The sequence below is a fragment of the Idiotropiscis lumnitzeri genome, chromosome 6 (genome assembly GCF_059441095.1).
Source record: "Idiotropiscis lumnitzeri isolate Australia: NSW breed Sydney's pygmy pipehorse chromosome 6, RoL_Ilum_1.0, whole genome shotgun sequence".
Classification (NCBI taxonomy): domain Eukaryota; kingdom Metazoa; phylum Chordata; class Actinopteri; order Syngnathiformes; family Syngnathidae; genus Idiotropiscis; species Idiotropiscis lumnitzeri.
In genome coordinates this window covers 13,358,445-13,462,807 of record NC_142396.1, presented here as the reverse complement: position 1 = coordinate 13,462,807, position 104,363 = coordinate 13,358,445, and the positions used below count along the sequence as shown (strand labels likewise).

Here is a 104,363-nt window from a genome sequence, read left to right as displayed (position 1 = left end):
TCAGCCACTGGCTACAACTCATCTAACCTGTGACTCAAATGGATGGATAGATAACAATGCACACTAAAGACTATGCATGAGCCCCCCCCCCCCCAAAAAAAAGAAAAAAAAAAAACTTTGATTTGTTGAAGTTGTTACTTTTTACCATCTGTTTTTGAATGTTGAAGTTTAAGAGAAACAATTTGGCTCCCATTCAGGGACTGTGGATGTTTCATGTTAGCACTAGCAGCCAGTTCTTTCAATTCTATCATTCAAGAAGTCCAGGAGAAACTAAAGAGTGACAATAAAATATGTCAGAGTCACACTTATGCAGGGGAAACAGGCCAGTGAAGCAAGAAACATGGCTCAGTGGGAAATAAGCAGAGGAGCAAGTCTCACCACATTGCTCTGGTTTAAGTCCTTGGAAGGACTGACATCACACTTGGAGACATTCATTCTGTTCTGCAATCTCAGAGATGGCAGGGTGTGTGGTTGGGGGTTTTAGAGTCATCTGCGCCTCTGATTTAGAGGTTCTTTGCTAGCCTGGCGCATCCCGCGACGCGGCTCTAACCAAGTTTATGCCTGTGGATCTTTGCTTTGGAGTCGTCCCATTCAAAGCCACGTGTGCATGCTGTATCACTGTGTGTCTTAGTAAAACAAGAGTTTAGGCTTTCGTTGTCTCTAAAGGTAAAACTGAACCTTATTTAACATGTTTGCTGCTGTTCACAGTCTTAGGTCATGTCCACACCAGCACAATTATGTTGAGAAATGTTTGTTTGTTTTGGCCTTTTGTCAACGTCTTTGGTGAGTGGAACCAAAGTTTTAAGACAACTCCAGCCAGAGTGTATAAACAAAATGTTTATTGTTTGTAGAACATTCGCAGTTGTTTTCTTTAAGCAATGTCACAATTGTGCACCATTATCTCGTTAAAAAAGATATTTATGAGCAAAAAAATGTTATAGCATTCTTACTTGTCCTTCTATTTGTGACAATTTCCTTACCAGCAATAACATACACGACAGTGCTGATTTTAATAACAATTGTGAATACTTTATTGATTACTGCATATTCACGACCACTGTATTAAATGGCACAGCCTCATTTACGGGTGATATTTCTGTATTCAACACATACGTACGGTGCACTGTATTATCCGGTGCATGGTACATAAGTTAGCTAAAAACATATGGTAGCATGCATGCAAGCAAATGTTTTTAAAAAGGCAGCGGGAGCAAAACTGAATATGGTTGTACTTTATTGAAGTATCTAACACACCAGGTTCCCTTTCATCATTGTCAAACTCAGTCTTGTTGCCATGCGGCCCCTCTGAAATGATGCCGGCATTTGCGAAAGCTTTAACAACAGGGCAAGCAGACACGTTATCCCAAGCATCCACAATCCATTCAGCCTTAGCCAAGTTGTGTTTGCCAGCTGTCATCCCTTCAAAGTATATAAAAAATGTATGGCATTTATGGAGCGCAGCTTAGCTGAAGGCAACAAAAACTAGCGTGTTTATTTGAAAACTGCATTTAGAATATTTCAAGAGCATTGTTTATGTGAGATTGGACGCAAAAAAAATGATCATTTAAGTGAAAATGTAAGTAAACTCACTGTCCACTATCGTAAATGTTACTTTAACAAGTTGACTGGCTATGCCCTCACTCACTAGATGGACGATTTAACAGGACTGCCCACCGAGCGATGGCCCGACATTTACTCCAACCAAATAGAAAAACCGAATGTTTACATCAAAGACAAAGTGAAGACTTATAAATCAGTAGAAGTGTATAACTACTTTATACGCTATCACCTGGACACAATTGAAACATACATTTAACATTGAGTTAGCAAGCAGTTAGCATTGTAGGATATAAAAAAAGTAATGACTAACTTAAAGTAATTTCAGCTAAGTCTAGCCCGTATAATTTTCCAGGTGGAAACTGACTGCATTCCATGATAGTAGTTCCCCCTTTAACATCCGCATGCTGTCTGTTTTCAGTCACGTCAGCCTTTTTTATATATAAACAGATTTTCTGCAGGAAATGCTCCCAGACAGTCAAGCAGTGTGCTCATAAAAGTCACACAGCATTTACAGATTTTGGAACTGGGTGCACACATATAGGATGCCCTGTGCGTTTTGGAGAAAATTTAAGATTTTTAAGTGCACTTATGGTCGTGAAAATATGGCATATTCATTTATATGGTGATGTCCCCCAAAAAAGAAAAAAAACAAAAAGCATCCGTGCATGACAAGAGCCTAACAGCAGAGGTTTTAAAATTCAGAATGAGCCCGCTAATTTCCTTTTCACATTCACTTACATTAATTTCCGGACTACAAAACACACCTGGTGAACGCATTTTCACATGGACAGAAAGCTCAGTTATCTTTTGTTGTACATCATCATGGCATGATGCAACTCGTCATTATTAAGCAACCTCAAGGTCTCTGAGTTGCGCCAATTTAGAGACTTGACGAGACTCCATGATGGCATAATTCTTGTCGTTTGACTCGGGGACTTTTTTTTAAACAATATATAGCCTCCTTTTTGCAAGGTTTACCAATAGTTGAATAAATTGCTTAGTTTGCACATAATTAATGAAAAATATGGAAACCAAAAGCACATATTTTCAGTAATTTATGCAGTTGTCTGGCAGTAGAGTCCCCATAATTTGAAATGGTTAGAATATCCTCGTTAAAGATATTGAACATTATTGTCTTGGTATGACATAAGCAACAAAATATTCCGTGGGTTTTAAAGCTGTCATTCTATGGGGGCTGTGATCTCTTCATATTTATAGTTCTATACCACAACTGTCTGACATCCATCATACCTCTATCTGGCCACAGAACAGACGTTAGTCTTGCTTTGTGAATCATTTTCTTTTTCATTTTGGATAAAGAATATGTGCAAATTCAACAATTGTCTTTTGGATAAACCTTGTTTGATGTTTGGTTCCCACCTAGCCATTGTGCAGTGAATACATTGGAAAAGGTCCTAATGCCCGTCTTACGGTCAAGGATGCACAGTCGCTAATGTAATCTGTTGATTTTTAATAAACAAAATGACCTCAAATGAATTACATTGCATCAAAACAAAGACTAACAGACTGAAAAACTGTTTATTCCCGAGAACTCTTGCACACAACTACCCTTACCTTGTAGAACTACAATATAATGTGTTTTATTAATTATATTTTACTTTTATTTATTATTTAATTATTTCATCTTTAATTAATTTAATTGGTATATTTAATTACATTAATTAATTTAATTGTATATTTTTATTAAATTAATTAATTTAATTGATATATTTAATTAAATTATTTGTTGTATTGTACCGGAGAGGGGAGCTCTCCAATCAGGTTGTACACTGAGTACAATGACAATAAAGGGCATTCTGAATCTTATTGTGATATACACAAGAGCTGCTGATGACCACAACTCACGCCCCACACGCTGCAAATAACTATGAACAAATACTACAATACATTTCATGGTTGGTATTTGTGATAAGCCGTGCAGTAAAATAAAAAAATAAACACTTTACCAGCAGAAGGAAAAGTTTATTAATGTAAAGTATGTCAGAGTGAAATAGTCTGCCTAAGTGCTGTCATCTCACCCTTTTTCCCTTAAAAAAATGACATGGGTCATCAATATCATACAGTATGGTAAATGAGCACTGGCATCCGTCCTGACATTGACTATAATTCACGCAACATCCTAACCTAAATTCAAACAAGTGTTAATGTCTAACCAATGTAACCATGTGGGTGTCCTACTGAGTGAGTCATACATTTCTCCATCCGTTATGCAGTTCCTCTCCAAAAGTATCTTACATTACTTTGATGAAAGATCTGACCAATTTGAATAATTTTCAAAGGAAGTGGTGTAGTTCTGAAGTCATGCAGTAGTCTGGCTCCTTATGGTTTCCAAGTCTGATTCCCAGATTTCATGCAAAGCAAGCATGGTGACAGTATTACAGCACAAGGAAAGATATTATTTGCTCTTTAAACGGGATGATTGCAGTTACACCATGAACACTGGTATAGTCTTGTGCGTGACATCACCGAAAGCTTTTGTACTTGTGATTCTTCCATCATAGTACATCCTTATTTTCTACATTTTAATATTGGAGTGCTCCTGTTAACCTGGCTGGGGTACTTCACCTCTATACGCACTAAGGTATATTATACTACGTATATGCATCAGGATTTTCAATCCTATTTAAAAACTGGATTCATGCCAGTAGACGTGATTGCAGCTCCACTCGCCATGTACGCAGAACCTCACAGGAATATGGGAACATGTGTTACCCATTGGCCCATGGTTTCTTCTTCTGAACACCCTGACCACACTGACTTTCCCATTGTCAAATTGAGCCCATGCAGTCTTCTGTCTGTGTACTGACATCCCTCTTGATCATGTAACCTGAAAGCGATGAGGTAGTCATGATGCGAAGGGCTAATCACCCAATGACAAATGACATTGGAGGGAAAAAAACAAACAAAAAAAAAAACAGCCTGCCCTTCTATATTTGAATCTGGTACATTGATATCCGATAGGATGTCTTTTGTTCCCAAAGGATTGAAAATGTTTGAGGTATTTTGGAAATACAATTGAAACATTCTGTCTGACGCATTTCAGTATTTAAGTTAAAATAGAAAATTGAAAAGTAACAACACTAACCTGTGACATGTTTGTTTAAAGAAAATAAAAAATTATCAAATGTGCACGTAGATAACTATAAATGTGTGTTGCCAAACTAGTCTTTCATCATATCCTTTCTGCCCTTGAAGTGATTTAAACAACATTGATTCGAGCCTGATGTACTTGACAAACATATGTCAATATGTTGCAGCTTTAATTTATGCTTTATTTTCAATTACTTTTATCTGTTATGTTACCTCTCCCTGTTACAGCACCCATGGGTTGAATTTGGAATTCAAAGGAAGCTAAAAAACGCAAAAAAAAAAAAAAAGGCAACCACTTGGCTTCGGGAGCTCCAGGATAAATACATAAATGCAGCGCATGTGCTTTTCTCATCAAAATGGTTGTACTCCCTTGACATTAATTAAAAATGGACACCCAACAGGCAAGTAACAACATTTCTCTTGATTTTGGGGAAAATAAATTCATGATTTAGCAATTAGTTAATTTTGAGAGTATTTGATCGTAGAATCTTTGTCCTAATGTTCTCCCCGTGCCGGTGTGGGTTTTCTCTGGGTACTCCGGTTTCCTCCCACATTTAAAAAAAAAACATGCATGGCAAGTTGATCGAACACTCTAAATTGCCTCTAGGTATGTGTGTTCGTCTCTGTGTGCCCTGAGATTGGCTGGCAACCAGTTCAGGGTGTCCCCCGCCTACTGCCCGAAGATAGCTGGGATAGGCTCCAGCACCCCCGCGACCCCTGTGAGGAGAAGCGGTACACATAATGGATGGATGGATAATTAATCAAGAATTAGTTTTGTGTTTATTTGACTACCGAAGAAGAATGTCCATGCAAAAGGCTATGTTATTATTCAACTAATATGTATTTAATAAAATGACAAAAATGACAATTTTTCCATTTGACGTGTTATGACACATAATCATTGTAATAGCAATATAGATAATACATTGACTCCGCTGTTAATATTTTTTTTAAGATTTATGTGGTCTATACATGGTCGAATCTAGTAAATTATATGCCAATATAGCAATCATGATATTTCCCCTTTGCCCATCTTGAAATGATTTGGTGTTCCATTTGTACAGTCAGCAATATGTCAAATATGCAGAGAGGTGATCTTTTAATGAGCTTGTGAGTATCCGGGGGCGGCACGGTGGCCGACTGGTTAGCGCGATGGCCTCACTTGGATAATGGACGGACGGCCGGACATACATGTTGATTATTCAATTATGTTCGTTCATTTGCTGAAAAATTATCATCAGTTCTTCCTATTCATATGTTTACTCTACTGAATATGATTTTACATAAGACATCTAACTGAATTTCTTTGCATTTCCCATCTGCAAAAGACATCGCGTTGTATTGTCTCCTGTGAAAAATGTCAGATGGCAACTGGTTTTATTCTCACCACAGTCGTGCCCAGCAGCGTTAGACTGTGGTGAGTGTATCTTCTTTAAGGGATCCAGGATCTTGGGATTAGAGGTAGAACTTCATTCCCTGTCCTGTCTATTTGTGATACTTTCCATCTTAAACATCTGCCAAGAAGTGAATTCACATTGCGAGAGTGTGTCAACTGACGAGTAGCACACACATACTCAGCAGTCTCAGAGAGAGATTTGACCACAGGGGGCAAGATAGCAATGAGCTCTAATGGTGGGAATGGGTTCCTCTGGATATTGAATGCATTGTGTTATTGTGTGTCTTTCCACAAAAACATCAGAAGGAATGCATGGGGATACCAAGCCATTCACGAAAGGAAGAAGAAAAATGGAAAGATGATACCTCAAAGTGCCGGAAGGACGGCGCTTACTCACTGGGTGGCACTGAGGTAAAGGCCTACCCTGACGAGCAAACAGACCCCATAATAGTACCAGCCAAGAGTTAGGCCAGTCCTGAAGAAGACCTTAGTGTGAGTCATAGCGTTGGGAAAGTCTGAAAGTGAAGGTTTCATAGCCTCATCAAAGGTCATGCGAAGTGGTTAGTCTGTTGCAAGTTGTTTTTTAATTATCTATCAGTACAAAATGATTTCTCCTGGTGTGTAAGAAGCAGGGGCGGGGTGGCCATCGGGATTTTCGGGCCCAGTGTATTTCTGGGCAGGTCTTGGCAACTACATCCCACTTAATACCTTTACTAATGTCATATTAAAACTAAAAAGTTGTTTTTTTCTTAATTTAAAGATGGATAAGAAACAACCTTGGTCACATTTTAAGCTTTTTTTTTAATAAAAAGTTACAACAATAAAGCTATTTGTCAAGTCAATTTTATTTGTATAGCCCTTAATCACAGACAGTCTCAAAGGGCTTTACATAGCCACAATCGACATCCCCGATCTTAACCCCCAGGAGGGCAAGGAAAAACTCACAAAACCTCATTAGGGGAAAAGTGAGAAACCTTGATAAGGGACCACAGATGGGGGAATCCCCCTTCCAGGATGACCAGGCTGCAATGGATGCCAACTGGGCAACATTTGACACATACAATGATGCTATGCAATGATAGATGAGATAATATAAGAGTCAATTGAATGAAGCGCTGCAGGAAGATGACTTCAGTGGAGTGGGTCCTTATCCAGGGCCGTAATATCCATATCCAATTTTACCCTGTAGTTACTTTGATACAGTATATAAACTTATGGCTCAAAATGTTCTAAAAATCAACTTGCGTGACTCATTGATGTATGGTGGCTAAGCTTAGTACTGACCATATTTTATGGGTAAAAGAACACTGCTTTTCATCCTTGTTAATTTGATCTTTTTTCCTTCATATATTTTCCTCCCCATTCCAGATTTAACCAAGGAGCTTGTAGTTTCACTGATCGTGGTGCCCCATTAATTTTATTTGTCTGTCCGTCTCTCCATAGTCTCCTCGTAGCGTGCCAAAATAAATGTCTGCCGTACGTAGCTGCAATTACAGATTACAAATTAAATCATAATAAAATATCTTTTGCGCAGAACGGAAAAGCATTCACAGCAAGAACAACTTAGTCATCGTGTGTGCCATACTAATTAAACTTAATGAGTATTATATTTTTGACAATAAGATGCAGCTCTTTCCAAACAATTCGCAGAAAGGCAAGTTTCAATGTGTGGAGTAAAGCGGGACCTATCACGACCATCTCCAAAGAAACGTCACTTCACTGTAATTGTAGTCTGCTTTGAAATAAAGCGAGCTATAGTGCCTTTCTTGAACCCACATTCTGGAGCTGTTACAGATGTTCCTATGAATAGATATAGTGTCCGTGCGTGCGTATTTAACTCTGGTAGCGGTTATGGATTGTTCCATAACGCTCTCGCCTCTTCCCTCATGGGAATATCAATATTCAGTGGTGTTGTGTGGCTGATTGTAAACTCAATTGTCCGTCATGGTCTTCTTACTCAAAGTGTTCGGTGCACAGTGAGGGAGCAGTTTTTAAAATGCTAGAAGGCAATAATGTCAGTGGTGTGATAACGAGTAACTTGAATTCAGTAGAAAATGATACAAAAAAAAAATAGCTCTGCAATCTTTTCCGGTGTGCTCCACCAAACGGCTTTTTTGCATGTCCAATATGGTGGCGTATAGGCTTGGTCTCTATCATTATTTTGATACTTAATCATCTTAAAACTTTCAGGGAGTGAGATGCCTTTCACATTTGGGCGTAAAACTTTACATACACTGTAATATAATATCAAGGAAAATGAATTTTGAATCGTCTGTTCCTTTAAAATCTAGCCCTCCATGAGCCATCACGTACAACATAATGTCCAAACGTGACTATATTTCACCATTTTTAAAACAAAGCTGCACGTTGGAACAACGCGCTGTAGTGTACTCCTCAAATTTGGCATGTAGTATGTACCAAAAGATTTGCTGAACATTTTATACCATGGTTCATCAACCTCTTTGAAACTGAGTGCTACTTTTTGGATACTTATAATACAAAGGACTACCCCAGTTTGACACACATTTCTGTGCAAAAAAAAAAAAATCTAGTGCTTAATCATAATTAATCGCATTTTTCATAGTTAACTCGTGGTTAATCGCACATTTTATTAATTGTAAAAAAAAATTCCGCCCATTTTTTTGTATATTATGTGTATAATTCAATATTTTATGAAATTGCAATACCTTTAATATATACCCCAATCTACCCTTTTTTTGCATTTCATATTTAATACATAGCTCCAATGGAAGATTTAGTTCATATTCAGTGCAGAGTAGTGCAAAAATATGTGTGATCAGTAGACCAATTTTTTTTAGTTATTATCACAGATTTATTTTGTGGGCAATAGCATTTTGAAGAGCTGTAGAAGGAATGCAATGTTCATTTATCGTAAAGCTTTGCACAGAAAGCATCCGTTACAGTTCTATAGTGAATAACTCCTGAGACGTTTTTATTGAAATATTACATGAAAGTGCCATGTTGGGTAGTGTTTATTGTTTTAGTGGCAGTCATGACAAGAGCAATGCACCACTTTCAATGACTTGGGAACAGGCTGAACACCAGAATCTTACTGGGCAGTACCTTGCATGTTGATATTAGCACCTGGTAGTTACTAAAAAATACGAGTCAGTAGTGGTACCTCCCAAGACGAGAGAGTTAGTCAATAGTCTTGTATTTTGTCTTGTGCACAATAACAAAAAAAATCTGTTTATAAAAATTTTACCCTATAGTTACTTTGGCTGATTCTTATTTTTCCATTCAAGGATTTGCATGCAGGGCTTTTTTGTTCTCATCAGAAATGTGCCATGGTGACGTAGTTTTATTGAACATAATTTGAAATCATGTTTGAAACACACTTTCCAGATCACCATTGAACGCATAAGCATATCTTTGATTTATTTACTAAATATATACGTTTATTTCAGTCCAATAGGTTGGATGTTCTTGACCTTAGTTTCTGCTGAAGTTTTGTTCAGAGCGCTGCTGTGCTGGCCCCTCTACACTTAATCCTTTTGGAGAGATGTAGCACAGGGAACACTTTGGAACTGGCTTCAGACCAGCTCTGGTTTGGCAGAGGGTAAAGCCAAGTGTGTGAGGAGATAAACTGAAATGGAATTACTATCCAACGGCCCAGAAGTCTGTTATGACTTAAATCTGAAGAAATCATCTGTTTCAGTGGAATCTGGCAGCGCCTGAGGATCCACCTTGATCCTGTTCAAGTCCAGATGGACAGCTGTCTCTGATTTGAGTATGAAGTTGATCAACTTTCTGGGCTGTGCCAGAAGAGCACCTCTCAGGTCTATTGCATCATAATATCTGGGTAAGACACACTTTATTTAAGCAGGACTTGACTCAAATGATTAAAAAAAAAATAGACAAGCAAAATCTGTCAAAAAAAAAAAAGAATTTTTTTAACTAGGTTTCAGCTTGATTTGGATTTAGCTTACTAGGTTGATCAAAGGTGACATTCAATCAAGTATTTACAAATAAATACTTGACAGTCTTCATTCATTTAAAAATATTTTAAATTTCCCGCTTTGTTGAACTTGCAATGACAGAATATAAACAAAGCAAATCAATATAAAGCATGTTAGGGATTTTACTTGTCAGTCACACAAGGGAACAAACACTTGAAGACCAATTCAGAACCTCTGGCATTAAAGAAAGTACAAAAGACGCTAATTCATGCCGATGGGGAATTTGGAAAAGGTAATAAATCAGAATAAATTCTGTTTAATACGTCATAGTCTTGACCTGACATTAGAATAGTGATAGCCATTCGGGATGTGATGATTTTACTTATATTACTGTAAGGTAACACAGTGAATAGTGGTAAACGTGTCGGCCTCACAGTTGATAGGTTCATTGTTCACATTTCTACAATGGCTTCCCCATGTTCTAAAAACATCCACAGTTGGTTAATTGAAGACTCCAAACCAGGGATGGGTAACTGAGCCTCATGTGGCCCTCGCCCATACTCAGAATAGTTCTCGGTTAAAGGTTGCCTTTACTGTAGCTATCAGTTTTCAGTTGTAATAACAGTGTTCACCACTAGATGGTACGCATCGCTTACTAGCGCCTCTAACCTCAAGGTTGTAATTGTCCATCAGCGAGGAAATGCTTCATAGGGAAAAGCAGTGCCAATATCAACTCTATGTTCATAGCACAGCTGTGTTAGCGCATAAAAATTGGCGTATCTTGATTTTCATGCTGGTGCAAACCTCGTTTAGCATATTTGGGAATTTGGCAGGTAGCTCTGCACCATGCTGGGTGTTCCAGTGGCCCGAGGGCATTTTCTTTTAGACGCCACAGGCGCACCGAACAAGTTGGGGGAAAAAGAGTAGATGAAACTTTATGCCTGCTGGAACCAGGCCTAAGTTCTAGCGTAGGTGATGCGATCTCCGGTATGGACTCCAGAAATTTTATTTTTGCTTGAGCACATTGCGAGCCAAATTTAATTGGATTGAGAAGAGACACTTCAATTGGCCGCAAAAGTAGTTAGTTGTAAAAGTTAATTATAAAATAATGAATAATTATTGGATTGAAAAAAAAATCAACGTCATACACGGATAGAATTAAGATAAAACATTAACTAAAAGCATGTGATCATAATGTTTTTTCTTGTTTTTTTTTACTCCACACATGCAGAGAATGGTCAGCAGGGGGCAGCACTGCCTCATTTGCCTCCCAGACTGTATATGCTTGGTTTTATATCTTGAGCATTGGAACGTTCTCTTTACATGAAGACATGTTAGTGTGTCCCTGAGCTCAACAAAAGAAAAAAAAATGTCTCCTGTCTTTCATGAAAGTGGCTGTTCTCATTGCCAATTTGCTTCCACTTGGTGGCACTTGAGGCTTCTACACACCAATCCGATGTCAGCCGTCTGAAAGTCGGTACACGCCGTCTGTTTGGTGGAGTGTGAATCGTAAAGTCTGAGCCATTGTTTGGGCGTCTGGGGGGCGTGTTCAACATGTAGAATCTGGTCAGTCTATCAGGTTGAATGAGCACTGTTATCGTCTTTCAGCTAGCAAATCAGGGAATTGACAAAAGCGGAAAAACTGTGAAAATTGACTGCCGCTATTGGACATCACCGTCAAAGGCTATGCATTGACTATCGCCTCCTATGGCATGGAGGAGTATTACGTCTCACGCATGCACGGAAGATGCGGAGTAGTTGCCGACTTTTGTGGTTTGTGCTTCCGTCATTATCTGGTTTGACATGCCGATGTCTACGCGGACGCAACAGTTGGCCATGACGGCCGATGTCGGATTGGTGAGTAGCGGACTTTAAGGTTTTAAAAATCAAAGTGATAAAAAAATATTTTATGTGACGTAGGGGGTCACAAAATATCATCCTTCTGGCCGCAAATGACCCCCGGGCCACGAGTTTGAGAACCATGCTCTAATAGTAAATGATTGCTCATATACGGATTTTCTGAGTCTCACTAAGCGTGCGCCTGAACCTGATTCATATGAAAAATTCTAAAGATTACATTTGGCCTAAATTTAGTCCATGTATTTAAAAAATAAACAGAGGTTTGTGACCTGCTACCTCTTCTCAACAACTTGATGTGTTATCCATTTGTAGATAGCTACCTCAGCTCTACATAGTCCCTGATCAAGTAGCTGAAGAAAACTAAAATGCTTTTGTAGCTGTGAAAGGAAAGCACAGCAGGTGTTTTGGGTTCCATCTCACCATATGTTTCAGGTTTTTGCTGTTTTGGGTTTGAAATGCACAGACTATTGTCAAAAGAAGAGAAGCAGAATCGGGTTTACCATGAAACCATCAATCAGACGTCCTCTCAGTGTGTGATGAAATATGTATGAATGTGCAGCCCACATGGTCCATAAATTCTGGATTGTACCTGGATTAGAAAATTCTATGCCTTCTGAATGCAATCTCTGGTTCTATGTTGCAGAGGTCAAGAAGATGATGCAGTAGAATGAAATGATAGCATACTAACAACAAAAAGGCATTCTTCAGTGCTTGCATTAGTATTTGAAGGCACGTTCCCAGTTTGTTCTACTGCACACAAATTAGCACACAGTGATTTGTTCCAGGCTCCCTGTTGCCTCTGGATGGCTTTTTTTTTTTTTAAATGTGATGTCCATATGGGATGCTATTCTGAGTTCTCTCAAAGAACAATAACATATAAAACACATCAAGCAGAAAAATTATTCCCTTAAAGCGGCTTATTGGCAAAATAAGGTTGGATTTACACTACAGGGCTGAAATGACACAATTCCCCGTTTTTTTTCTTTCTTTCAAGAGACATAATTCCAATTTACGTTATGGCCTAAAAAATCGTCAAATCCAGTGCTCATTGTAAATTCCCATGTCAACTGGCTTCTGGCAAGCAGCTAGACATGTAGGGCTATTAGGTCTTTTTTAATTGCATTATTATAATTTATATTCACAATTTATTGCATTCAATTGGGAGTGGCAAACAAGCCGTAGTGTTTCAAGTCTTGAAGATTTGAAAATGTATAAAGTTAACCATTTTTATTCGTTGTGTCGAATCTGCAGATATAAAACACAAAATTACTGGATTGCCAATGCTCTAATGGCCACAGCTGGAACTGGGAGCTAATTAGAACTCTGCCAGCTAGTTGAACCGTAACACTGGCTGGGACAGTGAAAAAAAAAAAAGGCAGGATTGGCTGAGATTTTGTAGCCCACACTACCACAGTTCACCAGATTGACTGGTTATGTTCAAACTTTTTTTTCTAACAAAAGAGAAACCAAATCGACAATGAATTTTCTAGAAGTCATTTTACCCTCAAACGACTATATTTTGGTTCCAGTTAACAGTAAAATTGAACGTCAAATATTTTGCCTAAAATTCAACTTAAACTTTTCGCTGGGTATTTTATGCTAGTTATTTTACTCTTTCTACTGGACCAAACATAAGTTGTTGTTTTTTTTTACTAAAATGTACTGTGTAGTCCCACCTGTGAACACTTATGAGACATGCTGGGTGTGTGTTTCTGTCAGTCTTGTGTCACTGACAGATTGAGAAGGACCATTGGTACTGACCTGGTTAGTCAATGCATAGTCCCTCGGTTTTTCAGTTTCCCGTCAAACATTCACCAGCAAAATGTGCGTCCATCAGTGGCTGACTCAATGCCCACCTCTGGAAATTGGTCTATGTTTCAAAAGTGGCGCTTAAGCAGGCATTTTATGTCAACAATTTTGCTGTTCTTGATGATGATGAGAATAAAATAATCGCCTTGTGTGTTCTTGCTGCTCGAATAGTGTGTGGTGTAGCTACTCCAAATGACCAATACAGCACATCACCCACAAGATGATGTCTTACCCAAACCATATGTCTGTCATAGTACCAAGTCTATAAAAAGCCGAATGGTGGCATCCAGTCTGCTGGAAAATACAAAGAAGAGTAGGATCAAAAGAAGATATATAAGAGCATAGTCGAACTGCTGGCTTGTCCGGTCTCAAAATTGCTCTTCTAGTCTTTTTTCTTTTCTTTTTTTTCTATGATTTAGGAGATGTGTTATATAAACACTCACCCTTCTCTAATTGTCTCTGGCAACAGCGCAAGCATCAGATCGCTTGTTAATTACCGGTAGCTACTCGACCGTTTCACTTCACAATCACGGACGCGACAACTTGGCCAAACCTAATGTTGACCAGACACCTCAGGATTTGCCATCAGAAATTGAAGTGAGGTTTGACACTAATTGTTCACATCGACCATATTTCGATGCCAGGTAACAATAACTCTTGAGGCACCCCACACCCCAGCATATTCGCTCAGGATAATCTTTCAGCGACATCAGAGAATCACAAAGGAGGGGAAAATGTTCACATTTGGCCGGTTTATCGGAATGTTTTGACTCTGCTTTTCTGAAAGGTGGAATTATGAGCAAATCAAACAGTTACTGGCATGACTTCACTAAAGTTCTATGACGTCCTTCCAGACCGCCAGAGACAGTGCTTAAAGGACAACATTTACCTTTTTTCTTTTGTGGATTGTAAACATTTTTTTTGCCGCTCATTCAAAGCCATATAGTACATTCATGACAAACTCATCAAAAGGTTTGTAACATTTAACAATTAAAAGTGATGTATTTTCTTCCAGACATAATTCAAATGGCTAATTTGCGACACTATGATATCCGATTAATCGGAAAACTTCAGAAGACTTCAGTGCTATATGACATTGTTTTAGCATATGTGACATCATTGGAGTGCCGCCACTCAATACAATATCCGTCATTTTGAAGCCAATGACTTTCAGATGGTGAGAAGAAGATGCTGTGGCTTTTTTTCGAGTTCCATTAGCATGGAAAGATCTGGCCGCGTGGAACATACAAGGACTTTGCAAGGACTCATCGTGCATGTGACAGATAATCAGTGTGTCACTCAAAGCTGTCATTACCTTATTTTAGTGAATTTCCCTCGTTTCGACTTGCAATGCCCCTGTGTGAGGATGAGGGGAAAGGACTTGGCTAGATTGTCCAGCTACTCTATAAAGTTCTACATTTTCTGATCTATGTATTTTTTTCCCTCCTAATTTAACATTCATGGTTTGTGTGCAAGAATGCACACGTGTGCAAGTGTATGGGTGTGTTTACATTATCTGTGCATACAAATGAACAGATTAATATTTATACTTTGTATGTATAAGAATAGACAAATGGTTATTTTACGTGTATGTGAATGAAGAGATTGATTTTCACATTGTTTGTACTTAAATAAATGGATAGACAGTGTTTTACGTTATGTGTGAATGAGAATGGACAGATATTTGCATTATGTAACAGTGGACAGACAGAGGCGCAAAGTGACAAAGAAAAAATAAAAAAAAACAAAAAAACAGTATGATCATTTTGGTAAGGTGGTCTGTGATTGGCTGGAAACCGGTTCAGGGTGTACCCTGCCTACTGCCCAAAGATTACGGGGATAAACTCCAGCACCCCTACGGCCCTCGTGAGGAGAAGCGGAACAGATACTAGATGGATGGTAAGGTTGTTCGGGTTAGCTGTATACTGCTCTTAAATATGCAGATATGTCTGTATTAAAGGGCATCTGCAACGGTTACTAAATTGGCGCTTATTCTGTAGTTTTGGACTTAAAAATGAGGTCTGCTGAAAAACTAAAATTACCCCAAAAACAGTGTCAGTAGTAATTTTACGTTTGTGTTCTGATTTTGGAACACCCACGGATTAGGTCACTGATCTGGTCACGTGAGCCTGATGCCAAAACAATTACAGCCCATTGATATTGTTTCCTTGGTTGCTTGGTGTTATTTTCTCATGCAATAATTAAGCAAAGAACGAAAGAGGGCAGACCAAGCAAACGGAATACAATTGAATTTTTTTCAGTGATTCCAACTTTGAGTTGAAGCATTTTGGTCGTCTTTTAAAAGGAAATCAGCATCCATCACGGTCCCTCTCCGGAGTCATGGCTCCCCCCTGCCTTCGGCTTTAACATCTGTGCAGTTGCTCGGGCTCAGCTAGCGGATGTGTCCTTCTGCAGAGATGATCGTCTCTGTATGACGGCTATAGACTTAATCGCTGTCTCGCTGCGGCCGTCGAAGTGAGTTTGCTCAGTGAAAAATTGACCATCTTGAGGGCATAAGTCCAACCAAATGCATTTCGGAACGAAGCGGCTTCTCTGGGTTCGAGAAACCCCAACGACTAAATTACAATGCCATCTGATCTTTGAAAGTTCAGGCATTATTCATCAGTGCCACTCATGATTTTGTTTGAGCAAACAATGTTGGAAGTAGCTGGAATTGAATATTGACGAAAGTTTTTGCACATTTCAACACTTTTTGGTCGATTTATAGAGTCCGGACAGCGGTTTTTAAAGTGAGTAGCATTTTTATGGTTTCTATTTCTTTATGTTCTTGTTAATCATGCCGCGGATTTTTGTCTCAGAGAGTCAAAAAAAAAAACAAGACAATGCATTATTTCACATTTATTTCATTTGCCATATGTGGAAAGTTTCTTCATGCTTTATGCTGTTGTTGGCCAAAGATCATGCTATGAAGACTTATGAGTAAGTTATACACCTAGATAAATGTCACGAGCGACAATTATGTGATACATGTGTTGGCTATGTAAATACAGCTGGTGGAGTCAATCTTTCGACTCTGTTTTTTATTATCATGTTCTGTATGAACATTGTCAAAAAATACACATATATGCTGCATAGATGTTTGTTTTATTGAATTTTTGGTTTAACATAACATTGGTTATGCACCCCACCACTACCACAAACTCAGGTAAGAAGACCCAGTTGTACATTTGTAAACGGTCTTTTATTAAATTACTAATGAATTTCATTAGTTAATACAAATCTAATATAACAAAGCTGAACACAGCAGGCACAAAAAAGGAACCAGGCACGGAAGTAAGACTGAAAGAGGATGACAACGGAGACAAAGGCCAAATAGACGCAGATGAAATAAACAGATCCACAGAACAAATCAACAAAAGGAGACACAGGTGTGAGAGTCCAGGTCAAAGGAGCTAATAGGAAACACAAAACACAGACACTTGAGGGATCATTACAAATATACACAACAGCAGTTAGGATATATATTAAATTTTGAGTGCGCTACTAGAAGAGTCGACTGAAATAAAAATGATAATGAAATAAAGCTGAATCAATCCAATCAGTCAGTGCTGGATTGAACTTGTTTATTGACTAAGCGCTTCTTGAGTGCAAAGGTGTGATTTGGCATAGCAGAGGCCGAAATGACCATTGTATCTGTTGTATGGGAAGAAATGAAATATAATTACACAGATGTGAGTACCCTAAATCAAAATGGCCCAATAGCTTCTGTGCATCGGCAGTGTGAACTCTATCAGGCTGTGGGTTTGAGGTTGTGAAGATGGGCTCCAGATGGTTGCATGGTGAAAATTTATGGATGAACAGTGGTTTTGTAATGGCAACGAGTGCGATAGAGCGCTGTAACCTCGGTGCGGATTCTATACCACGATGAGACCTTCTCCACGTATGTTCTGCCCGGGAGGCCTTTTGATACTCCTCAGGTTTTTTTCTGGTTTGCTGTGAATAGGAAGAGAAACACTTGGCCATGGAATCCTTGGAAATGTTCCTGTCATTGGGTACCAGTGCTTCAACTACAAGACTTGATGTATTCTTCCAAAAAGAACATACACGGTCAACAAAGAATTTAAGATGACTCCCGAAAGGGTGAGCGTTGTCAATCTCTCCTGAGGGTGGTGCTGTTTCTGCCCCAAATTCAAACGACTCAGCCTGCAGCTAATTGGTTCCTCTCAAAGCCCCACGTTCACTTTATGAGATTCTACATATGGATGGAGCGTGTTGAATTTGCACAGCCCACCACTTCTAAAGGAGAGTGGTGGTATGAAAAAAAAAGAAATAAAAAGAAAGCTGCCTGTGATGAGATTAAACACTTCAAGATGTTTGTGGGTTGGTTTGGAGCCCAGAAGAAAGGGCCACTGAGGGTATTGCATTGTCACATCCTGTTGTTTGTTCTGGCATGGGCTCGCTTCCGTTTTTTTTCTTGTACTCACGCAAATATCCCGGGACAATAGTGAGCTGCCAAGTATAGATTCAGAAAGAAGTACTTTTGCATTTAAGCCAAAAGAGAAGAAAAATCATATGAAATTGACATATATGCTTTTTTTGCACTACTTAAAAGTGAAAACTGAATTTAACCAGCTGATCAATATTTGTCACATTGGCCTATTTAACTACCCTCGGTCTCCCAAAAAAATTTCATATTTTTTTCAAATGTGGGAATTACACCAGGCAGCACAGTGATGACTGGTTAGCGCGTCCATCTCACAGCTCTGAGGTCAGGGGTTCAAATATGAGTTCTGGCCTTTCTCTGTGGAGTTTGTATCATTTTCTCTGGGTACTCTGATTTCCTCTCACATTTCAAAAACATGTTTGTTTGGATAACTGGAGAGAGTCAAACTATCCTTGAGTTTGAATGGTTGGTTATCTGCTATATATTTTCTATATACTCTGGTAACCGGTATGGTGTGTTTGCCTCTTCCCCGAAATCGGCTAGGATGGGCTCGGGCACACTCACAAACTTAATGAGGATTAAGCCGTGCAGAAAATGGATGATTGGATGGATTTTCACCAGCTTTAGTGCAATGAATAATACTTTGCTGACAGCACCCACTTACAGTCCTAACCATTGTTCTGTGACAGATGACCTGGAAAGTCTCTTGTGGTGGACAAACATACCTGAACTTGAAATTGGCTTGTGTTGACAAATTAAGTGTTCAACCAAACAAAGAGAGCAAAACAACCTGGCAGAAAGAACCAACACATTCTAATGTTAATTCATCGTTCTGTATCATTCAACGGGCCATTAAAATACAGGCAGTTCAGTGAAAAACTGCGTGGCAAAAAAAAAAAAAAAGAAAATTGACAATGATTCATAATGCATCAATTTGCACATACTGCCATCTGCAATCCACAACCAAATCTTGCATACATATGAATTAAATGATTGCTGGCGGAAAATTGCTCTGGGATGAGGATTTGCATGATTGTCGATGGAGTATTCAAGGTTGATCGACCCACTTATCACTATTATCCCGATCACTCTTGCATGGAGTCTGGAGGTCACACTCAGACTGTAATATTCCCAACACCAAATCCCAAAGATTATTTTTTTCATATACAAATCTAATTGCTTCAATTTAATTTAAATTGCAGTATGTATTGAAAGGACAGATGTTACATTAGGAACACGAAAATGAAATGGTGATGGTCCAACTAGTTACGTGTCTACTTTCAGAAAATTGCTTCAACTTTATCTAAATGTGTAATTTATCTAAATGTGTGTGTCATTTTATATGGCTTGCACCACATGAAAGAATATGCTCTTGTCAAAATGGCATTTATGTATTAGTACAACCACCATTTTAAAGTGAAAATGGATCATGAAGACATGAACCCCCCAAAAAATTACACGGTAAATAAAGAAACATTCGACTTACACTTACTGGAACTGTAGACTGGATGCTTCTACACCACCTATTTTTCCCAAGGGTATGTTCTGATGGGTGTTACCAGAGCCTTTCTCAAATAAAATAAGCTCATTAGTCCTACACAATTGACATGGAAATTTTAATTATTAAAATAATCTTTTGGAGTAAGACCCCACTGTAACCTCAATAGACAATTACGAAGGTGACCGTAAAGCGTGGAGTTGTGCCAAGTCCAGACAACCTTAAATATGTCCTTACTAAACTTAGAAAGATATCAGTACTCTCCTCCATTTGGGATGGGTGATTTTCCACTTGGTAATAGTACAGCAGGAAACGGTGATTACCACGTTGTATAGAATGTATCAGTCGGAGCAAGACGTGCTTGACAACCACCACCAACAACGGAGCATAACAAGGGTCTCCTGTGTTTACTTTTTGGAATGTGGCTCTTGTCCAGAATCAGGAGAGATTTTTTTCAAGAGGAAATCGAGGGCAGCAAGAACAAAAGACCACAGCATCAAAACGGAGACTGTAGAGCACAATACGGCAGTGTCCAGCGCTAAGGCACACCAACAGGTGAGGCTAACGGTATCTTGTGGTTTATTTTTGTCATGTACAGAAGTTACAGTGAGATGGTGATGACTAATTTCTTCAACCAATAAGTGACTAGCAGTAGTTTACATCCCCCATATGGTATCTGCATGATTGGAACTCTAGAATACAAGAAATTGGAAATAGTAACTTTAGCGTGTTAGCTAGTGCTTAGCTTGTTTTGTCTCTCCAAAAGCAGGTAGAGCCATGCCAAACCCATTTAAGACGATACATAACAACTTTCCCTGTGTTATTCACGCTAATTATTTTAGAAGCATCCAGTGGTTATGTGATATCTATGCACTTTGACATTAACTTTGCTGACAGAAATGCCAAAAGTACATAAAACAAGTCACAGCGCATAGACAAGGACTAAAATCAAAAGCATGAATTGAAATGGAAATCCCACACCTGAAACATAACTCGTGATACTGAATGACACCAGCTGAGCAAAGACACGAATATCCACCCTGCTTCAAGAAGCCAGTGTGGTCCACTTGAAAGTCAAAACTTTGCCAAATTGTCCAAATACTATCAAGCCAGTGTTTATCAACAGTCCAAATATTTTCCCCGGCATTGGTGATGTCTGTCTCGGCCCAAGTGCTGAAAGGATGTACAGATTAAAGGCCAGTTTCCTCGTTGAAGGCGTATCCTTTGACTCTGAGGGAGATGGGGGCAAAATTCCATCGCAAATGTCTGCCTAATCCTTGTTGATAATGTAAATACTTTGAAGTGCAGCAAGGAAATTCTGTTATACTATTTTGTCAATTAAGGAATTGTATCCGTAATGTGTAAACAATCACAACTGAGCTGCCTAATTTCAGGACCTTGCGGATATTTTCGTAATAGACTGACTACTTTTTAAAGTTGAATACTAAAAGCTAGTTTCAAATGTTTACTGATTCATGACAGTCAATTACAGTGACTTAGAGTGACTTCAGGGCACACTGAGTTGGATGCAATTCAATCCCAGATCACAGTAGAGTTTATATGTTGCAAAATAATAAAACTCATTCTTATGGTTCTGGGAAAAAAAGTAAAGCTATGTTTCATCTTTTACAATCACATTTGTACATGTAATTACTTCCTGGCATAGGTTTTAATTTACAGCAAATGCAACATTCTTGTTCAAAAGAATGAAGTGGCTTCCAGTGATGTTTCTGTATTTTTAGATAATCGGTTGTAATTGGTATGTGTCATCTCTTTTGGGTTCGAGCTATTTGCAGCATGTTTTCATGAGAATTTAGTAAGATTTCAAACAAAAGGTTATCATAATTAGTTAACATATATATTGTAATAAAACAATTACAAAAACTATCTATGCGTTTCATGAGATTTTATTCATTAATAATTTTAATCAATTATATGGCATCTATCACAATTTGTGTGTGAATTCATTTAATTTTATTGATATTTTCATTCATGGATTACAGTCTGGGATTATTTATTTACTGGAGAAAATATTATCTTCAATATGCATACAAAAAAAAATAATCCTATTAATACAAATAATAATCAAAGGTAGTGATCTCCCACCAGAGAGCCGAAACATTAACATAGTTAATTTTACCAGCTACAGTATGGTAGCAAATGTTGCATTTTCCTTTTAAAATTTCATATTTAATAATGAAATAAATTAATCCCTGATTTAAAAACAATTTAAAAGGAATTTGTAATATATTACATTTTGGAAGTAACTAGCCCAATACTGATGATTTGGCTACATGTTCATTGTACGGGCAGTTTGTGATCTTGCGACGCACATCTGTTCTGTTCATTTCCATTGTAAAATATGAAGAAAAAGAAAAACATAATTCCCTCAGCAGCCTTACTGGATGAGTTATAAGATACGTATAAAGCCTTAAATGAGCGGCTCCGTCTGCTTCTCCTCATAAGTGTAACATATCCATATATATCAATTCCGTCTGACATTCTGACGGGTGGCTCCACTTAACAGTAACGGATTTTTGGCTTGAGGTGTTGTTGGATACACGAGGAAATGAAAACAGCAGAACAAAGATAATGTTTGAATAACTTGCTCATTCTAAGTTTGTGTGCTGTCTACGCCATCTTGAAAATATGCGTACCAGTGATTTGTCAGCAGCACAATGCTTCCCGAGAGATCGCATGGGAGTGTGTAGGAATGGCAAAAAAGGGGAGGTGTAAAACGTGAAAGCAAGCCTTCACATTGCTACTATTGACCATCAGTTACTGCAGTAGTCACTCTGGACTATAAGATCACAGCTGACTCCATCGGCATGTTTTCCCAGCAAAGGTTACTTGTTGGTTCAACACAGTAAAGGCCACGCTGAGGTAAAAGCTGCAGTCTGAGCTTTTCATGAAATTGAAAAGGAAATCTTGACGGTATATATTTGACCTTTAGAAGATCATTTCCAGCCAATAAAACATCTCTCAAAGATGACTGCTTTTAATTTCTGCATTGCAACAAACTGAGTCAATTATTATTTCAGATACATAATGCATTACCTAAATAAATTACTCTTATGCTAAATGGCTAAATTGGTTATTGAGTGGCCATGTCGGGCACTTTACTCACACGAGTTCACTTATGAATAAAATAGCACCCTTATCATATAGGACTACTAGATGAGAATTAAACGTTACAATAATTGTACGTAAGGCCAGAGTGGGAATTACTCCCCCAACTTCAGTTCACACAGTTTCAATGAAGATGTCTAATTTAACTCTATTAGTGAGTGTATCAATCTAAATTATTTTACTATTCCCTCCAAATTACTATTCATTTTGTATTCATATTGTATTAGATCAAATATCAGAATTACAACTGACAGTCTGGGCTCAGCTTCCACAAGTAGGAATTGCTAGTCTCATTGAAAGCCCCGAGCACTGCCTCAAATCATCATGGTTAACACATCATCGATACTCGCCATTTGCCAAGAACTATGGGGAAAGATGAGCCTTGGCGCATGTGTATAAGACGGGTAGCTCATTCAGCAGCGCTTATTTCAGCACGACTAGAAATAATAGTGCAATTGTGTGTCTGAGGCTGCTATAATACTTGATCCCTGTGGAATTTGAACTAAAGTATGTCACAGACTGGTTTAACAAGTCAACCTGGGAACTGTATCAAAATGTAATTTAAAAAAAAGTAAAATGTCTATTTTGAAACTTCCGTTTTATGTATCCGTTTTATATTCATTCCGCAAAAAGTTAACAAAACCGTATCAAGATGAGAAGTAAAAATTTGGGGGATTGAAATCAAAGTATCCGCGAATAGATTGACTTTATTTTTGGTCACGAGTGTGTTTCCATTATTTCTTTTCTGTGGCTGTAATCTCGGGACAACTCAACTCATTCAAATATGGGCCAAACAACAACGGAGTCAGGAATGTTATAAGACAATACCCGTATAATTCTTCAATTTAGTCACAAATTGAAAAATAAATAAATAAATGGAATATCAATAAATAAATAATTAAATAAATAAATATTATTAAATACATATTATTAAATAAATAATATTAAATAAATAAATCCAATACCTTATTTTTCTTACGGCTCAAGATAGATAGTAAGCGAGGAGACAGGGGCTGAATTGGTATTTAAAAGGTCCTTGCTGCAGTAGTCTTTTTCAACCATCTGCTGAACATATCATACCAGATCAGCTGGTATTATCATCTGAGGCATTTGAATAGAAATAAGTAAAACACCTAGAATTGATGTATGAGTAGTAGCACTTAAAGAAAACAGGTTTACGTTCATGGGAAGCCATCAAATACAATCTGTCTATATTGAGCATAATAGGAATGAATCTCTTAACCTTTGTTGCATTCAAGAGCTGAAGATGTCACATCGTGGCAATAAAATATTGGAAAGATTGTCCAAACTACAGTACCAGTTGCAAGGATTTTTGCGGTTGTGAATGAGTCTAATATGCATCCTGTGCACGGCTGTTAGAAACCTGCCAGTCTTTAGTGTGGCTTAAGAGGCAGAGAGTTAGAAATAAAAGAGATGGTCCCTTGAGTGAAGTGGTTGATTCATGATGCTGGAAAGACATTTCTACGGTGAACTGTGTGTGCGTCTGCAAATGCTGGGCCGACATTCAGATACCGAATGTCAACAATACAATTACCGGGCAGCATGCCACAATCAACACCTATTTAATTCTGATTTAATTTCCTTGAAAGGACACCAGGGATGTGTACACTAGCCAACCACATCACAGTCAATTATGCTTTCTTTACTTAGATAATATTGCTCACTATTGGTTCACGATATCATAGTGGTACAAGGAGAAAGACTAGTTAAAACTAGTATTACAATAACATAGTATTAATAGTACAAATTACCCCAATACTAGAGACGCGTTGGCTCCCGGACCACTTGAGATGCAATTTCAAGGTTTTGCTACTTATAAAATATTACACCATTTAGCACCTTTCGATCACATCTAGTGGTACCGTATGTTGCGACCTGAAACATTTGTTCACAACACATGGTCTTTTAATGATCCTCAAAGTCAAACAGAAATCAGCAAGCTCTAGACCAGGTGTGGGTAAACTACGGCCCGGGGGCCACATGTGGCCCATTAAACGTTTTAATCCGGCCCGTCGAACTTGAAAAAAAAAGAAAAAAACTTGTTAATATTTTATTTTCTAAATACTGTGGTTTTTCAAATACATATAACTTGTTGTAATGCTTTTGTTCACTTTCATTTAAAATTAAATTATTGTTTTCCTCCGATGAGGTGAGGTTACCAAAACACTCGATCCACCTGCTCCTGGTCCGGCCCCGCTGTCAAATTTTAGAACCCATTGTGGCCCGCCAGTCAAAAAGTTTGCCCACCCCTGTTCTAGCGGGTTTTCTGTTTGGGCTGCAGTGCTCTGGAATGCCGTCTTCACAAATTAGAGACGCTATCTTGAACTACATGTGGACCTGTTTGAATGTTGCTTTTCTCTTGCCCCCTCCTCCCCAGCTTGGAGAGCAAATTGGATATCGCTGATGGATTCTGCACCAACAGATCAAGACAAGATCTGAGGTGGACAACCTCCTCTGAGGCGCTGCTATGGAGATTTACGCATTGACCAACCAGCTCGTTTTTGAGGAGGACCAACCTCTGTGAATGCGTCTTCCTGCAGCACATCATTTTATTAAATAGACTCTTACACTATTCTAACTGACATTGTATGGCAGACCCCCCAAAATACTCATTACGCGAATATGTTTTATGTGCCCAACTAGTCGAAACGCAGCACTGTGATTAATATTACATTATTTAATTGGAATATGAATTGAGCAACAAGATCCACCCGTTTTTATCCATCTCAGGGTTCGGCCATTTTGCCACTTGCTGTTGACTGAAAATGACATCACAGATGCTCAGGGCTCAGTAACGACCAATTACTGCTCGCCTATTTTCTGCGTTTGGTCATGTGACGTTCGCAAGCTGAGCCACTTTCTTTTTCTGTATTTTATAAATTGAGGCCCTTACTGCATGGGTCAAGGATGGCAATATCAAAATTATCCTTGGCTTGCATGCTCCATCTTGCTGTAATTTTACCTGGCATATCTCAAAATCTGCTCCATTTATTTCAAGTAAAAACAAAGCTGCTTTGGAACAGTTAAGGTTTGTATTTTTTGGCTGATGCGGCTCTGAGAGTGTCATGCATAACACTATCCAAAACCTCACTCATGTTGGTACTGCTGAGGTTTCAGTCATGATCCTCATTTTTGTTTCATGTTCGAACCATCATTATCCTTCCCAAGTTGTGCAGCTACTATTTGATTCGTTCAAAGACACAAACATTTTCCTTTACACTCATTTAAGTTGTCTTATGTAATAAAAGGATATGCTTGTCAAATATTAAAATGCTTGTCCACAAATAAGTCTATCTCTTGCACTGTTGATCTGATGCCCAATTCAAATTTCGACGGTCCAATTTGTTTTGACTCCATTAAGGAATAAGTACGCCACGATCGACTGAGTGATTGCAAAGAATTAGAACGATTGTGTGGACTGGAATGGATTATCCAGGTCTTGCAACAATTGGGGCAAATTGCATCTCATTACTTCGGTGCAACTTGAAAAGGTGTTGATTATTCAGATTCAGATAGTTGACAGTCAAAAGAAAAACATCACCCTAGTTATGGAAAATTGAGTGAATTCCACACAGACATCAATGAAGTAAAGCAACGACACTTACTAAACACCTGTAAACATAGCATGTGCATATGCCCAAGATCATATATTTACCTTGAATTACTCTCTATTGATTTCTCCATTTATTGGACTATGCATCTCAAAGTGCTACAACGGATGCATTGATTGGATAGATATGGGAGCATCATGACCCCGACCCTCGCGAGGTTATGCGGTTCACGAAATGGATGGATTGATGGACTCACACCACCTGCATTGTCTGACATTGAGGAAGAAGTAACAAAATTATTACAAAGCAACAAAGAATCTAAGCAACACTGTTGTCGAACAAACAAATATGCAATACAGTAGCATCACACTGTAACTATTTGAGAGCACATCCTAACCAGAGAAGGACATTTTTTTCCGAAAGTTTTACAACACTATGTCATTTTTTTTCAAGCCAAACCAAACTGTAACGGTCTGTCTGTCCATGATGCTATTTTAACTGTGCTTTTGTCTGTAAATGTCACTCGTAAGATGCATAGTGGTTAAAAAATCAGTGCAGTTCATTTGAAATCATCGTGTGTGAGTTATTTAGGCAAGTAAATTCTAAAAGGCCGTGCAAGCGCCAGTTGGGCGCTTTGCTAATGTTGTGGATTCACTGCTCGCGCTGCTCGGTTTAATTGCTTTTCTAAATTGGAACTGTTTTCCACGCACCGCTGCACCAGAGAAATAAGTGGCGTATTTGTGTCATGTTTGTATGCGTATCCGTTTGGGTTGTCATGTACTGATCTTCATTTTGATTTGAAGTAACCAGTAACGTATTTGAAGAGGTGGTCTATCAAAGTCAATATTCCACTATCGCAGTTAATGGACCTGCCACATGAATAAACCTTGTATGAAATAAACTATAATTGCACACAAATGGTTCTTATTTGACAGGTGCATGTTTCATTTACTCGATTCAATCAGACTCCTATATCTTTATGCAACATTAACTCTGAGTTACACAGTAGTTTGATTCTAATAGAGAAGGGCTGAGTAAACTGTGTCAATTCATATTCTGAGTTAAGGTCTCATGTCATGTGATGTATCGTGTGTTCCCTTAAGACCACTGCTTTTGAACACAGACTAAAAAACATAACTGTGTAGGCGATCTTGGCATTCGTGTTTTAGGGTTGTATGAGGAAACATTTTCAGTCTCAGGACGATGGGGATGGATGGGGTGCTACCTCTTAACCACCTTGTCCCCCAATGTAATTAGAATGTAGAAAAATCAGATTTATGACATGCCGGTCATAATATCAATCTCTTTGTTTCATATTCCCCTGACTCTTACTGAATATCCACAGCTAGATAAAGCCTCTTGGCTCTGTGCAAAGCCAAGCCAGCTTTAAGCACCACTTCTCTGTTTTACCACTCTCACGTTTAGTCTTCATCTTTTCCACAAGGATGTGATTTTCCTCCTCAGACGTTATCCCAAACCGGCAATTATCTTTCTGCCAATGCAGTGTCCCTGTAATTCCTTCAAACCATCCATGGTCCAGAGACATTCACGGAGGTCTTCCTCTTGCATGCAAACTAAATGCCTAAAACTGCCTGTGCCCTTTTTTTTCTTGCTCTCTCATTTACCAACACATGCATATCTTTTACACATTGGTGAATTTTCCCCTTGTGTGGCACTAAAACATCATTGTAAAGTTTGGTTACCATAGCTCCTAAAAAAACAAACTCTTAATATAATTGTGCTTTGAGGAAATAGTCATAGTTACTTACTGTATAATATATACAGCAAATACTAAAACTAACATAATGAGCATATATATTGAACAAACATATATTATTTGAACAATAGCCTTTATTTGTTCGTGTGTATATATTGTTTCCTCACCCACCTAGGAGGAATCTCCTGGGAGTTTGAGGGTTCTGCACAGGATCTTAGCTGATCCCAGTATTGCCTCTCTGCACGGAGATGGCAGATATCATTCCTAGTATCTGCTGGAACCATTCATCCAACTTGGGGAAAACTTCCCCCTGTGCCCCAATTACTTGTGGGACCATTGTTGCTTTTACCCTTCACACTTTCTTTTGTTCTTCCTTCAGCCCTTGGTATTTGTCCAGCTTTTTGTGTTCTTTTTTCTGGATATTGCTGTCATTCGGGATTGCTTCTTCTATCATATATATATATATATATATATATATATATATATATATATATCCATGCATCCATGCATCCATCCATCTTCTGCACCGCTTCTCCTCACTAGGGTCGCGGGGGGTGCTGGAGACTATCCCAGCTATCTTCGGGCAGTAGGCGGGGGACACCCTGAACTGGTTGCCAGCCAATTGCGGGGCACACAGAGACGAACAACCATCCGTGCTCACACTCATACCTAGGGGCAATTTAGAGTATTCAATCGGCCTGCTATGCATGTTTTTGGAATGATGGAGGAATCCGGAGTACCCGGAGGAAACACACGCAAGCACGGGGAGAACATGCAAACTCCACACAGGATGGCCGGAGCCGGGATCAAACCCACGCCCGATGCTGTCTCTCACTGTGAGGCCATCGTGCTAATCAGTCGGCCACCGTGCCGCCATATATATATATCTATGTCTGCCCTGTGACTGGCTGGCGACCAGTTCAGGGTGTAGTGCGCCTTTCGCCCGTTGTCAGCAGGAATAGGCTCCAGCACCCTCCCGCGACCCTGTACAGGATAAACGGTGTGGATGATGACATGACATATATATATATATATATATATATATATATATATATATATATATATATATATACTTATATATATATATATATATATTTATATATATATATATATACTATAGATAGATAGATAGAAAGTGTCATCCCAAATGATTGATAAATTAGAATTAACACGATGTGTCCTATTAGGTGGACTTCATGCATTGATATGATATCATATTTCCAAGGCAGCATTCTGATTCTGAACTCGCGTTTATCCTATAAAAAGAGAGTTTTGCGCAAAGAAAAACCGATGGAAATGTAGGTCGCCTTAATAATTAAAACAAATCTGTTGTTTAAACCGAATTAAACCGAAAAAATATCATATTTCGTATTTTGCACGTTCATTGGGGGAAGGTTCTAACCTTGACCTTTATTTTGAAAACCCAAGCAGAAGTTGCTTCCTGCCATTACTGCTAACTTAGTTGTGGTCAGCGGCTTCCGAGCCGCGGTCGTTCAGCATCAGAGTGCGGAGCCGCCTGTGGAGGGAAGGCGTGTGAGACTCTACCGTCGTCACACATTGAGTACACGTTGCTGCTGTGTGATTTTCCTCCCCTGTCCTTGGCGAACCTCCAGCTGGATAAAGAGCTCTCCGCCTCTCAACCAACATGGGTTAGACACGCCGCGACCCGCGCAGCGTCCACTTTGTGCACTTGAAACGAGGATGGGGGGAACCGGACTTGCTTTCGCACAAACATCCTGACAAAGACGCCGACTGCGAGAGAGCACGCATTTGGGACTGGGCTCTCTTTTATCCTTCTTTGAAGTTGTATTATTGGACCCACGTCACGCGTGTGTGCCAGACGAAGAGAGATGTTTGCAGAATTGCTGTGCAGCGCCGTGGCTCTGGTCCTGTATGTCAACACGCTGGGAGCGGATTTCTGCTACGATGACAGGTACTTGCATGGGCACATGCGACTCACACTTAATAGCCTGCAACTTCACTACGCAACATTTTATTATTCCAACCTATATGTATGCTCTATTTTTCACGGTGTCTTGAGTCTGGTTAAGTTAGTCAGATTTCTCATTAGTACCAATAAAATAAGAAGACCATAGCGTGCATGAAGCGTATTCTGTATTGCATTTCTCCAGAGAGCAGAGTTGCTCCAAGATTTCCTCTGCGTGGAAATAATTGACCTCTGGAGAAGAAATCACTCCACTGAACAAGTCCTATAGTGTCCAAATGTGCAGCCTGCTGAAACCTTTAAGTATTATTATTTTTCCCCCATCAACTTAAAAAAGACTGTTTTGTCACTCTTCACTGGAAACCATCATTTTTGGGGGGAAAGAGCACCATTTGATATTTGATGGCTGAGTGGATGTCACTGCCTCAGGCTAATTTATTCCTCATGCACACTGTGATTTAGGTCAGTGGCTTCTCTATGTAGTTGGTCTTTGCTTTGCAATGTAGCTTTTTAATAGCTCACACAAAGATATTCATTATATAAGGTCTCATTAGCTTGATCACCAATGCATTGGACATAAAAATACAAATATTCCTGTAAAAAACGTTTTATTGCAACTGAAAAATAATTGCAAAAAAATAGATCGGGTAAAACAATTAAATCATTTTTTAAAGAGGATATTTAAGTTGTACAAACAAGATAGTGGTCATGGTCTCAACTTGCGATGTTTTAATTTTAAGTCTTGGCTTGGACCATGCTATGTGGCGTCTGCATGCACTTCCATTGCTTGTTTGGGTTTTCTGCAGGTCACCTATCAAAAACCTGCATGTTAGGTTACTTGAAGGCTCTAAATTGCCCGTAGGGGTGAATAAGTGAGTGTGTATGGTTGTCTGTCGATATATGCTCAATCAGCCTGTCCAGGGTGTGTGCTTTTCCTTGCCCAAAAGTCTGCTGCTCTCAGCTCCCGCTGACCTGCTAAACAGAATCGGCACTATAAAATGACTGCATGGATGCAATTCAATTAAAAAAGAATAACCAAGTATATACAATGAAATGTAAAAACACAGTAAAACAAAAAAAAATAATTATGGAGAAAATGTAATTTAAGGATTAGCCCAGCAATGCCGAGACATAACTCCAGTTAAAATCTTTGGGGTAATCTGCGAGGGAGATGCACTCGCTGTCTGACAGAATTGGAACACTTTTCCCAGTCAAAATGTGTGTATTTTATAGATTATTTTTACAAAACACACGATTCTCCCATGAACTTAAAATGTGTTTAAATAATTTTTAGAACACAGGCCCTTCAGTATTTCGCTTCCTGTTTCAGTTCATATTACTTGATAATTTTTTTCCCTTTTTTTAAACGGATTTAAAAGGTGCATTTTGGTGTAAATTTTCCCCCTGTAATTTATTTTTTTTCAAAAAAGTAAAACATTTTTACCAGAAGCTCAGAAAGTTTTGCATCAACAACGCTGTGTACTTTTGACATGTTCCATGACTAATTTACTGCAAATACAGCCAGAGGATATTGCACAGTGAAACAAACAGGACATTAACACCATCCACATCGACGGCTTCCGTGTTTCCTTTACAACTCTGCTAACTGCTCTGTATACAGAGCGCTTCCTGCAAAAAAAAAAAAAAAAAAAACGGGGCAAGTGATTCTGCTTATGTAGTTCTTCTTTCCCTGTAGTGTACAGTATTTGCTGTACCTGCATTTTGGTCTTTATAGGCGGATCCTTCTCTTCTGTTCAAGACAGATGTTGAATGTCCATAAAACTGTCAGAGTGGTAGCAGAGAGGGTAAAGGTGACTACTAGAGAGATCCAGCAGCCTTCAAAGTTTTAGCGTAAGACAGCATGCCAAGACCTGATTAGTCTGTGGAGAGATGTTATTTATTGCCATCTGAGCTATGATCCTAACCTAGTACGGGCTTCTGACACAACTCCTACAATCCCAGCCAATAATTTTTTTTCTATATTTTATTTGATGTGTTCTTATGTTTGACGGGTTTTTCTTTGCTTGCTGTATGACATCCAGCGCTCTGTTTGGAGCAGCACATGTTGCGCCCACGCTCGTAATTAGCAGCAGTCTCCTGTCCCCTCAGGCTCTGCTGGTGGTGACAGAGCAGCAAGGAGAGGTGGCTGAGCCCGAGACATCTAATTTGTCAAAGTAAAAACTATCCTCGACCCACACGGTGATATAATTTGCTAATGGTCCGCGTGTGTGAGGAGAAGCCTGATATCCTGATATGATTTGGTGTTGCATAGCAAGCTGCCGACATGGAGTATGTGGGAATGATTACATGTTCGACTGCAAGGTCGCTGACAAGATAGAATTGTAAGGCCGAAGAAGGTACAATGTTGTGAAAAATGTGCATATCACGTCTGCACTCAAAGGAATCAAAACTGGATATTTTAATACTCTGGTAAGAACCAGGCAACGCTTACATTGCCCCTGGTTGGAAATCAATGTACCGACTTTACTCAGTTTTTGATCCAAGTAAATGTGTGTATTGTGTGTCTGTGTGACTATTTAGAGCTGAAGACACATTGGACTTGAATAAGACACAAGTATAAATTCACCCGATTTCATTACAGCACTAGAATGCAAAATAATCTTTTGGCTCGCTTGTTTATCATTCTTTAAAAACGGCAATATTTAAAAGACTAGTGATTTTGAGAAAAGTCACACAGATCATCTTATCAGTAGTTGGGATGAGTGGTGACACATTGATCTGAAGAAATCCTATGCATTCCTGAAGGTTGCAGTAAAGAAAAACTCACTTGCCACATTCTGTAAAGGTGTACACTCTAAAACAGTTTTTTTTTTTTTTATTTATTTTTTTAGGAAAAAACAAAACAAAACGAGAAGTGGGCCATACAATATTACACAGCACCTTTACTGTCAGTGCAGCCAACTCACTCCAGAAGTTCCCTGATGATTTTGGAATGATCCAATGTTGCCCTAAAAGACTGATGATGCTAAATAGAGTCCACTCGTGTGTAATCTAGTCTCAGTGTAAATGCACCTAATCTGTGAGGTCCGTTAAAAGAATATTGGGGAGCAATCAGCATTATGAGGACCATGGAATGTACCAGGTAGGTCTGGCTTAAAGTTATGGTGGAGTGTAAAGCAGAATTAGGTTCTAAAAAAATATTTCACAAGCTTTAAACATCTCGCAAAGCACAGTTGGCTCAATCGTAATGAAATGGAGAAGGTATCAGACTATTGCAGGACCCGGCCATCCCGCTAAGCTTTTGGCCCAAACAAGCTGAGTACTGATCAGAAATGCAGCCAAGATGCCCATGATCACTCTGGATGAACTGAAGAGCTCCACAGCTAAGGTGGAGGACTCTGTTCAACTATTAGTCGCGCATTTGCACAAATTTGGCCTTTATGGAAGAAGAAGATGTTTCTCAAAGACAACCATCAAAAGTATCAACAGGCGCAACATGTCGCCAGAGCATAAATTTCCAGAACTTCTAATAGGCAACAATGACAGATAACATCCTCAATGTGGCCTTAAATATGAGTCGTTGATAAGTATTGAACTAAATTAATTCAAAGTCTAGATTATGCTCAATTGGACGTTTTCTAACAAAAATAAAAAAATAAATTCTTGCCCGGTGGTTACCGTGCATCATTACTTAGCCAACATGAAATTAACAAATTCTTCATTATAAAATGTCTGTCTTCATTGTGTTTAACCCCACTGATTTCTAAAAGGTGACTGAGACTGAAACCATCAGTCGTAGTTGTATTTTCATTCCCTTGCAGCGCTCTATGAGGCACAGTTTCAACAGCTCTTGTTTGCATGGAAGAGCAAGAACCACATTGATCAATCAACATAATTGATGTATCCAAAGGTTACGGTATATGTGAAATATGTCTACTGATTCGATCCAATTGTTCTCGTTGAGATGGGACTGCACACTGTGGTGTGTGTTGTGAGTGACCTTTCACTTTCTGCAGTTCATTTCAATGTATTCAATCAGTGACCCACCATCCTTGAATGGTGTATAGCAATGACAGTGCAAAATAAAGCGTCTACTAAACAAGATAATTGTTTATGTTGTTGTTTTAGATTTGAACTTTTCTTTGCCGCTACTGAGGGAATGGCTTCTTCCCTTAGGTAATACGAGAGGCGCTGACCCACTGTTAGCTTTGCCAGGCTTTTTTTGATGAAGATAATTCTGCAAACTCTGAACGACTGCACTATTTGCTCACCATCAACAAGAGTACACATGAAAGTTCCTCCACAAGCTCACCAAGGTGAATGTGTGAATTCCATTTGAGCTGTTGAATATCATTTTATATCCGGAGCCTCAAGCCGCATTTTCTCATTTCCTTACAGTTCAGTGTCAAGCACAGATGATTGATGTGAATGAACTGGATGGCCCTCGTTTTTTTAACGTGATGTAGTGAGGTTTATGTATGAGGATGTTGTGCAGGTTGCAGGCTTGGCCGGGTGGTCGTGTATATTGGTCTGACAATTGTAAGGCATTACATATGGATGAACCAGAACTTTAATTTCCGACAGGATCTTGCACTTGGTGCTGGCAAATAACATGGCGAGTGCTTTGGACGGGGACCACTCCACTGATTGTTATTCTTATTTGCACAGATAGTCATTGATTGAAAACCCATTTTACCAGCTGATGCCCTGTTACCATGATTAACTCTTGAGTTACCTAGCACAGTCCATTTGAGGCATAATTTTTTTTTATTTGTGGATTTAGAGTCCTTCTGCTCCCAGGTGCATCTTAGAATAGACAAATCCCCCGAAACACTTGTCTGCATCCGTTGCTGTCCCATCCTTGGCCCCTCGTGTCATGACAGTGGTCTGTAACTCTATATTGAAGGACGGGCTGGTTAGAGTTGTGGTTCTGTTGAGGGCCTAAGGGCGGCAACCAGCAGTCTGAGCATCTCCTCATTTTCCCGGTCTGGATTTCTCTCCCTCTCCTCCCTGTAATTACTGTTGTGCTTGCATCTCTCTCTCTCGCTCTCTGCCTTCCTCCCTCTCTCTTCCATGTCTCTTCTGCACCCATCTGAATACCCCCAAAGCCTTCAGGCCTCTAGCTTCATCAACCAGCGTCTGTCTACAGATGGTCCTGTGTGGTTTTTCCTCCATCTGCAGCTTAAAGGGAAGGTTTTCAAGTGGATGAGGAGGAAGCAAAATATCCATGGTAGCTTTATTTAATTTCTTTCCATAATGGAGACATCAGAAGTCATGGACTTTGTGCAGTTATGATTTCAAATTTATATTCAATTAAAAATGTGTGCAGTGTTAAATTCCTATTTTGAGGTACTAAAATTAGATTTAGATTTAGATTTTCTCTACTTTTGTAAATGCTAATATTGAATTCTCAGTTTTGAGCAGTGTTCACCCTGGTGGCAATTTTGAATGACTTGAAATTCACTTGGACAGATCATAAGAATACTTGGCCACAGACCACGGTAAGAGACCTTAACGATTATGCGCGAGTATGAACTGGCAATTCAGTCAAGTTCTTCCTTACTTTTTTCACTGTGATTGACCTCACAAATTTCCTTTCAAATTGCATTATAATTACAAAAACGGTCAGCAATCTAGTGCGGTCTAATCATTTCACCATGAAAAAAAATATGTTTTTGTGATATGTTGATACTGGTGTGATCGTCTTTCCGTACATCAGCCTGGAAAGATTCACTCAGACTACGACCGCAAATGGGTAGGAGCTCCATTTTCCTAACCTCCATTTTCCAACAAATTTGTAACAAGGGTAAAACATGGTTGCTTTCATCCTCCCCACAAATAAAGGCAAGCCAGTTTGGCAGAAGCCCCCCCCCCCCAAGCCGAGCCCTTCCCCCCTTCAAATTGCGTTCTTAATTGAATTGGGAGCTTTTCACGTCTGTGGGTTAGTTTACCGTGACCTATGGCATTGCAGCAATTTGATAAGATTTGGCATTTTACATGGAGTGAGTTCATAGACCGGGCAATAGGATAGGACTGACAAGATAGTACAATGGTCCTTTTTTCTGCCACGCTGTTATAAAGTTCACATCTATTAGTTATGACCTCCTGTACTATGATAACGATGTTAGGACTTTGTGTTGCATTCCTTTTGTTCATGATAACCAAACTTCAGAGCAAAACATTTGTAACTGTAGAACGTGTGTTTTAGTATTTAGGGAGAGCCATCTCCTTTTTTCAGTAATTTTCTCTCGCAGTAATGAAAATATATATATTGGTATGGTAATTGGTCAAGTGCCCTGCTCTGCAGTTTTCTGACCTTTATCAGTCAAGTACAACATTTATTAATCACAACAAATCTGTCTGCAATCTGTGTGAAATAAGTGAAAAAGTGTTCATTAAAAATATAGTTCAGCTCACTGTTCTAATTGCAAGGAACAACAACGACCATATTTCAACCTCCTATCAACTTCTGTACAAATCACCTCAGCCACAAGCTAAAAATATTTTGTAAAATAGGTTAATGTTGAGTGTATAAATCTTAGTTACATGCCACGCTCTTAATAACCATAAAATCTTCGTCATCGTGTTCTCCTGATACTTGTGGATGCTGGTTTCCTCCTGGTACAGATGGCGTCTAGACTCCTGAGAAACATGATACAGACACAACAACATGATGTAGACTTGATCACACAGTATGAACCTGAAAATACCCCAGCAAGCTCCCCTTCATTACCAGTGCAAACGACAATCTGCTGCTGCGTGAAGAACATAAATATGTATCTCTGGCTGTTTCCAAGGCGTTCTTATGTACTTCAAGTGATTATCTGTGATGTGCCACATTGGTGGCCCAAGACCTCCTGTGTGGCTGAAAGCCGCTCATGGGCAGCCACCAAGCCAGTAGTGTCTTCAAATCCCTCGCTGTGGCCAAGCCAGAACAAGCTGCATAAATCAGATGCTTTGTAATCACTTGACTGGTGTGCAGCATGATGAGAAACAGGCCTTATGCACAACTGGCTTGAACTTGCCTGTTTGTGGATTGAAGCGTAAAAGATCAACTCGACGGCACGGTGCAACATGTCAGCCCTAGTCCTCTTTGAGTATTCTTGAGTCTCTTTGCCATGTGTTTTAATTAAAGGCTAACAGATTATCTCTCTTAATACATCATGTGGTTGTAGGAGCGCACATGTTCAGTTTTGCACACAGACGGACTTGCACACAGTGATAATAATCGCCTTAAATGGGAATAAAATGCAATGCTGGACTGGATCATCCAACAAGTAAATCCTTCACATGGTCAGTATAGCACAGCGGACATTCTCAATAATGCGAGAAAAGCTTCCACGCTGCCAAGGAATATAGTGTGTGAAAATGACGGCTCTAATGTGCTCTTTGACCAACAAAATGAGATTAGTGGGATTTATATCCAATAACCTGGTACATCTGTTGCATCAGGTCTGGACATTGCCGTAGGGTAACTTGATTGGTAACTACTGGTTCGAGGTTATTTTGCCATCATGAAACCTCCAGTGATTTGACTCCTGGGTCTGAGTACTTAGTAGGTCTAGACGTGGGTTTGTGTTTCCAACGCTAATGCGGGTTGATGGCTCTTAAGCTGTGGCCACTCTCAGGCTCTTGGCCCTCTTCATATTAATAGGATTAGCAAGACTTTAGATGATTGGGGCACACAGTGTAAGCAGAGATCCCTGAGCTGTCAAAAACCCAAACTTCCTTGCCACACCCAAATCTAAATAAGATGCTGTTGATTGCCCCTTTTCATTAAGGTTTGCAAGAAGGCTATTCCGCTTCAATGATCCTCTCCTTCGTGGTGGCCTACCGCTCAAACAAAGAGCAGTGAATTGTTTCATTAAGGTTATGACACAAGTTTGGTTGTGATGCCTTTGTCGATCGTGAGAGGAAAGGGTTGTGTGGTCCTGCTGTTCCCCCCTGGACTCAAAGAATGAGCAAATCAAACATTGGTTGTGTGATGGAAGCAAGACCTCAATGCTCTCAGTTTGAATGGAGTAGAAAAGCTGCAGCTTTGTGGACTAAATCTGTCAAAACCCATTTTGTGAACTTGTTAAGGAGGTATGTGCTCTGGTTAGTATTTTTTTTTAACCGGACAGACAGAAAAAGAAGAGCAGCAGATTCACTGTTAAGTAAGCTAACAAACAATTCTTTGTTTCCTCAACAATGTGTGTGTGCCAGCCAGTTCAGCTCGCTTGCTTGGGCGGCATTCCTTTCTAGCTGTAAAGATGATGAAATTGTCAATTTAACAAGGCAAATAACTCTTGACAACAGCAAGGGTGGGTTGCGAAATTGGAAATACGACATCAAGGTTTACGGAGCAATCAAGAGTTTTGCTCTTGGAATTGCGGCGGGGTAGATAGGGTGGTCGGTGGCGTGACATTTTTGTGATAGGGGCACACTTCTTCAACCTAAATTTGATGTGCTAAATTAGCAACCATTTCTGTAAACAAATGTCCGAATGATTGACTCTGTGACTCCAACCCACCCCGCTCTCTCTGCGATTGGCTAGCACTTGTCTTCATACGCTGGTTGGTGTGTGTTTGAGAGGCTAGAATGAACTGTATCTGTGATTTGGTTCAATCGGAGTATTCCCTGTTAGCCCCAGAGGGGTCGGTTAGAACACAATGAAAGAGTGAAGACGTGGTTTGCCAGCTTTGATCCCGTTGCAGGCACAAGCTGGGAAAAGCACAGCTGTCACAGTATGTTCAGGGACAGGCAAACAGGCACACTTTGTAATGAGACAAGGATATGTGTGGCCATGGTGTGTTCGTGCAATAACCAGGAATAGTGCAGCGTGCAAATACTGGACTTTTAATATCACACAAATACTGCCAGAGTAAAAGGCACATTATTTGGCTGAATAATAAATGGGCACCAATATCACATTCCGATATTAGTGCATTATCGTAGCTGTACACAAAAAATGGCTATACACTCCAAATAAGTTGCACTTACTCCAATACGAATACATGGATTAAATTACATAAAATTTATCAGATATACCAGATTTTCAGATGCACTGTATTAAAAGTCACTGATTACAGCCGTGGACGGCACATAATGGTATACTATGGTTCGGTGCAGCACTGAACACATCCTAAACTGGTACCGTAGTAGTCCAGACTTCCCGATAAGTGCAGCGCAACAGTGAATGGGTAGTTACCCAAAATGCATTGCGCTTCACGTGAGAGGCAAATATGATGATGTAACTTTACTCTTAATGTAGAAACACCAAATATAATAATAATTAACTAAATTAATATTTTGAATCTTTCTAACAGATTGGTTTAATTGAATGACAGCAGATCAAGAAGAATAGAGGGTTGGCCTCTCCAAATGGCTTTCAATCGAGCACCGCTGACTCTCAGGTGGGGCACGGCCCCAAAAATGACTCCGGGACTGCATAGCTGTGGATTTTTACAAAATAATGCTTTTTATAATCAACCATTTGTGCTGTCCTATTTTTAATGCCTTCTCACGCTGCCCTTTCCTCTTACAGTATTTAGGATTTTCAATGTGGTTTTTCCATGGTTTTCATGGAATCATTACATTATTGCAACTGGAGCAAAAGTTGAACGTTTAGTAGATTACTTTTTTGTTTGTTTGTTGGCCACTAAACAACAGGGCAAACAGATGCCTGAATTGGGTTAGAAAATCAGAGGTGCACGGACATTTTCCAATCTATATGTTCAAATAATGGATTGAAACCCGCAAATCTCGTGCATGTTTTTTTTTTTGTATTGTGGAAGATAATGCGTGTGAAGCCTATCAGCCTGAAGTAAACCGCCCTCTGGGACACTGCAATAAAATTACTTTGTTTGTAGTAGTGCATGAGGTGAATCCAATTCGCAGCTCTCCGCGGCGGGCTTTTAACTACAAGGGGACGTTTGATATAAAATAAATCAATGGACTTAAAAGTTACTGCTGTTGCATTGGATTAATATTTTATGATATATTTTAATTCGCGGTCGAAGTTCATATCATTCATCTCACAGCAGATTATGTAGATTTCCGTATCTTATCAAGTTGATCAAATTGTCCAATTCTCATAAGGCAGATGAGTGTAAAATCTCCAGATGGTAAATCCACTCTTGTTGTATTGTATTTCACGGATGGAGCCAACTTTCTCGCTCACTCGCTTGCTTGCGCACTGTCATTGGGAATAAAATCACAGTGGAGGCAGATTGATGGATTCTTGATGGTTTACAGCGCAGCTTTCACTGGTTTATTTTGGCTGAGCACTGACCCCAAGTGTCTCCGACCGTGGTGTTTCTCTTCATCTGACCTCCGCATGTCAATTTCCCCTCCAGCTATTCCTCCAAGTGAGCGCTTCCTCCTGGCTACCGAGATGGATACACACAATTTGTACGGGTTTATTTTGATTTGACAAGGAACGGGTAACGAGAAAATGACTGTTATTCCTCTACCATCCCCTTAGGTCGGACGGACTGGAGAGAACCGCTCTGACAGAATAATGAGGATCTTGAATCCCAAAAATAAATTTCTAATTGGAGGGTCCGAAGGAAAACATGCCTTTGAGAAAGTGATTGTGAGTATGGATGGACCCAAGTGAAAGGGTGCGAGAAGTTGAATTCAAGTTTGGTTGTAGCTGTCATTGAGTTCCGCCTGACCCGACTGTGAACTCCAGCTGCTAAAAGGCTTACACCACTGGCCTGATGTGATGTTCGGAAGGCTTTAAACCTCACTGGTTGCCCCAGGTGGCACATCTAAACATATCCAACATGTACAGTAGACTAGGCCGATATTTGACGTTTTGACGATGATCGGCATCTGCCTTTTTTTTTTTTAACATTCTAGGCCGATAAATTAAAAGCTGGTTTATTTTGGCTCGCTGCAGCACAGCTCTCTCTCTGGTGTGCTGGTGGTCCAGCCTGCAGAAGCAGATTGGCCTACCCACAGCAAAATCTGATTGACGCCTGGTGCAGTGAGTAGCAGCCAATCAGCAATAAACCGCCTGTTTGCTTTTTCACCTCGTATCACACGCGATACAGGCAACAGACTTTGCCGAAATTTTAATAATGTCAGTCGACTCACAACTAAAAGAAAACAATTTGCCGTAGTAAACGTTAGATCTAAAGAAGCTTTAACATGTTATAAATCATGAACGTTGTTTAATAAACATGTACTTTAAGGCAATTAAACTAAATACATTTTTGGAGTTGCTGTTTTTGAAAATTTTGACTCCATTTTGCACCTTTTTTTCAACAAATGAATATTGGCTTCAAATATCAGCTATCGGCCTCCAAGACTACTAATAATCGGTATCGGTATTGGCCCTGAAAAAAAAAGCATATCGGTTTCTCTACAGTAGACCCATATAGTTCTTCAGGACATAATGCAAACATCAGCTTCTGTTTTAATTAGGAGGCAGCTCGAAAGGTCTAAAGGACTTGTGACCTTTGGTTTACTGATGAATGCAGAGCTCCTGACCCCCGCTTTGAGCAACATCACACATTATTTATACTTCTTGCTGTCACAAAAATGCTGATCCAAGGTAGTTTTTTTTTTTTTTTAGCTTAGTGGTCAAGATAAGATTACATCCCTTTTCTTCTCTGAAGACAAATTATCCTGCGATGGGAAGGCGACTAAAATAATGGCTACATAAAGAACAGTTCATTAAGTTTTAGCTATGCATTCGGCTCCCAACCTCGAGTGCTCATTTAGTCCATTTACAAATTGTACCCATCACTCCGCTTGACTAACACCGTTGATGATTCTGCTCCTTGCCAATTGATGCATGCAAGGCAGCAGGTACTGCACCTTCTGTGTGGGCTCCCTCGAGACATCCACTGGCATTATGATTGCATCACAGCCTGAATTGAACATCTTTCAGCTCTTATTATTCCTGCTCCTTGGGGCTAACATTCATCCGCATCTGGTCATTGAGCATTTATTGATTTGTTTTCAACAAAGTAATAAGATGCCATATTTTTCCATGTGACAATTCAGATGACGAGCCCTTATTAGAATTCGATTTACGTCTTCCTGCCTCTGCAATAGAGACCAATTCATCCATCCACTCACTGATGCGCTGCTCGAAAATGAACATCATTAATGTTCTGAAGGTCTTTTGAAGAATAGCACATTTGTATATAATCAGTGCATGAGTAGAAGTTGTGTACTTACACAAGGGAACACTGTACAGTCTCACCAAATTGTATGGTGCATTAGCATGCAATCAAGAAGTCACTCCTGTCACTTTGTGAGACAGAAGTAGGTAATAAATGATGGTTTCAATCGCATTTGCTAGTATTAATAGGACACTGGTAAATTGTTTATGTGGTGGGTCGACAAATCGATTTATGTTTTCATGGCACTTTCATAGACCCTCAAGGCAATTTATGATTACTTCTTCAAGCATCTCACACCTCCCCATTAAGTTTAAGTAGAATCGGCCTATTTTCTAGTGCTGCAGTCATACCACCCAAAGCGGATTGATGGGCAAACAAACACTGCGTGACAACAGCACATATGGCTCCTCTTTCAATAGAAGGATGATTTTTTTTTCCTCCTCTAGTAGTAAAAAAACTCCCCCCTCCAATTATTAAAACGGACACATTTATCATCCCACATCCCGAGCTTTAATTAATAACAGATTGTCATATGTAACTTTTATATAACTGACAATTGGCTTCCAATAACTAACTCGGCAGCTGCCTTTTATCTGAACGAGCCATTTATTTTTCGTTTTAATTGTGAAAAACAAAACGTGCTACTGCTCTGTATTGACACCATGCTTCGAAGTAACGAAACAATTGTAATACGAACACAGGTCTCTCCAGTGACTAGTAAAGACAACTGTTGGTAATTTACCTCGTTATGTCACAAATTTGAAAAACAGTATTATGGGTTGGGTTAGAGCAAGAAAGAGATGTTGGTGCAGCATCTTGCAGGTGCCACACGCAAAACTGTCATATTTACAGAGTGGCTGTGTATAAGAGACTTGTGACCATAACATACAACTGTTTACAGTTACCTGGAACAGAGTGTACGTAATAACCTTGGGACTTAATAGTCAGCAAAAGCCTGCTCCGGTAAATTTCCATTACAAACCTTTTTGCCCCCATTGGAGTGTTCTAATTCACAACCATATATTGGATTGTATTCCCAAGCATAAAAATAAATTAATCTCCATAATGATAAATTTAAATGCTGTGTGAATACCAGCTGGTAAATTGCATTTAATACATGTGGAATGGCATTATAGTTATTGTAGTACTGTCAACCTAGCTCCAACCTGCGCATCGGGAATAGTAGATGGCACCTTCCCACTCCTGAAAATGTTTAGACTTACCTTTTATTAAAAGTTCAAACCCTGAATATACACCAAACTATGATCCAAAAACACATTTTTATAATGTCACCATAACCCTTAAAATAAATAGCTTACAGATGATTCCATTTAAAAATACATTAACTGGAAAAGTGAGGATACTGGCTTGTATGTTGTTGCTTCACAAAACACCAATTACTGCCTTACTGTTAGCCATTTTATTACATCAGTGATCCATAGATACTCTCATTTTTCAAAATATAAAAAATGCTGTATATGACAAATTATTCTTTATCTTTAGTTGATACTTCCTGTATCTTACATTTAGCAGCCAGTCTTTACCAGCTGATCAGTCGTTAATTTTCACCACCACCAACAAGCTCAAGGACGTTCTTTCTCCGCATCAACTTGAGAAGTTTACCAGCTTTCTTTCTCTGACATATAGGGCATAATGAGCCTCGTCTGCCTGTTGGACCTTGACAGTAAACTTCCAATATGCCGCTGTTCGCTGACAAACCAGCCAGCTATAATCTGGGAAAGGATAGAATAGATAGAATGGGATGAAATAGAAGAGAATGGAAAAGATTAGAGTAGAATCGAACTTTTTCACTGTTACAGGTGCAATAAAAATCAGTTAGGAATTTCACAACTTGACGCATTAAGGTAAAAAAAAATAGCACACAATTCAAAAGATGAATCATACAGTTCACATATTCATACTTGGGAAAATGTCCATTTTATGATGTTGTAGTAGTGTGGTAATTATTAGGTATTTCATATTTATTAGACAGTATTGCACAGCTGTTATTCATTATATTGCACTTGCGGATGAAACGGGGTGTAGTCATTAGTCCTTACAGTGGGGTGGGACGGGGGCAAATGCGTCACACAGCTCGGTGGCATAAGTTGTTTTTGACTCTTGTGGTTTTAGACTTTAATGTGCTGGTGTTTTCCAGAAGGAAGGAGGGAGTAAAGTCAGTGTCCCTTGTGGGAGGGCTCCTTAATGATTCCCCAGTCTGACTTTATGCAGAAGTCTGCCAGCGTAGGTGCCACTCAGGGTGGGTAGCCTACGTCCAATATCCACCCGTTGCCGGGCTCTGCTGTCCTTCACAGTACAACCGCTGAACTCAGCTTGTGTTTTAGTAGGTCAGTTGGCTCTCTATGGTGGATCTGTTGATGTTTATCAGCAGGTGTTGGGGCAGCTGGGCTTGGTGTAGTTTCCTGTGGAAGTACAGTTTTTGATGTGCTATCCTAACCTGACGGGAGATGTTGATTTGTCATGTGAGGTCTAATGAGATGTGGAGTCTGAAGAACTTGAAGCTTCCCATTCTCTCCACCTCCTGTCCATCTGTATAGAAGGTGGTGTGCTCACCGCTCTTGGATTTTCTTTAAATTCAAGATCATCTGCTTCGTCTAAGGCTGTATGTGTAATAAGGACTAGGTTGTTGATTTCACATCGTCCACCATCGTCCCAGTAAGCTCACTCGTCAATGTTCCTTATAAATCCTACAAAATTTGATTATGGTGTGAATGGGAGAGCAGTTGCGTGTTAAAAGAGAGAAAAGGATGGGACTAAAGACACATCCCTGACCTCTCTCCGTGTTAAGAATGACAATGGAGGAAGTGTTATTTCCCATCCTGACATACGGGGGTCTCATGGTGAGGAAGTCCAGTCTCCAGATACACAGAGGGTTTCCCATGTCCAAATTGCTCAGCTTTGTAACAAGTATAGTTCAGCCAAGCCTCCATCAAGCGTCCATCAGTTGGTCCAAAATGCTACTGCTCATCTCTTGTGAAGTGTGAATTTAAAATGTTTCAATGTTATTTGGATAAAAACAGTTGCTGCATTTTTATAAGGTTGCTTGATCATTCTTAGCAGGCTTCTCTAAATCTTGGACATGTGTTCCTCCTGATTCCATTCATAACAGCGAGTATGAAATCACTTTATTGCAATTCTACCTGCCCCCCATCATAATCTCGTTTCTTTCAATTTCCCTGCTTTTATCTCATCACGTTATTTATAAACACCACTTGCAAAGAAAGGGTCAATAGTGATCTAACACATCTGAGTTGTCACCTTTAATTATGTAGGAAAAAATTAACATCGAACACAGCATCCTGTATTTTATCCATTGGCATCACTATTCCTGACATGCATCGGTCAAATAGTTGGAACAAGTAAACGCAGTTGCATTGTGGACAACATGTTGACAAGATTTATAAGCAAAGACTTGCTTGCATTTTAATGAGCAGTGTCAGTCTGTGTTGGAACTGTTGCTGCATTGTGAAGAGTGCTCATGTGTGGTGCTTGTTTGATCAAGACTCATGGTCGCTTGTTCTGTAGATGCAAAGCTCGTGTTTCTTCTGTTGCGTAAAGGATTTGAATATTTGTTGCATGTGAGATGGATGTCGTTGTACTTAACAGTGCTTAGAAAGCATACCCGATTTATGTTTTGTTTTGATTTCATAAATTGCACTAAATTGGAATCATAACTATTTGTTAGAGTAGTTTTCTCACTGTGTGCCTGCATTATGCTTATGCCAAACTCTTCAACTGCATTTGGAAAACACTTCAATTTTCCAAAAGTTGGGTTTTGATCGCTCCTTTTTTCTGTAACAGCATGAGTCACATATAGATTTCCATATGGTCAAAACTAACTTTGTGTCGCATGTGCCACATATTTTTCTATGTTAATTTCTTGTTGCACAGGGGTGTAACAAAAAAACCCAATTTGAAATCGAAAAGCAAATCAAATTGAACCATTACATTTCATAGAATTGTATCGCCCCCCCCCCCCCCCATGTATCAAGATGCATATCAAATTGCCTTTTATGCATAATACACACAAGGTATAAATTGGTATAAAATGCTTTTGAGGTTTTGGAGAGATTTTACAAGTTATTACACATTAGTAAACATGACTAAAGCTGCAGCCATACCATATTGAACTGAATCATAATCTCAGGAATCAACCCAAATTGAAATAACTCCACTTGAAAATGTACCTGTCTTTAATGGTGTCATACCCTATGTATCGAGTCACAAATAGTCTTTCACTGAATACATGGACAGCTAATTTGGTATTAACACAAAGCTACTATGAAAAGAACATCTTAAAAATAATTTCAACACCATTCGGTTACGGAATTTGATTTACGTGATTAATCAATATTGCACCTTTAACACAGTTGTCATTTCAGCCAAAACTGAATTGAAAAGGACAACAACCCAAGACAGTAAAATGGTCATACCAGCAAACAGCTGCCTAATTGATTTATTAACTCTCCCGTTGGCGTTATGAAATGAAATGTCAAGTACAGTCCGGAGGCCTTTTACATGAAACCAATCAATACTCTATCACATAGCTGTGGGATATATCACATCACATCACCATGTCTTTTGGTCAAATCAGACATCAAGCAAAAAATGGGATGCAAATTCAAAAAAAGGTTCATACTTTCCAGATTTTGCCAGGACAATATGAACAATATAAACCAATTTTCATGTGCTGTTCTAACTGCAATATTACATCAATATTTTTTTATAATATGAACCATGTGTCAGGATATGCTTGGGGAAAACCTAAATAATTTGTTCGTTCAACATGAATAATACAAGTACCGCCAACTAATGGAGTGGCCATGCTGCACAGTAGCCTCACTGGATGGGGACTCTGACTTTGAAGCATGGCTAAGGATTTCATTAATCTGTTTATATGGACCTAATCCCACCGTGCAGTGCAATGTTTGGCAGGGGTGCCTTCTAACTTGGATTCTCGCAGCCAAGAAGTGGGGGTAGGTCAGTTGCACTTTTCAAGTCATAAAACCCAGAGAAAAGTAATTTTGTGGATTCAGAGAGATTTTTTTTTCTCTTTAGGAAGGACAGGGAGGATTTGAAAAAGTAATAACATACTTAGCACATCATAAAAATGAAAAAGCACACCTTCAGCTGCTGTAGAAGGCCCTTTCATGTAAGGTCCGCTTCCTTAAGCCGTAGAAGCAAAGCCCAAAAAGACGGTGAACAGTCGAGAACGGTGATTTTAAATGTGTGGTACAGGTGCCACTCGTGGTACGGAAACTAATCGCTGCCCAAGCACAGTCCATTTGTATTTATCGTTTAAATTGAACGTATATGCATATAATCCTAAAGACTTTTTATTTTTTATTTAGGTACAATAAATATTGAGCATTGACTGGTATGAGCTTGATATTTGAATTGAGTATTTTTTCAAATGTGTTTTTTTTTTCCAACTTATATTTGAAGATCCTGAGTACTGTACGTTTTTTTTTTACCAGTTTTGCTGCCATTACAACAAAGCTAAGTAGCTAGACCAGGAGTTGGCAAAGTTCAAGTTGTAGGGTTGATCCCCAGTCGCACTGTGGCCCCTCAAGGAATCCTTGCACAAGAAACACCTATAGTTGTTCCAGATATTGCATCATCTCTGTGTACAGCTGTATGACTGCTATTAATCATTATCCAAGTGCGAATAAATTGGAAATCGAGAATATGTTAGGATCCCCACCCCCATTCATTTCCATCAAAAGTAGAGTTGGGTAATATATTAAAAAGTTTCAAATGCACTCCGGATGATTGTGGGCACTGGAGCAATGTCCTGGTGACAGCAACGGCTTCGAATCACCTCCTCCCCCTCCTCCTCCTCTCTGTTTAACCTACCTACAGGTATGTGCAAGAAAACAAAGATAATTCACGTGTAAAAGTCTTTGCGTTATGGATGGGACAGATTTAGAAAATAAACTTGTTTATCAATTATGTTAGTATTAATTGCCCATTTTGCAACCTAATTGAGTTGCTGTAGGAATATAAATGTGAAGACAGCAACGCAAAGTTTGGTTTGCAAATATGTCAAGATTAAGATGTGATCCCTTCAATGTGGGTGTAGCTTCTGACTTCTACTAGTCTGCATTTTGCACCTTCGCTTTGACATATTAAAAAGCCTTCTTATCTCATATACATTTTAAGTTTGGACATTTCAATGAAACAAGTTTTAGCTCAAAGCCGCCGGCTTTGTTGCTTTTACTTTGTGAAGTACTGTTAATGTGTAATAGCTAAGTGGAACTTGAGTTATAATTTTACACGATACTCAGACATATAGTCTCCAAAGATTGAACCTCAGTTTATACTCGGTCTCCAAAGGAAGGAATCTTTCATTGAAATTTATTATACTCATTATAGCCCGTCAAACAGAAATAATAATAATACGCTGCGGTAAATTTTCTATTGTTCTCTCATTCAAGTCGGATTTTACATTCTCAGCCCAATTGGTCGACAGACTGGCCAGTTCGACCCTGACCACTCTAGCCAGGCTGAAAAACTGGCTAGTAAAAAAAAATAAAATAAAAAAAAAAAAAACATAAAAAATGCATGACTGCACCCCTGTGCCATAAATCCGAGATCAAACTAAAGTATGTCCACTGGATTGCCAAAAAATGAATTGAAGGTTTCTCTGGCTGTTTTGGACGCAGGCTAAAATAAATCTTTCCTCCCTTTCTTAATTCAGCGGCTTACTCTATTTCAAACAACACTGTAAATCTTTCCTCTGAGAAGGTCCAACCTCCTCTGAACTTTGCTATCGGGAATCTGACATGCAGGCGGGTTTGTATGATGAAACGCACAATACTTTGTTCACAACTGCACACAGCTGTGTTTTACATGACCTCTCCCGAAGTTTTCATCTCTTCAATGTGCTCTGCACTCAGTGGTGTCCTGTGCCATCATTAATCACGCCGGGTGGCCAATTAGACACATTTGTGCAAAAATGTTTGAATCTTTGCTATGTTGGGGACGACACTAATGTTCTCTAATTCACACTGAATGTTTAAACACCTACGCCGCTCTTCAATGACAGATTGGAATGATGTTGGCCGATTTTCAGAGCAATGGAGTTCAGCGTAATTTTGAGAATGTGGCACAAACATCTCATCGCAATGTTACGTGCGGGTGTTGTAGGTGAACACATATCCCATTCAACAAATGCTCAGAGTTACTACTTGATGTTTTTAGAATGCGGTACTTAGGGACGCTCCTTCCCAGACGAAATGAAAAATGAAATTATGTCGAGGTTTACGATGCTGATGGGACATTGAGCCTCACAGAAAACAACATGGCAGGGACCCTTCCCTACATAAAGTACTGTATATCTATTTTAACTCGTGTTGTTATTGCGATACTGTTGTGTCCACTTAATCATAAAAGGAGACTTATGGTATGCATTTTCAATATTACTTGAAAAACTACTGTGAGAGTTCAGCACCATTGTTATAGCAGATTTGAATAAGTTGCAAGGAAATGCACAGTTCAAAGGTATTTTTTTTCCTAAGTGATTTGCCATGACTCCTTCTTGTGACAGGTTGTGAGTCGGCTTTTAGCTCTCTCAGAAGCTCCAATATTTTAGTGCTGAATAGTTATGTCTTTATATATTTAGTTTCTGGCATTTCAAAAATTGTTTACACAGGCGGAAAATGTATCTCCATGGCCTTTCATTTTGCCTTTGGATGCCTTTCATGCTCCACCAGAATGTGCAAAATGAATCATGCGGCAATTTGGCAGATGCAATCCTGTGTGTGCCCGGTTGTTAGAGCAGCTTCCACCTGTTTGAATAAGAAAGTATTTTTTTATTTTTTTTTTCATTTCTGCATGCACAACTCTTTAAGTTTATCAGGCCCATAGTAATCGTATTGTCCACCCGTTAAAAAAGAAAGACACAATGAAAATATGCAATTTCACATTTTGTTCATCACTAATGTGTTGAACTCAATAACGCATGTACTTTCTGTCAGTATTTTAGTTTTTCAGATGAAATTTTACCTGCTGATTTATAAATTGATTTGACACGGGGAATTTCTGTCCTTTCAAACAACCCCGGTACTTAATGCTGTTTTGTCTAGCCCTGGTCACTGGTGAGTGTTCTTTTCACTTTGATAAGCTGACACATTCTAGTTCGAGTTGTAGTCTGATCCAGTAAGTGTTTGGTTTGTAGCAAGTAATGAATGAGAACACAAATTTGAAAGATTATCTTAACATTATCTACTATTTGGGAGCCCAATTCACACATTTGAAGGAGCCAAAGGACTTTGCGTTGGCGTTACTGCCGCAGCTGTTCGAGAGGATCCCATTCAGCAACTGTGACCTCTAGAATTGAACTTATTATGCAACAACTCTACAGAAATTAAATCATTGTGTGATGTGTCGTTAATTAAGTGCTCAACAGAGCCGACTTAAATTGCTCATGAGTTCAACCGTTACAAAATATAAAGAACTATATAGAGTAAAAAAAAACAAAACAACAACACCATGTTCCTGCATGACTAATCCCACACCGGGGATGCTCATCTTTCATTCTCGGATGCTTGGACATACTTTGTTTATCATGCAGGAAACCAATGAATGTTTAGTAAATACTTACTCCCTGAGGAGATAATCTATTTTCACTTGTGAATTTTCATGCTGCAGCACCTCGAGCTGGAAGCGAAAATGCTTGATAATACTTCTTAGAATTTAAGATCATCTGACTTTCCAGTAAGAGAGTGTTTTCTCTCCAGGAAATAGTTGACTGTTTGATAAAAACAGCTCCAAGGCAGCCTAAAGTCTTCTGCCTAATGAGCTTTGTCTACCAGGCGATGAGAGAAATTGTATGCTAATGTTGATCTTGGGTTTGTCGGCAAGGTTTCTAACGTACTCGGAGCTGGTTAGAGTCTTTTTATTGTAATTACTGTGGTATGCAACAAATGCTTGATCCAACTAAATTTTAATGGTGGTAAAAACAAAAAACATTTTTTTTCCCTTTCAGTTTATTATTTTTATTAACTCTGACTGTGTGGCTTGTTATGCAGTCTGTTGTCTATTTGAATTGTTGTATTTGATTTGTGCAGAGTCTATGTCGCCTGATTATTTACACACCGTAACAGATCAAATGCTGTCCTTGTTTCATGTTACTGCATTTGTTTGGGTATGCCACAGCAGATTATAGTGATGAGCATGACAGTTCTTTTAAGTGAACTGAGTCTTTATCATCATTCAAAGGATCCGTTGGCTTAATCCATAGTGAACGGGGAAATGACATCACGTTCTCTCGTCAAATTGTTCGTGACTGGGAAATGACATCGCGTTCACTCACTGAATCGGAAAGTTACCTCACTTGTTACTTTGTGCAGGGCAGTTTGTTCAGTAAAATCCCTCCTCAATCTGACGCTGGCTGTTGATTGGTTGTTCCAAATGATTGACGACATACTTATGGTGGTAGTTCCATTTAGCCGCCACACGTCATATCTGGCTGGCTTGGCGCTAAAATATTCTGCAATGCTGGACACTAAAATAAGTCAAACTGATGTCTTCTACTTTTCACATTTATTGCGGGCTGTCAAGCAACTCTTGGAGTGTATTACTGTCACTTTAAATGGGATATGATGACTGCTGCTGCGTTCAGTGGAGACTTTGATGTTAGCTGAACACACAATTAACAGTTTGTGCTACCACTGCCCATATTTTGGCTAACATAGAGTGCATTGGTTTATTTCTGATTTTAACTTCATCAGCAAATGTTTTCTTCTGTAATGGAAGCTAAGCCACATGAGTGTTCCCCTTTTTCATGGATGCAACTTAATCCACATATGGCTGTGATGCAGTAAAATCATTAAATAATAACGTTTGTATTCCCATTGCTGGAAAAGATTTGTAAACGGAGGAGTTTGTTGTTTATAGGTCATGGTGCAGTGGATTGTTCCTGAAGGGCATGTGCGGGTGGGTGGTCATAAACTTGACCGAGTCCTGTTTTAATTTCTTGAAGCATCCTAGAGTCCCCGACCATACTGTTGTGGGAGATACACAACAGCCACCCACCCCCACACGATGACCCATAAATCTGTTCTTGACTGCAAAGGGATTAGGGACCAAATAGGCTAATCTGCTTGTGTGCATTTACATGTGGCCACGCGATTTACACGTATCTTCAGTCCATTGTCTCAAAAAGTCTTACTGTGGTTTTCAATTCAAACATCCCCCCACACAGTGCAAAAAAAAGAAAAAGCTGACAAGAGTATTTGAGTATTTTATTTGAGATACTTGAGAAAGAACGGTGCTTGTAAGGGGCCACCTGTAATAACAAATGACTCCCCAGCGTGTAGGAAATATCTAAAAGCAGCACCGTAGGTGATTTTGTCTTGATTTATTAATACTCCGCAAATGCCGCAAGGTTACACTTGAAACATAGCCGGAGGTGTTGTAGAGTGAAACAATAAGGATGTGAAGGTTTTCTGGTCATTTATATCCTGCAGCACATATTGTATATATTGTATATAAATGAACTTTACCTCACAAATGACATTTTTTTTAAAAAAGAAAATCCTTATCTGCCAGTACAGTTTGTTTTAGCATAGTGGACCGAGTACAGCTGGGATTTGTTTCTTCAACATATCTGGCTTTTCCATCTATGTGTTCTCTTGCCTAGATTAGTGCAAAAAGATTTGCAATTCTGTGTGAAATGATTAAAAAAAATAAAAGTAAAAAAAATAAATAATATTGACCTCGAACTGTTTTCACACAATGTCACCAATGGCAGTTGTTCTGATTATGACTACTGGACTGTTGTTCTTGTTAGGTGAAAATTGTAATTATCTGAATTTGGGCTTGTATTTTTTTTCCAAACACCATTTAAATGAATTTATTGTTGCACTGTTGGTGTATTTACTGGTATTTTGTTTTTATGAAGAGAAATGGTTTGTCTAGTAAATTCCTTGACCTCATCTGCGCACAACCCACTGCTTAGGCCGCCCGTAGGCATCCTTCCTGGACTGAAATAAGAAGCTGGAAGCTAATCAAGATAAGCATGTCTATGTGTAAGCGCTCAGTGTTGACTGATGCGTGGTGACAGTAGTGTGATATAACCTGCTGCACAAGCAGGTCAGGGATTGTACATGGATTGTCAGATTAATGGCATCAACAGCGTACACACACGAAGACTTATCTACATTGACTGTTAAGTGTCGAATATAAATACTTTTGTAAGCGTCAATGGCCCGCCGAAGACATGACAGAGATGACGCAGGTTGTCTCTTTCCTTCCGTTCTCTTCTGCTCTCTGATCCATGAGCATTGTGGAGGTCAGCTGCCTTTCTCTGGTGACCTCAATTCCTTAAGGAAAGGTTTCCTGAGATGATGCAGGCTCCTGCCCCCTTTTGGCGGCTGACCTGGAAACAGCTCAGAGTGCAGCTGAGGCTATGACATAGGTTGTTTGGAGAAACCTCCAATGAGGGGGGATAAAATATCCATCCTCCACCCACTCCCATTGCGTTTTGTTCTGATGAAGGACACAGCTCCATCTGTTTCCTGCTCCAGAGTGCTGCGATGTTCTCAGTCATATCACATGAAGAGAAACCCCCAACGGAAGGATGCGTCACTGCTTTATTGTTTTGTTATGACAAGTGGTCCGGTTTGAGCGAGAGCTCTGGAAATATTGGCATGTTTTTGCATGTGGGTGTGAGTCAACCATCCACGCAGATAAATAGTCACAAAACAATTGACGTGTTCTCGAACGGTGTTTTCCCTTCAATAACGAGGACCATCTGAAATGGGCTGATCCAAGCACTTGGTGCGTGCCTCTAAGATGGCTGCGTCCAGGACTGTCCGTCCCTTTCCACTCGTGTGTCATCAACCGCTGGGCTCGAGCCTCTTGTCTTCTTCCAGCACCTGTCAATGCCATTGTCCTCGAGTGCAGACTAGTACAGCTACACAGGCGTGCCCTGAGCGACCTTTTCAATGGCCCTCTCCCGTCGATCTGGTCGCCTTTGTTACACACGGCTTTCTTTCTACATTTCAGGGCAATCAGCAAGGGGGCATCCATCTTCCATTTGAGATAGGCGTGGTGCCCTTGGCTTGCTTAGTGTGATAATGGACCACACACGGTCGCGCTCGAGCCGCACATTGGGACCAGGGCCTCGATGCTTGGGCTCAGGCCTGAGCTCTGCTCATTCTCCATGCAACTGCCTCAAAGTGCTCTTCTTCTCAGCCTTTTGTCTGGGCCCTTTCACTTAACCTAAGCTCTGCTGGGGCCTTTGTCCTCCTATCTAGGGGCCTCTGTACCAACTCCCTCTATTTTCTTTGCAGCACCTACAATATGCCACCAAAAAATAATTCAGAAAAAAAGAATTGAATGGAAGTCTTGATGAAAAGATGCTTTTTAATTTTAATTTTCTTTGCCAATAATTATAAGCTATTTTTTAATGGTCAAATGTCAGCTTTAATGATTCTCTGGCACTTTGCTTTTTTTTTACAGATTATGTGTAAAATAAATAAATAAATAAACCTTAACCGCTGCTAGTAATACAAACTGTCATTTGGTTTATTTCCCTGTGGTGTCATATCCTATCTTTGAAAGAAATATACTACAGTTCTTGTACCTGTCCCATGACTTAATTTAAACAAGCTTGATTAAATTGTTTCCAGTTTGAGCTTCCATATGTGGATAAATGTAGCAGGCACAAGAAAAAAAAATCCTGTCGGCATTGTACTTTTTATTTCAAAGGCCCTGGCAGCAAATATAAACTCATCAACATATAAAACTATTGTGTGAATAGCACTAGACAATGATTCACTGGTGAGAGTAAAAAAAAAAAATCTTAACTTATTTCCTAACTGATAATAAATTTGACAATTGAAACATGAGAGGGCATTGTTGAAAAAAATAACAAATATTGGCTAAATTCCTCTGTTACATTTGAATCGTTTTTCTATATCCAACTTCAATTAGCTGCAACTAGAATAATACTCAATGGATTTTCAGTGAAGGTTGAAAAATCACTTGTTTTAGATGAGATGCTGTGATTTGGCTGTTGTAAGATTCAACATGCAAAATTGGTCCTCTTTGCAAAAATGCTAATTAGCTCCTCATGGGAGATGAAATCCCATTAAAAACATGGAAAAGCTTTTTGGGTTCCTTGTGGATCACATGTTTATTCCGGTCCTTTGGGAAAACAGGTTTTGCATTGTCTGCATTAACAGAACGGTTCCAGTTAACTGAAATACATTTTTGGCGAAACAGTGAGTAATGTTCATCTTTTTCACAGCTTTCTTTCAGTCTCAAATTGGTACAATATTATCCCAATGCTTTCTTATTAGAAATCTCTCTCACCGTCCGTCATTCCTCCTTGAAATATAAACACAAAATTATCATTGTGCCTTGACCTGACTCAAGTTCAAATCAGCCCAGTGTATCTCGGAGCGAGTAGGAGTTAATGGGGCAGCAATATCAGCCCTCCAGTGGTGCATTAATCCAGTCTGTCATAGAAGGCCCTGAAGGAAGACCAGAGCTCCATCAGCAACACTCCACACACTCATACGCGGGCAGGCTACATGTGCCTTCAATTAAGGGCTGGAAGTGGAGCCCAAATGGGGATGTTTAAAGGAGCGAGCCAGGCTTTCGAGTGACACAAGCACACTGGGCTGTTGTGATAGTATCTAATGAGATCACTCAAAGCTGCATCCTTGAATGCTGCCATTCATTAATGCGATGCTTCTTTGTATATGCATGCGTGTCCCATTTCACTAAATAAGCTTTCACGCTGTGTTCTGCTGGAGGCCTTGTGGTGGCATGGGACACGCTAAAAGAGATCTGCTCTTAATACTGCTAATGGTGGGATGACTGAGGAATGAGCTTTCCAAGAGGCCATCCTTTTGCGTTGTCCGGTGTTGTGTAGGGCTGCCTTTATTTGATTGGCTGTTGCCTGTATTTTGTGTCTGATTGCACGTAGCTTCTAGAAATTAGCCTCAAACCATAAGCTGCTAGGAGTCAGGCATCCAATTTTTTCCTGCACCAAGACAGCTTCTTTATCTTTAAAATGAAGAGGATTATTGCCATAAAATGACAGATGTTTCAAATGTTGAATATATAAGATGGTGCATGCACTCGAGATGTCTTCTATTTTCCACTCGACTGGCATTTTCAAAGATTCTTTGGGCACTTAAGCCCCCATGCAATAAACATCAGTGAGAGACTGGCCTCTTTGCTGCTGTGCTGTGATTTAAGCTCATCCTTCAGTCCTGCCTTGAGTCCCCTTATGGTAAAAGCTTTGGGAATAAGGATGACAAAAAGGCTGGACTAAGCAATCCATTCACTTATTTGTAGCCTCTTTGTATGGACATTCCATCCCACCCTGCTGGTCGCTCCATCTTGTGGGGGTTGCTTGTTGAACCCCTCGTTGGCTCAAACCAGAATACATTAACTGCGCAGTGATGGGCCAGCGAGAAAAAGTTCCTTGAACACAGCGCAGTACATGCTTTCTTTACACCAACATCGCTTGCCATCAGAAAGACAAGCGTTCTAAATACGTGAGGAGGAACAAATCACACAAATGTATTAGCGTGCACCCGAAAAGGTCAGACCAAGACAAAAAGCCCTCCTGTTGTGAGAAGGCTGATTGTTTAATGGCACCTCTAACACAGTCTGGAATAGTACCAAAGAATTAGACATGGGTCAGACTGAGGGTACACATCAAGGTAGAACACATTGGGAACAAAAAGCCTCTTCATGTTGGGCCATGAGGTTTATTTAATAAATCCTATTTGGTTCCATTTTCCAAAAATAACTAATTGATAGAAAAAATTGATTTTTTTTATCTCTGCCAATGAGGTTGTGTTCTATTACTGCTTCGCTTTAGTTAATTGGAGTACACAAACAAACAAAATACAATTATAATGCAGCTCCGGATGCATGTGTGACTCTTTTCAGTGCAGCACACATGTATCCGAATGATTAAATTCATGCATATGCAGAAAGTATACAAATCATTTAATGTATTGTGCCTTACTTTGATTTTGCAGTAAAACTTTAGTCTAACGGTCTAATGGGGGAATGTCCTCTGTTAAAGCAGATTGTACAACAAATTTATTTTTTATTCCTGCCCTAAAAACGGCAAATAAAGTACTAAGTGTGTTTTGTACTGTTTCAGTGCCATAAAAGTGCCCAACACAGTACACAATTAGAAATAAATATACTAATATTGAAACGGTTTTAATAAAGGAGTAGTTTATCCAAACTTACTTGCTGGTGCTGGGGGGGGGGGGGTAATGGCCCGCAACTGGTCCCATTCACGAGCCGCACGTTGAGCTCACTTCCTATTTTCACCTCTGTTGCAATTGGATGCCAAAGAGAAGGGCATAACAAAATAATAATAAAGTCAGTACAGTATACCATGTTCAACATGAGACAGAGAGTAAACCACAGCCATGTGTAGATTTGAATAATCTTCCTTCCTACTATCCTGACTTCTCTAACTTGACCTTGCATCAATGTAGATCCGTCCAATATCTGTTCCGCTTCCCCTCACAAGGATCTGTGGGGTGCTGGAGCCTATCCCAGCTGTCTCCAGCTGTCTTCGGGCAGTAGGCGGGGTACACTCTGAACTGGTTTCCAGCCAATCGCAGGGCACACGAAGACGAACAACCATCCGCTCTCACACTCACACCTAGGGACAATTTAGAGTGTTCAGTCAACCTACGATGCATGTCTTTGGAATGTGGGAGGAAACCGGAGCCAGAATCGATCCCACGACCTCTGCACTGTGAGGCCATTGTTCCACCCTCAATGTAGATTATTCATATTCATCTTTGGTATGCAGCAGCTTTTAATTTTAATGAGTTTGGCGTTTGTGTCCTTTTTATGACACATTTTACATGTGCCTTAAAATAAGATGGTAGAAAACAATGTACTATAAAATGATGTATTTTGTACATGCTCAACAAGAGAGAGAGAGAGAGACAATGATCTTTTTTTTTTTTTTTATTCATGATGCATAGGGACAAAGCTGTCCACAAAATAGCGAAAGTATTTTCCACGAAAAATAGGGGCCTGATCCAAAAAAATAAATATGAAAAAAAAGAAATTATTGAAAAAAAAAATTCTGTGAATCCGCGTGTGTTGAACCGGGAGTATTCGGGGGTCTATTGTCTTGTAGACGTGGATAAGTATGATAAATGCAGCTTTTTTCTTTGTCAAACCAGAAAATGAAAACCTGACAGAACGAAAAGAAGATAGAGCTGCCAAGCCAGGAAGAAGGAATCGAACAATATTTGGCATCACTGTTTGGCCGAGTCAATGACGCTGTAATAGCACACTCGTCTGGCTTCCATGCAAGCAGCCGAGGTTCAATTCATTTTCAGTGTGGTATTAATGTAAGTGTGAGAGGTTGTCGTCTCTGTGTGTGCCCTGTGATTGTCCGGTGACCAATCCAACGCCTGTGTAGTCGGGCTTTTGCCCGAAGTCAGCTCAGATAAGATCCAGGTCGCTTCAGCACTGCACAAGATATGAAGTGCAGGAGGATGGATTGTTTGACCTTGAAGGGAATGACATCATCACACAGTCTTACGTAACTAAAATTGATTTACAATGAACAGGTTTTATTTATGCATCGGTTTTACGGCCTGAACTTAACTATCAAATTAATTATCAAAGTGCCTTTCTAAATAGATCTCAAAATATTTTAAGGTTAACGGGTTGAGAGGAGGGCTCATAGATAAGATTTTTTGTTGTGGACAGCAAAAGTAGAAGTGTTGATAACTAGTTCATGTTTCCCCTCACAGACAAACAGTGCTTGATTTTTACAGAGCGAAAAAAAAGGTGTTCAGTAATTTCTTTCAAAGATGGAGGTGTTTGTGAGATTGGCCTGCAGGACTGCAATCGAAATTGTGTGTGTGAGTTTGTACGCGTGTGCATGCGAGCGTGTGTTTGCACAAGAATCAAGCAGCTCTGTTTTGCTTTGCCATGCATGGCTCTGTTGACTGATTTATTGGATGCAATAACCAGAGTATATATCACCCTCCCCCGCTCTGCACAGCTCACCACTGTGATAGGGTCCTACATCTAAAACCATATCTAAACTGTGATGCTTTTAGAAAAAAAAAAACCTTGATTTATCTGGAATGATTTAACTTTGGACAGTGATCAAGGATAATGTTAATATTAATCTTGATCTTAATTACAGAAATGCTTGAATAACAGTGGCTGGGGGACTTCTCCCAAGTCAAATGAAAAGGTTTTCTCATGAATGCACTCTTGAGAACCTAATTTTAGAAAATGTGATTATCTTTTTTTTTTTTAGGGCAATGTAGTCGATCTTGATAAGTCTATTTCATTGGTTACTTTCTGACATTTGTTTTTTAAAGAGTGCAGTGGATTTAAAGCCTCAGCTGGGCGTCAGCTAATCAATCATGTTTTGTGTCCCAGGCAACACTGCACCATGGGATGCAATGCTGGACTGCCAGAATTAAATCCTGCTCTGCCAGACTTGTTGGTTGGCTTTTGCTGGCTAACTTTTAGGCTAATGATCAGCATTCATGTCGTGCCCGTCTTTTATGGTACCAGTGCCTGATCGGGGATGCTAGGCAGCAGCCCAGACTTTGTGTCTCTGTATCCCAGTGTTTTTGTATCTACTGTGCCATGAAATGTTGTGCGTGAGTGCATCTTTGTGTTATTGTGCCAGTGGAGCATTGCAAATATCCCCGAGGGGATTAGTCTCCTAGATTTGCACTTGTAAGGATGTGGATTAATTGGACAGTTAAAAGAAAAAACACCTGATGATCAATGTGTTGTTTCAAAGGTACACAGATCTCTAATCCCCACTATACTACTCCTACTTAAGTGGCAAACATGGTCACCAACAGAGTAGGTTGTCCCCAAACTAATGCCAGAAAATTGACAGAATTGTCCAAAATGTGGCAAAATGTAATATTAAGGTTTAGGTGTTATCCTCTAACCAATAAATGTATTCATGTGTGAATCCATTTCTTTGTGTCTTTTGCATAATTTGTACAATATCATTTGCATTCAATATATCCATTTTTCACTTCATCTTTTCAGTTTTTTTGTGTGAGTGTGTTTGTTCGGTGATTTAAAAGAAAAATCCCGTCCAGGGTGTTCTCTGTCCACCGGTGTAGCTCGCCCAAAATCAGATTAAATAGGCTCCAGCTCATATGCAATCCTAAAGGAAACAAAAAATTAATGTTAATGATAATTAATGTTTATAAATTATGAAACCTCTGTCGTTAGCCTCTCTTCTTTCATGGATGCTTTATTTATTGATTTATCTGACTTAAATGTTGGCGAAATGATGCAGTTTTGTGGATGTTGCAAGAAGAGTGTCAGACCTCAGGATGGAAACTACAGTCTGGATGCTTCTCTTTGTGGCCTTCATTGTTGGTCACGCCGTGTAGCCATTCTCTAAAAATAATGAGCAGAGGAAATGTTTGAAACATTTTTAAGGTTTACCACAGCAATCTCGATTATTGTGCACTGCGTTTGTGTGATGTTTTCACCCGCAGAAGGTACATGTGATAGCATAATAGTTGATATTGTGGTTTTCTTAAAATAGGTTTCTTCTATGTCCTTTTGCATCTGACAATGCTTAAGTATAACTTGTGCATTCACAGTGATCCAGGTCTCAAAGGCAACTGGATTTAATCTTGGTTCACGTTTCAGTCAAACACTTCTTCAATTAGAGCATACAATTTCTCAACCTGATTTCATGTTATTGTACGAGACTGTGACACATTGAGCCACAAAATCTATGGAGGTGAATTATTTGGATAACCAAGTTATGAAGATGGAAAATGGATGTAGTGTATGTCACCTCTTTGACTCTTCTCTCGTCAGAGGTCATGTGATCCTCTGATTCCTGTGGGAGTCTGTGAACAGGCACTCAATTGGGCAGGGAATGTGCTCCTGGCTGGAAAGAGGTTTTTAGTGCGGGGAAGTTCGCCCTGTCTCTGGTACGACAAAGAAATGAGCCTGCCTTTAGCTGAAAGTCAATCGCTTTCCCCAGCTGAGCTTTTAAGGGTTGAAGAGCGTGGCCGGATGATCGATTCCTGCATAGCTACCAGCTGTTTTCTGATTTGTGTTACATTGCAAAGTGTTTGCGAGTGTATTCCATCCATCAGTGATGTTGTAATGTTGGTTACAAGGTTACAACTGTTCTATTTCTGTTAGACACAGGTGCTTGCCAGTGCAATATAATGAAAGTAAGTAAAGCGCCAATCGAAGGAGTGCGCCTCATGCAAGCCAATTCAGGAAGCCAAAGCTATAAACACAATTGGGTTTGGACAGACTGGCATGGACTCATGGGCTTTTGTCTTTACTTCGTTGCCAAAAAATGCAGTTGGGTTTTGTGGCAAAACATAACTCACTGGCTTGTCTGTGCTGTGCAATGGAAAAAAGACAGCGTTTGACTCTGAAAAGGCTTTAAGATGTAACTGATCCGTATTACCTCTTATGTGAGCATCGTGTAGCGAAATGAAGATTTTTCTTGACAAATGGGCTGAAGAAATTATATTGGCATATATTAGTCATATAGTGGTGGAGTGTGCTTTTAAGTCTTCTGGGAGTCAGTCTGTCCAGAGCAGCTTATTGGTTGACATGCAAGACATTTCCATTACATCTCTGCTGACTAATTCTACGCGGCTTCCCAACATCTTGAGGCGCGGTGGTATTAACTTCCTTTTGATCCAACATCAAGTAGCTGTTTCTCTTTAGTTAACTTAAGATCGTACATGCTTTGATGGATATTGCAATTGCTGCAGCTTCACCACGAGCTTCTCAAAACTTTCTGGTATTGTAATGTGGCAGAAATGATGTGTAATGCGGTCAAAATGAATTGTTATGTTTACGATCACTTGGGTGGTGGAGGATTGTTGTTTTGTTTGTGTAATGTGTGTTAATGCGATTAACAAGATAATGATTAAAAATGTAACTTATACTTTCTTCTCATTGAACATGCAATCATTTTGTGGAATAGTAATAATGTCAGCGTAGTAACAACCTATTTTATAGTACACAATGTGAGCGCATTAACTCAGTACAACCCCCTTTTGTTCATCCACGGTATTTCCTTAGAAATTGGACTAATTTGCATGTCGTTGCGCGTTTTCCATAATGAGTTGTCATTTGCACCCAGCAAATTGACTTTGTCTCTGGTGCATGTTACAAGCCTGATCGGGTGCTCTTGGCTTGTTCTCTCTTGCCATGTCCCATCTGTCTCCCCTAATTGTAACACCTCAGTTAGCTCTAGCTCACGACCTTCTCTTTGAGGAAGCTCATGCTGATGCCTTGGAATCATCTGCGCTGCCATGTTCCAGTGAAGTCGAGGTCACCTGTCAAACACTGCACTGTTTGTCAGCGAAGATGGACTAAACATGGAAGGACTCCTGCTGGGAGAAATGTGCCTTTCTGTTCCCATTCCCTGACCCCTGCTGACTGCCCCCCACACCCCCGCCCTTTCCAGCCCACTGACACTCGCACAGCTTGCGGCTGATGTACCAGTGTTCAATCGGGTCAAAGAGGTTCGTCCCTAACAGAAGAAATGTCAAACTGGCTCCTTATTTAGCATCCTTGCCTGCTGAGAGAAGCTCAAAGTACATGTTTGGGTTCACCCTTTTGTTTCGAATTGCCTTCAACTGTGTATATCATTCTGTAATGCCACCATTGCCGCTTTTTCCGACATGTAATCCTCTGCATTTGGCAGAAAAGTAACTGTTGGCCATCACCACATCATCTTCTCCATAAAACTGATTCCTGCCGTTGTGGCATTCCCCAACTGTGTGCTTGTATTTGTTTGTGGTCGTGGGTGTGGCACTCTTGCCAAAGAGTGCTGTGGCTGCAGTGGCAAAGTTGTCTAGAATTTGAGGCTCAGCGTTGGTGAATTTGTGTTTGTGAAACCTTCCTGACCCACTCCCTCTGCTGTTAGAATGTGCTACATTTCTTTTGATTGTCTTGAGTCTGCAGTGCATCCTTGGAGATTCCACAGGAAGATGCATTTAACACGGTTTTCAGAACTGAATAAATTAAACATGTCAGGCCAGTAAAGTTGCGTAGTAGTGAAGCTGCTTGACTTTAATTGAACTGACACAAATGTCAAGGTTGAGCACTGCATTTAATGTAAATGTAATCCATCCGCCTACAGTTTGGGTCACATCACTTCTTTCAGCGCAAAGTTTATTTTAAAACTTTCTCTCTCTCTCTTTCTGTTTCTCTACAGCCGCGCAATCAAGACCAATCAGGACCTGCTTTCAGAAACACCCTGGACAAATATCTTCTATGATGACTTCTGGGGCACCTTGCTCACACACAGTGGCAGCCATAAGTCCTACCGCCCCCTCTGCACGCTCTCCTTCCGCCTCAATCATGCTGCCGGTGGGCTGGATCCTTGGGGTTACCACCTGGTGAACGTGGCCCTCCACGGGGCGGTGACTGGCCTTTTTACCCGGCTGGCTCACCTTCTGCTTGGAGGAGGCTTATGGAGCCTCCTGGCCGGCCTGCTATTCGCCTCCCACCCCATCCACACCGAGGCGGTGGCGGGTGTTGTGGGCCGAGCTGATGAAGGCGCTGCCTTGTTCTTCTTGCTGTCCCTGCTGTGTTACATTCGTTACTGTAAGCTGCAGGGCAACGCTGGACCACTGCGGCTTGTGGCTTGGTTCCTTGGCAGTCTGAGCTGTGCTGCATGCAGTATGCTGTGGAAGGAGCTGGGAGTGACCGTGCTGGCCTTATCGGCGCTCTATGAAATCTGTGTCTTGCACAGGCTCAAACTGCGACAGATTCTCATACTTCTGTATAAGGTAAACATGTTCTCCTTTGTTACTCTGCTTACTCACAATGTCTGATTTCATGTACATGAAAACAAACAAACATTTGCGTAGGTTTGAAACAGAATTGCGATAAAACATTATTATTGCAATTCATCATTTTAGCTTACAGTAAAAGCATAAAAAAATTTATATTAATATTATGATTATCCATTGTCCACCCACTTCATTGGATAGTAAACTGTTTAGTATTTGTGGACAGACGACTCAGTTACTAATTTGGCTTCAAATTGTGTCTGACTGAGCTTTGTCATATATATTTTTGTTCTTGAGAAATGACTCTCAGATTAACATGTTGTCTGTTGAAGGTCATAACTTCCTTGCCTTTATTCCCCGATGACTGTGAAACCGTATTGCGTTCCAATGACTAATGGAAGCATTAGACCTGTGATTAATGTAGTGATTCATGTGTAATCCCTTGAGCCAGCCTATGCATGTTATCGCAATATATTTACAATAATCGAGTGTTTTCCTATGATGATGAGCTGGTGAAATGAAGAGATATTGTCTTGAAGCACCTGATCATCACGCCACCGTTATCCCAGCAGCACCTGTCAGGAGTATTTATTGTTGTCTGTCTGATCTTTGTGACGGCCACGCTTTGCTACGCGTCGTAACGAAATGCAGTGAGACGTGTGCATAACTGGCACTAAGGTGTTCTTGAGGAGCTAGTATACAGTAAATATGCATGTCTGGCATGCACAAGCAAAGAACACAAAATGTAATGCACCGAGCAGAGATTATCATGGAGGAAATATTTTAGTTGGAAAGCAATCAACATTCTTTGTTTCACTGCTCTCTCTGCATAGTGTGGAAACAAAGATGCTCCCTGCTGACTCATCTCATGACTGAAGTGCAATTTGTCTTTGTGTGTCCTCGGGAGGGTAGTCTAGGGGAGTTTTTTTTTTAACCTTCTTTGGAAAAAAATGCAAGCAGTTTAATTTCTGTAGAGGATCAGGCACTTTTTTTTTGCTGTTGTGGTTCAATCATTTGATAAGGTCCCCCAAGACAGATTGATCTTCCTGCGCTGATATTGCCGTTTGAGTTAGAAAGATTGTGTTGCAGTTGGGAGTGTTTCCACCCAAAGAAAAACCACGTAGTATGTTTACAACCGAAGGAGAGATTGTGAAACACTGTGTGACTCTTTCACCTTGGGTATGCGTGTCATCGTGTCTGAACTTGGTGCAGACTCAAAAGGCAACTTGAACAAAAGAAAATGTCATGCGTAACATCATAGAGGAAAAGTGAGGTTACAGCTCACAGCGGGTAACTTTGCTGTGAGATAAATAAGGAACCGTGTGGCTTGTCAGATACTTTTGGAATCAACTGCTTCTCAACTTTAAACCAATTGTGACAGTTACGTTTTCTTCAAGTTTTGCTTTGGTCTAACATTTGTCATTATGAAAACGTGTTATTTCTCTACATCACACATCATTTAAAAAGAAGTCTAAACAGAGAGCTGTCATCGTCTCCAAAGTGGCTTTCTTTACTGCCTTTCTTCTCCCATGTAGGACACTAACTTATAAAAGCAAACGTATCAACGAGAAAATTGCATTGGAACATTTATGACCTGTAATGAGATTCACTACAAAACTTTTTTTTTTGCCCCCTGAGTGGATTGAGCTCTTTTTTTCTTGTCAGACTGCAGCGTCTGGCTGGATGCGTGACTGACAGACCGCAGTGATTTGGCACTGTTTTTTATTACACCGCTCCGCACTCTGCTGAAGCAGTTTCACATTTAACTCTGCGAATGGTAGAAGGGGTCTGTTTATCTGATTATGTCTCCCAGTCAATTATAGTAGCGGTTTTTATCAACGGCAAATCTTTCATTGGACCGTCGCTTCTGTAATGTAAATATTTTGAGATCATTATTCTATCGCCCCTTTCGCGCTGCATCTCAAAGCCATCAGTTTTTTTTTCCCCCCCAGCAAGCATCCTGTGTGGAAAGCAATCTGTAAAATTTGGAATAGGATTGTGGACACCCAACAGTCACGTCCCCCTAACTTTTCTGTTGAAAGGCATTTTCACCGTCCGACTAATATTTCATAGGGCACACCAGCCAATGGCAGAAAGATGAGCCATTCTTACACAGTAACAATTTGGAACAGAAATTGTCGAGATACTTTTGGAGCAGGTCTATTTTACATTACATTTTACATTAGTGTTGTCAAACAAATTTTCCATAATTGATCGCGATTAATCCTATTTTTCAACAAAAATCTTCTTGGAAGCTTGGAACTGGCATTACCTTGTGTAAAATCTAATCTAAAATAAGAATTAAAAGTGAAGAATGTTCTAAAAGCTTTCTTTGCTTCTTCAATCTGATTTCTCTCTCTCTCTCCCCCTCTCTCTATGTAAAATAAAAATATATATGTTGGAAAAAATATAATTTCCTTGGTATTTTCTGCAATGGGAAGTTGCATACAATAATATTTCAAATAAATCAGACGTTTAATAAATTGTAAATTTTCCTAAAATAATGGCAAGGCCAATGTAATTTTTTTCAAAAGGTTTTTTCAAACGTAAAGTAAACCCTAATACCTGACAGGCTGATAAGGTACAACTTAATTGTTATTAATTGCTTCTAATTAACTCTTATCTTGTGATTTAGCACAAGCAGTCTTGCTGTTGCCTGTGTAAGGCTTCAGCTCGCATCGGTTTCTCTGCTCTCCATGTACCCTCTCTATGTATTATTAAATCAAATGACGTGTGATTGTGATTAATTAAAGCTTAACCGTGTGCTGAGTTTCTTGCAGACTAAGACTTCATAGCATGTGAGTGTGCCCTTCTCCATGTTTGTCCACAATTTATGTGGAAAAACATGCATTTACTCAATTAATTCCCGTCCACCAAAACGTGTTCCGAATGGTGGAAGCATTACGATGAGATCATACAATGTTCTTTCCATTACATATTGAAATATATTTATCTGTTTTATTGCTGATGATGAGTGATGATAAAATGCGACCTAACCTAACAATACACTCTGATGATGGGTAAAGCAAGACCTGATTTGACAGTCCTCTTTTCCTGATGAGGTGCAGTACATGCCTGAGGGGCTGACATTCCTGTGATGAGAACTCTTTGAAAACATAATATATGAAATCTGATGCTTTGAAAGTAGAACCTGGATGGAGAACAATGACGTTGGTGATGTCATGTCATCAGAAAAATCTATTAGTGCATCTCACCATTTCTCATCAGTGAAAGTGGAGAAGTTGGTCTGAGGACACTTTTGTCTGTCTGCTGACCGAGACTCCAAAAAATAATTTCAAACTCTGGGACCAGACCCAACTGGCCTTCAGTGAATGTCAAACTGACATGCTTTATCTGTTCACACCTCCCGTTTTCTGTTCACACTTTGGCTGTTAGTACAAGGTCACAGCTTGAGGCGCGTGTGGCGTGTGCGTGTGTGTGAATTTATGTGTGTGATCGGCAACAGACTGAGGTTACCTGGACTGAGGGACGAGAGCATTTTCCATTTTATTTGGCTTCATGGCTTATTGACACTTATTACAAGGACTAGCCTCTACCAAGGGTCGCTATGAGAGAAGAAAAAGACCAGGAGTTATGTAATATAACCAGACTCATATTTTTGATATTATGTTTCTGCTTGACTAATAACAGTGGTTAACGTATTTGTAGCCGTGTGTTTCAGTTGAATTGGCGAATGTTCATTAGTAAAATAATGGATTTATGATGTATGAAAGTTTGACCTTGCAGATGACCTGTTTTTCATTTTTTTTTTCTATCGATAGCAAAAGTTTTACAATGCAGAAAATCCAAAGTCATCCAGTATCCTTGAATAATTTTTGTTCATTATATATAATGTTTCATTGTAAGTAATTACAGGAACAGTATTACTATTTACATCTTCCATCGCTGCTGGCTGAAATATTTTCAAAAGCACTGACCTGAATTTGAAACTTTGTATGAATTTGTAAAATATGGTATAGATTTATTTCAAATAATTTTGTTTTCCTTTAATAGTGTGTGTTTTGGAAGCGCAATTTTCATTTGTAAAAAGTAGATCTGGTAGAGTACATTTTACTCTAATTTAATTTTTTTTTATTTTACTCTCAAATTTTACTGTTTACTGGGACCAAATATAGCCTTTTTAGAGTAAAATGTACAATGTCTCTCTCTCTCTCTCTCTCTCTCTCTCTCTCTCTCTCTCTCTCTCTCTCGAGCCAGCCTGTGCATGCTATCGCAATATATTTACAATAATCGAGTGTTTCCCTATGATGATGAGCTGGTGAAATGAAGAGATATTGTTTTGAAGCACCTGATCATCACGCCACCGTTATCCCAGCAGCACCTGTCAGGAGTATTTATTGTTGTCTGTCTGATCTTTGTGACGGCCACGCTTTGCTACGCGTCGTAACGAAATGCAGTGAGACGTGTGCATAACTGGCACTAAGGTGTTCTTGAGGAGCTAGTATACAGTAAATATGCATGTCTGGCATGCACAAGCAAAGAACACAAAATGTAATGCACCGAGCAGCGATTATCATGGAGGAAATATTTTAGTTGGAAAGCAATCAACATTCTTTGTTTCACTGCTCTCTCTGCATAGTGTGGAAACAAAGATGCTCCCTGCTGACATCTCATGATTGAAGTGCAATTTCACTTTGTGTGTCCTCGGGAGGGTAGTCCAGGGGAGTTTTTTTTTTTTTTTAACCTTCTTTGAAAAAAAATGCAAGTAGTTTAATTTCTGTAGTGGATCAGGCACTTTTTTTGTTGCTGTTGTGGTGTATATATCAAGGACCAATTCATAATCAAATCTCACAAAAGTTAGACCCTCTAATAAGGAGCAGGTTTTGTTCCATGCTCTTCAAATATTAAAGAAACACGAGAGGCAACGGGGGGGAAGAAATCTGACGTTACATGTACACAAACTATGACATCCCCACGTAATGTTTTGGATGAGGTAAAAGGAATTATAGCCCACAAAGCCATTATGTTCTTACCTGAGGCTCCACAGATGCTCTTTCATGCTCCGATGGCTTCAACCAGTGTGATAGATTGGGCTCAGTAAGCGACCCCTGGCCTCAGCCACCTGCTTCCTCCATGGAGACACACTCCACTGCTTCTGTTTGTGAGAGAAAGATGGGACGCATAATGGAAACTCATAAATGGAAAAACAAAAGTGGACTTTGCTTGTACCGAATGGATATGGAAGTGAATCTCTTTCCAATGAGTTCATGCGGAATTATTTCCACTGGCAGTGGATCGAAGGGCTCTTTGGACCTGTGAATGTCATAGCGTTGCAGCAAGTGCAACCACTGCAGTGGAAAGTGGCTTGAGCTTGCCAAAGCACTCGACTTTGCCACTTCAAATCCAGGGACAAAAACTCTGAAATATCAAATAAAAACAATGCTAGGTTTGAAATAATTCACATTGTTGCAGCTGTGGTCTTTTTATAGCCAGCCTGTTTGAGAATCAATTGCGTTGGGTTATGTAGGACCTCAGCCATAGAATGGAACATCCCTCATCACCAATGTCCCACAACACTAATCCATCGCTTGTCTGGTTTTTGTTTTTCCATATAATCTTCCACGGGAGATAATTGACTCCCAGTCCCACACAATCAGAAAACCAATTACTCGAATTGAGCCACACTTTAACGTGATATTTGTCTTAACTCTTTTCCGTAAAGGTTGAATGAAGGCACTTTTTCTTGTTTGTTGAAAATGTTTCACTTTGAATCCAACAGGATTCTTCACTTCTAAATTGTTTCAATGTGAGTTCGCCATATTTATGTTTCGGTGCGTGTGTCGCCTTGGGATGGTCCCCTCTTGTTAAAGTTGAAACATGTTCAGCAAACATGGAGTCCAGTTGATCCTTTCAACTTTTGCGTCTTACAAAGCCCTGCATGACTGAGGATCTGAACAGATTCTTGGTCCTCACTCAGCGCAGTCAGTTTTCAAAATTTGGCTCATTCCACCTTTTTTGTCTCACGATGTCACTGATCCAGCCTTGGCAGCAATACATTTCAAATGACCAGTTTCTATAAAAGTGTCAGGCTGAAATAGTTTGGCGTGCTATTTTCTTTCTGAACAAATCTCAGTTCTGTTTGGATTATATTTGTTCATTTTGTTTCATGTGATTAATGAACATTGTCCTCTGGGAAAGACTGCTTCAATTCATTTGTTGATATGTTGAATTTGACTCTTACGATAAATATACTTATTAAGGCTGAGTTACAGCACTTTTGACAAGTTAATTGTTTAATTCTCTGCAGATGTCCACATTCAGAAAAGAAACAAGCAAGCACCCGTGATCTCTAAATTTCCATTCCGATTTTCCTGATTGACAAATTATGAGGACACTGAACAGGAGCAGTTGTCTCTTCTAAATAAGGGGAAGATAAACAAGAATTCTTACGATTACATTTCATGTACCACTCTATGTCATCCCGTTTGAAAAGGTTGCTGAACGCTGAGCGGTCCAGCTACCTCATTAAGTTGGTGCTGTGCTGCAGTGCTGGAGCAGCGCAGCACAAATTCCCAGTGTGAAGGCTGCTGGAAAGGACCTCTGCTCTTCCCAGTAGTGGTCTTGTCAAGCATTGTTGACTCTCGCAGAAAAGTAGAGAGGGAATAACGGGAAGCAGGTCGTTTATGTGATCCAAAAATTAAATACGCCTGATTGTCTTTTTTTTTTTTTTTTGCTTTGTTTTATTGCTCAATTTAACCCTGACTAATGTCTACGCTCTATTTCAGTCGTTCCCAACCTTTTGTATTGTGTCATATTTAATTCTCAGTCATTATCTTCTTTTTAACTCAAATTCAGCACAATTATTATGCGATAAAAATAGGGAATAAACATAATAGGAAACAAAAAAAATATGAGCTCCTTCGAATAAGTAAATCAGAACCAAAACACATAAAAAAAATATTCAGACCCAATATAGCAATTTTACTTTGTTTTCATCTGTCATCTGAGTTTGGTGCAGCTGTGCCACAGATTATTGTCAAGAAGTTGCAGCATACAAATGCCATTTTATTGACCGGTTTATGAAATGACTGAGAATAGTTACATATGCATCCATTATCTGAGCCTCTTCACAAGCACGCTGGAGCCCATCGCAGCCATTTCCAGGCAGTAGGCGAAGTACTCCCAGGACTGGTTGCCAACCAATCACAAAAAATGATGAAAAAGCATCCACGCTCACAAACGAGAGGCAAGAGAAGGACCTAAATGCCAAAACAGTGTGGGTTGAATAGTCAAAACAAAATGTTTATTTTGGAAGTCTGGTGCAACGGAGGTGGAGTGGAGTCCCAACAGGGCGACAAGCGGGTCACAGGTGCACGGCTCAAATGATGAGGCTGGCAGGCAGGCAGCGAATATTCACTGACATAGTGGAGACAACCGTGGTCAAGGAAAAGCCAATATCAAATAAATCTGAGTCGGCGTTGTGAGTCAAAATGCACGATAGCCACAAACCTGGTAAATGATCTGGTGATGTGTTGGCGTCTCGGTGCTTCTTTAATAGCTGCAGTGATTAGGAGGATGGAATTCACCTGCTGGCAACTCCAACACACCGAACCTGCAAGGTTTCCAGGCACATAGACACATACACACACACACACACACTTACAGCACACCTGACACACTTATGTGCAATTCAAGGTGTCCTGTCAACCAAGCATGCATGTTTTTCGAATGTGAGATACCGGAGTACCCGGAGCAAACTCATGCAGGAAGGCCGGAGCTGCAATCAAACCCTGCAGCTCTGCACTGTGAGGCCATCGTACTAACCAGTCGTCCACCATATGACGTATAATTGCGTCATGACGTTGTCTGTGCGTCGCTGTTTTATTCAGGTTATTTGAATTGTGTGTGTGTTTTGTTTATTTGAGGGGAGGGGGGGGGGTTAACGTTTCACCTCAAGCCTTGTAAACAGGTTAGTTCAGATGACTTAGAAATTGGAATTTTGACCTTAACTCAAATATTGACTGCGCGTAAACATACTTAGTGTTTCCACATACGCTTTAATGTGCTCGCATAGCCGTACCCTGGTTGGGAAACAGTGCTCTATTGGTCGTAATTGTATTTTCTAAATAAAAATGGATTCAAAATGCTAGCACTTTATTAGCCAAAATGAAACAAAGTCCAGCTGAGTGGTCCACATCAATGTAGTGCTCAGATAAAATAATTTCAGCCAAAGCATAGCTGGTTTGATACAATAACAGAACATACTGAACAGAACATACACGCAATGTTCTTTTATTTAATGATGAAGCCATAATGGTTCTCGCAATGATGAGTGTAATTGTAGTCATGGGTTGATTAACAAAATGTATTCCAGGAGTGACCGAGTGTGCTTGAGTGCTAACCCTCCTTGTGAATGAGCTTGTCTGCATTTGTTTCCTTCCCAGATTTTGTGGCACGCATAAAATCTACACACTATTGCGTCATTCAGATGGCCACAGGCTCAACAGTAAAGACATTGCAAATTCAAATATTCTAATATCCCCCCACTGGCTGGGGAACAAATGGGTCGACAAAAACGCAACCAAAGTTTGAAAGCAAATTTCATGATGAGAAAACAAGATGAGCACAATAACAACATGATGGAGCAATTTGGTGCCTTCCAGATACTTTTCTTGTGCACTCAGTCATGAAAAATGTGAAAGGACTGTGAGTGATGTCATGGTGATATTTGGTGGCACAAAACGAGGCTGCAGATCCATTAGAGCGTTTCCACCTTACTGCCTTCAGATGGCCGCAGGGCTCATACAATATCTATAAAGCGTTCCTCCAAACCACCTGCATTGTAAATCAGTGTAGTCTGCTTTATCGACATTCACGAGACAGAATTATAATAGTCTTTGAATTAAATGCGAGCAATGAATGAATCAAGTTCTTTCTATTTGCTCTTAGTTGCACTAAGTTAGTTCCACTTTTTTTGTCAGTAAACAATTTGAATGTGTGGACACTGGACAGAATCGCTGGCCTTCACCCAGTGCTCGTGTCTTTATTGTGCACATTGCACTGATTATCACAGCGGTAGAACAAAAGCACACAGGGCTTGTCTACACATAAGTAGTGGAAAGAATCCTCCTCCACAAAAGGTGGGGAATTTTGAAGGGCAATGAATTTCCTGTGTGTTAGCCTTTCTTAAATTGTTCTTTTTGTTTTCATGATCAACCTTTGCTCTTGTGAATAAACTCGTATAGAACTTGTGATGGTGGATCTTGGGCCGTGTGCCAGCAGACATCATTGTGGTGTAATGATGTGATATAATATTAATGATCCGTATTGTATCTTCGTGAATGACTGTCTTCTCTGCTTGATGTAGGGATGTCAAACTAATTTTCTCTGCGAGCCACACTGCAGTTACAATTTCCCTTGGAGGGCCTTTTTGACAAAATGTTTAATGAACTCCTCAAATTATTTACATACATGTATATGGTGCGCAACAAAAGGATGGCTAACAAATTTTGAAATCAAAAGATAAAAATAATGATATTTGTAACTATTGTTGTAGTTACTGTAATAAGGGGCTTGGTAACAAGAAAATGCTTGTGATATCAATAATATGTAGTACATGTGAAAATTTGAAATGTTGGTGCCAATTTTAGCAAGCTTCTTAGAATATGAAACTTGATTTGTTTTCGTGGGCCAAATAAAATAATATGGTGGGCCAGATCTGACCCTCCAGGCCTTGAGTTTGACACCTGTGAACTTATTTGCTCTACCAACAGCGTGAGAGACGCACATGCAACAAAAATGAAGACTCATTTCAAAGCTTTGTTCGAGAGCAAGGGTCATGTTAGTAATATTTGTTTTATAAAATGTTTTAATTTCAATATTAAAAGAGATGTTTATTCAAGCAACGTGATAATGTCTATTAATGAGGTTATTCGTTATTTTCTGAAATCAGATATGTGCTAATGTAGTATTAAATCCACTTGTATATGTGAATATTATTTAGTCTGGGATTAAAAAGAAATATGTTCACAGATTTGAATAACATTTTTGTCCATGTGTGAACACCTATACCGAAAGTTACGTGGAACTAAGAAGCAAAAGCAACAACTCTTGTTCTACATTTTTTTGTTTTAAATCAGCAAACTTTGTACAGTCCAAAATTGAATTGGCTCACAAAAAGCGATACTATTAATTGGATGTGTTCTACTGTCAAATAAAGACTATACTAAATATACCATGTAAAATCGGATAAATGTATCATGTAATCTATTTAAAGTAGACAAAGCAAAAAATAATGTTTTTTTTTTTCCATCACAGGCTCTGAAAACTGGTTTCCAAAGTCTCCACCCTGACCAGAGTTTTCTAAATGCTCACTTTCCTGTGCTCTTAAATGCAGTTTGCATACGAAAAAAAAATGTTAGGTTTTAAAATGACTTCTGTTTGAGTGGACCTGGCCTTAGCTTCATATTTTGAGGGACTCTTTTGAAATATATTGCATCGCTTCAAATTGAATAACAAAAGATTTTGCAGAGTGGGCAGGGGCGTCTGTCAACTTGTGAAGTATAAATCCATACAGGCGGAGAAACGCTGCAATGACTAAATGCCAATAACACCACATTGATCAAATATTTTACCGCCCTCCAGCAAGAATGACACAGCACAACTTGTACTTGACAAATAAAACATTTTATTTGACTACTTTGATATTGCCATGTAAAGAATACATATGTGGTTTCACCTTCATGGCCCCACACAGAAGGGAGCCCCACTTGCTTAAAAGGAGCACCACCAAGAGGAGACATAACAAATCATGGTGCCAGCACATCTGGGAGCTCTTCTCCAATCCGCAGATTGCGCGGTACTCTGTAGCCAAAACGGTGCAGAAGTAAGTTATCACGTCTTGATGTGTGGCCAAGGTGGCATGGAAGACATGTCGTCTCACAAAGTGCCCTGCTACCACAATTTGAAATATTTCTTAACTCGTCTTTGATCTTCTATGCTGATTTTGTGTCGTCGAGCTTTATTTTTTGCTCTGTGTGGCCACCTTCGGTTTACCATCCCAGACTGAACTGCAAATTAAAGCACTTCAATATGCTCTGGGCATTACTTTTATGATCCTATAATGGTTTGGTGATGAATATCATGTGTGTTGTTGGTCATCTTAATCTACAACAAATGTGACGGTGTTACTGAAAACAACCATTACCCATCCAAAATGACACAGCAGAGTAATTTTATCTATGCAGGATGTGACATCGCCCTATAATCTGTCTGCCTGGCCTTGTTACGCTGCTTCGTGCGTGTTTTGAGGAGCTTACATGCGCTCTAAAACCGGCAGTCCTGGCCTCATCTCCCGAAAGCTTAGTAATGATGTGGAACGGTGCACGGAAAGAGCAGAATGTAGTTTGGAACATGGCAACGCAGCCTTTTGGAAGCCAAAACATAAACAGTGTACTTTTATTGTCCTCTAAGGGCTCAGTGTCCATGCATTGTGTTTGCTTTTGGTTCTGTGATGCGCCCGATTTATCATGGAAGTCAGTCCGAGTGTCGCAGTCAAGATAAAACTCTTCTCAGAAACACTCCCCTACATCATCTTATCATAGCTGATTTGCAGCTTGGTTACGTCTTCTAGGCTCTCACTGGACAAATAAATATGGGAACAGAGAGAACGGATATTGTGAACTGTCCGCTCATTGTTAAAGACATTAATATGGTTTGAACGCACTAACAATATTTTTAAAATGTTAAGAGCGCTCAGACTAGTTATTTTATTTTTGGTAATGTCCCCGTCATGTCATGTCAACTTCCACACCGTTTATCCGCTACAGGGTCGCGGGTGGGGGTCTATCAGGTCTATCAGGGTTTCCTGATGGGTTCACACAGGTTAAAAGCTTTGATCACAACCAGTGTCAGCCAGGTCTTCTGTGTTGTTTGACCCTCTGACCAATCCCACCGTGTGGTCCAACAGTCATGCTCTTGACTTTTGGTAAACTAAGCTTGAAGGGCTTTATAAGGTCGTCTTCCTTTCTACAACTACAAGCGCTGTGCAGTTTTATCTTAACTACGTGATAAGGTGAGACGATGAATGATTTATTACTGCCAGAGTTTCAAGCTGCTAAATTGGAATCTGATTTCGACAAGAAGCAGGCTAGTCTGAGATTTTTATCTGAACTGTGCCATTGTGAAAAAATCTTGCATCTGTACAATTTTGTTGGGTAGTTTAACAGATCCAAGAAATGATTTTTGGACAACTTTCTACCTCTTGTCTGCCTAATGTGTCCTCCACACAGATTTTTGGGTGCACAGAACAAAGGTCACAGTTTTGTTTTTTTCCCATGTGGTCAACTTATAATTGGAATGTGGTTGTTTCGTATGGTCAACGCATCTATGGTATCAAACAAGTGGATGGTGGACTGGATTTATTATAGTCATCCGCAACAGTGCTTTTGCAGTTGCATGACGATCCAACAATGTAGAAATAAACCACCTTAAGAGTCAGGATTTATCTCCTATTTTTTTTTTTCAAATCATTGTTCTGTAGTAACCGACAGGATGGTAGAGAAAATTTCTCATGCCAGTATTCAATTAATTTGGTGGGTACTTGGCGGGATACATTGTGGTTGTAAAGTAGTGTTGATCAAGCTACAAATCATACGACAATAAATTAAGTTTCACTACCCTGAATTTTCCCACCAGAGTTCCGCTACAATAGTAATCAAATAACAAAAGATATCAATATCATCATTAGGCACCTATTGAAATGGAGTGCACCAATTTAATTTTGTAGAGAAAATAACCAGCACAAATAATACTTCTGGGAAACATAACCCAAATTTACTTTCCAGCTTCATGTGTGTCATCTCTTTTTTTCTGACCTCTTCTGTCTAATTTCCATTAAACGAGCAGTTTTCTTCTATTGCTGCCAAAAAACATTTTTCTACCTTGCGCAACCTTCACTGTTGATGTTTCCTAACTGAGTCTAGAATCTGCCTAGATTACATGACACTCATTGTTTGTACTTTGGGAAATACCTGAATTTCTCCTGAAATTTGTGTTACATGTCTTGGATGTTGACCAAAGCTTCCTTTTGGGGTTGCACAGTAAACATGGAAATACATTTTGCTCGAAGTCTTCTGTTCTGTGAGCGCTCAAACGTGACATGATTATGTTAAGTTATGGCCATGGAGATTCTCAAGATGTACATATTGAGTCTCTGCACCCTTTTCTGCCATTATCTCTTTCTTCCCCGCTCCGTTATCATCTTTTTATGCATCGTCTGGGGTGGCAGTCAGCAGGAGGATAGCTAAACAACGTCAAACGTAACAAATGCATTTAAGGTTTACAACTTCCCAGACAAACTGCAGCAGCTTCTGTAGGGTTTACTGCATTACCTGATCATAAAAGTAGCTTTACAACTGAAAAGCTATTTAAATGTTGAAAATGCTGACGTTACTGCCACGCTACTGAGAGATTTTGTAACGGGCTACTTGTAAAGGTGCTACTGCTCAACACTGTTGTAAAGGCAATCGTTTTGATCCAGCTTTTGGAGTGGATCCCATTAAAATGCCGGTGGATCTCACATTGTGGTTCGTGAGCGTGCATGTTCAACTTAAACTATGACTGTAACGGCAGCCAACAATTCACTTAAATCCAGATCTCGGGTATCACTTTTTGTAAACCTCGATCCAGATGTTGCTAATCCGCAACACGTAGTGTAGTATAGATGTGAAACCTTTGGGCTCTTATCTTGTCTTGACTGCAAGCAATGACGTTTTTACACCTACACAACGTTTTTTGTTTGTTGTTACAAGCTACCACAGATAAGAGGAAAATAACAGATTGACCGAGGCTTTGTGGTTCTCGGACCACAAGTTGAATGCTTTCTTGATCCAGCAGTAAAGGAGCAATGACACGTGGGTTGCAGAGTCATCCATCAAATACTTGGAGGGATTTAGTCAGTCGAGTGGTCTTGGGGAATTGTGAGTTGAACGTCTGCAGCACCCCAAGCTCATTTTCCCTCTGCTACAAGTCTATTATTGTGAGAAAGGAGCATGATGGAAGAGGCTGCGAAGACAATTGATCTGAGTGATGATGAAGAGGATTGGGCAGGTCAGACATACCTCATCGTCTCGTAGAGTTCTGTCTGAGCTGTAAGGGCTCGTTTTGGTAGGCTGTCTTTTATGTGATGTATTGGTATTAAAAAGGTGCTACAGAGACCCAGTTTGTGCACTCAGAGAATACCTCGCTCTAATTAATTAAATTTGTGGGCATTTTGAGAAAAGAACTTTGGGATTGATTTCACTTCTTAGTCATTTCAATGTAATTCAATGCTCATGCTGCGGTTTCTGTAATTAGGCCGATTTGCATATCAAGGATATTTTATTCACACGCCTTACAATGGCTAAATTGTTTAAATTCTGAACTAATTCTGAGAAAATATGTGCTCACGGGGTGTGCTATAATAGATTATAGACTAAGAGACAGAAGACCGAACTGCCTTTGTTCTTTCGAAAAATAGAGCTTAAGACATGATCTTAATTTGAAAATCTGCGATCAAACAGGTGGACGTTTGTGCCGCATGCATACTATGCATACTTTTATGATAGATGGGGATGTGGCAAATTGAAAATGTTTCTCCTCCAGCCATTGTATGCAAATTTTGCACATGAGGACTGAACAACCTTTAGGCCACAGAAGTGTCACGAGAGCCTCAAGAAGAGCCGTGTAAATCCCTCTAGATCCCCCTCAAGCAATGATTGGGGTGTAATAACAGCCAGCAAGACTCCCCACTAAAGTCTGCGCCGAGTTTAACCACTGGGCCTCACCGACCACTTCAATGCACTTCCTGTATTTTTCGGAGCCCCTGCTTGAGTTAGAAAAGTGGTCCGACTTGCTCTTTTTCATCTTTTGTCTCCGTCAGGCATTCCTCGTGGTGTTGTACCATTAATGTTCGGAATGGATATGTTTCTATTTGAGCTGTCATGCTGTGTTTTTGGCAATGACTCAAATTACAGAGAACTGTATTTTATGGCATGGTCTTCCAAAAAGCGAATTATATCACATTGTGTTTTAAAGTACAATTTCACGTGCTGCATCTATTTGATATAACCACATATTGCAGAAAGAACAAGCAGAGGTATTTTGGTTATTCAATAAATGTCTTTGTCTACCAGTTATTTTTACCTGAGTCATCGTAAACCATATTATGACGGTACAACAGTTAAAAAATGGCCCGGATATTCACAGATTTTCCTCCTGTGTTTCGAGTTCAATTTCCTGTGGTCTTCATTTTGGTTTCCGTCTCTTTGCATTGGCAGTGATGATGAGCAGATAGCAGAAATTCTTCTATCAGATATGCACTTTCATTCTGTTTGTGTTACGTGGTCTTAGATCTTAGAGGAAATCAATGTCTCCCAAACTTTTGTGAGGCTTTTTTTTTTATCCTACGGATACACATCAGGTTCAGAGGTAATCTGAGACTGGTCTGTACATGCATCTGTGCTGCATTTGGCAAGGCTTTAAATTGGAGAAAGTTACCCAAATGATCACAGTGCACATTTTTCAGGCTGTTTTCTGTATTCCTCAAGGAGTCGTAACTATAAATCTGAAATTCGAAATGGATGGGTTACGTATCACATCATTGTTTAAATAAGCAAGAATGTACAAGTTAATCTTGCTTAAATCAATTGAGTTAAATTGTGTGCGTTTATTCAACTGGTGTTGTTAAGGAACTAGCAAAAAAACAAACTTTGTGATTCAATTTGTGTCCTCCAATTCACATATTGACTCTTGACACTACTAATCATCATGATCTTATTTTCTTCATTTAAGTGATGAAAAGTCAGGCATCCCTTTTGTGAATCTTCCAAACCAGAGTCTTCAAAGTGATTAGAAAGTCCAAAATCAAATAATGAACGAATATAATATGACACAAAGCATGTGTTGGTGTTCAAATAGCAGCATACTTTGTGTTACAGCTGCTTTGTTTTCTGTTTGTTTTTGAGCTTTTGTGTTTTTTTTGTCTTTCAGAGAAATAACATCCATCTGCTGCTGAATGTATTTCTGCTGGCAGCATGCGGCGCGCTCCTGTTAGCCTGCCGCTTATACTGGATGGGTAACAAGCCCCCAAACTTCTCCAACTCCGACAACCCGGCAGCTGACTCCCCCTCCCTCCTCACCAGGTCACTGACCTTTTTCTACCTGCCTGCCTTCAACTTTTGGCTTCTCCTCTGCCCCATCACGCTCAGCTTTGATTGGTCCATGGACACTCTACCTTTGGTCAAGAGCCTCGCTGATTGGAGGAATGCTCATACACTCTTCTTCTATTTGGGATTTTTGCTGCTGGCTTGGTATGGTGTGTGGAAGCAGCCAAGAGCCAAGGGCAAGGACAGTAATGGTAAAGCTCATTTGTTTACCAATGGAAAGAACGGGAACAGCAATGGGCACAGTTACCACAATCATGAACATGTGACCAGCTCTTGCGTAACCACTCATATTAATAGTATCCAAAATGGTACCAAAAAGCCCTATGACAGCAGAACCTCGCTCCCCACTACGGAAAGTGTTGTGGTATTCGCCCTCGGCCTTTTAGCTATCCCTTTCCTCCCTGCCACAAACCTCTTTTTCTACGTAGGCTTTGTGATAGCAGAAAGGGTACTCTACATCCCCAGCATGGGATTTTGCCTGCTGGTCGCTGTGGGTTTGAGGTCTCTCTACGTCCGACTGAGAAAGAGGTCCTCTAGGACCTTGTTGGTTTACTGCAGCGCAACCGTGATTTTGCTTTTTGGTGTTAAGACTGTTTGGAGGAATCGGGACTGGGAGAATGAAGAGATGCTCTACAAATCAGGGATTTCGGTCAATCCTGCTAAAGGTAAGTTCCTGTAACAAAGATGTACATGCTAAAGTGAATGCACATGACCGATGCTGCTTCTTTAACAATACACTAAAGAAAAACAATTACATCTGATCATCTCAAGAGTGCCTCTTTAAATGCCCAGTGAAGAAACTCAGATTATTCAATTTGAAATTACTCTTTCCAGACAGGCAGCGGGAGTTGACACACACGTCAAATACCATTAAAGCAAGGGGACGATGAAGCAAAATTCTAAGTACTCAGTAGGAAAACATACGGTAGCTGATTGTAAAAGACTGTTCTGTTTGACTTTCTTTGTACAGTTATCGCTTTCATCACGAATTAGTACCAGTCAGCCACTAGCAACCCTGCAAGCTTTTTTTTTTTTAATTTTAGTTTTATTTATTTTCATTTTTTTTAGGTGTGATGTTGGTAACAAGTTGAAAAGAACATATAACATCACATTGTGGAGTCTCGCCCACTGTAGTTCGGCCAAAAATCAAATTAACGCATTATGTCCAGCGCTGCAACCTCGGGAACAAATGTAAATGGATGGAGTGAAAACTGATTAAGGTTGCAAGCTAGTTTTATTTTAATGACAATCACAATGTCTCTAGCTGCTGCTGCTGCTCTAAATAATTCAAAATAAAGCTTTTTCAAAATGTATTTTCTTCATCATTACGCCTCACCACAGAATATGGAAGTTGTTCAATTTGAACTCGGTGCCCTGGAAGGGAACTGAAAATGGCTTACTAAATGCCTCTGCTTCCCAAGGTCTACCTCATTTTTCAAAACATTCAAAGGAATAAAGATGAGTGTTCTTTTTTGCACTCAGCATTCTGCATTTTTTTATGCCACTAGTAGCCCTCTTTCACTTGAAACGACAGGACTGCCATGGCACTACTTTAATAATTGGTGCCTTCAACCGGAATTCAAATATTCAACAGCCCTTACATTGAAGGCCAAAAGGCACAGATTTGTGTCCAAATCGTCGCTCTAATCGTCTCTTAAAAGGGAAGCGGGGCTGCGACTCATGAGTGTTAGCTAATTTCCCTTTCAAATATTGCACCAGAGCTGCAGCATGACAGGCTGTTTGTTTTGGCCAACCATCAACCGAACAGAGCAGACGGGGCATTCAGGTTCATCCTAGCTAGGGATACAACCTTAAAGAATATCTTTCATTTGTCTGTACTGGGAAATAGAGCTTCATCCAAGCGTCTAAACAAGTGTGCAAAGTACAAATGAGTCAGATAGGGTTCGAAGTGCTATTATTTACGTCTACTAAATATTCTGCAGGAATCATAGTTGGCAGTTAGTAAATGATCACATTGCACAAAGGTATGCTGCATGAAGTCCTGGCTCTGGTGCCTTTTGAAAATAACCTACCGATAGTATTACACGTAAGGTTGTTTAAACTAAAACGACAGTACAGTATCTTGTGCACATTCTAGCTCATATTTTGACTGTATATATTAAAAAAAGCTTTCAAGATACTGGTACTTATTTTACGAGAGTTTCTTCCACTCCTACATTCATTGCTAATGCCATTAGTAGTTAAATGGCTCAGTGGTGGTCTCCTTTTCACGCTCACTCTCACAGCAATGAGTGGTGGTTTTCTAGCACAAAGCTCTCCTAGTGTGTCAGCCCTCGAGAGCAGCTGCAGCAGGACGACATCTTTCTAAGAGCCTAGAAACACTCAATCCAAAAGCTTTGAGTGTGGATATCACAAGAAAAAAAATATTTTTTTTGTCATCTATTTCTAAAGAGATTTGAAAGTTGTCATTCATGAATTTTGCGACACACGACACCATTAATGTTCTCTTTTGGGATTTGTCAGCATGGGGCAACCTGGGAAATGTCCTGAAGAGCCAGGGCAAGATGGAGGAGGCAGAACAAGCATATAGAAATGCGCTCTATTACCGCAGCAACATGGCAGACATGCTGTATAACCTGTGAGTATAAATGTGATAATTTTGTGTCTTAGTGTTCTCATTCTCTCATGCAATAAAATCACTTCTTCTATTGATTTGGAAATATTTGTTTATGGTTGTTTGCATCATAAAATATGTTTCAAACAATAGGTGTCACTCTCTAGAGTCTAGCGAGCTGTTTGTACATAAATGTCTAGAGTCTAGACCAGGGATGGGCAAACTTTTTGATTGGCGGGCCACAATGGGTTCTAAAATTTGACAGAGGGGCCTGACCAGGAGCAGATAGATGGAATGTTTTGGTAACCTCACCTCATCGTAGAAAAAAAATGTTTCATTTTAAATGAAAGTGAACAAAAGCCTTACAACAATATATATATATATATATATATATATATATATATATATATATATATATATATATATATATATATATATATATATATATTTTATTTTATTTTTATTTTTATTTTTTTCCAAGTTCGGTGGGCCGTATAAAAACGTTTAACGGCCACATGTGGCCCCCGGGCCGTAGTTTTCCCACGCCTGGTCTAGACGTTCATGTACAAACAGCAGCAATAACACCTCCCACCACCCCAGCCGTAAAAAGATGTATTCCAACCGAAAAGGTGAAATTGATTGTAAAATCTAGGGAATTCTGTGTGTACAACATTAATTATCTTGAGAAACCATCTTTGCCAATTGACTCTGTGTCAGTACGATCAAATGGAGGAGCTCCCCTCTACAAGTTCAATTGATCACAAGTCTAATCCCAGAGGAGGCATCCTCCTATCTCATTATATTCCCAAGGCACTCTATATCTGACAGTTATAAGTGGTGTGCTTGAGCCCGCGGGAATCGCAGAACATCGGCACCCAATAATGACAGAACAGTTACTGTCGTGCTCTGTGGTTTTCTAAGATCTACAGATGAATAACACCTTAATTGTTTGTGCAAATTTGGATACAAATGTGAACAGAGAGTTTACAATTTTGTAACTGTGATGGAACAAATTCTCCCTACCAGGAACACAAATTGTAGGTTGTCTAATATTAACATTTTACATCACTCTCTAAGAACGTTGCAAATATCCTGTTACCAAACAGAAAAACTGAATTTATGGTTTGTTGGGGGAAATGCACTTTCATTTATTTCTTGTGTTAAACTCCCCCTGCACAGGTTTGGATTGGGTTTTGAATTTGTTCCCCTGACCCAAGAATACTGCACATAATCTTTTCAACTTTGAGAGTTCAAGAGTTTGTGTACCATGCTAGTTTTTGAATAACAACTCATCTGAAGACCTGCAGGCATCCTCTTTTTGTCATTAACAGCATGTATTGTTTATCTAAACTCACATTCTTTGAAAACTTTGGGCTTGCTTGCCATTCATTGTCATTTTGATGTTGCAGTGGTTTGCTACTTCAGGAGAGCAACAAGTTCTCAGAGGCCCTTCACTACTATAAGCTGGCCATTGGGAGTCGACCAACTCTGGCCTGTAAGTACGGCTTCTCCCAGTATTGACAATCTCCAGCTCCTGTGGTTGTGGCTGCGCTGTGTCCGGGCAACAGTGAACACAGGCTGTGGTTATGTGAGGCCAGAGCAGAGGAAGAGAAGGCAAAGGGCAGCAGGCCTACAGCTGGTGCTTTCAATTGAACAAGCAAACACATGATGTCATCTATGATTAATTCTGTAAGGAAGTTCTTTTCTGTGCTCGACTTGTTTTGTATTTATTTTCTTCGTAATTTGACTGTTTTCCTGAAATTTGATTTCCCACAAGGTGTTAGGCTCACCTTGTGATGATTACAGATGACTCCCAGTTTTAGAGGAATAAATTAACTCCTCATTGTTCTAGCCATTAGTCAATGATGGATAAACAGGAAGTCTGTTACTTCTGCCCTGATGTAATTAAAGATCTAATCAAGATCGCAGTTGGACTAGAACATTTCAATTCAGTGTGCAATTATCTCGTCCGTTAGCTGATAACAGAGGTAATTAATTATCCAGAGCAGCAGACATATCGAAGGCACAAGAAGAATGGAATTGTCTTTTTTGGTTAACTCCATTACTCACTGCCTATTAACAAAGGAGGGAGGGAGAAAATGTTCCGCTTTTTTTTTTTTTTTTTTTAAATGACTCCCATTTGCTGTTAAAGTAATATTCATTTCTGTCAATAGGCAGCTTTACTTATTTATAATAAAATGTAAATGTTAAAATTTCCTGAAATATAACAATAGATATGGATGTTTGATGAATCATACATCTGTTAAATTGTAACATTTTAAGGACCATGCGCCACATCCAATTAACGTAAATGTCAAACTTGATGGGATTTTCTTTCATTCCACAGTCGTATTCATCTCAAATTGCATATTGATTAATTTATTTGACTATGCTCTAGGTGAAAAAAAACTATAAAATCTCTTTGGACCATTTTCACACTAAGCCACAAGCACAGCAAAGATGATGGTAGTAATATGATTGTTTTTATAAATTCTGAAAATTCAGCAAATGATCGCTTCATTGACCCATTTGAAAAATATTTTTACTGGAAAGACTATGTTCTTTGAGGGAGAATCTAGCGGTGGTCTTAAGACAGTCACATGCTCTCGGGAAATATAAACATGTATTCATATTATTTCAAATACTGTTCTCCCTCGTTAATCCTCAAACACAGAATTGCACTAATTAGCGCCACTTCATTCATCTTATAATGCAAGTATATACATTTTGTGCTTTTTGTTTTTCTATACAGCTGCCTACTTGAATACAGGCATCATCCTAATGAATCAGGGTCGCCTGGATGAGTCCAAGCGCACTTTTCTAACCTGTGCCGACATCCCGGACGAGAACCTGAAGGACCCTCACGCCCACAAGAGCTCGGTCACCAGCTGCCTGTACAATTTGGGGAAGCAGCTCCATGAGCAGGGACAACAAGAGGTGACGCTTTAATACTGCATTTTGCATTTAGACTGACTAACCGCAGTGTTTGGTACACTTGCTCTGTGCTGCGTGACAAATTACGCCTCTGCAGGAAAATAATCCTCACTTTTAAACCGTCACAGAGGTGTTCATTCATAGAAAAATGTTATTCTTATTATTCCGGTTGTGATTTATGGTGGTGTGCTCTTGACTTGTTCCGAGGACAGCCCCCCTCTTCTTGACCCACAAACGTTTTCATAATTCTGCTGAAGGATAAAATTGCACCAATATTAACAATGTTTCTGAGCAACTTTGAAGAGCTTTCTTTATATTTTGTTTACACCTTAATAACTCTGCGGCTGATAAAATGCTCACAATGTGTTCCAATAATAAATCTCCCTTTCTTGTGTGTATTGTACTGCATCGGTGGTGTCTTACTGTTTGGTCCAAACTATAACAATAAGCCCTCTGTGTTGGCCCCCAGCTCATGAATAGCATTCAACTCTGATAATGGAGCCGAGCCTCATTAACATGCATAATATATAAAACATTCAATTTGCTGAAACTATTGGGCACCTAACATTCAGGAATAGATTTTTGTAATTCTTAAGGCGAAGAAAAACAAAGACTTTGCCTTTCAATCAAATGCAAGCAGTAGTTAATATAACCCTTGGGGTCATTTGTTCCGTACATATTTTCTATAATTGCCTTTGCCGTAGGGTACATTTTGAGCAGATAAACCTTCGGCTGTGTTGAAAGACTCCATTTGTTTTCAAACCCCTGAAGACCTGTATAGCTGCGGTTCCAATTCTGCACATTACCACTGTATAGATGCTCTGGTGCTGCTGGTTGAATTGGGAATAAAGCAGGAGTCTGTGCAGATTCCATTTCATCGTCGAGAAAGCGAGATGGCTGAAATCTGACCTCTTGACCACAGCATTAGCTTCAGCAGTAAACTGGTTCCAGATCCTTTGACCATTTAATTTGGGAGGAACTCCGAGGTGAATCGCTGCTCCCATACACAGGATGTGAAACCACACTCCGGTCGTCTTAATAGCCGTGACATTGTAGACAGACCCTTCCTTCCTCCTCAGCTCTGTATCAACCAGCCTCCAAGCAACCCCCCCAATTCCACGCTTGGTATTGACGGCAGGCGACCAAAGTGCCAGTCTAAGGCAAACAACCCACACCTTCTTTTCTTCTGTGTGTGTCATTCATAGGAGGCCCTCTCCATCTTTAAACAAGCAATACAGAAGATGCCAAGGCAATTTGCACCGCAGAGCCTTTACAACATGATGGGTAAGAAAGAGGCGCTTTTTGTTTCAACGCTGAAAGCATCGCAGCTGTTGTTTTTCACTGTGGGGGAAATAACAGTGTGCGGAACCAAGGCTAAGAGGTTATATTAGGGAGGATTTCACTCGGCTATAACTCTTCAAAGGACATTTTTTTGAACAGAAAATTATTATTACAGTGAAGCCTCTAAAGTCGATTCAAGAGCACAAAATTTGGATTTTACCATAGTGGATGGGGGAAATGTACCGTGAGAGTGACACAAAGAAGGAATTGAGTGAACAGATGTCAAGCATGATATCATTCCAGATATCTGCATAATGTGCGAGACCTCAGTATACCTCCTGCTAGAATAGCACCGGTTCTTTGCTAGTCCCATCAGATCAGTGACTGTGGTCATTATAATGGTGACGTAATGAGCTGTGCCCTTGAGCTCCAGTTTGCCCACTCCTGCCGTAGGTAGTGGTGACCAATCTCTTGATTGGAGTCCTGCACTGAGAAAAAAATGAAAAATGTTTTCTCAGTCATTTAGTTTGTATATTGTTGTTACTAATGTGTTTCTTTATCCCATTTGGCATGTTAATCTGGCGAGGATGTTAAGTGACACTGGGGCATATTCGCTTAAGTCATGTTTTTATGTACCTAGCTTGTGCACTTTCAAGGTACTGTAAGTATTCACACCTACGGACCTCTGTCAAACGGAAATTCCCTCACCAGGAAAAAAAACGTATGCATTAAATTTTCGACTACTATATTACGATTGATTCCTCACAAAGGAAATTCCGATATCCAGAACCCGGAAGCTTTAGCGAAGCCCGCAGTAGCGCAAACTCAAGCAGTTCCTCCTCCATACAACGAAAAAACTTTGACCGCTCCACCATAATCAGATCCAAAATGGCGACATGTAAATGACTTCTTTCGCATGAGTTTTACTGAAATCGTGAAGGATTTAAAATTCATTCATTTACATTTCCGAATGTTTATTTGGAGCCATTTCAATTGTGCATCACTAGGAAAATTGAGTGGGTGGTGACCAGCTTGCCCGGCAACCATACGTGTGCGTCGGCCCGCACGCAAGCGGGTCACTTAACGGGTTTCACGAGTCAAATTAAGACAAATTAAAACAAATGATTCAAAATCCAACTCACAGTGCCACTACATTGCGTGTACTTGTTTGCGATTGGGGCTTTCAAACTCCAGGCCTCGCATTAACCTGCGCAAATGCCGCTCGCAGGTGAAAAAAAAATCCCTGGCCCTGAGTAATTTTTCAACAGTTAATATGATCTAATGTCGATGTTCAGCCGTAAGCCTAATACTGAAGGGACACGTTACAGCCAGTGGCCAAAGCCTTTAGAAGCCATGTGTTCTCCCTGAACATCAGCACGAGTTAGACAGTCAATCACCGGCTGTCATTGGCTGCCGGAGAAGCTGAAATGACTCAGAACGTGCAAAATGTTTCTCCCCCACGTCACACTGAACTTACTACAGCTTGTGGAGGGCACAAGAGGAAAGGAAACATTGGAGTGTTGCTCCGACCAGAATGTGTCCATGGGAGGTTCGCCCAAAAAAGTGTGCCGACGTGCGCCTTTTCTGACGTCAGGCCGTATCCTAATGAGCGGTGAAGGTTTGCTAGTGTTTGCGCGTGTATGGAATGTTGATATTTCATCATGGGTCGTTCAAGGTTGACTGTTTGCGACCTTGGATTATATTTCTATTGGTTTTTGTGAGGAAAATTAATTTCTTAATTTCAGGAACCAGGTCTGATAACATGCTGGAAAATATTACGTCAATGTGGTAAATTTATAAGATGATCTAGTACGTCTTTATACGAAACGATCGTAACAGCCATGAATCCTACTGGCTAAGAACCGTTTATCTGTTTACATTGGTTTTCGTTTCCTCAAATATGCAATGGAAGTGTGTAAGTACTTTAAACTACTTTGAAGAAGTACATGCTTGGTTATTTTATTCTGTTATATACACACAGTGGTACGTTTCGAAAAGTGCTGAGGAGAAGTTGAATGATTTCAACTGCAGCAGCAGATCGTCTTGTTAGCCGACAGCTGTAGAGCAGATGCTGCAGGCTCCCCTGTTCACTCTCCCTTTTTTTCTCTCTCTTCCTCCTAAATCATAAGCCAACTCTTCAAGGTCTGCGAGCCAGACTTGGTAGTGCCCCTGTTTCACTTATTTGTTGGTGACATGCAATTTAGATCGAGCTACTGAGAATGTCAAAATGTCAATGAACGCTCAATTTGCCATGAAGCAGCATTTTTGTAACAAGGTCTTCAACCATTTCATTTTCTGGGGAATACGTTTGTGCCCCCCACCCCTCATCCCCCCAGAGCTGAATCCATACAAATGGCACACCTGCTCAGAACTATTCTCATATTCACTCTCTTTGCTGCCTTCATGCTATTTGTCAGTTTCCAATGAGCAGACCTTTTCATCACATGCACTGTGCTGGGCCTATTCCAATATCTTCTGGTGAACTGAGGAATTTTCCACTCCAGGGCTGGTTCGGGTTTTGGATTCAGTGTCACATCTTGGTGAACACTAATAGTTCTACTGCATGGAATGTTGGAAATATTCAAGCGATATAGTGGATGGAAAGGAAGGGTGGATGTTATAGCTTAGATGGGTTTACTTAGTTTTAATACTTATGATGCTGTCATTATTTAATGGATCAGTTTCATTTCAAAATTTTAAACACTATATATCCAGTACTGAAAAAAATATTAGGGTGCCAAAGGATTTTTTGTTTATCATTAAGGCCTATCAAAGCGACCCTTGTGGGGATAAGCAAATGTGGCTTTAAACTGTAGCGATGCTTTTTGGTTTGTTTTTACATACAGTTCACATATACCTGCTCGTCTAATATGGAGTGAAAGAAAAACAAAAAAGACAAATCCAAAAACTGTTATACAAAAACAGTCCAGGGTGCAACGGATACGTCTCCGACCCAGTCAAAACGGTGGCACTACTGTCTGTTAAGCAATTATTACTAACTGCCAAATAAATGGGGAAGCAGACATAGCCGTGTCTTGTGTAGAAGCAGCTTCCATATTGATACATAACAAATTCCATTGATTTCTATCTTTATCATGTGATCAATTATTCCTTGGCTCAGAACACAGAGCACTGTGGAAGTACTTGAGGATAAATCTGCTTTGCACTAAAACACATTTTATTTAATAATGTTTATAACACAAGCAAAAAAAAAAAAAAACACAGACACCCCAATTGTGACAGCTAGTTCAAGAAGTGTGTGTTAATGTGTGTGCGTGTGTCACCTGTTGCTTATCATCCCTTCTTATCAGTGCAAGGATTAGCCGTAATCTCTGCAGAATTAAAGTGTCCCTCCAATTCCAGTTGTTTGACAGAGGGTAAAAACTGAGCAGCTGCATATGCAAACCATGTCAAAAGCTCAAGTGAAGTGTTAACACCTGGGATACGCAAAGCCTGCTTCCTGAATGCATTCTGATCTGCGTTGTGGAGAATTGCCATGCAATGTTGTCAAATTCTTGCAATAACACAGGCGTCACCTGATGGCTTTGGTCGAGCTGTCATTGTTTTTCCAGGTGTGAGCCGGCTGAGGGTCAGATGCGGTGGTGTCAAATGATGTCTGATGCATGAGGCAGGGTGAGATAGTGCTTAACGTACACTCTTCAAATCGCACACTGCGGTGTGTTCTTGCTCAAACATTTAATAGATGAGGCTGGGTATGAATGCAGAATTTTACATAAAGGTTTCAATTTTGCTGGCTCAATTGTGCCAGATCCCATCTCTCGGGATCAGAGGTTGGTTTTCTGTCCTGGAAATCTAGAGCAGCACAGGCGGCAGATGTGTGATTTCTTAACCTTTGACAGCTTGAACCCTGACCTGATCCCTCCCTTTGCTCTCATAGGAGAGGCCTATATGAGACTAAACAAACTGACTGAAGCTGAACACTGGTACCGAGAGTCCCTGCGAGCCAAACCGGACCACATTCCTGCACATCTCACCTATGGAAAACTGCTGGCTACGACAGTAAGCCTTCTCCCGCCACTCTTTTGTTTGGCCTTTAAAGCCATGATTATGTTACTTATGATGGAAATCATGACAAATTGTGCCTCTCATGAGTAAAGTCATAGACAAAAATAACTGAACACAATACACACAGGGGGGTTCTGCTGATGTTTTTGCTACACCTTACTAGATAAATATTTCCCTAGACTGGAATTCATTTCAAAACCTTTCACTACCTTCTACATCTGCTGCTATTATGTATCTGCCCCGATGATACATAATTAAATACATTTAGATATTGTCACGGCGTTATCATTTGGTACAGTCTAATTCATGAAATAATTAAGGATTTCGCAATTTATCCTTCAGAATTTTTTCTTTTTATTTTTTTTTAAACGTGAGTCAATTACAGTCTCCTTTCCGTCCCTTTTAGCTCACATTTTATCAATGAGATTTTATTTATTCATATATATATATATATATATATATATATATATATATATATATATATATATATACACACACACACACACACCCCCACCCCCAAACCCCCCCCACACACACACACTCTGTTGAATATCTAAGCGGAAGATTGGAAGCTGCTGTAGCTGCAAAGTTAAAACCAACACCATATTTTCTTCCTTTCTTACACTTTCTGTTCTTGTGATCACCCAGTAATTCCAGTGTATAAAAGTCTCTGGAAAAGAAAATCTACCCAGGCATTTAACAGTAGGAACAAATTGAATTTTTAGTGTCACTGTCTCAGTTTGAAGCTGTTTTCTGAACACTCCGGTATCCAAGGAGATGGTTACGTGGTGAGTTGATCAATTTCCAGTTTTCGCAATGACAGAGGCGTTGTCAAACTAGGGGTGTAGTTCAAGCAGAAAAAGGACAGTCACAACAAAGATAAATGCATTTGACGAAGGTCAGTACAACTTTTTTCGTCACCCCCATGCCCCTCTCCACAATCGAGGCCTCTAATGAATGGACATAATTGTGTACTAAAGCCCAGTACGATGGCATCTGGATTGCTTCTGGAGAACTAAACACCTACTGACTCTATCACTTCTTACTTCCCTTATACAAACAATGTCATCCATGATTTAATGTCTTTCTATATGAATTTTTTGAAACGGGTCTCTTTGCAAGGATAATCTGAAACCAATCCTGATTCTTTATTGTGGGTCCTACTCACATTTCAAGTCTGTTTAATTTTTTTTCTTCTTTTCCATACATTCATTCATTTTCTCACTGCTTTTGTATTCAGTGCCACGGATGAGCTGGAGCCTCTCCCAGCACACCAGCAGACTAAACCCAAATTGGTCGCCAGTCATACAAACCATTCACACCCGCGCTCACTAGGCAGGAATTGATCTGATGCTCGCAGTCGTGGTTACTACTACGCTACCACTGACCCAAATTTGTTCCATCTCTAACCAAACTGATGGCCAGATGTCAGAATTATTCTCATCTTAAATAAAAGTCACTTGTTAAGATGGCATAAAGTGCTCTCTGTGCAAGAGCTCTTCATCATAAATCATGGGAACCCAAGTTGTTTTCCTAAGCACAGTCTCTGGGAATAAAACAGAAGAGTGTTATGGTTTGGTGAAGTTTACTCTGGGAAGGCGCTCAGTTATCCGTGACGACAATTGCATTTTATTTAAGAGACTGCTACTGATTTTAACTGAAAGTTATAACCTTAAGGGATACATCTGTGCAGAATTTGACAAAGATGGATGGAAAATGAGCTTTGAGCACATGTGATTGTATTAGCCAATGCCAGCACAGAAGGGAAGTTAATTATTTGGACTTGACCAATGTGACACGTGTATTCTTAATCAAACATCTAAGAGTCTTTGTACTTATGAGACGGATTCAGCGTGGGTAAGGGATATAAGATCAGCCTGGTCATCTGTCATCGCCCACTTGCACACTCTCCTACGGCAAAATTACTGACTATGGGAATGCTCCAAATCCACTCAAGGTGGTTGATGTGCAGCGTGGCGATTCTGAGAGATTAAACTTGGCAGCGGGATCATTAAGGGTTGAGGGAATGGAGGACAGGGTGTGCAGAGCTGGTAGCTGAGGCACGCCAGCGATTGAATTGGAGTTTATTGCTTGTTGGGGAGGAAGAGGGTGATGTAATCTAATCATTATATTATTACCCGCCTGGTTGTGCTCACCATTCCACACCTCCACCATTGGGATTAGAATGTCAGAATGTTGGCACAAATGGTTGCTAACAGAATTGTTATTGTGTATGTACTGTCATTTTCAACCGTTAATAAAAAGTCAGGCTTCATCCAATGAGTCCCGAGGCTGTTTGTGTGACATTATCCAGAGATTTGAGGTGTGAGGCACGCACTAATAAGGCCGGCATTTGTGCCAGAACCAAAATGAACACAAGAAGCGCTCTGGAACGAGAGCTACATACTGCTAATTGAAAGGAGAAACATGCCATCCATTGTCCTATTGGCTGCATCGTCATGGTTGAATGCTGAACTTTATTCTGTTAGTTTTGTGGAACCGATGACCAAGATTGTCACTCCAAGTTTACATCCATCATGATCAAGGAAATAAACTGGTAACCAACAAATGCATTGACAAACAAACAATCGCTCTATGAAAATTTTAGTGCTGTCAAGCGATTCAATTTTTTAATAAATTAATTGCAAAAAAATCTGTAATTAATTGTGATTTATCACATTTTCAACTACTATTTTTTGTGAAGCTTGTGACAGGTATTTACGTGAATAATTGCTTGTAAAGTCAGGTAAAATCATCAAAAATAAAAGACTGTTCAAATAGCTTTCTTTGATCCTTGAATATGATTTAAACGGTGTCATCTTTACAAACAGTTCTCAAAAACACACACATACATATATATATATATATTATATATATATATATATATATATATTTTTTTTTTTTTTTTAATTACCTGACATTTTTTGACAGTAGTTTTCTTTAGAGTCAGTCTGTAGGAGAAAGACTGCCGCCGACACGTTAGGTAAATGACATTTTAAAAAACTGTCTGAGATAAAACAACTGACAAGTTTAATTATGAATAAGAGATAGAAAGAACTTTATGCTTTATTCAGTCAATATTCATGGACGCTGATATTTTTTTATCTGTCTGATACAGTTTCGACAGACTACGTTTGTTTTTTTGTCTGTAACTAGTTACATCTGATAAATTATATCAAGGCGTGTTGTGAATTACATCTTCCATCCACTCTCAACTCCCATTTATGTGAGTGAGCTTTATTCTGAGTTTGAGCAAATACACGCACACATGCCTCAGTTATTATAAAATCATCAGCCTGTCAAACGTCAGAATGAAACTACACAGAGATGACCGTTTTCCAATTGGAATGTAAGTTGACTCCCAGGCATAGCCGTATTTACAATACAGTATACCTCACACTGGATTGCGTTTCCACAGCATCAGAGGAAACTTGCCACACTTGTATATTTTTATATTAGAAAATGAATTCACTAAAAACCGTACTGGCATTATTAGAAGAGTCTGCTGGTTGGATGGTGTCAAAATAAAGTCCTTTATCATCTTGTGAATGCATTATTCATGTCAGGCTTATTGTCCTTTTAAGCAACAGCTTTCTAATTATGGCTGCCTTGTTAATACTCAAACGGGTTCTTATAGATGGCCGCTGTTTGTGGTTTGTTTGATCAGATGTCATCTGGTGCCTAAGTTGAAGCGGTTCACGTCGCAGCCGGCACTTCTATTGGCCAGCTGCTCTGCTTTCTTAGCTTTGATGGACAATTCAAAGTCACCAGGGTCTTTTTTTGTGGGTTTGTTTTTAATTGTGAATTGGTTTTGATTTGTATTGGCTTGACTACAGCACACATATGCACATACCAGGCACATTGGAGAGGGAATCCACTATCTCACTAATTATATAAATAGCCATCAGTCTTTGGCTGTTTATTTTTGAGTGCGAAGACGAGTTCCGAGTCGCTGATGGTGTAGTGGTACACTCGCCTGACTAGTGTGAGGGCAGCGTGGGATTGCCGCACATAGAAGCTAACGTCCACACCAGCAGTTTGTGGTTACATTCCACAAGTGTTATTTGCACTGATCAATGATGAGTCTTTGCCCCGTTTGATGGGCTGCATCAAGCGTGACCGCACATACTGTATGTTGACACATGACACATGAGCTTGGAAAAACAGCAAGGGTGAATGCGATTTTATTCATATTTATTGTTAAAGTGAGGTTGCGGTTTAGGGAGACACATTGGCATTACGCAAATACATTTAGACTGTTATGCTGAGTGCCGTGTTATCGGAGTGAATAGTTTCATGAGGGAATTGAAACAGTAATGACACTGTGGTTAATGCGTCTCAGGGGCAGAAATCAGAAGCAGAGAGGTACTTCTTGAAGGCCATCCAACTGGATCCCACAAAGGGCAACTGTTACATGCATTATGGTAAGTCGCAATTTGTTTTCTCAACTTCATTTGGCATATCTTGAGCCCAGCCTTATATCCTCATGCAGTATTTTATTATTAGTCTATTTAGGCAGGAAGTCAGCATGTTAGCAGACACAATCCATTTAAACTCGGCCATCTTAATTTTACTGTAATGATTTTCAAGCAGTAAGGGACTTAAAACGTATATACTGGCAATGTTTGCATGGATATATTTATTTTGATTAAAAGGCTGATTGGAATTAAAATGCTTTATGTACTCACCCCATATGGAATATTCGGACCCAATCAAGCCCGTTCGGATTTAGATTTTATTCCGAACAAGTGGGGTGTTTTATGCCGGGTGATAATCCAATTGGAGCACATGAAAGCACTTATTCTGAACTTTCATAACTTTACCGTGCATGCATGTGAGATCAGTATACGCGTTTCTGTTATCCCCAGAAGCTAGTAGATGCAGAGTGAACGAAAGACAAATGAAATGGACCGAGCGATGTTTTGTTGACGCGGAAGTCGCTACACCTTCTTCTACTACTATTTCCAGAATATTTAGTCATTCTATTCTGGTCAAAATAATTTATTCTGATCGAAAGTGTGATGCAAGAACAAGTGAAATGACGTAAAGAAAATATAAATGTAGCCAAAATGATGTTTCACACAAGATGTCTTCAAAACATTAGGCTTTATTATTGTTTACATAGATTATAAATAATTGATATATACATTTATTTAACTTTTGTCTGAAGACACCACCCATAAAGAAAACATTTTAGCAAGTTTGGAGTAGTTAAACCTACCTCGTCATCAACCTATCGTATTTGTTAGTCTGTTGACCTCTTTTCCGGTTATTGCAATGTGACGTTCCTCATATAGCGGATTAAGATATTAGACGCAAGTCTTACAGTATTGCAAAGTCTTATGATGATCTTTGGAGTGTGCAAGTCCGTGACTCTAAATTCTTTGCAATTTCGGAGGGGCCTCTTAGACTTGATATGCTCAATCTTGGTATTATATATGAAGTATTTGTCTTGTGTGAATGTGAATATCTTTGAGTTCTCCACTCTTTTAAGATAAATTCTCACTCCACTGGGTGTTTATGCATCCTTGTAGAGTATTTTGGGGAAACCAAAGTTACCCCCAAATCCTCCCTCAAACAAGGTGGACTATGTCAAAATTTAGTTCTCTTCAGTATCTCCTCACCGTACATATTCTCTTTATTAACCCGACCAGTTGAAACGTAGGAATGTCCAAATAATTATTGATCTTCCTTTAGAAAGTTAATGTTCTTCCGCCTTGGGTGCTCCTCTGTCAGTTCCAAATCTTTCACTAGTCCTCCTCTGCATTCTAACAGTGCCGTTCTCTGTTGGGCTCCCAGGTCAGTTTTTGTTGGAAGAGTCACGGCTGCTGGAAGCGGCAGAGATGGCACAGAAGGCGGCGCAGCTCGACAGCGGGGAGTTTGACGTGGTCTTCAGTGCTGCTCACATGCTCAGGTAGATTTGGGATTGGAATTCTTCAGTTTGTGGTATCTCTACTGTAAACTCCATTCCTTCGGTTGAAAGGGATTGCAGTTTGTAAAAGAGGGATGTGTGCCATGTCTGCATGGTTTCTCCTTAGCCAGAACGATTGACTTGGCTGCACTTTATAATCCTCTTCTGTGGTTGCAGTGCCAGCTGAGCTCAGTGCGCTTTTCAGCTGTATATTTTCATACGTGCTTTCTCACTTTTCCCTGCCACTCATGCTTTGCGGGAGCTGGCTTCCACTTTCAAATCAAAGTGCGTCGTTCTGCTGTGGGACCTGAAAAATGAAGTGTTAGTAGCCTACCAGCTCTCTGCTGTTTTTCTAAATGCAAGCCATTAAGTGGAATTTGGTGAAATTAAAAGTTATATATATTGCGCAAAATATACAGAAATGGTTGTATTGTGCTGGTCATGTGCGTATGGGTGGAACTTTTTCAATACTCAATGTTTGGCATATATTGAACGGAAATTGGCAGACAAAGGAACGACACTGGAAATTGCAGCAAAGCAGTAAAATTTCCTGGAGAAGTCTTACATTCACCACCACTGCTGAGTGCCACCCTTGCTGTTCTGACTGTGATGGTTGTTTTCAAAGATGAGTCTTTTTCAGTGTGAAGATGGGGTGAGAGCATTTTTTTAACTTCCACCATTAGAATTTATTTAAAAAGTCCCCAAAACACAGTTATCCTGTTTATTTTGTTAAATGTATGTAGATTGTTCACACCAAACTGTTGTTAACAATAGTTTATTGGTTTCAATAAAAAATGTACTTCTTCTAATGTAGTGAAATGCTGTTCAATTGTTGTAGACGTTCGTGGCCTACTACAGCGGGTGCAAGCCATGCAGAATCTATTCCCGTGTCTCATTTCAGGCCGTAATGTAAATGCATCACGCATAACGCAGCCTTCTTCTTGCAGCAGACTACAACTAGAAGGGTGCGTTGGTGTTGCTCTCGACTTTACCTTTAATGCTTAACGCTATCTATTTTCCGTTTCCTTCATCCTTATTCATAAAATAATTGTTCTGCGTCCTGTCAGACATTGTCCTTTTAAAGCGCTTCCGTACTTGCATTTCACCAGATTGGCCCAGCTCTCTCTCTCTCTCTCTCGCCCCCCTGGGACGGGATGCCCATCTCTGGTAGTTTATGTTGTTCCATACATTGCCCAAGTGCAAATGGATAACTCATACTTGCATATCTTGTTGTTACCTCAGCTGTGAACAGTTCAATTTTGGTTTGAAGGCATTTTTGCATCGTAAAAGCCATCTCAGTCAGACTAAGCCAAAAACTGGATTTGCTTCGGTGACGTAAAAATACAGAGAGACCGACTACACTACTAGAGAGTAGTCTTAAGAAATGATCAGTCTTCGCTCTTCCTGTTTGGCCTGATGCCTGACTCGTCCACAGCTCGCGCTCTTTGTGTTTGTGTTGGGTGTAGAAGGACAAGGTGAAACTCTTACATGTGCAAAGGTCTTTTATTGCACCCGAGGGTGCTTCTGATCATTTTGCTATCAACCTAATAATTGCATGCTTTCTCCTTTAAAGAAGTTATGAGACCCGTTTTGCACGTCCCTCTTCTAAATTGACTCTAGTTGGCGGTGTCAGATTTAAACAGTAGGCTGTTTAATGCTTAAAGGCCATTTTGTGTGTCAATGATGTGATATTAAACAGTGCACTAAATAATCCTAGCCAAGGGAAAAACTAGTATACACTTGCAATGCTCATATTATGATTTGCCATTCTTCAGTCCATATGTTCTCCGCCTTGTCAAATAGCATATCTGAACGTTAACGAGCATGTCATGATGTTAGGTATGCCAATTTGTGCTTCTTTTGCTTGGTCTTAGTTCCTGCATAAAATTCAGAATGGTTAAATGCTAATGCTAATCTACTGTATGTGCAAGTAGCCTTCCTTTTAAAAACAAATATGGTATGATTGTGGTTTTCATCCAAATGCCATTTCAATCAATCATTAACATTACCATGTTTGAAGTAATAGTCTTTGTTCTGTGTTTTGCTCATGACTTGGGGAGTTAAATAGTCTGCAAAACAACATGTCCAAATGAATTAGTTATTCAGCAGTTCATTTGTCTCTTTGTCTTCTCATGTGTTACTTCAGGTTTAAATTATGTACTTGTTTGTATGTTTGGTAACCGCTGTCTCATACATGCCTGTGTTCGCTTCAGCTTGGCAGCCTTAGAAGGTTCCTGAGCACCTTCAGTCATGTCTTGGTAGCGTTCCAGTCAACTAATGCCAAACAGAGTGATGGGTCAAAGGGAAATCATCTTTTTTAAAAATCTGTTTCTCAATAATGGTAAACAAACATATGGTTGTGGTTAGATGCAAAACTAACTCGTTTATAACAATCCAGCGTATCTGCCAGCTTGCATCGAGATTGCTCTTTCGTGGACATTCTTTTTGATGATAAACAAAAAGTGGTGGCATGTTGCGGTATATCAAAAGTTGGCTGTGGTAAAGCAACATTAGCAGACCTTATCTGACTTTGTAAATCTACAGCACGCTTACTGTTGTCATTGTTTGCATACTTAAAAAAAAATATGCGACACATCTGTGGGAACAGTTTGTTTTTGAAGGCCTTATTTTGTTGCAGAATGCTCTAGCACACAAAACAAAGTAGCCTTGGATGAGTTTGGTGTGGTAGAACTTGGGAGCTAATCCCTAAGCCTGATCTTAGCATTGACCTTCAGGTTAAATCAGCAAACATTTGTTGGTTTTCACTACCTTTAAGGTATTTTTGACCAGATGTCCTTCTCCTTCATTCAAATATTTTAAAAGGACTTATTTTGCGTCACTGTAATTTATTACTTTGGAGGTTATTCTTTTCTTTTTGATTGTTCAATGCCTTTTTACCTGAAACTTTAAATAATTGACCACAACAGCCTCAATGAAAGATGGCCTTCTTTGATCACCAGAGAAAAAGGGGCTCCGCCAGCAGCTACGACCGCCCCGCTGTCCTTGACTTTGTCAGAAATAGCCCATTTAAATGGAGCAATTGTTACCATCAGTGAAAATCAGGCTGTTGGGTTTGGTGATGTGTGCTTTAGCAGACTTTCAGCAACAAGATAAACGGTGTTAACAGTGACGACGGAACATCAGACATCAGCAGATAACAAGAAAGTTCAAAAGTTTAAAATGAAAAAGATTAATTTGCAATGTTAGCAGCACTGGTTCCACTAGTAGCTATAAACAGGAATGAGTGGTAAATACAGAATCAACCTCACATTGCTGTGAGTCCTGACCTCAAGACACAATTAACAAAAAAGTGCTTGCACTGTACTATTCAGATAAGACGTTATCGAGACAAGTATAGAAAGATGCTATCAAATGAAAAACATTCAGACCCCAGTCTAAACCGTAAACACAACAGGTTGAAGCCCTACTCTTTCTATGTTGGTAATAAAGATGAGGAATGACTGCTTCTTTCTGTTTTCTCTTTTTAGACAAGCCAGCCTGAATGTAGCAGCTGAGAAGTATTACGGACAAGCAGCAAGCCTGAGACCCGACGTAAGTACAGACTATAGCTAACCATTATCATTACCATTCCAGCTGGTGGACGCTGGGTTATCACAGACGGGGTGTCTGTTCAGTAATCTCCACCATATTCCTGGCCAATGTGCCTTCATTATCAGTGAATCTCTGCGAAATCTAACATGGCCACTGTTAGCAAGCATTAAAAAAATGTGTGACTAATACCCAGTCCACGGTGGGATGAAACCATGAGTAAAATAAACCAGTACTAGATCACTGATTCTAAAATCCAATATGTCATGAATAAAACTGGTCTGTGAGTGTAAAGAAGACAAAGATGATAACGTTGACAAAATTACAAGTCTACCTGTCTTCTTAACCCTTCATTCGGCCATGTACCTGTCCGTCTTCATCTGTTGTTTCAAGAATTACTCTCAGGGCACCGGTGTTTTGTATTAACAATAAATGTCTCCAGGCTTAGAGAGCACAATTCACTCCATTTAAAGACTTGCCATTCCCTCTAGCGAAGCAAGGTACGGTAAGTTGGATCGGATGTGTGCTTTGCTTGGCTCGTCATCTTCCTTTGAAGTGCCCTATCTTATCATGGTATTCTTTACCGTAATCGCTACCTGCACTCTTTGAGCCAATGATTTCCCAACTGAATTTCACATTCAGTCTTAAGATGAACACATGCTGTTCTATGGAGCCGGCTAGTGTGCTTCACATCTGGCTCTGCCTTTGCTGCTATATGACAGTTTTGGGGGGAGGATTGGGAGGCGGAGTGGTTGCAGAGCTGCAGGAAATGAGGAGAAAAAAAAACGAAGGCTTTTGACGAGGGACATTTGCGGAGTACCGCATGTGCTGCTACAGGGCTAGGGAAAAATGCAGGAGTATGGATATAAATCAAAGACGTCTTAGCTTTATGAATGAAACAGAGCGTGGAAGATTTTTGGTTGAGCTTCGCCGAAAGGTTTTACCGGTGAGATGAGGAGGGAATTTAACTTGGGACTTGACATGCTCTCCAAGACATTTTTTTTAGTTATCCTTGGTTGGGAGGTGCTGTGGGGGATGGGCGTAATCTCTACTGACTGCTTCATGTGTGACTTCATCATTTTCTTGGCATCTACAAAGAAATTGATTGATAGTTTTTGACAGGATTGTGACAAATTAATGATGATGGCTGGAATTGCGGATTTTTATTTATTTTGTTGAACATGACATGATACTGGCTACAGTCACGTTTTTAGGATGCCATCTACGCAGGCAGTTATGATCACCAACACACTATCCTTACGTGAAAAATAAGAATTGGACAAAAAAACAAGTCAACGTTTCGGCAACTTCATTAACTCATTTACTCCCATTGACGGATAAAGACGTCGAAGATCCTTTTATTTTTTACACGGCTGGTAGTGAATGAGTTAAAAATCAACTCAAAATTCAATGGCGTTTCCATACTTGAGATGTTGATGTTCAATTTGATTGGACACGTAACACCTATCAAAAGAAGGTTTTGCGCCCACTGGCGTGCACCGCTTCCATTTACATGGCTGTCAATTGAGAGGAGCTAGTTTACAAAAGCAAACGTTGCCAACCTGGTGATTTTACGAAATTATATCGAAAAGCGACTTGCGAGTGTAAGTCCCGCTCGGAAACAAATAACATGAGAATTTTCACATTGATTTCCGTATAACGAGAAAGGAGCCAAACATGGAGTCAATTGCGCTAAAGATTGCCAAAGACATGCTCCACGTTTATACATTCCAAAAGCTGTGATGATTGTCATGTTGGAAATCTCGTCTGTTGTTGTCTTTTAGTATCCTGCAGCCTTGATGAACTTGGGAGCCATCCTACACCTCAACGGCAAACTTCAAGAAGCTGAAGCTAATTACCTCCGAGCGCTGCGCCTCAAACCAGATGACAACATCACCCAGTCCAACTTACGTAAACTGTGGAACATCATGGAGAAACAAGGCCTGAAGACCACGAGCCCTTAAGCTCCTGTTGCCTGCCGCCTTGGCGCATCGAAGACACTCATGCTCATCTTGTTGACGTGGAAGAGACTCAGGGAGGACGTTTGCAAATGCTGAGAGGTGTTGATGGTGCCTCAGTGCCCTTGTCATGGCTCCTGCACAACATTTGACAGAAATGTTGTCCTACGTTTGTGAGACCTCTTGAAATTAAGGTGGGAACGTAGGCAGTCAATTTGAAGGAGTGAGATGAAGAATTAATCAAATGATCCGTCAATAAGACCATACGGCATTGAGAATGCCACCCATAACATCCCTAGTTAATAATTACATTTGAAAACATTATGAAGAAAAATAGTAGCTGGGATATTTGAGACTTGAAAAGGGAATTAATTTATTCGCTCTTGCAGCACAACAAAAACCTTCTGAGTTAAGGGAAGTATATTTGGTGCCAATAACAGTTTACAGACTTGGCATGAAAATGTAAGAGAGAAAGACCTGTGATATTTATTAAGCCTTCTGATAAAAGCATTGAGACTTTTTTTTCAGCAGCGCAAAGTGCCACCTCAGCACTGCTGCAGGAATGAAGTCTTTGTGGGACAAGTAGGAAGCTATAAATGGAAAAATAGATTACCTTCCTATGGAAGTTGTAAACAATTTAAAGACCGGTATGGGATTGTGGGCGTCACCACTTCCCATACATGTCAGAAGCTTTTATTTAACGCGTAAATGAGTGAAGGAGTTATTCTAGCCAAATACAAACGCTATAAATAGCCATGCTGACCTTTTTTAACATTAAAGGATGCAAAGACTGAAGACATGTTTTCATCCCCGTCTTTGTGTTGCACTAAACTAATTTGATGTGTTTGTATAAAATGAATCCTAATATATACCCAAATTGTCTATTTTAAAGTGAAAATCTTACAAGAAAAAAATTAGCCCGGCAAAGAGTGAGCTTTGTTACTTTGCCTCACTGTTTTGTATCTCATTGTGTCACACTTTCGGTGTTAATCTCAACGTGTCGATGTTGTACATTTTGTGTAATTAACATCTGTCTTCTGTTGTCAGCATAAATTTGGTGAAAACGCAGCTTCTTCAGATGAAGTTGTCCGAAATTGGTGATGTTTACGAGTTAAATATGTTACTAATAATAGACACCTTTTCTACTGCATCCGACCAGGTGGTTTAGGGCAATTTGTTTTCCGATTTCGAAAAAAGAACTTCAGTCAGAACAAGACAACAATAACGAGTGTTTATTGTGTTCTTGCCATGTTGGCCACAGTCAGGAGACGTAATTTATTCCACCTCAAGCCAAATAGGTACTGTGCAGTGGAAAGTGGCTGTTACGTTATAAGTTATTGTGTTGTGTTACCATAGCAACAGAACCAGCTGGCACTGTGTTTTACATGCTTAACGAAGAAAGTGTTGCTCTGTTTTCTTACGTGGATTTAGTATCCAAACCCAAGTGTGATACGCGGTGCAGTTTGGAATGTGGTTCTCTGAATATCTGTGTCCTGTCTTTTTTGGTGATTAATCAGAGCTGTCATACATTTCCAATCTCATTCCGTACAGGCTTCACACCCTCTGTGGTCACCACACGTTTCGTTGTTATGTACAGTGTTTTTGAGCAAACTCTGCTAATTGCGTGAGTCGTGTCCCACTCTGTGTCTCAGCTCAGGGATCTCAAGCGGTGTATTATTGCAGAAACAATTCTTCACAGAGCTAAATTATAGATTTATTTTTGAACGTTGTTGTATATATTATTGAGATTTGTAACCCTTTTCTCCTTTTTCTTAAAAAAAAATGTGTCAGAACACAACTTTTCCCTGATGTTGCTTTTTTTTTCACTCTAATAAATTTATGCTATTATGCGTTTGAATGGATTTGTTTGTTTTGTCTTGGTCCGACTTGATCCAAGCCTTTTTGTAATTAGGTGACATTTCACATCCACTTTCTTGTATTTTTATGTCAAAATGAATCGGGTAGTCTTGCAATCTGTGCCGCAGCTTTTACACGGCATTTAAGGCTGCCTCCACATCAAATTTGTTAAAGCGTGTCATAAAAAGAACAGTAATGATCTCTTCTGCTTTGATCTTCGAGCATCAAAGAAGACATGTAAACATTTCCTTATGTGGCGGGTAGCGCATGTCCACATATGGCGTACAGT

General features: G+C 39.8%; 1 protein-coding gene across 1 annotated transcript; it reads left to right on the top strand.

The window, feature by feature from the left end:
- Positions 1-29,444: 29,444 nt before the first annotated feature.
- tmtc2b (transmembrane O-mannosyltransferase targeting cadherins 2b) lies at positions 29,445-104,065 on the top strand. Its single transcript, XM_088299072.1, has 12 exons — positions 29,445-29,910; positions 63,238-63,814; positions 79,808-80,648; positions 82,468-82,582; positions 83,968-84,053; positions 85,311-85,495; positions 86,698-86,776; positions 90,672-90,793; positions 95,142-95,223; positions 96,599-96,713; positions 100,199-100,262; positions 102,044-104,065. The coding sequence occupies exons 1-12, from the start codon at positions 29,828-29,830 to the stop codon at positions 102,221-102,223; spliced, it is 2,529 nt and encodes an 842-aa protein (XP_088155198.1). The 5' UTR covers positions 29,445-29,827; the 3' UTR covers positions 102,224-104,065.
- The last annotated feature ends 298 nt before the right edge of the window (positions 104,066-104,363 follow it).

Coding starts and splice junctions, on each gene's coding strand:
- tmtc2b (XM_088299072.1), top strand. CDS start 29,828: ATGTTTGCAGAATTGCTGTGCAGCGCCGTGGCTCTGGTCCTGTATGTC. Junction 29,911..63,237: donor GATTTCTGCTACGATGACAG/GTACTTGCATGG, acceptor GTTTCTCTACAG/CCGCGCAATCAAGACCAATC. Junction 85,496..86,697: donor ATGAGCAGGGACAACAAGAG/GTGACGCTTTAA, acceptor TGTCATTCATAG/GAGGCCCTCTCCATCTTTAA.